The sequence below is a fragment of the Dermacentor andersoni genome, chromosome 9, assembly GCF_023375885.2.
Source record: "Dermacentor andersoni chromosome 9, qqDerAnde1_hic_scaffold, whole genome shotgun sequence".
In the NCBI taxonomy this organism is placed as follows: domain Eukaryota; kingdom Metazoa; phylum Arthropoda; class Arachnida; order Ixodida; family Ixodidae; genus Dermacentor; species Dermacentor andersoni.
In genome coordinates, this window is record NC_092822.1 from 140,214,276 (window position 1) to 140,358,454 (window position 144,179).

The 144,179-nt window shown below is 47.1% G+C and overlaps 1 protein-coding gene and 1 long non-coding RNA gene across 3 annotated transcripts; one reads left to right on the top strand and one right to left on the bottom strand.

The window, feature by feature from the left end:
• Positions 1-3,038: 3,038 nt before the first annotated feature.
• LOC129384455 (uncharacterized) lies at positions 3,039-61,499 on the bottom strand. The gene is made up of 11 exons (XM_055069902.2): positions 61,284-61,499; positions 60,049-60,189; positions 52,716-52,847; positions 51,823-51,890; positions 22,240-22,356; positions 20,203-20,331; positions 19,959-20,115; positions 15,432-15,689; positions 5,266-5,469; positions 3,398-3,544; positions 3,039-3,056 (listed from the first exon to the last, which is right to left on the bottom strand). Exons 1-11 carry the CDS (start codon positions 61,497-61,499, stop codon positions 3,039-3,041), a joined length of 1,587 nt encoding a protein of 528 aa, XP_054925877.2.
• Positions 61,500-90,163: 28,664 nt separating this feature from the next.
• On the top strand, positions 90,164-99,575 carry LOC129384502 (uncharacterized). Of its 2 annotated transcripts, XR_008612219.2 has the most exons (5): positions 90,164-90,505; positions 92,781-92,923; positions 93,887-93,955; positions 95,001-95,081; positions 97,418-99,575. It is a non-coding gene; the product is annotated as an uncharacterized lncRNA (long non-coding RNA). The 2 variants fall into 2 exon arrangements; XR_011890111.1 differs by having other exon boundaries at positions 92,781-93,955.
• Positions 99,576-144,179: the final 44,604 nt, after the last annotated feature.

Sequence of the window (144,179 nt, forward strand, 5' to 3'; positions counted from 1 at the left end):
TAGCTTGATCCGGAATTGATCTATTTTCCCTCTCACCGCTAACTCACTGATGGGCTTGTTATATACCAGTTTCTTCCGTTCTGTCCTCACGTCTGTGCTAATTCGAGTTCTTATCATCCTATGGTCACTGCAGCGCACTTTGCCGAGTACGTCCACATCTTGTATGATGTAAGGGTTAATGCAGAGCATAAAATCTATTTAATTTATAGTCTCGCCATTCGGACTCCTTCTCGTCCACTTTCGGCTATCCCGCTTGCGGAAGAAGGTATTCATTATCCGCATATTATTCTGTTCTGCAAACTCTAATAATAACTCTCCCCTGTTATTCCTAGAGCCTATGCCACATTCCCCACTGACTTGCCTCGAGCCTGCTTCTTGCCTACCCTGGAATTGAAGTCGCGCATCAGTATAGTGTATTTTGTTTTGACTGTACCCGTCGCCGATTCCACATCTTCATAGAAGCTTTCGACTTCCTGGTCATCATGACAGGATGTAGGGGCGTAGACCTGTGCGACCATCAATTTGCACCTTTCACCAGCTATATCTATCTATATATATATATATATATATATATATATATATCCGTGTATATATATATATATATTGTAAGGAAGATAATGAACGTGCGCCCTGGGTCAGCAGCATCGGCAGCATCAAGCGCGCAGCAGAAGCTCGACCTCGGGAACTGCTTGGTGCATCGTAGAACCGGCGGTCGCTACGAACCCTAATAAATCTCCTTTACAATACATATATATATATATATATATATATATTACCCACTATAACCTTATGAATCAGGAATCCGACTCCTAGTTCTCGCCTCTCCTATAAGCCTCGGTAGCACAGGACATGCCCGCTTTTTAACACTGTATGTGCTGCTTTCTTCCTCCTAACTTCACTGAGCCTTATTATATCCCATTTACTGCCCCTAATCCTTCTAATAACACTGCTAGACTCGCCTCATTAGATAACGTTATAGCGTTAAACGTTGCCAGGTTCAGATTCCAATGGCGGCCTGTCCGGAACCAGGGATTCTTAGCACCCTCTGCTGCGTCGCAGGTCTGACCGCCGCAGTGCTCAGTTGCTTCGCAGCTGCCGGGGACTGAGGGGCCGGGGTTTGATTGTTGTATTCATATAGGAGGTTGTGGCCAAGTACTGCACCAGGGTGGCCAACCCTGCTCTGGTGAGGAAGTGCGTTACCGGTTCTGGTCACCGGGATCAGGCTGCACTCCAGGCCTGTTTATGCAATTTTATCAACACGCGAATTTTTTTTAATCCGGTGGAAAATTGCGTGGCACCGGGATTCGAACCACGCTCCTTTTGCACGCGAGGCCGATACTCTAAGTCTACGCCACCGCTGCATGTGACATTACACTCACACTCGTACACTCCTAAACAAATGTACACCCTTTCGGTCGTATCTTGCCACACAACAATATTCGTTATATGTCTTGCTTCCGTTTCCTTCCTTCAAAACGCTGCGCTCGCTACTTTTCTGGCGAGAATGCTATGTCACGCTGTTAACGCGCAAGCCATTTGTGACTTGGAAGTACAAGGCTCGCAGCTTCAAAGAAAAAAAATGTGGACAAGACAGAAGACGAGTATCGTTGTGTGGCAAGATGTGACCAAAATGGTGTAATTTCGTTTAAGAGTGTAAGCTTTGCGTTGCAGGGCTGTGAAACGATGATGCTAAGGGATGGAGTGCACCGGTGTTTCTTTAGCATCTAAATACAACTAGTAGGCCCAAGTAGTGCACCCAGCATCTACAAAATGGAGGTCTGGCTGATGAGTTAGACCAGTGGTAGAGTTGTTATTAGAGCAATAACTAATGCATTCTTTTGCAAAGACAAAACGTTTGAGAATGGCGTAGTTGCAAGACAGTTGCGAGATAGCACAGATGCGGTTCTAAGGTAACCGGTATTAAAGAAAAAAAGATGTTACTGGCGCATGCAAATGATCGATAATTATTTCACAATATAGAAATATAGAAATGGCAAGAAGGTCACGTTTTCGAGAAGACATTTTTAAATATAGCTCTTCGTCAAGCTCTCGCCACATAGCTCTGAGCCAGGTTCTTTGAAGATATCCTCCGACGTGTTCTTCTTTTGCTCATATATTTGCCACCGAGAAAAAAAATAAAAGTTTATATTAAAAGCAGCGCCTTCGACGTTACTGAAACAAATGAAGCCGACAGTATTTAGCGAAATGATAACATATTCTACGTTACGCTAGACTGCAGAAAAAGCACATTTGACAGAGCAATGTGGCCAGAGTTCTGAACTGCAGACAAGATAAATTTCTTCTGGAATGACTTTACTTTCTCTTCACTCTTGTGGTAACACGCCATTTGTCGTAGTGTGCTAGAGTGTGTCATATGATAGCACTGGTAACGTAAAGCATCCGTAGCGTAATGGTTACAGTATGAGGCTTCTGTGCTATACATGTCTTATGTTCGAATCCAGCCGTCGGATAATTACATATATGTATCCTGCAAATCACGACAATGAATTGCCCCAGGGGCGCATACTTAGCATATCGACCCACATTTATAGACTGCACTATGCCGGGATCAGCCAACGAAAGGGTCTAGAAACATACCCGATACCGAAAAGGGGAGGTAACCCGCCAAGGCCGTCTTTGTATTTGAAAAGTTAGGCGGAGAAGAGATGTCAGAACGAAACGCATGCAAACGCCTTAAGGCATTCCAGAAAATATTGACTTTATACACTTTGAAGTTTTCCCTTCTGAGACATTCGCGTTGTTGCCCAACTGCTAAGTTGGTTCTTCAGGTGAGAAGAGCAGCATAGGGCCTACGAGGATTACGTGGCGAGATTTTACTAATATGAGACTAGGATGGGAGCGGCTGAAGCAAGATAGGATTAACTGTCAGCTTTGCCAACCTTCGCACGTTGTGTTCCTAGGAAATCAGCAAAATGCGGAAATCCCCAGCATACTGCCAACGTGATACACGCGGACACGGATTAGATTATCTGTGGGATCGGCCCACCTTATACCATGCCCAAATCTGCGGAATAAGCCTAGTTCAGTGTTGACTCCTGTGCAGCGGTAGGTATAAACAGTGACCAATAGAATGTATGTTTATGGTAGCTAAAATATACTTGTACATTCAAACGCAGTTATCGAATGGCACTTCATATTTATATCACATGACGTACCCTGCAGTAAAGTATAGGTTTTTGCGTATATTTCCAGGGAAGGTCTCACAATGTTAGCGCAGTGGTAAAAATGCATCACATTGCGAGGATTGCGAATTAAAACTTTTGTGGGGGTGAAGGTTGCAGTGCCTCAAATAATGGCGGATTGGGCAAAGTGATCCAATCAGCGGAGGCTTTCACTACTATTGCCCAATAATGACAACTGTAATGGCAACACTCACCGCATTTATTGTCCTCATGGCGATCGTCAATGTAGCACAGAAACCTTCGATCAGTGATAGGAGGTAGATACAAGAGAATGCCTCGGAAGCGGTCAACAGCCGAGTCGGGTCCAGAAGAGCCAGTGACCCGTACATTATGATGATCAACTGCGAAAAACAAGACTCTTTCTTACCGACCATTGTAAAATATACTGTTCACCGTACACGTTCACAATACTTCAGTTCCAGTTCAATTTTAGTTCATTAGGCTTCTTCACTACATTTTTGCCGAGTGAATATTTCCATTACCCGTCAACGCAAGATTCACGCTTCTCAGTACTAAGTCACCAACGAGTCCGTAGAATTCCTATGGTCTTTCAAATACTTACGCATCACATTATCTGATGACTTAACATGGAACCGACATGTCACTAACGTGATATCATCAGCGAACAAAACATTGGGATTTCTTAAATGTCATCTTCGACTCGCCCCACATCTAGTGAAATTGCTTGCTTACAAGGCAGTCGTTCGGCCTAAACTAGAGTATGCATCCGCCATATAGGATCCGCATCATGTTAACCTCATAAGCGTCAGTGTTTCAGCTCTGTCGCATAGCCACCGTATTGCTGTACCAAAAGTATCACTCCTCACTCAATCGTGCACCTTACATCATACCAGCATCGTGAATTTCTCACAGCACCAGGCCTGCCCTTCAAGATTTTCGCCCAGGTGTCGAAACTGTTACTTTTTCTGTTCCTTCTTTCCGCATGCTGCTAAAGATTGGAACGGCTTTCCCCAACATAACGTTGACATCATCTGTGCATCATCAATTGTTGAAAATTTAAATGCCCTTTGTATATAAACACAGGTGGCAGTGTTATTCATGATTCCTTTTGCTGATTCCACCCCTTATTAATGCCCCCTCGTGGGGTCTTGAAGGAAATAAAATGGAACGCATTAAATGAACAAGGCTTACGCTGTGTGGAAGCTGAACAGCCCACCTCTTTAACAAAACTATTTTGGTTGGCGTTCTGTTTATTTTGTTTCGAATATCAATCTACTTCTTGACCAGACGGGATGCCCATTAATTTCAATCATCATGACGCCGTAACAATATAAGTGACATCATCACTAACTGCACGCATGCTTTACAAAATATTGCTACTGGCATTAACGTCGCTAACCATCTTTATTTCTAAAATGCAGACGCGCTATGCTCTCGAAGGCACAGTGAAATGATCTGCTGCGCGCAGATATTTAAGCGATACCTACGCGCTGGGGGCAAATACCTGCGAATATTCCTTGAATCTCTACTCACTTCAGGCCGTCTCGAGCAAAATATGATCCAGTTATAGCGCCTTGTGTGCATAACCACATGCAAAATCTTTAATTAGCTTGATTGGCCCTTGTCTGCCAACATAGAGCACGGAAGCCGTGGACGACGGCAGTAGTTAGACTGAAAAAGCAGTGAGTCCTTGATGATTAGTAAAATCGCTGACAGAAAAGTAGTGACCGTTTTCAGAAGCAGCAGTATGTGCGATATTGCGTTTAAATCAGGCGCAGAGCATTCAGTGCCCACTGGAAACTGGATTGGCTATACATCCAAGCCGTGCGTTGGGTGTTCCAGTGATTTGGTGAACCAGTGAAGTCCCCAGGTTTTCTAAAGCGCTCGCTTCTGCGCCGAGCTTTTAATTTAGCCATGAGTGGCTTAAGAAAGGACGCATTTGCGGCTCACAAATAATATGAGTGTCTTTCTGTGCTGTTTAGCTGCGTTCAAGTATGTATATTTGCTGAAGGATACTATGGTCCCCGTTCCTCCGTGCCATGTGGTGCTCGAGCTGACGGAAACCGAAACTATAGGCTACACCGCTGCAGAATTGTCTCACCAAAGAACTCAGTGCACTGTAGACAGCGTCCACAGTTCCATTGATAACGTTGACTTTGAGAACGTGCCTCAACTCTCTTTCCCTCAGGCGTTTTAGGGAGTCAAGGTGACTTTGTTCCCACGCATACATCTTCACGGTTCGTATGGAACTGAGCAGGTCGAGCATGCACTTCAGCCGGTCGTCACGAAGTTTCATGCTGCGCCGCTGCAAAGGGGATAAGAGCGAAGAGCAATGTAAGAGGCATTTCATCGGCATTAGGAAAAGCAGTCCGCCCGAAGTATTGCTTGAAGAAGTAAAGGCAAGGCGCAGAAGACCAGGACTCAAGAAGAAGAACACAAACGACAGGACCGGTCCTGTCGTTTCCGTTCTTCTTCTTGAGTCCTGGTCTTCTGCGCCTTGCCTTTACTTCTTCAAGAATGAACCAACTAGCCCAAGCAAGAGTTTTACTTGAGTACCGAAGTATTGCACCTGTTTTATGCTCGTCAACTTCTCGCAGCCTAGAGTGCATTTTTTTTCAGACTTACTTAAATTGCAGGCCTTTGTGAAACGCGAGCCCGGTGTTACGTCATGCCCCGTGAAGCCCATGGCGGAAGAAAAAATATAGGAGGGAGCATTACGTCATGCAGCCAGCCTTGGAAAATGAACACGCCGTGAAGCCACAGTGGTGGCCCAACACGTGACATCTTGCTTTCAAATCACGGAGCAAGAATCGAGATTTGCTGCGACGTTTGGTTCCCAGTAGTTATGGGAGTAGTTTTTAATCAGTGTGCGCTTGTTCAGCTACCCTGCGGTTGCTCTGCCTGCAGAGCGGGAACACCAAAACCCGCGCACTTTGGCGAGCGATCGCGTGAGGGGCCACCCCTGGCCAAACAGATTCCGGCTTCAATCGCGTTGCGGTATGCTCCCTCCTCTTATTTCTTTCTTCCACGGTGAAAACCATCGCGGAAGAAAGCGTCAATTTATTGAGTGCGTTCTACTGCGTTTTTAAACGACGCAAAAGGCTGTGATAAGTTTATTAGGGTGCTACAACTATGGCAACGACGCTCAACTTTGACGCTCTTTCCGAACAAATGTTCACTGCCAACCTCATGTAAGCGACATTGCCTACTCTATTAGCATCAGTACACCGACTGTTTTACTGCATACCAATGATGTACAGGTGTGACACAACATTGTGGGAAATCTGAGCACATGCCAAACAGCACAGTTGCACCCTCTGACGAAGCAAGCGCCCGGGGTCGAGACATGGAATTGTGCATGCGCGTGCTGTCGTGCTTGTGTGGCAGCTTCTAGCCATTTCTTGCCAGCTTGCTCTCGGAATCGCGACGAGTGCAGGATATTACACTAGGAGAGCGCTGTCTGCTTCGGCCGTTGCGACGTGCGACAAATCACAGCAGGCCCTGCGAGAAAAGGGAGATGAAAGTAGAAATTTGGCATTGCCACAAATGTGAACTCAATCCGTATCGTCCGCGTTACGTGCTTTACGGATGAGGTTACCGTGGCCGACCTCTTTGCATCTAGTTTCCTGTGAGATTGTATAAAGACTAACAGTACAGAGTTGCTAGCTAAAGTGGTTCGTGGCCATGGCTGCGAATGTGGAACACCCTTTAAACCGCATACGTAAATTAAGCGTAGCAGGCAATGTCGAGCCCCTCTGGTCTTGATCATTAACTTTTGTGGAGGAGGAAGAGGGAGTAAAAACTTTATTGAGCTTCTGTAGAACGTGTTGCCATCTTCCTGACTAATCCCGTGTTGGGACCGGGAGGTCAAACCTCCTAGCCCTCTCACGCGCGCACTGGACAGCCAGGACTTGAGGGATGTGATCCTGGGATTTAATCGTTCCTAAAAGCCGATCCCGGGAAATGCTTGGGCCGAGCAACCCACACTCCCAGAGCATATGTTCAAGCGTGCATATCTCCTTTTTGCACTCATTGCATATATTCATGTATGGATGGTAAATTACACCATGATTTGTGCAGCTGAATAATATGACTGTGTTTGTGATTGCCTAAGTGTAACTGCTTATGCTCTGTTTAGTCTATAGTGAGGGGGTGCAAACTCCCTTCCTTCCATATAGTAATGTTTTGTAATTTCATTCTATGTCATGAGCGTAGCTCGCTTGTAGTTTCTCCAATCCAGCAGAATCAAAGCCATATGTAACTGCGGCCTGGTCTGTAAGATCGCGGGCGAAGCTGTTGGCCGATTCATTTGGATTGACGGGAATGTCATCAAGTGAACAAAGGTGCGCCGGGAACGAATAAATGTAATGTGTAACATTTGTTTGTCTTGTGGTAATTATCCTCACTGCCTGTAGGGCAATCTTGGCCCTGTTGAAAGCTCTAATAGCCGATTTTGTGTCATTATATGTTTCTGTTTTTCTATCGTCTGTTAGTGCCAATGTAATGGCAACTTGTTCAGCGACTTCAGGTTTGCTGGTGTAAACCGTGGTGTAGTTGGTGCGTTTGCCCTGGTGATCTATTACCGCCGCCGCGAACTTAGTTCGATCCTTGTAGGCAGCCGGATCAACAAAACATTTTTCTTGATTTTGAACAAATATTTTCTTGATTAAGGCCCTGACTCGTGCAACCCTCTTGGTGAAGTTATGTGTTGGTTGTATATTCCGGGGTAGCGGTGCGACAATTACGTCTAGGAATTTTTGATGAACTCTAGTGCTCTGTTCTGGATCCGTAATGAGGTTGATCATGATCTTGTCTAGGACTGATCTTCACGTGCTGGTTGTAGATAGTCTCGCTATTTGTGATATTTCTTGAGCCTTCGCAATCTTCGTGACGTCTATTGAGTATTCCTAACTTTAGCAAATTTTCAGTGCTGGTTCGAATATAAAGCCCCGACGCACTTTTAGCTAGCTTCTTGATCGCCGCATCAAGCTTCTTGAGCTTAACCAGCATCCAGTTGTACATGGCGGTGGTGTATAATATATGACAGAGTACAAAAGAGCTGATTAACCTGATGAGGTTATCTTCTTTCATGTCCTTGTGTCTTCCTGCCCGGCGTCTGATCATACTTTCTCGCGTTATCCATTGTAAGGGTGATTTTGTTGAGCTCCGTATGGTTCTCAACGTTTGCATCAATGAAAAAGCCTAGTACACTGATCGCGCTAACTCTGGGTATAATTGACACCATTTTCTATTAGTAGGTGCATATCACTTACCGATAGAGGCTTTCAGCCCTTAGACCTTCCCCCTTTTTCTCGTCTATGAAGTAGCAACTCCCATTTATGTTGAGAGCACCTTAGTCCAGTGGGTCTAAAGTATTCCTTAAGCATCCAGATCCCTTCAGTCAGCACGTCCTGTACGAGTCCTTCACGTTACTGTTTCATTCTATTCCGCATCAGGCGCTCCTGGTTGTTGTCGGAGAAGCCATTAGTAGTTTTGGTGACGCTGCCTTCCAGAGTGAATGTGTTTCAGACTTTATGAAATTGCTTCAACTGTACCTTTCCTCAACGTTTGCCGAATGGAATGGAAATGTTTTTCTTCAAAAAAGCGGGATATGTATGGGGTCATGTATCGCTCCATTGTTGAGCGATTTATTTTTGGCGTACCTAGACAGGAACGTCATGTCACGAATGGGCAACACAAAAATCGAAAAAGCATTTCGTTATGTCGATGATTTTTTGGTTCAGTTTAATATTGAGGACAGCTGTGTGGCGACCTCTGTTCGTCAAACGTTAGATCTGTTTGAAGAATGCTTATGTCCGTTCACACTCACACATGAGCTTCAGGTGAATGGGTCACTCAGGTTTTTAGATTTGAAGTTATCTTTTACCCGGCAACATGTATGCTCGTTGTACGAGCCGCGAGCCAACAAGCCTCTGTTATCCTATGCATCCGCTCATTCAAAACTCATTACGAGAGGTATCGTTCAGGCTTGTTTGCATATTGCACTAACGAAATCCTGTTATCATTTGATAGAACCTAGTTTCAGTTCGCAGATAGCTCGGTTGAGGGCGGCAGGGTACCCGAGAAACCTTCTTGTCTTGTCCCAGTCTCGGAGAACTTGCGTAGTAAGTTTAGCACCGATTCTCACAGCTTTGAGCCTCAGGTACATGATCGAAGAAACAGAACAGCTGTTATCCCGTACATTCATGGAATCTCCCACAAACTTAAGAAAATAGGACAATAAGCAGGTATCCACGTTGTATTCTCTGCTCCGAAAAAAACTTGCCCAGCTTTGTGTCAGAACCAATCCTGTTGCCAAGGAACGTAGGATTTGCAGTATTAATCACAGAAAAAAGTATACAGTTTGTTCGAAAGGTGTTGTGTATAAAATACCTTCGAAATGCGGTCGGTCTTACGTAGGGCAGGCAGGTAGATGTCTTAACGTTAGGCTACAAGAACACAGCAATAAAGTGCGCAAAGGTCGGGAGGGGTTTCCAGCCAGGTGTTCATTGCGCACAATGCGGCTGTATCCCGCTTTTTGAACAAACCACTATCTTAGCCAGACATTCTAATGAATGCTAAGTATGGACAGCTGGGCTAGCTGGTTGTGATTAGCATTATGAAACATCGTTCCAGCGCTCAATTGAACACGGACGAGAAGAAAAAGACAACACGAGCGCCTGCGTTCGTGTTGTCTTTCTCTTCTCGTTGGTGTTCAATTGTGCGCTGGAACGATGAGAGCAGCATTCCGCGCAAGTTGGTAATCCATTACTGAAATGATATTGCGCGACAAAAAACGACACGGACGTGTCGTTTTTTGTCGCGCAATATAATCCAAGTGCTGGAACGATGTTTCATAATGCTAATGAATGCACCCGACTTATCAACGAAGCAGCAGCGATCGCCGATGGTGATTCAGTTAGCAAGCCATCAATTGCATTAGCAGAAAAAGAACTGGTTTTTCTGAGGTCGCACATGCAGTCTCGTTCGTCCTAGGTCATGTATTTTGAATGCATTCTCAGGTCGGGTTGATGCTTTGTAAGGGGCGCTTTTGTCTTGGTCTCTCTCTCTCTCTCTCTCTCTCTCTATCTCTCTCTCTCTCTCTCTCTCTCTCTCTATATATATATATATATATATATATATATATATATATATATATATATATATATATATATATATATATATATATATATGTTTCATTCCAAAAATAAAAATCAGTTGGAAGTCAGCGCTTGTCTTCGTCGGCCTTTTCTTGTCCCTCGTCTATGTATGCGCTCTGAGTGACGATTGTTTCTGCGACCTTTATCCTTGCCGTGCGTGCTTGGAGAAAGGATTTAATGTAGTTATACATACAGCCTGGATATCTCTAAAATATCAGTCAAGTATGTGGCGTTTGATTTGCACCATTGCATCCTGCATGGAAAGTGCAGACCTAAAACCCAGTATGTTGTGAGTGTCACAATATTGTCCTCTAAATGATATTTTAGCCTATTAAGGATTGCATGTTCAGCGACCTTTCCCACGCATGATGTAAGTGATATTGGCCTTAAGTTCTCCAAGCTTGTAGTTGATCCAGTTTCGGTATTAGTATAGCTTGCGTGGTTTTCCGTTTTTCTGGGACTTCGCCTGAGCTCCATGCTTCATTGATAGAGGCTGTTACTGATTCAATTGACGGCTCATCGAGGTCGCTGAGTGATCTGTTTTTTACTCCATCAGAACCAGGGGCTGACTCTCGATTTATTTCACTCAGCACCTTGCGGATTTCAAGATGTGGTGGAGGGTTCGTCGAGTTCACGTTGAGGGGCTACCCTGTGTTCTGATGGAAGCGGTTGGTCCTGCTCATTTCTAACTGGTAGGTATTTGTCAGTTAGTTGCTTGGTGACTGCTTCGATGGGCTGATCCTTAACGACCATGTGTGTAGCTATGGCAAGGCTATGTCTTTGGTTGGCTTTAGTGCCTTGTTCATCCAGCAGATGCTTGTTGAGTTTCGACTCCTTGCCGTTCGTTACTTGCCCATCGATTGACTCACAAAATTGATCGAACTGTTTCTTGCAGAGTGTGTTACAGTGTTGTTTGATTTGTTTGTTAAGTTCTGTGCTTCTTTTTCTCAGCCCACGATTTTGCCTTTGGGCCCGCCACCTTCGGGTTACGGCTTCCTCGGCCTCTATGAAGCGGGCAAGTTCTGATTCCATTGCCTCCACATTAGTGTCTGTAACAATCATTTTGGACGCGGTTTTGATGTCCCTTCTGGTGTCCCCACACCAGCCTCTGAGTTTGAGTTTGGGTTTTTTTTCCACTTTGGGTCCTTGCCAAAAAGGTCCAAGTCTACTTCCTCAATTTCTCGAGCTCGGCCTTTCTTAACTTCCAGTTTGACTTCTATTACCTAATGATCGCTGCCAAAATTTATGTTTGGGTTAGTCTAGGACACATGCTCTGTGTTCTTAATGAACGTAAGGTCAGGTGTTGTGTCTGCGCAGACAGAATTGCCTACCTGGGTAGGATGTGCCCTTGGCATTCGTCGTAACGTATCCCCGTAGCTAGTGGGCTGTATTAAAGTCACCTAATATAATAAGAGCTCTACTTCCAGCTAGATTAGTAGCCTTTTCGGATATTCTCTTGGAGTGTTGTTTGTGGTGTTTCCGACTGCTGTACATGTTGAGTACGAATAAGCTCTTGTTCCTTTGATTTTTGTGTGAAGTTGGTACTACAACCTCAGCCATGAGGCACTCTAGGTTTTTGTACATGATGCCCAAGTCATGTTTGATGTGCGTACGCTGCGTTGTGCACTGACATATTCTCTCCACTGCCAATTCCACTGCCATATTCGAAATTCCCACTAAGTGTGAGCCACATCGCATATTCATCTCCCCCGCCTGGGAATTTATGTAGCTCTGAGGAATGATGAACCGCACTGTTCTCATACATTCATGGACATGGTCATCACTTCCAGTGTTTTAATTCTTTCACCAAAAGCATTTAACCCCTCCTTGGGATCATTCAGTGCCGTCCGTATTTGACCTACACTCGTTGTCAACTGTGAAACACTGTCCATAAGCACATGCATGGTGTCTCGGAAAGACGCCAGCGCTTGTTTGATTTCCTACATCTGTGTTTCAGTGTTCTTGAGCTTACTTTCAACAGCCACATGCTTGGCTAACATGGGTCCCTCACCAGCAGGCTCGGGGACCGGGGTTTCTTTGTTTGTATTAGTAGTATCTTTATTTTCTGCTTGTTTAGCGATGCTTAAGAGTCTCCTTATTGCCGCTATATCTCCAATCAGGTCCTGACTCATTTCTTTTAGTTACGCATTCTCTTTCTTAAGTCTTTCTATCTCACGGTCCCTACTTTGCTCTGGGGGTGGGTCACAAAGCATGGCACTTACCGGATCGGCACGCGCGTCATCGGCCCGGGCAAGTCTTGTTTTATTGGTGTCCAGGTGAGGCGTCGTCTTATCCGTTATGGCTGGTCCCTTGAATTTGTCGGCCCACGAGGAACAGTTGCTTCCTTCTTCGAGTTTCAATACGACCGGTTGACTCCAATCTCTTGATCCGGAACGCGCCCTGGATTGGGATCATGATCTCGTTTGAGATCTGAACATGCTTCTTCCCCTGGAACATTGACCTGCTTCTTCTTTCCCTGGAACTGACCTGCCGAACATGAGACGCTTCTTCCCGTGGAACAATGTGCACCTGCCGCGGGATCTTGATCTTGGCAGCGGGTCGTTCTTGTCCTCGTTGACGTTGGTTGGTATTGCTCTTTCGTTTCTAAGTTTTCGAACCACGCATGGAGTCGCATAGTGCTGTTTACTCATTTTGTCCACCGTTGAGTGTAAACCACCACACAGTTCACACCTGTGTTGGCACTCATGCTCCTCAGTCGGATTCTCTGCGCCACAGCCTCTGCATATTGTCCCTTCTGGAGACGGGCACACGTCAGCTCTGTGACCGCGCCGACCAACAGCGCAGCACACGTCGACCTATTGTATAATGATTACCTTACAAGAACCGGGCTGTATCTAACAAAATTCGGAACCTTGTGCACATCGACAGCAATCATCACCGTACCGGTATTGTGGATTCCTTTAGCGACGAGCGCCAAAGAGTTTCTTTGATTGACTATGTTCTTCTCCCACTCCACCGGACCATCTGCGTTCCTTATCACTCCTTTGCAGGTACTGTGTGGTGCAGCCTGATATGCATTGATTTCAAAGCTGCATCCTTCCAGGTTAATTGACTTTATTCTGGAATACTTCTTAGCATGCTCTCGTTCCGGCGTACTCGTGATAATTAGGTTTTGTGGACGCTCGGGCGCATACTGTCTGACAGAATGTGGTCTGAGCTCAGAGCGACTGCTTCAACGATGACTTTAGCTATCTTGGTGGAACGAATGGTGCTAATATTTAGTCTGCCACGTGGTCGGCGTATGTTCTTAAAGTAACCTTTGGGTATGTATGGCATGCGGGTCGCCCTGGACACCCTGCTCTTGACTCGACTACCGTTCTCGAATGTTCCAGGCGACGTAGACATATGAGGCCTAGCTCCGGCTGAATTCCCGCCAACGCCGGATCTGGTGAAAATTTGCGTAGAGACTGCTGCCTGCCATCCGTACTCTTCGGCACACTCGTCCAGAGGCAGGTACTCCCCTTCCATCATGACTTCCATGTCTAGCTCGCTTCCAGTCGCCATACTCAAACACCACACGGCCGAGGGCGGCGGTGGCGTGGTCGGCTCGAAAAAGTATCTTAAAATGGCGAAACGTCCACCTACCGTAGAAAACCTGGTGTCCCCGTAATCTTCTCGGTATTTTGCGCTGAATTGCGTAATCTAATCAAGGGTACACTCTGATTAACTGGTAGAAACCGATGTCGAGAGCGGGAGCCAATCTTTCTTGATCGTCCTTATGTTTCTCCCTATTCACAGGCTTTTAGCAAGTGATTCATCATGTAGGCAAGATAGCATGCAAATTCATCGACGCATGTCATCAGCGTCACCTGGTAGTTAATTGAAAATAGATTGAGAGAAACCAATGAGATTGGAAACGTCGGGACATAACCACAAGAAAGATTTCTGATTTCCTACCCAACACTAGGCAGACGGCAAGGGAGAAAAAAAAAGAAAGACTGAAAGAATAACGGAAAATGCAAGAAAAAGCACGGGAAAAAAGTTTGTGGTGGAAAATTTTCGTGAGTATCAACGTATAGGCTGCTCGACCAAAGAGAGTCTATCAAGGTCACGAGACTTATGCGAACTGTAGTGAGGACGATGGCGAAATATATGACGGATAGCTTCATCGCTGCTGGTTGCGACAAGCAGCACGTCGGCCACTCAAGTGTTAGCGTAAAAAATCTTGTAAAAGCTACGCCAGGTCACCGTCGGCAATGTAGCACTGTTGTGTCGGTTCTTCATAGTCTGGATGAAGGACGGAGTCGAAGAGCGGGTTCAAATCGACGCAAACGTGTGTGCTAGAACCTGTGTGTGCTTCATGTGGACTTTAACAAACACACAAAGTGTCACCGCTGCACCTGCTCTCGACAGCGGCATTACTCTCTGCTTGAGCAAATCGAGAAGCTTCGTAGGCATTGTCTCTGTCCATTATAGCACAGTGGCTTGGAAGCCACTCCAATGTGATGTGGTGTCCTTGCTCGGAGAAGTGCAGTTTACTTTCTAGAATTTATTGTTCGCACGATCCACAGCGTGAGGATAAAAGAAACAATGTGGCGCTGCCTTGGATTCACTGAACAAACACAAACGTTCCTCACGAATCACAGATAGTACGCAACGAACAGCAGCGAGCTCCGAACCTGCAGATGTTGTCCGGTGGCTTGCGTTGAAGTTTATGTTGGTGGCTTTCATAAGACAGATCATTGATACCGCAGAGCCATCCAAATAGTTTTTAGACGCGTAAGAGCTGTAGCTTCTCATAATGGTTCCGAATTAAAGTGAACCATGTACCGAAGGATTCGCTTGCATATTTAAGTTGATTAGAAAATTCCATCAGCTGCTCCCCGCTGCTTCGTAATGACAGAAGCGCAATATTTCAAGTGGCACCTTAATGGCTATCTAGGATATATGTTTTTAAAGGCCGTATTTGATGGTTTTGACCTTTCTTGTAGCAACGCAATGAAATGGATATCTATCACTGCGAGAACCTAGTACATTCATGTATTCAGTGCTTGAAGGTTACTTATGGGGATTATTGCTCGGTGAACGAATTGCAAATTTGTCCTGAGAAACCTGACCTTAATAAAAACGTTAAAAGAAAACTCACCTGGAGGCTGTAATACGACATCACTGCGATCCAAAATCCAATCAGCGCGGCCAGTAGCACAGACCCACAGCTCAATCCTGGACCCATACCCACTCGAGTGGTCAGCATGTAGATGACGATTGGCAAGGTGAGCAGGCCGGACAGAGGTAGCAGAATGAGCTGGGCGCTGAACGCGAGAATGGTGCAGTCAACACCCATGACGGACACAATGTATCCAGAGGAAGTCGTAGCACGTGCAACTGGAGAGTAGTTCAACACCTGCATTCATGCAGAAGGCATGAGGTTAAGATCTCGATGGTGGCATGATCTGCATGAACCGAGATGAATGCGTTCAGCGGTTACTGTTTTGTGTGTAATGAGATAATGAATGAACCCGCGAAAGTCATAGAAGACTGTTGCAGATGAGCATGGATTGATAGATGCTGAATGTCACGCTAGTGATAGAGTCGTTGGGTATTCGTTGGGTATTCGTTGAGTTGGGAGAGTCGTTGGGTATTCCTGAACCTCGCCGTGCTTTCTAAATTGAGCTCATCAGTTTTACATGTATTATCACTTCTATTTGTTATATATTTCAAATGATACCAGAGGTATTTTTCCTATGTATACCTTGGCTTAACAGTCTGTTGACCTCATTGCATTTAACAAATATTCAAGCCCTTCTGTTCTACTTCTTGTGATAAACTGAGCTTAGTAATAGAGATAAAATATTAAGAATAGGCGCCAATGATCAAGGACGGCAGATAACGTGGTGTGATGGCACTAGAAAACTTGCAAGCGTGGTGCGGAGCACGCCGGCGCAAGACAAGTGCAACTGTATTGCTTAGAGCGTCTTGCGATGAGCATAACTTTGATGATGATATTGTCAATTTACCACGTAACTCTGCAAATGTCACGATAAAAAATACTAATTTGGTAACTAAACAAGATTCAAACGGGTATTTTGTGTAATAGTTTCGTAGAAATAAAGTATAATGGGCCAATTCACTGTTGCTGAAGATAACAGTGGAAGTCATTCATACGTTACGCACACCTCAATGTGTATGCTTTAGATATGAAAAAGTTTCAATACATACCCTCACTCAGCAACTAGAATAAAAACGTTGGCCCGTACTTAGCACCACTAAGTATGCTACAACATACATAAATTCAGGTGAATGTGGCTTCTGGATAGCTGCACGCGCTGTGCCGCGGGTGACGTTACACTGTAATTTATAAGTGCGACGTTGGTTTGCTTCGTATTTCTTACAAATTTGCAGTTTCCTGCATACCGTGTTGAGCTCACATAGGCTAAACACACCTCCAGTTTTCTGTTAGATGCCCCCAATGCAAGTGAAGCTCACCTATAATGTTATAAATAAACAACTGAGCGATGCTGAGACCGATGTTGACGGCTGTTTCGGGCATTGGTGTGACGTCGTCTGCTACACTGGGTGGCACACAGACGCCAACAGGAAAGACGTTGTATGGGTACGAGAGGAAATGGAAAACCTCGAGAGGTGTCTCAAGCCTCATGCGCCGCCGGCGACGAAGTCTGCTGCGAAAAGGCTCTCGCGTTTACAACCGTACTGCTGCCTTCCAGCACAGTAGCCCGCTGCACGAACCATTATGCCACGATCGTGCACATTCACGTTTGTCTGGTGCCCAATTCGCTTTGTGAAACGTACGTCGCGTGTGTCACGTGACGATTTCTCGCATTCTTCTCTCGCAACAGCTAGCGCTTTGTGGCGCTGTGTTAGACTGGACTTCCTTTGGTAGTATTAATTACCTTTAGGACCAGCCCATAATTCTTTTTAGATACCTGCAAAATAGGTGAAGTGCCCCTATAACGCTTTTGCAACAAAATAAAAGTACAATAACCACAACCAGAAAAATTGGAATGAACCACAATACACGTTTACGTATATATAGCGCTCAGGTGCACCCTGAATGTCTCCTATCTAGCGGGTGCCTCTTCTCCTAGCAGATTATGATGCCACACATGAGCCTACCAAACCGGGCGGTCGTATGCATTTGGCTGTTTCCTGTCGCCTCTCGTCCTTGTCCCCGCTGAAAAACGGTGCCGCACCGGTTCTCCAAAGCCGGTGGAAGTAAACAACCAAAGCTGCAGCTTTAAGGTTATGCCTCTGACTGTAATGAATGCTGGAGCCTGCAGGAACTGCTTTACTAGAACTCAGAGGGCCAGAAAAAACAGACATAAAGATGGAAATAAAATCCGCAGTGCTTTGCTTTAAACAATTTCAGTTTATAATTAATGTTTCCTATAAATTTATTTAAAGCAGGGTGATGTGGTGTGCAGCTACAGCTGTGTGTCTGTTTTTCGCAGTCTTAGTTGTAGCAAAGCAGGGACCATTCTGCCAGGCTGGAGTATTGCAGCTGTGACTCTACGCTTACGTATATCGACACTGATGAATGTTTAAATTATCTGTTCTTTCCACAGTTTACAATCAATTCGAACAGAAGCTTCAAGCAGTAATTACGTTTTCTTTCTTCTTGTTCGATTTTTGTTATCGTCACAATGTTGCTGTGCAGCTCCATTCTCTTTTATTATGGCTGACAGGTAATAAGGACAGAAATAGTGGAGTTTACCAAAAGCAACACTAACACACACTTTAAAAGCACAGGGCCTATAAAATAATGATGATGATGAAGCAACATTTGCTGCGTCCGAAATAAATCGGTGGTGCACGCAGGCACCAGACGGGGTGGTTCCCTAGTTACGGGACCCATATGTTTTCAGCAGCTCCAGGCCCCTGTCCGTCAGTGCGAGCTGAATCGGTAGGGCGGGGCTGGATAACAAGGTCTCCCATCGCTCAAGGGGTTGGGGATTGGGGGTGTTGGTGGGAAGGGGAGGAGGGGGGGTCTTGAGTTCTGTGCACTCTGCCAAGACGTGCGGCAGGGTGCCCTTTTCTCTTCTGCAAAAAGGACAGAGGATATCGTATTCCGCAGGGTACATGCGGTTCATGAGTACGGGATGCGCAAGCGATCCCGCCTGCGCTCGACGCAGGATCGTCTGTTGTTGCCTGGTGAGTTTGGGGTGCGGTTCTGGCAGTCTGCACCTTTCCTCTCGGTACATCCGGGTAATGTCCCGAAAGCTGGTAACCGGGTGCCGTAGCTCTTCCGGCTCGTGCTCGGCCCGGATTGACATTTCTCGGGCATGGTAGTCGGCGATGGTGTTACCTGCTACCTGCGAGTGAGCCGGGACCCACACAAGCTCTATGGCTCTTCCCGGAGGCTTGTGCTTGGCTAAAATGGCTCGGGCCGCGGAGGAGATTACCCCCCTGCGGAAGCTTCTTTAGGCTGTCTTTGAGTCCGTGACTACGGTGTCCACGCTCGGCTGTGCGAGTGCGGGGGCCACGGCCGCTTCTTCGGCAACTGGGGCGTCTGTTGTCTTCAGGGACGCGCTGACGATCAGCCTGTCTTTTGATGTAACCACCACCGCTGCACGGTCACTGTGTTGTCGGAGCGAGGCGTCCGCGTAGAGGACCCTGGGGTTCTCTTCCAGCTTCCGGGCTAGGGCTTTAGCTCGCGCGGTGCGCCTCTCGTCGTCCTTGCCCGGCGTCATGTTGCGGGGACGAATCCCGGCCACGGCGGCCGCATTTCGATGGGGGCGAAATGCGAAAACACCCGTGTACTTAGATTTAGGTGCACGTTAAAGAACCCCAGGTGGTCGAAATTTCCGGAGTCCTCCACTACGGCGTGCCTCATAATCAGAAAGTGGTTTTGGCACGTAAAACCCCATAAAAAAAAAAAGAAATGTTGCGGGGAGGGGTTTTGTCTGAATGATCGTTTTCCAGTTTTTATGGGTACTGGCTCGATCTGCCATCCTATTTTGCGTAGGACGGCTCGTCAGTGTTCCGTGTGACTGAGCCGGATTCTCTGATTAGAGAGGTGGGCTTCGATGAGCTCCTCCACCGTGTTGTGGGCGCCCATGTCTAGCAGTTTTTGAGTGGACGAGTAAATGGGCATGCCCATTGCTTGTTTCGTTGCCTTACGAAGAATCGTGTTTAGGGTGTCCCTATTCGCCTTCGTCAACTGGAGATACGGTGCGGAATAGGTAACCCGCGACACGACGAACGCGCGTACCAAGCGCATGGCAACGTCCTCTTTAAGGCCTCGGTTTCTATTAGATACCCTCCGAATCATACCAAGTATCTGTTCCCTCTAAAATAAATTGAATCTATGCTAAGGTATACAACAATGCGTTTCACAGTGGAAGCGTGCTGAATGGCACAATACGATTAGAAAATCAGCGTGCGCATGATGGTACCGCAGACAGCGTGTAGTTTCCTGTCGATCGCTTGGAAAAAAATGCTTTCTTTTTCTGAGTATGTAAGTAAGGAGACCGCGATGTCATCCAGAGTTAGCAAGCTTGCACCACAGCCTTGCTCTCGCTCTCTGATTCTTTGAAATAAATGCGTTCAAATTGAATGTGGCACGTTTGTATTGCCAATGTCCGGCTGGTAGTGGGAAGCAACAGCACACTTTTTGAGGACAGACAAAGCATAAAATATTTTCGCTCTTCCTTACCCTTCGGAGAATAGCGCCCTGAGTCAGCACCTGTACTCTCTCTGTGAACCGGAGGGCATTGTGGTTCATGTAGCAGGTGAGAGCTCCGTCAGCGAGGCACGATATCGCAAACAGTAGCACCATGCACGCCATGTTCGACGTTCCCGCAATGAGAGACCTGAAATGAGTGAACGATATCGGAGGAGTTCAGGGACCTATCCGAGCCTCAAATACGAAGTCTGCGGATAACGAACTCTGTACTCACTCCAGCACCATGGCCCTTCCGATGACGACGAGATAGTACGCGATGCCGGAGCTGACAATCCACAGCAAGTCGCGCCATAAGACGCGAAAGAGGCCGAACAGAAAGCGACGCTTGCATCCGCAGGAGGCGCTGCATTTTGTCGAATAAGAGTCGAGATTAGCTTTGAGAGGAGGAAAGCGTAACGAAACACAAAAAGCTGCGCTGTCAATCAGCAGTCAGTGCAGCTATCTTATTATTATAACACTTCAATTAGTTTGGGGTCCCTCTGGGAAAAAAAAGTTGGAAACCACTTGAAGGTGCCTGAGGGCCCACGTGAATGACAGTGGTTTTTACAGACCAGATGTGTACAAATGTACGCTAGCGGAAGACGGTAACAAAGGAAGTAAAAAAATAAGCAAATATAAAGTACACTCTCATTATAAGTACAACGAAGGCAATTATTCATTACCTGCATACTTTCAAGAAATGTTTAGTAGATTAAGCGAACGTAAAATCTCCAACGTGAAGACAAATAAGAAAATAAGGCAAAGGCAGGAAACACAATGCATAAAGATGCTAAGCACCATTCTGGAGATGATAGGACAACATAAAATACAAACATTAACCAGCAGGTAAAAATGCTCCTTTGATTTCCTTATGCTTTATGTAGCAAAGCCAACGTCTTTATGTTCCCAGTTGAGCGAGGATGGAAATGTCAGGCATATGGATTACAGTAAATAGCCAGTGCACCAACGCGGAACAAGCCACTAGTTCGAACTGCAGGCGCATTAGTGAGATGCGTATAATATGCGTTTCACTACTAATGCGTAGTGAAATACGCATTATTAGTATGCGTATTTCAGATAATCGTGCAATTACACTCCAAATTCGGCAATATTAGTACGGTCCGGTTGTTTCCGCTCACGTGGCCATGCCGTGTTCCACTATGCCTGTGTACGCCGTGCTTAATTTTTTTTTCATTGCGGCTATCCTAATATATGACATATTTCCCGTCGTGGCTTCACTTCTCCCTGAATGTGGATATGTGGCCGCCCTCAGCGCTCTCATAAACGGCCGCACTCAACGCAGCTTATTTGTCAGCAGCGGCTCTACACGTGGCTTGCGCTGTCTTCTGAGCAGTTCTGGCGCAAATGCGGATTTATATCGCGACTTTCCTTGAATGGCTGATCTGAAACTGCGAGTACAAGTGGCTTGCACAGTGGTCCTCTACCTCTGATTCAGAACAAGCTCTGCTGTGTGTACTCGGTCCGCGGGAGTAAGGTTACCAGTTGAACATGCAAAAAGAAAGTTTGTAGGCTTAGCAAGGCGTCTAAAATATTACATTATTAAAATAATAATTTAAACAGAATGAAATGGATTATGAGACGTGCGTACAAAAGCAGGAAACAGCCCTACGGTTCTTTTCTTAGGATTTATAAAGCCACTACTACAACTGAAGTCCGGCCGGATGACCCTAGGGTGCGTTAGCCGAAAAAAAAATCATTTACATTTCCAGCTTTTATTCGGCCGTTTATGGCCGTAAAATGTGAGTGCCGTCAAGCAGATGCTGGCATCGATATTTTGATAGACTGAAGAAATGTGACGACAGTGCTCTTGTCGATTCTCTGCTCTTCTGTTACATTGACCGGCTTTGTATCGTTCAGAACCCAACACACGATGACATATCGAAGCATGACATTCGAGTGCTTCAGGAAAAATTGCGGATTTGCTGTATTTGACAGGGTTTCAGTGCACTGCACGTGTAATGTAGTGAATACCGCAATATTGTACAGCACCTAAGTGCAAGCATCACTGACAAGTGCCAGTCGTCGCTTGTAGAAATGAATAAGGTGTCGAAAGACGCGTTATAGCACACAGCGGTACCGCGACTCGTATCGTTTGTGGTACGAAGAACTTTGGAGAAACTACGCAATTAACTGAAGCTTAGCTAATCCAAAAGAAACTAGAGCTTTATTGCACCGAGCGACCCACGACATTCGCAGAAATTGATTCAAACGAACATGCGAATGACTGAGGGAAATAGTCAAATCCACGCACCCCTTTCGCACAGTGCCATAGAGCCTTCTTACGGTCCTTGCACACAAACTGTGAAGGCTTGGCTGGATGAGATCCCGAACTTTCGTAACGGATTTCCCTAGTATATTCTTGAGGTTTCTGCGAACAAAAAAAAAAATACATATATATATATGCACACACAAGTAATACAATGACATGGTGGTAAGGAAACATTGCGGGAAATTAGTATGGCGAAGCGCAACACATAACTCACACCCCGCCTACTCTTGCAGACATCTTAATGCAGCTTGCAAAAACAAAGTGGTGATTTGGGCGACTTGTCTCTGCACTTCGAAGACGGGTTTCGGCGTGCACAAATAAAAGGCGGTGCGGGGTGCAGTGCTTCGTGTGTCCTCTCCCTCTGTACACCTCTTCTAGCACCAAAATCCATTATCGTATTACAGAAAGTGTATACAGACGAAGCAGTCATTGTAAAGGACGCGTGATATTGAGTGCGCTTTGCAAACTGTGGATGTTCTCTGCTTAAGCCGTCGTCCTCATTCCAAATTCTAAATTAGTGCTTCAGCAGTTACTTCTAGGGTTCCCTTAGATCAATGAATACCGGTCGTCATTCGCAACACTTTCGTGCGTAGGTAACATGAAACTTGACTTCACACAGTGGGCGCCGTTCTACACCTTTTAGCGCACCACTGTCTGCAACGCCTGGTGACGAGAGCAACCTTGAAACGCCAATATTACGACACCCCCCGCACTTCTGCGGAACACCTTTTGGTTAAGCGCCAACAGCACTGCAGAACAAATGGCGAGGTCATTAGGAGAGACACGCTTCTTGTATAGTCACACTGCTTCGACTCTGTCTGCCGCGGTCCTTGTGATGTTTCTTGTGAACAACGCCGAAATATAAATAGATTATTTTATTAGCGTTCATGTGCCTCTTGCAGCTTAGTTTTCAACACACAGTGGCGTAAGGTGTGTTCGAACAACGTTGTCTGGGTACTACAAACCGCAACTTCGAACTTAAGTTACGCGGTGAGCGTTGTTTTTCCGCCTACGCGTTTATTTCTTTGTTTTTTTAGCTCTATTGGAGCTCATTTCAGAAGAGAGGGGCTGTAATCAAACATACGAGCAAAATGAGAAAATAAGACGAAATATACACTGCGATAGAAAACTAATCGAACAATTATATCATAGCTAGTGATAAGGTATTACGCATGAAAGTCATCACGCATATCCCGCACACTATGTATTCAACGTCATGCGAAGTGTTACGGGGGTAGCTAGCCATCAGACGTCGTTCGGGGCTATACAAGCTGTTACCAGTTACCGAAACATCCCCGTGGAGCATGAGCTGTGGTTGACGGACATGTGGTGGAACAGACATGTGGTTGACGACAACGACCAGGTGAAGGCACGGCGTAGATGGAATCACAATGACGGCAACGACAATTACCGCCGCAGCCCTGATGCTATCGGTATTTGAGATTTCCCCACAAGCATCAGCATGCGAGGCTTCTGATGTTCTGTGTGCACACCTTCCGCGGTTCCGTGGACTATCCAAGTTTTGCAGGAGGAACTCTGCCATCTGGTTTTTTCAGCTCGAGCATCATTTTACATCGTGATCGACCGACACTTGGGCTATCTCAACGAAAATCACCAGCTCCCAGACGGTCTTCTTTTGTAGCTTCGACTTCTGCAGGTCCGGACATCTATGAGAACCTGCATCATGTCGCGATTTCGCCCTACTGCATCACTGTGGCTGTGCCTCGCTCACAACCTACGCGGCCGGAGCTGCCTGCTACATCTCTCCCGGATTGCGTGAACCCGACACTACCAATGACGACACCGTCTGAACACTTTACCGGGACCTTACCATTGGACATTAGTCCAATCGTGCTTCGCAATAGGAGGGGGGCCATGCAGTGGCTCGACTATGGCCTCCAAAACAGGCGAAGAAGATGCGCTCACGTGCAGGTATTGAGAGAATAGAACACACGAGGCGCGTTCAACCGCAGCGGCCGCAGTATCGGCCGCTCCAGAGATCTCGATGCGCCATGGCTGGCCGGCCTGAATAAACCGAAGCTGCTGGCTCGTCGCACCACTTCTCGCAAACTTGGGCTTTGACCAAGCCCAGCCACGAGAGCCCACACCATCGTGACAACGGTGACGGCGATACCGTGACAGTAGTACTACGACGATGGCAGGGACTCATATTCTTAAACGTTACAACTTATGGCCCAAAAACGTAAAACAGTTCTAATCTGTTTTTATTCGAATCTCCTGACGTCAAATTTACGCAACCGCCGATGAAAGCATCGGGCGGTGACCCGCAGCGTTGTCTGAACCGCTGAATGAACGCTCTCCTCGTTTATAGGAGGTAACTTTGTCTGCATTAAGAACGAATAACGTTCCCGCAATTGAGCGGTTTTTTTTTATGTGAGTGGCTGACAAGAGGCGAGGAGCATGCTCGAGAGGAGACGGTTTCGACGGGGCCGAACCAGCGCAGTGAAAATAGATAATTGGGTGACAAGGTGGTACCGGCCTCTGCAATCGGTCCGCTACCCTTTACATAGCTTGCGGTGGCTGGTTGAAAATCGCGGCGGCGCGAAGGGTGGTTAAAAAATACTGCTAAAACGAATCCTTGGCAAAGAAAAGTTGGCAGAGCGATGTCGCATGGCTCAACGTTATAATTCCAAACAAAAAGTTTAATTATGCGCAGATAAATCCCCCCTATCGGTAGCCAATCCACCCTACCAGTAGCCAATCCCTTAGCGATCGGCGGGCAGCCATCTTCCATTCCTTTCCGAACAGGGCAGTCTCCGTCAATTCAGAAAAAAAATCTAGTTTCGTTCGGCATATCAATGCATCTTTAACGCGTACACGTCACTTTGGTGCGGTGAGTTTTTTTGTGGTTTGCTGACGTCGGGTGACAGACAGGCGAACTGGGTGCACCCCAATAACTTTTGCCCAATAGCAGAGGACTAATGTCAACAAATTGTCGAATCAGAATAATAATTTGTCCTTTGTTCGGCCTAATGATCCATAATCAGCGTGTCCACTTTCTATCCGATGGGAAGATACCGCAGTTTTCGTGACGTCGCGTGACAGGCGAAGTGCGGGTGGTTCGAAAATTTTTTCACAAATGGTTTCCATCAAAACGTTCCACTGAAAACCAGCCGTGCAATGTCCGACCAACCAGCTCAGGCAAACAATATTGAGAATTTTTTTTTTTGAGGAACCGTGAAGGTCTGATTGCAGAACTGGAATATAAAAGCTTGGAATAGCCTTATGTTAAGCGCTCCTGTGCCATTAAAACCTGTGCCAATCGCGAAAGTAAAGTACTGGCTAAACTGAGCCTATCACGAAGGGGCTGAAACGTGACATACTGCCTCAAAACGCTGAGTGCCCCGCTGTTAAGTTTGGCGAAGTGACGCGCTCTCGTTAGAAAAAGAAGTGGGCAAGGTTGATATATATGTCTTACGTTCCTGCGTCAATGACCTATATTGTGAAGCATTCAGTGAAAATATTCTTTTTTCAAATTTCACATTAAAGAACAACCAAGTCACAACGTGCCTAAATTAGAATCCTCGATCACATCCATAACTACACAATACGCAAAGGAAAGCGTGGACTAAATGACTCTTGTTCATCGATTGCTGGAACGCTGTGTTTCATTGGTATACATTGTGAGCAATTTTGAAGAAACATTTTCCTTTTACACCGTGTGTTATCAGGTATCTGCCCATAAAAACAAGAATGTACTCCGCATTTACATTGTTGAGCCTTTGCGTATTGGGCAGACAATGATGGCGGTTCGGCATGCTGACATAGCAGCACTCCGTGTAATAGCGGATCGCTTCGCCAGCGACAATGACTCGGTTGGATTGCTTTAGTTCTTCGCCCAATGTTAGATATGGGGCTGTTTCCTGAGCCTACTTCGAGTTCCCCAGACCACATCGAATCGCGCCACTGCTAAGTAAGGAATGCAGAAGCATGGATGACACATTCCTGAGGCACGACAGGTGCAAACAAGTTGGCGGCCCCCACTTCGTGTGCCCCGCGGTAGCTATTCACTGCTTGACTCTTCCAGAAAAGCGAAGGGATAGCCCCGCATTGTTGCAAGTAAATTGGGTCCCGAAGCAAGACGGCTGTAATGAACCGTGACAACAAGACGGCTGTAATGCACCGTGACAACAAGACGGCTGTGATGTACCGGGAAGGCCTGGCAGCGCCTCACCGGCCGCGTTTGAAGAGAGCATTGCACCACAGCAAGGCAAGACCGCGGGGAGCCGCCGGGTGTGACATCACCGCACGGGTGCCTACCATTGGCCGAAGGTGGCGTCATCGGAGCGGACTCTCCCATTGGCCGAACATGACGCGACTTCCAGTCCTCGAAGGGTTTAAAAGAAGCATTCCAGAGAGACCAGAGCATTCCCTGATTCACCTCTCTCGAACTTGTTGCCGCGGGCCGCAGCGTCCGAGTTGCTGCCGGCCCGTAATGACTGTACAACTGTTACTTGACTCTCACCTCTCTGTATATAATGTAAAATAAATCCCCCAAGTTTTGTTTTCATCCCGAAGTCCGTCCCTCAACCCCTACACCAATAAGCAGGCATTCACCGGGAAGGTAGAGCAACCACCCGTATACAAGTTTCCCTAAACAAGGACAAGTTGATTATTTCCTAAAATGTGTGTAGTTTCTTCCCGGTCAGCTCTCCCAATTAGAGAAAGAAAGGTAGGGAAAGATAGGGAGGCTAGTCAGTGTATGTACAGGCTAGCTACCGTGTGCTGGGGAAATGGATAAAAGGTGAAAGAAGATACAAATAAAAAGTAAAGTCCATAAAAGGGACACAATAGCGCGATGCGACGCGCTATAACTCTCAAATTCCGTCGCACATTTCACAAGCCCTTAAGAACATGAGCCTTAGGGCCTTGAGGGCCGAAACCTGTCTCGACCAGTATCCTCGAACTTTTAACTCTGTGAAAGCTAGACCGTCCAGTTTTTCGAGCGCGGTCGGGGTACTGTCGCAGACACGCGACGAGACAGCTTCGTTCGAATGCGAACGGAATCAAGATTTTTCTTTCCTCTCTTTATTGCTTTTTCTAGCGCGCGCGCCTTTGGAGCCCACCGCCTTCTTCTTTCGCATCTTGTCCACTCCGACGAGGAGGAGGTGACAAAGGAGAGGAAAGACAGGGTGGTTAGCCAGTGTGTGTACCGGCTGGCTACGCTGTGCTGGGGAAGGGGGTAAAGGGAATAAAAGAAGAAATAAGAACAAGAGGGAAAAAAATGTAAACCAAAAAATTCACACAGTAACGCGAAACTACGCGCTACAACACTCAAAGGCGGTCGCACAATTCGCACGTCCTTAAAAACTTCAGCAAAGCCCTTAAGGCCTTGAGTGCCGAAGCACGTCTGGACCAATGTCCTAGAGCTTTTTCCTCTGTAAAGGGGCGATTGTTCAGTTTTTCGAGAGTGGTCACGAGCACTTTTCTTGGCACTTTGTAACGGGGACAGTCAAAAAGGAGGTGCTCAATCGCCTCCTCGCAGGCGCAGGTGTCACAAGTAGGGCTGTCGGACATTCCAATGCGGAATGAATAGGAGTTCGTAAATGCCACGCCAAACCACAGGCGGCACAGAAGTGTTGCTTCCGCTCGTGGCAACCCTGGTGGTAGGCGGAGTTGAGGCGTGCGTTCGTGAATTCACTGGTGTTCAACAGATTCTGTGTAAGCTCGTGGGCGAGGGAGCGAAGACTTGTGGCTGCATCTGTTCTTGACAGCGGTATGGGTATAATCTGGGGACCATCATGAGCCGACCGGGCAGCGTCATCCGCACTGTCATTTCCTGAAATTCCGCAGTGACCCGTATCCACTGGTAGATGATGTGTCTCTTGTTGATTGCGTGATGGTGGAGTAGTCGGATGTCTGCGACTAGTTGCACATTTGGTCCATGGTTGAAAGGGGACATCAGACACTGAAGTGCTGCCTTTGAGTCACATAAGATGGACCATGAATGTGATGATTTGTGACCAATAAACTCCAGAGCAGCACGGATAGCTGCGAGTTCTGCAGCCGTCGATGATGCAATGTGAGATGTCTTGAATTTGAGGGTGACACACTCTGCGGGAATCACCACTGCTCCAGCTGAACTATTAGAGGAGACAGAACCGTCCGTGTAAACGTGGATGCGTCATCTGTGCTTGTCATGTAGCACTCAAAGCACGGTTTGTTTCAGGGCGAAAGTTGACATCTCCGTTTTCTTTTTGATACCGGGAATAACAAGAAGAGCCTGGAGTGGATGGAGGCACCACAGCGGTTGATATGGTCGTGCTGCAGGCGTGAAGTTTGACGGTAAAGTTCCATGGTTGGCGGCAATAATCTTGCTGAACGCTGAACGAGGTCGAGCGGCAGGAAGGGAGGCGAGATGATGCGATGGAAGTCGGGCGAAGTGCCTGATATGCATCCTTAAAGTGTCGACTTGAAGATACGTGTTGATGCGGTGGTCATGCGCGATGGCTATTGTTGCTGTTGTGGACGCACATCTGGGAAGACCAAGGCAAATTCGCAGAGCTTGAGCTTGTACAGACTGAAGGGCACTGAGGTTGGTCTTACCGGTCCCACCCAGTACAGGTAAGCTATAGCGCAGGAGACCGAGGAAGAAGTTTCAATAGCTTCCGGCCGCGAAAAGTTTTCTTCTCATCAGTGGACGCAACCTTCAAGTGTGCATAGATGTTGTACAGGTCTCCGAACGAATCTCAGATATCAGCAACAATAATGAAGCAGTCCATCGTATGCTACTTGACGTCAACGTGGATAACCCTTATATACAGACAGAACTCAGACATTTCTGGGGTATTGAAATTCGAGTCATCGAGGCCCAATGAAAGAAACCAAGAGAGAAGAGTAAGTGATTCAGGACTTCTAGAGTCACTGTATGCCTAGAGTTTTCATTATTCCACAAATGTCTTGGTTCAAATGAAATCTTTATTTTCTATCAGGTGCTACAGATGGAGGGGCTACGGAAAAAAAAGCTGCCACTTGGCGGCTTGACGAGTCCGCAGACCCATATATAAGGCAGCGTCTAGACAGTTCTGTCTGTATTTCAGGGTTATCCACGTTGGCGTCAAGTACCATTACGGTTGACTTTTTCATTATTGTTGCTGATATCTTAGCTTGACATTGTACTGTCCAGCCGAATATGGTTTCTGCTGCTGTCAACCTTTCTTCTAGTCTTTGGATCCCACCTGTCATTACTTGCCAATACTGGTCTGATCCAATAAGTAGTCCGATTTTCATGTATGATGTGCTGCTACATAAACTGTCAGCCAGCTTGAATCCGCCCTGTTCATACTTCTTTAGCAGTGATATACGCGGGAACGGTAATCTTTCTTTTCAAATTATGTCTACCTCCAGTGCTTCCAATAAAACTTCTCCACTACTGTAGGCACTTTTCAGTTTAAGTTCAACCCAATTTATGACTCTTTCATTTTGACCTCCTCCGAATGAGCCTATCGTGAGTCTTTCTTTTTCTTTAACTTAACAGCCAGGTTTCTCAAATAGGCTTTTCAGTATGAATGATCGTTGGCTGCCAGTATCCAAGAGGACACGACAATAACATGACTGCTTTCTACCTTCTGCTAATGCAACTGCAGCCTGCAGAAAAACACTTGATGAGAGGTTAATAAACTGGCAAGTGGATATTTTCTATTCCTGATTTTCAATTTCACCAGGAGTAGAAGCTGTACACTGTGCTGTCAGTTCTTTGCTTCGGCACAAAGACGTCGCATGCCATTTTTGACATATCTTGCACCTAATTTTTGCCTTAGATATTTTAGCAGTATGGCGAGGCGTGGTACAGCGGAAATATCTGTTTTCCTCCTTCAGCTTCATTTTCTTACCTTCATAAGGCATCATTTTCCTCCAATCATCAGTTTAATGAGTAGTATTCTCGCAAAATATGCAAAAGTTTGCAGCTGTACTTTGAAAATTAACAGTTCTTGTCTGCTGCTTACTCTCAGTTCTGTTGCCGCCACTTTCTCTCCTTTCTGTCTACAATTTCTCTCTGCATTCTACCTGATCTTTGTATTTCGTCAAGCGCCTAAGAATATCTTCTTGCCGTAAAGCGACATTCTGATCTTGTGCTGAAGATCTACTGATCACTTCTCTTTGTTTTAACTGGAATCCAATGCACATATCCACCGGCCAGGCTCTTTTCAGCATCGGAAGCAACATCGATGCATAGGACTCGCTTTTCAATCCTAAGATTTCCAATCCACGTATGTGCACTTGCACCTTTTGTGACAGCTTTCTTAAACCATCACGGTCGTTGCAGCTTGCCACTATTTTCAAGTTAGTTAGTTCTTTCACATGCATTTCTACCAGCACGTCATCTTTTCCGTGCTTCTGATTGAGTAGATCAATGGCATTCCCATAGTTACTGTCGGAAAACTAGTCCCTCCACGACAGCTGCTGCTTTTCCGGTTAGTGATGACAGAAGGTACGTAAATCTCGGATTTCCGTTCAAGTCGGTTCTTCCGTGTACAGCTGTTGCAAATTGCCGCCAAAATCTCTGCCATTTCATTTTATCGCCGTCAAACTTCATTTTTTCTAGCTTTGGTAGCTTCACTATTGTTGCTTTCTGCGATTGTCTCGCTTCGCAATTAAAGTTGGGTTGCTCCCTAGCTGTTTCCCGTATTTCTTGTCGAGAAAGGTACGCGTTGATGATGTGCAGATCACTTATTATCTCGTACTCGCACTCGCACTGAGTGGAGAGGATAAACCGGGACCGTCCCAGGCTACTGCGCCTGTGCCCCCGGCCATCGTCTGCTCTGGCGTCATCCGCCAGCGCAATCCGGCTATATTTAGCGGCACAGACGACCACGACGTGGAAGACTGGCTCGCTGAATATGATCGTGTAAGCGCCTATAATAGGTGGGACAACCGTGCCAAGCTCACAAATTTTATATTTTACTTGACTGACGTGGCCAACCTATGGTTCCGCAATCATGAAGCCAATTTTACCTCCGGGTCGGCTTTCACGACAACTTTGGCTGAGATCCTCGGCCGTCCAGCAGTTCGCCGGCTTCGCGCTGAGCAGCGCTTGCGTGGTCGAGCTCAACGCCAGGATAAGACCTTCACCAGTTATATTGAAGACGTGCTCTCGCTCTGCAAGCGCGTCAACTCATCTACGGACGAAGCTGACAAGATCAAAACGTCATGAAAGGCATCGATGACCATGCCTTTCATGCCGCCGCCGTTTCCATTATTAGTGAGAAGCTCTGCCGCAATTTGAACAAAGTGACCATTCCCCTTACCTCTCTTTTTCAGCGTACGGCAACCTTGCATCGCATTCAGTCTTCAGCGTCGTGCACAGCCCGGGTTGTCATTCAAACCGTTATGCATGCTATCGAATTTGTCTTCCTACCTCGTTCCTCGCACGACATTATTCTTGGATGGCATTTTCTATAGGTAGTGACTGCGGGGACAGATAGTGACTGCGGGGACAGGTAGTCACTGCGGATCCGGATCATGAGACTGAAATAATCAGAAGAATAAGAATGGGCTGGGGTGCGTTTGGCACGCAGTCTCAGATCATGAACAGCAGGTTGCCATTATCCCTCAAGAGAAAAGTTTATAACAGCTGTGTCTTACCAGTACTCACGTACGGGGCAGAAACCTGGAAGCTTACGAAAAGGGTTCGACTTAAACTGAGGACGACGCAACGAGCTATGGAAAGAAGAATGATTGGTATAACGTTAAGGGATAAGAAAAGAGCAGATTGGGTGAGGGAACAAACGCGAGTTAATGATATCTTAGTTGAAATCAAGAAAAATAAATGGGCATGGGCGGGACACGTAATGAGGAGGGAAGATAACCGATGGTCATTAAGAGTTACGGAATGGATTCCAAGGGAAGGAAAGCGTAGCAGAGGGCGGCAGAAAGTTAGGTGGGCGGATGAGATTAAGAAGTTTGCAGGGACAACATGGCCACAATTAGTACATGACCGGGGTAGTTGGAGAAGTATGGGAGAGGCCTTTGCCCTGCAGTGGGCATAACCAGGCTGATAATGATGATGATGATGATGATGATGATGATGATGATGATCTGTCAATCAAGCTCTTATCGACTGCGCTCGTTGCGAAACTTACGTCATCAGCGCCGTGTTTTGACCCTGACGACCATTATTCTCCCTATGTTGTTGCCGCCTCTGACATTGATATCACACCTTTCTCCGCCGCTCTGGTTCCTGTGTTATGTAGCTCTGCTGCGAACTCATCTGTTCTGTTTACGCCGTCGGCCACTTGTGCGCGCCGCCGGAACTTTCTGCTTCCGTTTGCTGTCGTCACTTTTTGCGACGGTTCTGCTACCCTTTACGTGTGCAATCCGTCCGCCTGCCCATCATCCCTACTCCGCGGCAAGTGCCTGGGTACCTCTGAAGCTTTCGATTGCGTTCTCCCGGCCACCATGTTTGGTGATACGGCATCACTTCCGATTTGTGCCGTCACTCCTCCCGCCGCGACCGATGCCCCTGTAGACGTCTTCGCTCGTGCCGTCGACGCAGAACACACACCTGCGCAGCACACCGCAATCATCAAGCTCCTCCAGCGTTTTCGTGCCTCCTTTGACATTGGCCGACCATCCTTGGGTCGGGCGTCCGCAGTCATTCACCGTATCGACACCGGCCAACAAACACCATTGCGCCTGCGTCCATATCGTGTGTCGGCCGCTGAACGCCGTGTCATCGACCAGCAGGTTGACGACATGCTGGAGCGTGGCATCATCCAGACCTCTAACTGTCCCGGGGCATCTCCAGTTCTCCTCATTAAAAAAAAAGATGGCTCCATTCCGTTCTGCGTCGACTATCGCCGCCTTAACCGAATAACGCGCAAAGATGTCTGTCCTCTGCCACGGATCGACGATGCCTTGGACAGTCTGCAGGGAGTGGAATTCTTTTGCTCGCTGGATCTACGCTCCGGGTACTGGCAAGTGCCAATGGCAGAGGCCGATCGCCAAAAGACAGCCTTTGTAACTCCTGATGGGCTGTATGAGTTCACCGTCATGCCGTTCGGCCTCTGCAACGCGCCTGCCACTATCGAGCGAATGATGGACACTATTCTTCGAGGGCTGAAGTGGAAAATGTGCCTCTGTTATTTATACGACATTGTGCTTTTTTCCGCCGACTTTGTGTCGCACCTCGGCCGCCTCGAGCAAGTCCTTGCGTGCCTCTATACTGCAGGACTGCAACTTAATTTGAAGAAATGCCACTTCGGCGCTCGCACGCTTACTATTCTCGGCCATGTTGTTTCAAAAGACGGTATCCTCCCGGAGCCCACGAAACTTAGCGCCGTATCCCAGTTCCCTAAACCAACCACCATGAAAGAGCTTCGCAGTTTCATTGTCTCGTGCTCATGTTTCCGACGCTTCATCCGTAACATTGCCTCTATCACTGAAACGCAGCTTCTCACCGGCAGTTCTGACCTATCAGCCTCGTCTCCAGCATGCAACGACGCATTCCAAGAACTGCGACGCGTTCTCACCTCTTCTCCAGTACTGCGACACTTCGATCCTTCTGCACCAACTGAGATCCATACGGACGCTAGCGCTGTCGGGCTCGGCACTGTTCTTGCACAACGCAAGGATGGCGTCGAAGAGTAAGTCGTCGCGTATGCCAGCCGCACCCTTACCAAAGCCGAGCCGAACTACTCGGTTACTGAGAAGGAATGTCTGGCCATCATTTGGGCAATCGGAAAATTTCGTCCTTATGTGTTCGGGCGTCCATTTGACATCGTGACCGACCATCATGCCCTATGCTGGTTATCTTCATTAAATGATCCAACTGGTCGGCTCGCCCGTTGGGCATTGCGCCTACAAGAGTACGACATCCGCGTTGTTTATCGCTCCGCCCGAAACATTCAGACGCAGACGCTCTATCCCGGTCACCCCTGCCGCTCCGGTCCTGTGCGCTCGTCTATTTGCACCTATGGAGCGTTCGCCCTCAACATTTCCGACATGCCATCAGAGCAGCGCAAGAACCCATGGATCTCCTCGCTTATTGACTTCCTGTCTAGCCAGTCGCCAGCGCCGATTTCTCGGACGCTGCGTCGCCAAGCCGCGCACTTCATCATTCGGGATAACCTGCTGTACCGCCGCAACTACAATTCGAGCGTTCGCAAGTGGTTGCTTTTTATACCCCGACAGCTGCGCCCGACATCTGCGCCACGTTCCACGATGACCCCCAATGCGGCCACGCTGGTGTATTAACGACATACTCTCGCCTCCAACTTCGGTACTACTGGTACGGTATGTACCGCTTCGTTCGCCAGTACGTCCGGTCCTGCCTCATATACCAATGACACAAGACGCCACCTGAACATGCCACCGGCCCCTTGCAACCTTTACCATGCCCCGCGCGCGCGTTCAACCGCGTCGGCATTGACCTATACGGTCCGCTTCCCAACATTCCAAGCGGAAACCGCTGGGTTATTGTTGCTATCGACCACCTCACGCGGTACGCCGAAAATTCAGCCCTAGCATCTGCCTCAGCAAAAGACGTCGCCAGTTTTATCCGTCAAAACCTGATTTAACGCCATGGAGCACCTCGAGAATTACTGAGCGACCGCGGTCGCGTTTTTCTCTCCGACGTCATTGCAGCATTGCTAAAGGAGTGTCGCATCATTCACCGCACTACCACGGCATATCATCCTCAAAATAATGGGATAACATAGCGTTTCAGCCGCCCCCTTGGCGACTTGTTGGCCATGTATGTTTCCTCTGACCACTTGAACTGGAATCGCTTTCTGCCTTTCGTCACCTACGCTTACAATACCGCTACGCAAAGTACCACTGGGTTCTCCCCTTTCTTTCTCCTTTACCGACACGAACCTTCATGCACTATGGACACGGTTCTGCCTCACCGACCAGATGCTTCAGAGTGTACGACTGTTTCTAGAGCGGCTGCTTACGCCGAAGAATGTGGCCAGCTTGCTCGTTCGTTCACATCCCAGGACCAGTGGCGCCAAAAGCATCGCCACGATTCATCTACTGCGGCTACGTGCTTTGCTCCTTGCTCGCTGGTCTAGTTGTGGGTGCCCTCTGCTCCTCCAGACCTTTCCTCTAAGCTGCTCTCCAAGTACCATGGTCCTTATCGGGTACTCAAACAAACATTCCCGGTCAACTACCTCATCGAGCCAACAAAAGCGCCTTCCGACCAGCGTCGTCGCGGCCAGGAATTTGTCCACGTCTCCCGGCTCAAGCAGTGCCATGACACCCCTGTGTTTTCCTGTCCTTAGGTCGCCAGGATGGCTACTCTTTCGGTGCGGAGTGATTATACTGATGGCACTGGGCAGTGTACAGTGCTAGTGAATGACAAGACGACGAGGACTGCTTGCTTCCCCATTTCGATATAGCGCCTAATTGAAACCAATCGATTTCCACGTTAGATTGATCGTTCTCCCTCCCAACCATAGCTTTCTTTTATTTCTTATCTATTATTATTATTGTTATTATTGTTATTATGATTATTATTATTTTACACCGGGTTTTCATCTGATTATTTTCTTTTTTCTCCAAACACCAAACGTTTACTTTTAAACTCCAACGCTCAAATCGCTAACTCCCTTGTTATTATTATTATTTTAGGCACCTGATTGAACCACCCGATTCTTGGCCAATCCCCCACTGTGGGCATGCGCCACAGCCACTCAGGACAACAACAACAACAGCGCCGACCTGTTTAAGCCTACCGCTGCAACCTAGAACTAGTGCTGCTAGGCGAACACCCCCGTTGCACTGCATTCATTCTCGACAGTGGTATTGCTATAATATGGGCACCATCGCCGGCCGATCAGGCAGCGCCATCCGCTGCTGCTTCCGCTCGTGGTAACCCTGGGAGAAGACAGTTTCACGCGTGAATCCAATATGTTGATACGTGCGTGGGTGAATTCACTGGTGTTCCACAGAGTCTGCGTAAGCTGGCGTGCAAGGGAGTAAAGACTTGTGGTTGCGTCTATTCTGGACAGTGGTATTGCTATAATATGGGCACCATCGTGCATCAGTCGGGCAACGTCATCCGCACTGTGATTTTCTGCACTCTGGCGGAGTGTTCGGATGTCTGCGACTAATTGCACGTTAGATCCCTCGTTGAAATTGGACAGCAGACACTGTAGAGCTATCTTTGAATCACAAAATATGGACCATCACTGTGATGATTTGTGGCCAATAAACTCCGGAGCACCACGGATAGCTACAAGTTCTACAGCTGCCGATGATGTCAATGTGAGACATCTTGAAATGGGTGGTGACCGATTTCGCGGGCATTATCACTGCTCCAGCTGGACTTTTCGCGGAGAGGACTGTTCGTGTTAACGTGGATGTGTTCTCTATACTTCTCATGCAGAAATGAAAGCACGGTTTGTTTAAGGGCAATAGATGACATCTCCGTTTTCTTTCATTGCGATAACAATTATATGGACACTCCAGGCATATTTTTGCCGTCGCCGTGACGTTCCTTATAAAGTCCAAGGGCGATAGCACCATCGCCACGCGTCGTGTGCTTTATGTGCGAGCGAAAGCACGCGAGGGAAGCCGAAAATTGTGACTGCATCTGGTGCGCGCGAAGGAAGCGGAGAGCGTAATGCGGAAGGCCCTGGTTCGTACACCGGCAGCAACTACGCATTTCACCAGCTGGTGCAAGAGGCACTGACGATCGCGGTTCAATCTCGCGCGCCATTTATTGAGGAAAACGAGAGGGGTGCGCAGGAGGAAGTGGGAGCGTCTTTGACTCCACCAACAAGTGCGTACTTTGAGCCGCCGCACGAGGTTTCGCGCGCCTTAGAAGAGGCCGCCAGACAGCTCATACCTTTGCGCGAGCTGTGTTCTGCCGTTCTTACCTTGAAGCGATAGACCGAACGAAGGTCACTTCGTTCGCTGCGGCTACTGTGCTTGCTCACACCAGCGTATTGGCAGCGAGTGCCCGCGCTCTTCGAATGGGTTGTGTTCATGTTTCCTTTTGCGCTCTGTCGTCATACCATGCTTGTTAATTCAATTAGTGCGCGAATGCTTCCAATTATATACGGCCAATAAAGCTGTCCTCACTTCGTATAGCTGTCTACCAATTTGCTATCGCAATCGATGCTTCACCTTTCGGGCAGAAGTGCGAGCTTTTTTATGCCGGGAGTGAGAAGAAGGGCTTGCAGCGGATACAGGCACCACAGGGCTAGAGATGTTGCGGGTGTCAAGTTCCAAAGTAAAGTTCTGTGTTTGGCGGCAATAAGCCCGCTAAATGCTGGACGAGGTCGAGCAGCAGCACGGAAGGCGATATGATGCGAGGGAAACCAGGCGAAGTGCCTTATTACATTCCTGAAGCGTCAGCTTGGATTTGCGTATTGATGGGGTGGTCATGCGCGATGGCTATTGTTGCTGGCGGGGATGCACACCTCGAAAAGCCAACAACTATTCGCAGCGCTTGAGCTTGCCCAGACTGGAAGGCACGGATGCTGGCCTTACCAGTCCCACGCAGTACAGGTACACCAAATGATACCCAGGAACATTGAGTTACAGAATTGGAGCATCGCCCTCACAGTTGCACCCTATAATTTCCCACAAGAATTATGAGTGTTATCATGGCTACCTTCGTTTTTAGGTAGCGGACATGGGCATTCCAGGAGGGGTTCCGCTCTGTTATCACTCCTAGAAGGGGGTCCGTCTTCGCGTAGGTGATAGCCTGTTTATTAATTCTGACAACGTACGGTCTCATTGCTTCGCGCGTGAAAGCGATCATAGAGCACTTCTCAAAGGGCGCCCCCAGACCTCGCGCTCGAAGATAGCCTTACGTTATTGTGGCCGGTTTTTTGGAGTCTGGCGCGCACCTGGGGAGGCGTCAGTCCTGATGACCAAATGTATGTATTGTCTACATAGATGAACGAATGGACAGATTGCGGAAAGGAATGAACCACGTGGATGAGCATGAGGTTAAATAGAGTGGGGCTTAAGACTCCATCTTGTGGTACACCACGGTATGTGTTGTGTTGTAATGACCCACCAACCTCTGTTTGCACAAAGGATGACCTGTCATTAAAATCGTTGAATATCCATCGAAAAACAAGGCTAATAGGCTGACTTCATCCAAGGAATTCGGGATAGCTCCGATGAGTTATATTCTCATAAGCTCTTTAACGTCCAGGAACATCGCCGCTGACAGTCTCCTTAGGCTTTTTTTTGTTTTTTTTTTTTTTTTTGCGCTGACCAGACAAGACAACGTCATCATACATCCATGACGTTGTTTATAGAAGAATATCCGCGTCGGAAACCTGCCACAACGCCAGGGTATATCTCGTAATGTTCTACATACCACACCAGACGTGTCGGCGCCACCCTCTCCATCATATTTCCTAGATCTGCCTGGTTTGAACAGAGGAACAAGGCGACTAGACCTCAACGCAGCAGGAACCGCTCCTTTACGCCATGAAATATTGTACACGTCCAGAAGAGCATGCCGCGCTGTTTGCCCGCGGTTGCCAAGAGCTGCGCATGTCATCCCGCCAGACCCAGGCGATGAGATACGTGTGCACGTTGCCAAAGCCGCTTGCAACTCCTCGATGGAAAACAGATTGGAACGTCATGGAGATCATGTGCGGGAAACGATGACAGTTGACCAGCAACCTGCAAACAGAAGTCCTCCGCTACGTCGATCTCTCGGTGACCTTGGCAGACAGCGAGCCATTCGAACCAGGTGGCGTTCTTCGAAGACCGCCCACCATTTTGCATATATGTGACAGTTGTTTATGTGGATCAAAGGAATCACAGAAACTCTTCCATCCTAGCGATTGCAGCTAGTTTATTCGACGCTGGATGTTCTTCTGTATGCGCCTTCCTTCCTTAGGGGGTATATGGACAAGGTGCGCCTGTACCATCATTCCCCGTGACGGCGAATTTCTCAGAGCCGCTCGAATTCTGCTTCGAATGAAGAGAATTGAGGAATAAGCCCCAAACACTTCTGGCTTTTTGAGCACCGTCGTCAATTACCTCCTCGATGTTTCCAGGTAGGCAGTGCTGAGCCTTTTGATAATTCTCCATGAGCATCGTGTATTTTCACCAGTCGATGCGTTGAATAATTGCGGTAGATTGTGATTTATCTATGCCTTCGATTCTAACATAAGCTGGAACGCGGTCACTGCCATGAGTTTCATTGGCTGGGAACCATTCCACGCTGGAAGGGAAGCATATTGAAGCAAACGTTAAATCCAGCAAGCTGGTTTATGTTAATCCCCGCAGGAGAGTAGGACTGCCATCGTTTAAGCAACAGAGTTCATTTTCCAACGCGGAAGTCATTTGTTTTCTTCAGCAATCCATCTGTAATTGCCAAAGCGGATGATGCGCATTGAAATCACCTGTAATAATCCAGAGTCCCGGTGTAGCTGTTAAAATTGCACTTAGCCTTACTCTGCTAAATTGCCTCGAAGGTGAAATGTAGGCACCTATGAGCGTGAGTGCGACGTTCTTGCGTTTTACAGTTAAGCATACGGACTAATGCCGTCATCAGGTGCCACTGGGTACATAAGTGAAATCGCTTCTGACGTGAACGATGACTTAGCAGCAGTCACTACAGGTGGCAGACATGAAAACTTCATGTCCTGATAGGCAGATGGCGCTCTCATTGCTTTGTTCACAAATGACAATCATTGGAAATTTGGTCTTACACACATATGGACGAAAGCCCGAATGGCGAGATTCAAGGCATCGGGCATTGCAATGGAAAATAACCACTTCCGTGACTTCTTAAGGAATGAGCGCAGAGGAGCAGCCATGGTGCTTCTCAAGACTGAACAGCACCGGATTTAGGGCACCCATTACTCCTCGAGCCGCCGCAGTGCGTACGGCAGTCGTTAGTTGTCGGAGCGTGTGCGTAAGGGCGCTGACCACGCTTTGTCGTCCTCTTGACTGCTGTCTGAAGGAGAAACTTGGTTCAATGAACGTGCTACATGTTGCTGCTCCACTGGTTGATCTAGACTTGGCAGCGGTGGCCACTCCTCGCATGAGGCCATGATATTGGAGACTTTCTGGCTAGGATCCTCACTGCTAGTATAGCTAGTTGCCTTTCGAAGTGTGTGGACTGTCAGTGGACGCGGTGCATGATTAGCAATAGCAGTGGGTTTCCTAGATCTCCGGCGATGTGAACAACAACGTCGCACTTTAGCGGCAGCCTGTGGTAAGCTATCCCCGACCATTTGCCTCAAGACGTTAATCTCGTTTTTCACACGTTGGCAATTCTTTGAAGATGCATCTTGAGAACTTTGACAATTGGCACCCTTGGTTTTCTGCGCGACAGGCGTCGGAAGTGTGCGATCCAGACAATCAAGAGTACACGGCAGCATTCGTGCAAACCGCACTAGCGTGCCCTATCCTTTGACACTTCCGGCACTGAAGCAGCTTTGGCACAAAACGCCGTACTACTTGTCGAAACTGACCGACTTCGACGTGTGATGGTAGGTTGTCTCCTTTAAAAGTTAACTTCCCATCAACCTGAAACATCCATGGAAGGGCAAATCTACCATGCTTTTCGATAGCACTCCGAAAAATCATTGTTTTCTGCTGTAGCCTAACGTTAAGTTGCATATTGTGTTATGAGTTACTACTACATAATGTTCTGGGTAACTGAGAACATCGGGAATCGGGAAAATAAACGCTTGTTGCCTAATCAGAAGTTCTACTTCGATAATTGTAGCCTTTATTCAGCATGATTCGGCAAATCGCAATATCGAACTTACTGTAATCAGAGTGGTTAATATTATTTCGTATTAAGGTTTGCGGGAATATGTAAAGGTGTGAGAGAAAAGGATATTTTCACTAATATGCTCTTTGGCGGGGATCTACCAAAACTACCACTGTCGCGTACGCTCACGATTGTCGCAGAGGGGTGGTTCGTATAATGGAATGCTTTAGGAGTGAAGGCCTGAGAATAAGTGACAATGTTCTGAAGCATGTGTCAGACGGCGTGAGTAAAGACATGCGTGGTAGTTTGTTGTTTGCTCCAGACCGGCCTCATGCAAACAATATGCATTCTTTCTCCCTGCAATAATGCCTTGTGGCGCTTCAGTTATTTCACCTAAATATATAAACATATAACTAGATCAATAAATAACACGGGCCGGTCTGGTTTGCTGAAGATATGATTTTTAGAAAACGTTTTACAACATTAACATAGGCGCAACAGTGTACGACGAGTTTCGAGTGGACAGTGCTTTAGGCTGTACTGCATGCTCAGTAGACTGGTAGTGCGATGCTAGTTAAGCATAGTGAAATACGCTCATGGATCCTGCGCGCCATCAAGATCATTAAGTATTGTGGCGTTTTGCAGCTCCCACATTATTGAAATGGATATCAGGGTAGAGTTAACGGAAGTATTGCATACAATCGTATTTTTGCACTTGAGCAGCACATTCGTAGCAACCTTGTGAAAAAATGGTGCTCTTAATGGCTTCAGATTTGAGTGAGGCAATGTGCAACTTTAATGAAAGATTGTTAGGGTTGTGTTCAACGATGTACCTAGGTACTGTTGCTGAACTTGGATAACTATCACTAAAGGGCCCCTCACCAACTCTGTCCATTTTGAGCTGAAAAGCACAGAGAATAGGATGCGCGATAATGATCGTGCCTGCAAAGTATTAAATCATTACGCGCCGCTGAAAGATCTGAAATTTGAAGCCGAACGCCGTTCTCCCTTCCACTCGCGGCCGCCGCGCTCCAAGCTGGAGGATGACGTACACGTGCTAGTGCGCGTACGTACACGTGTTCACACTGTGACGTCGCTCGTGGAGAACGTGACTTCGATAATTATACATACCAACATATGTTATTTGTGTAATATACTGCTAGAATAGACGAATTATAGCTTACAGAAATAATAAAACACACAAACCGAATGTCTGCATGTTTTTGTTTTACTTCGCACCGCAGCAAGAGAAATGTACGTCCGTTCCGTCCGCTTGTTCCCAAGCCGTACAGTCACGCGCGCAGACACCGAAACTATCATTTACTACCGCGTTCCAGCGCGGGATCATGGTATGTGATCAACTTCTGTCTGCGTCAGTATTCGTCTAGCCCCGACTTATACCGCTGGTCAAGTGTCCTGGAGCAGAGCGCACAAAATCGTGTGCTGCGCCAAACGAGACAATCGCAACAGCTCGCACGCGACGCCGTCAGCAGAAGTACGCCGGGCCGAAAAAAAAAAATGGAGGACGCTTAAGCTTTGCCTTCAAGAGTGGAACGCGATAGCGTTATCGGACCCCGTTCGCACCACCCACTCAAAACGATCTACGCGAGCCAAACGTCGTGATCGGCACGGACAGCCGGGCCACGACGCGCCATGAAGGCGTACGCGATCATGGGGCGAGTGGCGCGCCACGTGTCGGGGCAGCGCCGTACATTGCAAGTAGGGGGTGTTCTGCGTTTGCCGAGAGATGGCCCTGCGTGTGCGCAGAGCGCAGAAGAAATGTAGTGGAAACGTACTTCGCTACTCGTGTAACTGTGACTTCTGTAATTCATATGCTCATAATTACCGATATACACCGCAGTATAACTTTCTACGGCACGTTTCTAAGGCAACATCGCATTCACTAGAGGGGCTTTTGTCCCGCTTTGAACTATCGAACTCGTGGCTGAGTAGAAATAAAGAAAAAAAACTCGTGACTGAGTGGTAGCGTCTCCGTCTCGCATTCCGGAGACCCTCGTTCGATTCCCACGCACCCCATCTTGCAAGTTGTTTTTCATTTATGAACTGCCTTCCGGGATCTTTCGCTCATGGCAAACGCCGCCAACGCCGACACCGACGACACGATTTTCTGCGACACGAGCTCCTTAACCGTGTCGCGTTCAAAACTAGAAAGAAAATGAAGGCGAGGCCCATGACGTATGCGTTGCGCGATCCTCGAGGTCCGCTATGGGAGAACGCAGGAAATGAATTTCACTTGCGGTGGCTAGACGGGGCAAGTGGAAAGAGCGGCTCTGTTTGCGGTGAAGCTCGCCTCCTGAAATCATGCCTTCACATCACTGAAATATTTCTTTCTCGGCTATTATTGAGCCGATTTGAAAACCTTTTGCGGCAAAACGTTCCCTAAAGGAAACGTAACAAGTTCCAGCGTATATCGAAAATTTGCTACGGCGCTCGGTGAGAGGCGTTTTAAGGCAATAAGCAGAACATGGCAATTCAAAACAAGAGACACTCTCTGATTTGATTTTGGTTACCTTCAGTTTCATGTTTCGCACCGCGCGCCAGACATCACTAGTATTAACGAGAGTTTGATGATTAGCAGCATCGCAGTCGCATTAAGACTCTCAGAATTGAAAGCTTGACATACCTTACTGACTTTGTTTATGCATAATGGTTTCTTTTGGGACTTCATTTGGCTTAAAATATTAATGTCAGAATATTCTGCTTCCCACATTGTCGACATAACGCTCAGTTTTCGGACAAAAATGAGGAACACAAAAATCTGATGACACTTAAGCACTTATGGGTTAAGAATTAGAAAGCATTATTGTCCGCTTGAACGCCGCTGAACGGTCCTTCGAGTAATGAACGCATGCAGAGCAAGCCAGTGCATTAAAACGATTGCCCAACGCGTCCTGAATAGCACAAGCCCGGTGGACTTGGATTCGTGACGTCATGCTACCTTCACTTTGCTACCTTACGTTCATCTTCTTGCGCTGTAAGTTTAAACCGGAAATTATGTACCAACAAGGCCAAATGAAGTTTTACTGAAATCCTTCACTGACTGCCATGGAATCTAATGACGACTGCTCCATGCAATTCGTGGTGACTCTGACGTCACCGCTTTTGTCACGCGGGACTTGGAAATGGGAATTTCGGTCCGAGTAGTATAAAGCAGAGTGCACAGACCTGCTATCTGGAAAGCACTGGTTTAGCCCAGTGAGTACAATAATCGGCCGCTGAGCGTTCACTAGTAGGTTGGAAACTCACTACCACCAACGTTTTAAAGAGCAGCTCTTAGGCGCCCATTCCTGCTGCGAGCGTCGGCGTCGCTCGGCGTAACCAAGCGAACGAGCTAAGCGAAGGGTGAAAGAACGAACGCAGAGTACAGCGGGGAATGAAAGACAGCGATAGCAAAGACAGCGAGAGGAGGAAAGCGGAAAAGGAGGGTGCAGCGGAACCATGAGGCTGAAACCTGCGAAGGAGGGTACTGGGAGCGAGGATCTATGCAGTCGCCATCTGTCGGAAGCGCCTCCCTTGCGTAATATGAGGGATCACGCGGAGCGCTCCTCATAGGTTTCGATTACGGTGCTCAACAAAAGCACCACGCGGCAGCCCTCTTGGACATTTATGTAAGTACTCTCGACACGAGGGAAGTTTTTGACAGTCGATATAATAATCTTGGGCAAACTGAAAGCAGAGAATCATTTACAGACGCTATCTCTTTACCGAATACCTACAGTGAACGTCAATGCGCGTGGTCGCCGCGATGGAGTCTCCCGAACCGGCTTCTTGCGTGAAAGGTTGGCAAACGGTGAGAGTAAACTTATAGTAAAGCAATAAAAGGGGCTAGTTGGTGAACGTTCATGGTTATATTGCGCTCAGCTTTACAAACACGATATTAAGAAAGGACAGGACGTGGACGGACGTAGCGCAATTTGCCCTACGCCCGTCCACGTCCTGTCCTTCCTTAATATCGTGTTTGTAAAACTGAGCGCAACATAACCATGAGAGTAAACTATCTGAAATATGTTGGTATAGGGGGCTGTCTGTATAACCAAATGGAGCATAACAGAGTGACGCCTCAATGCAGCGATCGCACGGGTTCGCAGCGACTGAATTCGCATCTGCATGAGTGTCCGCGCACAACGTTTTGTTTTCTCTGTGAGTGCGTTTTCATACCGTGCCGTGAGCTTTAGGCAGCAGCAAATGAGCATTTCACAGTACATTAGCAAATATTGTTGCTTAAAATACTGCTTAAAAATAATTTCATTGCAGAGTCTTTGTCTGGACGATTCAATCTTTTTTTTTTCTTCTAAATTCATGGACATTTCAACATTATTTCTCAAGTTGCGTCGCAGTGTATGTTTACCGGTCTTCTCAGCGTGCGATTTCCCCCTACTTCTTTTTGGTAATCGAGTGCATTAATTCTAAACACAACCATGACCATATGCGATGCCTTTTTTAATGTGCGTCTTACCGCTCGCTTTCCGTTCCATTGAACTTGCCAGTATCTAGCATCAACAAGTTCGTACACCAAACCGTCATGACATTAGCCGGGCAGTGGGCGCGGGCGAGCGTCTCACTGCGCGTTTTCTGCTACTCACGGAACATTGCAGTGCCGGCGCCGTAGCGGAAATCTTTCTCGCGTCTATGCTTGCTGCATACCCGAGTTGCAGCCGATGGCTGTATGGCGCTTCTAAGTTTCGCGAGCCATGCTTCACGCAGCTCTTTGTCCTGAGGCTACGTGTGAATAAGGCTAACACCGGGCCCCGTTGCGTACGTCCGGCAGTGCGGCACCGAGCAGTAGCCTACCATGCTGCACGCCTTCAAAGGCAGCCACTACCTATTTTTGTACTTTCAAATGTTGTCAAGCAGACACCAAAGGCGGTAAGGCCTCACCATTTAATAAAAACCGGAGCGCAGGTGGGACTTTAAACTTCCGTTTTCCGCTCCCTTCGGCGCTTCCGAAGCAGCCGACGCGGCCGCTGTGTCCATGTGATCCCGCATGCCACGTCACGCCGACGGTGGCGCCAGCTTTTCTAGTGCTGGAGCTCGCCCCCATAGCATGAAAAGAAAGGTGTAGTGCCGCGCAGGACGTGCTTTACGACGACAACGGCTACCAGATGGCGTCAGAGTCGCGCTTTGTCTCTGTGGAAACAAAGCGCTGCATGAGCGTGCGGCGGCTGTTGTGAATCACACCCACACGTAATTCCTGCGCTGCGTTTCGCGATATCCCGATTAGCGAGGCCGTCGTGCCCTACTTCGCTCCGTATGTAACGTGCCGCACGGGACACGTTGTTCAGGCCAGTCGAAAAAACCGCGGAATGAAAACGCGTATACGGCTGCGCTCAAATTTTTTCTTTCAGATTTCTTCCGTTTTTGTTTTACGTTAATTTACTTATCGCGGCTACCGAGGCGAAATAAAACGCAGGCGAGAGCTTGCGCGGGCAAAGAACGGGAGGATAACACAGGCTTCCGGGAGCGAGATTGAAGTGGCGCCGCAGTGATACCCTTTGTAAATACACAATAACTGGGGCCCCAGCGCGGCAGCAGGAATTCCCTTTCGCCTGCTTTGCTCTGTCGAGGTGCGCACGCGACGTGGTCTCGCAGCCAATGGAAATTTAGACGCGGTTTCACTGCTTCATACGCCGTTTTTATTTCTGTCTAAGTCGGCCATTTGATGTGTTCGCATCAAAAGAAAACAGTGCCATTGTTTAGTTGAAACGGTTACCGCTACTGTTGTTTAACATAAACTAAAATCTACTGGACTACAAAGTGACTTCTGAAGCTTGTTGAAACGTCGGTGGCGAAAGGGAATAATTGATTGCAGCACGATGTGTCCTGTCTGCAAAAGGGCTGTTGAATATTATGCTCCGAAAAAGAATAGAAGAAGACGAAGTGAAAAACGAGCGTGGAGCCGAGCGCGCGCCTGCATTTTTTAGTTGTTTTTGCAAGCGTCGAATAAAGAAGACGTTCTCTACTTCGGCTCCGCTTCCTGGTTTTCAACATATGGTGCCGTGACCAGGATATCAGATCTACAGTTGAAGACCCCTGACGATGAAGCGAGCTACCTGAAGAGGACGACCGACCGACGCGATCAATGCGACGACGCTGCGACAGAATCGAAGAACGATCCACGTCATCACGAGGCCTACCATTCCCGACGTGACGACATGGAAAGACTACAACGGAAGCGTGCTACCGTGCGAGCGGCGGTCACCAGGATCATCAACGACATGACAACTCTTATGCAGACGGAACCAACGCCATATGGTGAGCTGACCGACGATCTTAACCTATTGAAGATAAAGGAAACTATGCTTACGAACCTTGATAACCAAGTAGAAGAGCAGGTTACCGATGATAACCTAGAGGATGAGCTTTAAAGCGTCGGGCAGTATCAAGAATCTATCGTCCTCGCGAAAACCCGCGCTGAACGCATTTTATCCGATCAGCAAACAGCGACTACGCACGAATCTCACGATGACTTTCGTCAAGCACGCGCACACGTTAAGCTACCGAAGCTCGATGTGCCCAAGTTTCATGGTGACCCCATTAAATGGCCAGAATTTTGGGATCAATTTGAGTCTACTATTCACCAGAACCGATATATTACCGACGTAGACAAATTGAAATATCTTCGGAGCTACTTGATGGGTAAAGCGGAAGGTGTTATCAGCGGCCTGTCGACAACTAACGAGAGCTACAGCACAGCTATAGAACTTCTCAAAGAAAGATTCGGTCAGAAGTCACTGATTGTTAACGACCACATGCGTCGTCTTCTAAACCTACGTAAAGTTCGTTCTTGCGAAGATTTCGAAGGGCTTCAAAGGTTGCACGAAGAAGTGCAGACGCGCGTGAGATCTCTCCATAACCTTGGCGTCGAAGAAAAAGAATATGGAGTTCTTCTGAAAACTGCTATAATACAAAATCTTCCGCAAGAAATGGTACTCCGTTATAATCAGCGCATCTTGTCTTCGACAAATACAGGCGTTACTAGTGACAGGTTAAATGAAATGTCTGTACTTCTAGACTTCTTAAGTCTTGAAGTAAGAAGCCGGGAACAGACTATAATGATGACTTCTGACATGAGAGAACAAGCCCCAATAGCAAAATGACAATCTAATGAGCATTTCCAAGGTTCTGCATCTATGCTAACTGTGAAACTGACTCCAGAGAGTTCTATATTATGCGGAGACAAAAATCACTCGGTGGATGTTTGCACGACGGAACTAACATTAGACGAAAAGAAAGACAAACTACGCAAACTAGGGTGTTGTTTCCGCTGCGCTCGACAATTTGCCTAAATTATATCAGAGACACATTCTCTGGCCGAACGCTAAAACCCCCTACAAGCTGGAATAAAAGGTATTGTATAAAATAATTTAATTAGGGGAGACGCCTTATAATTGCCTAAAAGCAGGCCGATCAGCGACAGAAATTTCATATTACCGGGTCGTAGCAATCCTCCTAGCAGCCTTCTTGTGCGAAAGCTCACAAGTTGCCGATATTCCACCGCGCTTTTTACGGATAGTCAGTCTTTCTATGGACAGTCGCGGATAAGTCCCCTTTCTCTTTAAAAAAACAATACGGCCGATCGTAAAGTGGCATCCGCGATTGACCGTTCCATAGAATTCGCCAGTCGTCGTGGAAACGCTAGCCACTGATTTACTCTATGAAGCTTCGTCAGTTAACTGTACCATTGCTGATGGGTCCCGGTTCCGAGCTTCGGCGCCTCGAGCGAATGGACACGTATCGGAAATTTTCCAGCTCGCATCGCATGACTTTAGCTGTGCTCTGAGTTAGCCGTAGCACTAAATTGCGTCTAATGTTCCTAGCTCCCATGAATGGATGTTTGGATGATTTGGAGCAGTAGCTGGGCCTAGCGCGTGAGTGAGTGAGTGAGTGAGTGAGTGAGTGAGTGAGTGAGTGAGTGAGTGAGTGAGTGAGTGAGTGAGTGAGTGAGTGAGGCAATGCTCATCCACGTAATTTTCCGAACTGCTCACTACACAGCAAATCTCAAACAAACAAAAAATGCACCTCGGCTTCATGCCCTAATTCCAGGGACGGGGGCTTCGCACTGCGCAAATTGGATTAACGTGGCATAGGAGAGAAGGAAAACCAGCTTTTCTGCCACGCCACCGAGGCAGACGTAATAGTTCTGTGGAAACCCGCAAGGTGGAGAGAATTGATTAAGGGAAAATGAGACATCCGCCCAATCGTATCAATCTATGCAAGGAAAACCCATATGGGTTCCCCAAAAGAAAAGCTTCGCAGTTGAAGAAAACTTCGTCTTGGTCCGGGACTCGTGCCCGGGACCACCGCCTTTCCGCGGCAGCCGCTCTATCATCTAAGCTAACCATGTGAAGTCGAATTTGTCAACAACTGGAAGCAAAGGCAAGAGTTTGACAAACTATTCTATTCGCCTTGAGTTGTTGGCAAGTTCGACTTTGTCCTGCCGTCTGCAAGCCGGCTGGTTAGCTCAGATGGTAGAGCGGCTGCTCGGAAAGGCGGTGGTCGCGGGTTTGAGTACAGTACCAGGACGAATTTTTCTTCACTTGTGGAGCTTTTCTTACGAGGAACCCGTATGCCTTTCCATTGTAGCAATTGGTACGATTGGGTGGATGTCTCATTTTTCCTTAATTAGCCACATGGGCTGAGCATGGACCTGCCTTTTCCTGGCTGATTAGACTGACTACTGTAAGCTGTCGTTTCTCAGCCTGAATGCGAGTTGAGTCCGTCAGCGTGAGTTCCTAATTCTCTAGGTCTCGTTGAGTCCCAGCGAATGTTTCTGTGAGTCTATGATACTGTATGATTCGGTGACTCGATGTGGGCAAATTAAAGGGACGCTAAAGGCAAATAAGAAATCGACGTGGACTATTTAAATAACATTCCAGAAACATCGCAGCGCTTGTTTCGTGCCAAGAAAGTATTTAGTTTTCGCCAAATTGCATCTCCAGGCTTTGAATACCTTGTGCGAAATTCAAATCTCCCGCCACCCAACCGGGGGAGTGGTGACATTGCATACGTCATCAGCGCCCTTTGCTGCCATCGGTGAGCAAACGGCGCCCAACAGGCGGCGGCACCGAGACAATTCGCCGCTACAGCTGCTTTTTGGTCAAGTGGCGTAGACCGTTCGGGCATCCCGCGGCATGACATGAAAGTTGAATTCTCTGCTACTTGCAGTTTGTGCGAGTTACGTGAGCCAGCAAACCCAACGCAACACTACGCGACAACGAAACTGCTGAAACGGAAAAGCATGGTTGGCGCAGAGTCGAGCGAAAATGAAACCTTTCGCCCACCTGCGTCGTTTTCAAGAGTAATTTCAGTTAGTTCTTTTTTCTAAAAATGAAACAGAACTCGATAAGTAGCATTTTATTTCGTCGTCTAATGCAATGCAATGATGTTTTTTGAACGATTGGCTGAGTACTAGTGACAGAATTTACCTGAGCAGTGCTTTCGTTATCAGGCAAGTTCTTCAATGTCCCGGGGGAGTCTCTAATCATGTCCAGCATTTACCTAAGCTTCCCGATTACTAAGGCCCTTTTCGCGATAATACTGACACCTTGTACATTCCCAAGCACTAATGTATCACTCAAGCTTGACCCACTATTTGGCTTTAGTGTACCTTTAATACTTCAATTCAGAAGAACCCATCAGTCCGAGTCGGTGACTGAGCCCTGTGCATTGGTAGGCCAACGAGAGCCCGCAATTAAGCTAATCTGAGAGTGCCTGTGGGAGCATGAGGCTGTGGCCAATTTGTTTGAATCAGTTTGCCGAGCCTGGTTTTTGGCAAGCGCGATTTTGATGGAGCACGGCTTGGTGACATTTTGTTCGGTGGTGCCAGCGTGGTCTCACAGCAAACAAAAAAAAAACTGAGCGAGGATCAGGATGTTAGGAGTGAGCTCCATACGTGTTTTCATTTGGCGATATATTGAGGCATTGTACCAATCACCTGCTGACAAAGCCACGACGCGTGACGCTATAGGGAGGAAGAACTTCACATTGGCCCAGTTTGTGTTTACTGCATATCATATTGACCCCAAATAAAGACGGGGACAGAGGGAGAGAACACATAAACAGCACGGGCGGTACAACCGGTGCTGTTTATGTGTTCTCTCCCTCTGTCCCCGTCTTTATTTGCGGTCAATATGATATGCTATGTGGAGACCAGCCATATATTTGCCGCTTCCATGAAACTGGACCTTATGCAACCGTACTGTTAACCGATAACGCTTGCGGCGATCGCTTTGCGCGAAAGTAAGCTTTCAGGTTTTTTTTTTTTGTTGTTGTTTATGCCATACGGACGGCGCCGCCGCCACCGCGGATGCACAGATGCGAAAACCGTCTGGTGGCGCTTCAAGGTGGCTTCCTTCGCTTTCCTTCTCGCACTCTGTTCGCTATCGCAGTCTTTCATCGCCCGCTGCGCTCTCCCTCTTTCATCCTTCGCTGTGCTCGTTCGCTCGGTTACGCCGAGGGACGTCTAGACACGCCGCGTTTATTGCAGGAACAGGCACCAAAGAGCTGCGCTCTAAAGCAATTCTTAGTGAGTTGAGCGAACTTTCGTTATTTTTTCCAACGTGCGGTTTTAATAGCTGTATATGAGTGCAAAGCAATGAGCTTTGCTGGCCTAAATACGGACAAGAATCTTGTCAAGCTGCAAAAATGCAGCTTTTAGTTCTTGACCCAGCCTTCATTTTTTGTAAATGAATGAATGCGAAATAAAGACTGATTGATTCATTCATTCATTGATCAATCGATTGATTGATAGAAATACGGTAGCTAATGCCAACAACGACTTTATCGCGGAACTAGGACAGCGCGCATGACAACCGAACTGACACACTTACATCGTACTACAACCTGGGCCCATGCAAACGCGAAGGCATTGTAGCACTCACCTGTGTATAGGAATGCAGATGAAGAGGCCTAATGGTGAATAGGATTCCTCTTCCCCAGTCACCTGGAACTGAAAAAATAAGAACGGTAATGCCTGAAGACCTTTGTTTCCGACAACCTAGGTGCCTATTTTATTTACCGACGAATAACTCACTCCCACTTCCGCGGTGTGAGTGGACGGTCGCAAAACGCGTATGAAGAAACATTTACACTACTATGAAACGCTTAATTCCTTATCTCTTAGGAGTTGTTCCATACTGCCCTTTAAAAAGTTCCTGCTTTAGAGAAACTGACGTTTTAAGTTATGAAAGCCAGAGATGCGCTGAGCTGGCTACATAGAAATATTACGTCAGCTTGTCCAAAGGACAACCGCTCAGTTGCATCAGCAATATCCGCGCACTCTGTTATTAATAAAATATTGCTACTGCCTTTACTCCTCTGTGCTTCTTGTGCTACAATATGTTTCTCATGTTAAATCAACAGTCGAGGCGTTTAAGCTCTAATGTACCTTAAGTATTATGTATCCAAAATCACACTCATTACAGCGCACGTGATCTATTGTTGATCACGTAGACCGATATTAGTAATAATTAGAAAGCCTCTATAAAAATTTCGAAGTACTTACAAGATGAAGCGAAGCACAAAAGAGATAATAAAGCTTGTGGGCTTGTGTTTTGGCAGAACGTACATGATCAAATGTTCACGCGCACGCTGCGTATCACCTCAGCGGCAGTTATTTTTGCGACGGAATGAAGGCTTTCGTGTTCCGCTCTAAGCTACAGCGACAATAGTTCTCTGGTCATTAGTTAGGCAGACACTCTTGTCGCTTTGTCGCCGCCCATTTTATTTTGTTCGGATGGCGGTAAATGTGAGCTGCTAGAAAGTCGAGTCGCACCTTGCCGGAACGTCGACTGTAAACGAGGGTGTCCCGCAAGCCAGCCACCACCAGGTTCCCGGCAGTGACGCAAAGAATCACGGCGTTCAGGATGAGAAGGCTTGTCCTAAAATTGACTTCTGCTGGAACTGACTGAAAGAGACGACACATGGTCGCAATGAAGGTTTCCCTCCTGTCTTGTTTTTTTTTTTTTTTCAATCGGCCTACGCCATGCTATTCCTTAAGAGTGGTGTGAGTCGAAACTAAAGTCACACTCTAATGCCTTTCACAGACTAAGGGCTTTCCCTCCCAGTATGATTACCGTAGGATATAAAAAAACATAATGAGGAACGAGTGTCAAGTAGACGTGGCGCGCCGCCAGTGATGCAGACATAATTCGCCAGTGATGCAGAAACCATTCGTTGAGATAAATGGCGAAAAATCGGGCTGCCTTCCGGTCACATAGGGTGTTCCCCAGGGCAGCGTGCTCGGTCCTCTTCTTTTTGTTCTATATATTATTGATATTGTTAACACGCTTGAAGGTGGTGCACAGATTCGATTATTTGCCGATGACTGTGTACTCTTTAAAGATATAGTCTCTCTCCATGATCAAACTAGTTTACGTTGTAGTTTAAATAACACTCTTGCATGGTGCAGGTGCTGGGGAATGACACTAAACACAGATAAAAGCGTACTACTGCGAATGACACATAAGAAATCACCCCTGCTTTATACATATAAGCTAGGTCCATCACCTCTTCTATAAGTCACTAGCTATAAATACCTAGGAGTGACCCTTAACAATTCACTATCATGGAATGATCACATAACACTTGCGCTTCAGCCTTCAGAAAACTATGCCTGCTGAGACACAAACTTAAGAAAGCCCCACCTAACGTTAAAATGCTATGCTACATCTCCCTAATTAGACCTAAGCTCGAATATGCTTGCATAGTTTGGGATCCATACACAAAAACTAATATCAATAGCCTTGAGAGAATTCAGAGAAAAGCGGTCAGATATATATTTAACAAATTTTCCAGATGTGATTCCCCCACCGAGCTTATGAAAATTAACAACCTTGAACCACTCGAACTTAGAAGAAAAAAACAGAGACTTCAATTCCTTAAACTACTTCACACTAACAATTTATCCCTTGACCCATCTGAACATTTATCGCAGTTATCGACCAGAACTTCACGCCACCGCAGACATGATGCATTAACCCCTTACTTTGCAAGAACAAACACATATAAGTTTTCTTTTTTTCCTCGAACTGTAACCGAATGGAATTGTATAAATTGAATCTACTTCCTAATCTTGTTTTTTATTGTTCTGTTTGTTTTGTCAATCTGATTTTCTTAGTATGTACCATATGTCGCCCTCCCTGCTTGGACCACGTGTCCGCAGTATTCAATAAATAAATAAACATAAATAAATAATTTTGAATGCTGAAAGGAAAAATGACAGGTAAAGTAACAGAGCTATGGCGACAGCGTTTTATTTATTTATTTATTTATTTATTTATTTATTTATTTATTTGTTTATTTGGCTGGTTGTTTGTTCGTTCGTTTGTTTGTTTGCTTATTTATTTATTTGTTAATTATATTGTTTAGTCAGGAAGTAGTACATAATTTCACAACCAAGCTGGTGGGGAAAATACGTTGTTTTGCGAATGAGCACGCAAAGACATTGAAAGATTGTAATTGGTGATCAAAATTGAACGAAAGGAAATAAAATACGGGAAACACGTGCCGCCGCGAAACATCAGCAACGGCAGGGAGCAAGACGCCACGGTCACCAAAGGCAATGACCCAAATTGCCATGACAGCAGTTTTAAGAGGAAGCTTTAGCTCGGACCCGCTCTGACGCGGCCTATTCAAATACATGTAAAACGCAAAAACGCTTTTCTGAGATAGCCCCTGGACCGAGCTTAATGAAATGTGTTGCATTTGTAGAGAGAAAGCTAAGTTCTAGTGACTGTTGGAAGGGGAATATCCGTTTAGGGCCTGAATTTTGTTGAAAACGTTTTCAAAAATTCGAAAGATCGAAAAAAGTATGTTATGTGATAACATTATTAGGAATCCGGCGATTGGAAGGCAGAGCCGCCAGATTGGCCACTGGGAGCTGCTGCTCCAGTGCGGCTTCCTTGGCTCGCTGGACTGCCCAAAGTTGGTCTTGGAGTTCTGAGCTGAGTAGCACGGCCGACCAACGCGCAAGTCGATCTTCCGGGGAGACTGCCATATTATTTTGACATATTTCACATCCCCACAACATGTGTTGAAGGGTGGCTCTAACAGACTTGAATCGCTTGCACATATCGCTCCCGTATAAATCGGGGTCGAAAGTTTTTAGTTGCACAGGACTCGTATAAGTTTCTGTTTGTAATCGCCCTCAAGTAACGGACTCAGCTCCGTTTAGTTTAGTGTGAGGCGGTGGTAACACTTGCCTCCAATTTTGACAGAATTTGGTAATGTCGCTAAATCTTGTTAATATATTTTGTTCTCTCCAGATTTCCTCCTCTGCGTTCTCCTGACCGATGGAGGTCACTCTTTGCTCAGCTCGGCGAGTAAAACCTCGAACTTCGAGGTGTGCTACCTCGTTGAGGCTGATTACGGGAATGCCTGGAGTCGTATGCGGTGGGAACCAGAGCAATTGCCTGCCGTTCTTCTCTGCGTTGGAGAATTTTGTTTCATTGACTCTGATCATGTGTCATGTCTCAGGAGAGATCCTACCTTTTGCATAATTTCTAATGGCCGCTTGAGAAACAAAAATATAGAAGCACGAATTTTCCACATTAGTAGCTCTGTATCAAGAATAGTAATCGCGGCTCTGTAAACGGCATCCATTACATATTCGAAAGCGAGGAAATTCCATATGTCAATTTATATCTTACATATGAATTTGTTACGTTGTATACAAGGGTTCTGCAAAAGCTGTATTATAATACTGAATATTTTTGAGAATCATATGTGATATATCAATTTAGTGCGCTTCAGATGTACTATTAGATGCATTTCATAGAATTGTGATGTCATTTTTTGTTGCTGAGTTACGGAGTTGTAAACTTTATAGTTTCGTTTCCAGGAAATGCGATATTTTTGCCAATTTTAGTAAAAAATTGACAACTTAACTCAGTAATTTGAAACCAGCAGTCGCTTGATTTTAAGCATTCATTTTCAATGCAAGAAACCTCGTCAAATTTGTTGCAGTGTTGCCAAGAAAATTGAATTCTACTTTTACATGTATTTAGATTGTAGCACCCGAGTTAAAGCTTCCTCACAAGCACGTGTGTCTGCTCAGCCTCTAACCAACGAAAGGGCGTTGAGGCAAACAAAGAAAAGCCACACAATGAAGTGCAGCAAAAACTGGCCATCGGCCACAGCTCATGTTTACTGAGCTTGTAGCGCCCACCAAGGCCGCTACGTGGCGACGCTAAAGATCGAGGTCTTTACGACGTCCTGCCATCACCAGCGCGACTCTCCTCACGCCCCAGTAGCCGTAGCTTTTCCCCGAGCAGTCTGCGCTCGCTCAATCCTAGAAGCTAGCCTATTTCCTAGTACTGACACACTTTTCAGCACCGCGCCTGTCAGTGCAAGTTCCCATGCTAGTGATCACGAAACGCATTGAGAGATCACTGACGTCGGCATGTGACGTCGCCTTAGTACCCAGCCGCCCTTTTCATTGTCATGGATCGCATTTCCGGCCTACGCTTCCTTGTAGGTACTGTTGCCGAGGTCAGCGTACGGTGGTTCTCCGAGCGGTTCTAAGTCGAATGGCCCTGCACTTCACGCGGCCAATTCTACCTCCATCACCCCGCATGGTCTACGGTCCTTCACTCACGACCTTTGCCTGCGGCGCACATTCCAGTGGGTCTTCATCGTAGCCGACGTCAATCAGCCTCTTGTCGGCTCTGACTTCCGACCCATTTTGACCTCGACGTCAGCATGCGCCGCTGTCACCTGATGGACACCAAGAAACGGTTCTCCATCCCTGGAGTTTTGTAGGTTGTCGCTCCCACTGGAATCGCCATGCTGATTCCACCATGCCCCTACGCCCGCATCCTCGAAAGCTTTCCTGAGGTGACGAGGCCCTGTAAATCAGCCACCCAAGCACAGCGTAACCCACCACACTGTGACGCGTGGTACACCCGACGAAGCTCGTCCGCGCCACCTCTTCGGTGAGCGCCTGACCATTTTTAAACGCAAGTTCGAGCACATGCTCCAGCTGGGTATTATTCGCCCTTCGCCCACCAATAGGGCCTCCCTACTCCATATGGTGCTCAAGAAAGCACCGGCTGAGTGGGGTGGATGTACCGACTACCGGGCGCTCAACGCTCACACGGTCCACGATAGCTATACCCTTCCACACATTCAAGATTTCACAGACCAATTGACACGAACCATTGACACCAATGCTCGCCAGTTCGTGCCTCGCGTGCCAGGACGCCAAAGTGACCCGCCACGCGAAGACTCCTACGCATTCGTTCTTGCCAACTGGCTGTCGCTTTGATCTGATTCACTTGATTTGGTGGGACCGCTTCCTCCTCCTCGTGAGTGCCGGTACATTCTAACAATGACTGACCTCTTCACTGTTGCCCGAAGCCATGCCCATTCTTGACATCACTGCGGAAACGGTCATCAAAGCTATCGCTTCAGCATGGCTTTCCCGTTTGGCTGCTCCAGCGTCGGGACCACAATTCGTGGCCGGCAATTTAAGTTCACTTTCCTCAGCCGCCTGCTTGGCGCTAAACACTGCCGTACCCCTGCATATCATCCGTGTGCCAACGGCATCGTTGAACGGCTCCACCGCCAGCTCGAGGCTGCCCCCACTGCGGGCATGGATCGGGACCACTGGGTCGACCACCTTCCTATAGTGCCTCTCGGCCTACGCGCTGTCTTTCGTCGATACCTTGACTGTTATCTGGCCGAACTCGTCTATGGTGCATCGCCGCGGCTTTACTGGAGATATTTTCGTTCCTTCGGGCCCCCTTGCCCCAGCCGCTGCAGTACTTTTTATGCCTACACGACTGCATTCCGCTACTACTCCCAACGCACCACGATCTTTGAAGCACAGCATCTTTCTGCATCAGGACCTTGCGTCTTCCACCCGTGTTTTTGTCAGAGGAGAAGCTGCAAAGATACCCCTTACTCGTTCCTACTATGGTCCGCACTGTATCCGCCACCATCCTATTAATTGGACGCGAAGAGGCAGTCTCATTCGATCACCTCAAACCGGCCTACCTCAAGTCTCCTCTCACGGAGCTCCGCCCGGACGTTGCCGGTGTATCCGCGGGTATTCATGTAACCAAGACAGCACCGTCTCCACTTCGTCGACGACTACATTTTGGCGTTCACTCTGGGCGGAGGAGGGAGGAGGCTGTAGTGCCCACCGACGCCGCTACGCGCTGATGCTAAAGGTCGGTGCCCTCGGTCGTCATATGGCAAAAGATGACGAAAATAAAGTTGGGCGGCGCGTGCTTGCCGCCTCTTTAGGGCGCTCGCTAGTCCATTCCAAGAGCCTGCTACGCTGGTCCTCTGGTCCTGGCGCTCCGCTGCAACCTCTCCGTCCGCGACCAGCTACATTAATGGGATATATATATATATATATATATATATATATATATATCTATATATCCATTGTATCAATGTACTGTTTCATACTACACCAATGTGTGCCGTTTTATTTTTCGTTATTTCCTTCATTATGTAGCGCTTTTTACTTGCAGATTTTTCATGTTTGTACGTTTCCTTTAACATTGGTCTATCACGCAGTTAACAAACTTTTTATTTCTATAGTTACTTATTCTCACTGTTATCGACAAGTTATTGATGCATTACGATTACTATTTGTTTGTGGTTTTTATGTTGCCATGCGAAAACTGTTTCTGTTTCTCCTATATTGCACTCCGGGGAGCTGGGAACTAGTCAAGCTGACTTGTGAGCTTTTTTTCCTGCACTCCCATATTTCATCAGTGAGATGAATATATATATATATTTATATATATATATATATATATATATATATATATATATATATATATATATACTCCCCCGACTTGGAAACCTTTATGATTATTTTCACTGCGTAGGAAATTACTCAGTACAACCTAGGCCAAATTTTATACCCGCGGGCAATTTATTGCGACAGCACTTAGAAGCTGCGGTTACTATCCGTCTCTCCTTTGCGGTCGTCATCATCGCAGTCTCGAGGGGCCAGTTACTCAACTTCAGCTTCACTGCCGTCGCAGGCAGAACAAGACACAGAATTTCACTCACCACAACTAGGATTCCAACTTGTGTACCTGCGAAAGCATTTACTTGGGAACTGGATTCACTAAGTTTAATATGGAAATACATGGCAATAAAAAAATTATGGGGTTTAACGTGCCAAAACCACTTGCTGATTATGAGGCATGCCGTAGTGGAGGACTCGGGAAATTTTGACCACGTGGGGTTCTTTAACGTGCACATAAATATAAGCACACGGGTGTTTTCGCATTTCGCCCCCACCGAAATGCGGCCGTTGTGGCCGGGATTCGATCCTGCGACCTCGTGCTCAGCAGCCCAACACCGTAGCCACTGAGCAAGCACGGCGGGTACATGGCAATACATAGGTACACGGGAAAGGGGACACCGAGAATATCCTACTACAGCGTAAAATATCACAGCGTAAAATATTGCGTCGAGATTGCGCAATTCGACAGCGTAGGAGAACACGCTGTGATGTATGCAGGAACAAGTTTAGCCACGAGCGGCTGTCATACTATAACGTATTTTAACGCAATAGTTAGCTCGCGGGGAGTGCGCTGCGTTGACAAGCATGCTGTAATGAAGCAGAGAATGCGCCAAAAGAGAATGTAGCCCCTCAACCCCTTATGAAATGATAAATATTATAATTATATAAACAGCACTATCATAAACAAGAGCCATAACGGGGCCTGGAATATGTCTTTGCGCCCAGCCGGCACATTCATACAGAACAGGTGCAACCATTTATCTAATCAGGAAGAAAAGCCCACTCCACTTCACATTTAATGTCATTCTAATGCCTAACGTCGTAGCTTTCTGACTCTCAATTGTAACTGCCGGCTCATGATATGCCAATGCAGTGCACAGGTGTGCATAAAGGTGCAAGCAATACAGAGCGCCATCTGCTGCAAAGCTACACGATTCTAACAGAGCGAATAAATTCATTCGTTCTCTGCATTCATGTGCTCGCTGTAATATATAGAGGGAACGGTAAAACCTGATCATAATATACTTTTCAGTTCAAATCACAGAAACGTCAGTGCCTTCAAACATGCTTCACGGGCATGAAGAAGTTCACAGAGACCACGACAATGCGTGCTTACGGTGCATGCTACGAGACTCGCTTGAAATCCACACAGATCCGTAGCCGATGCCGTGAACACAATGGCCACCACAAGGAAGAAGCATGACGACGAATACTGGGCACCGAAGAATCTTTGCAGTGATGCCAGGCACAAGATGGCCTGCGAACGCAAAGAAACGAAGGCATGTTGCACATGTATTCCGGTGCTGTACGACCATGACTTAACTAATTGGTGGGTGGGTAAACTAACTAGCCAGCTGTCGAGTTAGGGGATAGCTGATCATGGCGATGCCCCGTCGCCCTCCCTTTCGAGAGCCTGTGTTGTGCACGCGTTGCTGGCCCGCACAATCTCATGCCTGTGTTCTAACTGCGCATTGGTAATCACTATAAAAATTGATGCATAAAGATGCTAAACAAATTCGAAAAGGAGAACGTTGACGGCAGTGAGTTTCGACCCTTCTACATCACGCTCAGGAACCGAGTACGTAACACACTGGCCTAAATCAGAGCGCTCCGATAGCAGCGCTGAGCATTATGCTACTCGACCAAAATTTCAATTTCCAAGCTCGGCGTTATGGTAGCGGTGAGTGAAAATCAGGGCAGCTTACTCGGGAACGTCCCCTTTCAATTCTGTGGCAATCTGTGAAGGTAGCATGACGTCACGGACTAACGCTATCTAGGAGGCGTTAGCCAAGCGTCTGAACGCGCTCGTTTGCCCTCGAGCAGTCCATAATTCTAAGGACAGCTCAGTGGTGTTTCATTGACATTAGAGGTTTCGCAGTCACAATTTATAAGAAATGCTTAGGTGTCCTCAGATTTTTTTAAGATGATGACGCTGTAATTTATGTTGAGATGTTCTTGACAGACAGACGAAACGTTCAAGACTGGTGCTGATTGAGCTAGATCAAGAGTATGTCCTACCTGAAGCGGCCATTGTTCTTCAATTAGATTAGCATTATTTGCCTACTGCAGGAATTTCCGAGCCTGCCTGCCTGCCTGCCTATCTATCTATCTATCTATCTATCTATCTATCTATCTATCTATCTATCTGTCTGTCTGTCTGTCTGTCTGTCTGTCTGTCTGTCTGTCTGTCTGTCTGTCTGTCTGTCTGTCTGTCTGTCCGTCTGTCCGTCTGTCCGTCTGTCCGTCTGTCCGTCCGTCCGTCCGTCCGTCCGTCCGTCCGTCCGTCCGTCCGTCCGTCCGTCTGTCTGTCTGTCTGTCTGTCTGTCTGTCTGTCTAGCCTCTTACACTGACCAAGTGACCCAAGTTGTCTACCAGCTTGCGTATGCGATCGCCGTAGCGATGTCGTTGTGGTCTTCCATGCTCGTCATTCCAACTTTGTGGCCTGAGCGTCTTCATGCCATCGTTTTCACGCCTTCTACGCGGATCCAGGGGCCCATCTTGTCTAGTAGCTTGGGCCACTACGTGTGTGCTCGGGACCGTGATGCCACCAGGTCTTTGCATCGTCATCATTCCAGCATTCTCATCCGACTCTCGTCATGCCATAGCCCTTACGTCATTGTCGTCATACAGTCGCCATGTATTCGTTGTCGCACCACCGTCGTGACGCCGTTGCGGTCGCTCCACTGTCGTCTGTCCTGCTTCGTCATCCGTTTGTCATCATGCCGTCGTCGTCATGCCGTCGCTGTCACGTCATCGTCATAATACAGCCCCGTGATACAGTCCTCGTCACACCATCGTCGTCATACACTCGTCTTCATCCCATTGTGCCCATACCGTTGCCATGCCATCGTCATCCTCGCGTCGTCGTCATACAGTCATCGTCTATCATTCGTTGCGATGCCGTCGTCTTTATTCCGTCGCCGTCGCTGTATCGTCTTTCTAACTTCGTTATCGAACACTCCTCATGCCACCGTCATCACGCCATCGCCGTCGTATAGTCATCGTCATCCCGTAGTTGTCATACCGGCTTCGTCACTCTATCGATGACAATCCTTCTTTGTCATCCCGTTGTAATGATGTAGCTTTCAGATGCAACTAGGCCGCTGTTGACACGCTGTCTTCGTCATTGCGTCATCGTCAGACAGTCGCTATCATACATCTGTAGTCATAATGCAGTCGTCATACCGTGGTACTGGCGTCATCATTGTCACTCTAGCTTCGTCATATGACTATCAGCATTAATTAATTATCGTCATACCATTGTCGTGATACCGTCGTCGTCACTCTGTCGTTTTGCCATCGTCATCACTTCAGCAACGTTATCGCATTGTCGTCGTCGTTATACAACCTTTGTTGAGAGGTCGAAATCGATTCCTTTACGTCATTCTTCGGCGTTCGTGGTCAGCTTGTCGCTATTATGCATCCGTTGTCATACCATCGTCCTTATATCGTTCTGATTTTGCCCCGTTCTAATTCCAGCTTCGTCATCTTTTTTTTCGCCATATCGCGGTCGTCACTTCATTGTCATCATACACCCGTCGTCATCACATTGTCCTCATGTCTTGGTTTGGCACCTTTGTCGTTCCATCGATGTCTTCCTTATTCAATCGCCGTCACCACGTCGGTGTCATAATCGCGCTCATGCTGCCATTCTTATGAGAGACCTTGGCAAGCAAATTCCATAGCAAAGTGGGACGCTACCGAACCATAGGAAGCATCAGAGTGCCCACTACATATGTTAAGTAAACGTGAATTCAGAAATACCATGTGTTGATACATTGCTTGAATACTGACTGCATTACCATCGACAGTCATCTAGAGGTGAGGTCTGCCGCAATTCGTTTTCGTGGAGGAGCTCCCTGTGGTTCAGAGCATTTACTCTTGTAATGGTGCCATCAAAACTCCGACGTAAGTATTCCAGCTATATTAAAGCGTGACCAAGTTGATCGCAGCGTTCGTTAAAGTCTGATTACATACATACATACATACATACATACATACATACATACATACATACATACATACATACATACATACATACATACATACATACATACATACATACATACATACATACATACATACATACGCACGCACGTACATACATACATACATACATACATGCCGACTTCATCAAGCCATCGTCGTGACACAGTTGTCGTCAGTCCATTGTCGCCGTGCCGTTGTCGTCATACCGGCTTCATCACTCTATGAACGTAAAGTAAATTCTTCGTCATTCTATCGTAATCATGCTGTCATCATTGAATTGTAGTTATGCCGCAGTTTTCATGCTATTTTCGTCATTGTGTCGTAGTCAGCAGCTATCATACATCAGTAGCCACACTGCAGTGGTCATACCGTCGCTATCCCGTAAAACTATTCCACTTTTCTATTCCAATTCTGCAATCAGCCCTCCGCAATTGGTCAAAAACATTTTGGACCACCCCCACTTCAGCTGTCTTTCACGGAACGTCATGAAATCCGCGATAACTCCCCATTTGGCATGACGTGTGCACACTGGTTATGCATGATTTGACCGAACAAATGAAAAATAGTTATTTCTTATTCAGCGCCTTTTCGCCATCAGCCCTCGGCTATTCAAAAGTTTTCGGGCTGCACCCACTTCACCTGCCACGACGTCACGAAACCGCAAAAACTCACCGCGTCAATGTGACGCGGTGAGCATTAATATGCATTAATATGCCAAACAAAACTGATTTTTTTTTTCTGAATAGCCGTAGGTTGTCCCGTTCCGAAAGGAATAAATGATGACTGCCGCCGATCGCTCAGGCACTGGCTCTCGCACCTGCGGGAGATCATGGGTTTATTTGCGCGTAATAAAGCTTTTAGCGCGGTCGTGTAACATTTTCGAGCATTTTCGCTATTACGACCTCGTTCTGCCAACTCTTCCTTGCTCAGGATCCGTCTCAGCGTCATTCTTATGCTTCCGTTGCATACCGCCGCGATTGTCGACGGGCTACCACAAGCTAAGTAAAGGAAAGCGGACCAATCACAGACCCCGGCACCACCCTTTTCATCGGGTTATCTTTTTTCAGTGCAGTGGCTCGGCCCCATCCAATACCTCTCCGCATGAGCGTCCTCCTCGCCAGTTGTGAGCCATTTAGACAAGACAAGCCACTCAGTGTTGGTAATGTTATTTGTTTTTCAAACAAGCAAAACTGACCTCCTATAAAATAGGAGAGCGTTTCATTGGTGTGCTCAAAGAACCCTGCTGTTGAGCGCGCGATGATTGCATCGGCGGTTACGCAAATTTCATGTCAGGACATTGGAATAAAAACATATTGGAATAGTTTTACGCTATAGGGCCCATACTCGCGTCAATATTGTCACTCTAGCTTCATCATACGACTCCCGGCATGCCGCCGTCGTCACACCGTTGCCATCGTGCAGTGATCATCATACAGTTTTTCTGTTGCCGTCGTCATTACACTGTCGTTTGCCAACGTTATCACTTCAGTAACGTTATCGCATTGTCGTCCTGTCGTTGTTAGACATCATTTGTTGACAGATCGACGTTGATCTTTCTACGTCATTTTTCGGCGTTCGACGTCAGATAGTCGTTATTATGCGTCAGTTGTCGTACCGTCGTCGTCACGTCGTTCTGATCGTGCGACGTCATTATTCCAGCATCCTCACTCTCTTTTCGTCATAACATCGTTTTTTTATGTCGCCATCGCAATCATTACACTGTCCTACATACATACATACATACATACATACATACATACATACATACATACATGATACATGAAAACTCGCAACGTAATTCTGCTCCCACTTACTCAAGAACTAAGAGCCGCTAGGAGGAGGAGGAATAAACGTCATTTTAGGACAGCAAGACCTAGGCTTGTCTACCTAGATGATGGGCTCGAGCCCTTGGGCCCTGCCGGCATCTTCAGCCTGCAGGATTGCCTCAAATTGGTCTTCCGATGCAGAGTGGGAGACTGCGTTGCTCAGCTGTGTAGCGAAGAGCCGTTAGGAACAAATTCTTTTAATGCGAAGCGTTCCTCCTCTTTCTTGGCACTTTCTGGCAGATAAGTAGCTTCCTTCGTCGCGTCGCTTTAAGAAAAATAAAATATTGTGGGCTGATGTGGCAGTCGAACCTCTGCTTTCAAGCACAGCAGGGCCCTCTAACCATTAGGCCACAATCGATTTTTTTAATTGCCGTCTTCACAGCTGCACAGTGCATAACACAGAAATCGGAACACTGTGCCCCTTTTTGCGGCGTTTGCAGAGTAATAAAACATTATAGAGCATACATTTTGCCGAAAATTTCCAGCCAGGTGGACAGTTCAGGTTGGATGCGCAATACGTTTTTTTGTATAGGGCACACTTTCTACAAATTGCTCCCTGACAAGGCGTAAATTTATGTCTGCGTGCTGGACTGCCATCCTCGTCTTCCAAGTAGCGCGAAGACTGAAGACCGTAAATAAGTGTTACAGGAAAGCATCTTGATTGCCTAAGGGCAGGTACTGGATTTCATGCGGTGTAATCAATGGGTAGGTCTTTTTTTCCAAATATGTTACAGTACATTCCTATTAAAGACGGTGTCCCAGCAGTCAATAAACAAGTGTCCTATTGTTTCCGTTTTTTTAAAAGCTCCAGCTCTTCGGCCCCCACTCCTGCGTTGAGCGTCAGCGTTGTTTTATCTCGTAACCGAGCGGAACAACGCAACGAAACATGAATGCGAACGCGGAGCGCAACGGTAGAGGTAAGAAGGGTACGCGAAGAGGAAAGTGGAGGAGGCTACCTTGCAAGCATCAGGCGCCAAGCGGAGCCGGCGCGGGGGGGAGGCGGCCGGCGCGTGCTCTTAGTTGCCGGCGGCCACGCCATCTAAACCCATGCGGGCGACCTCATCTGCATAGAACGACCGAAAGCTGAGCTAGTTGGTAAGGATTCATCATCATCATCATCATAATCAGCCTGGTTACGCCCACTGCAGGACAAAGGCCTCCCCCATATTTCTCCAACTACCCCGGTCATATACTAATTGTGGCCATGTTGTCGCTGCAAACTTCTTAATCTCATCTGTCCACCTTTCTGCCGTCACCTGCTACGCTTCCTTTCTCTTGGAATACAGTCCGTAACCCTTAATGACTATCGGTTATCTTCCCTCCTCATTACATGTCTTGCCCATACCCATATCTTTTTCTTGATTTCAGCTAAGATGTCATTAACTCCCGTTTGTTCCCTCACCCAATCTGCTCTTATCCCTTAACGTTACACCTATCATTCTTCTTTCCATAGCTCGTTGCGTTGTTCTCAATTTAAGTAGAGCCCTTTTCGCAAGCCTCCAGGTTTCTGCCCCGTACGTGAGTACTGGTGAGACACAGCTGTTATACGCTTTTCTCTTGAGGGATAATGGCAAACTGCTGGTCATGATCTGAGAAAACCTGTCAAACGCACCCCAGCCTCATGATCCGGATCCGTGGTCACTACCTGTGCTAAGTCGATGTATTCCCTTACCACTTCCAGTGCCTCGCTACCTTTTTCATATAGGAGGTTGTGGTCAAGTACTGCACCAGGATGGCTAATCCTGCTCTGGTGAGGGAGTGCGTTACCGGTTCTGGTCAACGTTATCAGGCCACACTCCAGGCCTGTTTATAAAGTTTTATCAACACGCGGATTTTTTTAATCTGGTGGAAAATTGCGTGGCACCGGGATTCGAACCACGGTCCTCTTGCACGCGAGGCTGATGTCCTACCTCTACGCCACCGCTGTGTCCCTTCTCTAAGGATTCATTATGCAAAAAAGAGGTGAGGCGTGCCGACAGCACACAAGAGTAGAATAGTGGACAACACGAACGCCGGCGTTCGTGTTCTCCACTTTTCTACTTTTGTTCCTCTCTTGTGTCCTGTCTGCACGCCTCACCTCTTTTTTGCATAATGACCTCATCTGAGCTTCCGAGGGGCGCGAAGGAGGCGTGAAGTGCTGAGGGCTATTCTTGGATGCGACGTCAGCTGCTGACGTCTGTCCACGGCACCAGCGTGTGTGGCAGGAATCATTGTCCATGCAGCAGGAGAGAATGGGATAGGAATAAACTTTATTTGTCCAGCGGTTATTACTGTTGGTGCTCGGGGCTAGGCTGCCAGGGGTCCATCCTCCGAGGAAATTGTTCGATTAATGTAAATATACCTGATAGCGAAGCTTCCATATAAGCCCATACGTTCAAAGCATGGTGGTTCATCGGCAGTTCATGGGGCTTAGTGTCATCTGTGAGAAGGGAGCACTTCCGATAGAAGAAAAACTATTGTGATGCCATTTCCGTTAAAAAACGAAGTGAGGTCATTTTGTTCTCGAAGGCACGAAATTTGTTTTGGTGGCCTGCTATTAGAGCTGTATATTCAAATTCCCCGCCATTCGACTTGTCCGTTGCAAGCTTTCAGCGCGGAAAGCATTCCAGGAAAAGGCCATCGGTACGGCTGTCGAAATCGTACCCATGCACGGAGCATACTTCCTTTGGAGGCCGGCGAAAGTGTTTGGTGTGGAGTGCTGGTTCTATCGTCGGACGCCAAGCGCGTCGGAGAGCACGCAAGCAACTAAACAACTTTCTGGCGGTCATAGCTCATTACTTATGGCTGAACGGGATAATAAAGGATGAAGCTAGCCGCGTCACCAAGCACAGACAGACGACGGCAAGCAAAACAGCGCGACGCGATCGGGGGGGGGTCGTATTGTAACAGGTGAACTTTACGAGCGCGCCTTTCTGCAACCTTGAAGAGATTCATTGCACTGCAAGTGACAGCGGCGCTAACGACAGCTCTTACGATGGGCGCTGAAAAAATGTGTATATTGATAACCAATTAACATAAACTTGTCTTTTCTTTACTCGTCATGCATATACAAGATTGACTAGAAATTTTATTTTCGCTGAATGAATCTAAATGTGTCTCGCTGTAACTTAAAAAAAAACGCTTTTTTATTCACAATGTTAGTTCCCCCCAAACATAGTCGCGCCTCAATCACTGCTCCTCCCATAACCACCCTTGCTGATGTAGGTGACAACTTGTTCTGAACCTCTTTCGCAGGAAGCTTCGCGACCTACTTGGATCGCCCTTGAGGCGATGGCGAGCGGCTTCGAGCAAGAATCGATGTGACGCTCCCTTGTGTGTTGTCACCGCTGACAATGGTGACACGATTTCGCTTCGGCGAAGGGCTGCTAGCTCGTCGTTGGGGCAACCAAAGCTGTGCGAGGAGAAGCATAGTGCCGCGCACTGTGGGACGATGGCCACGATACGTATATTGTGGTAACGTATTTTCTGGTAAATACAAAAAATTTAATTGAACTGATATGTTGCCAGGGTAGCGCGCGTCGTCTGCGTGGAAACAAAGTGCGGCATAGCTGCGCGGCATGGCTGCTGTGAAGCGCGCCCACCGGTCACCGAAGCGCTACATCTCGCGATCTCCCGACTAGCGAGGCAGTCGCGCCACACTTCGCGCCGTTTGCAGTGTGCCGCACGAGACAGACTGTCAGCGCCAGCGGATATAACGTGAAATGAAAGCATGTATACAGCTGCACTCAAATTTTGCATTAAGAAGTATCGTAATCATCGGTGGTTTTATTTCGCACAATGAGCATGTATTGGTGAAGGTAACGTATATACTTTCCTCATCTAGCCGTGTTTTGACAGACAGGGTGCCAGTGTGAATTTTGGAAAGGAATCATAGAGTGGCCTCTCGCGGCATCTGGTGCACTGTCACGTTCCAAAGTCAGCCGAGTCTTTAAAATACTTCGCGCGTGCGGTCTGTGCCACTTTGTTGTCTCCTTTCCTCGTGACAGCTTGCGCTTTATTGCGCCATGCGACTACACTGCCTCCGGTACTGGACCACATTGCCCTCTACTTTCCCCGCAGCAGCTTAGGCTACGTAGAACCTGCGCGATTTGTGTACAGACTTCACGATCACTCAAGTTAATCAAGTTTTAGTATTTTTACGCCGAAGAATAAAAGTTGTCGTCATTTTAACATACACCCCATGAATTAGCCATACGTACTGCATACTACGTAGTCGCCGATAACATCACAATCTGTGTTTCTCTAGCTTGCGCTCGTCCACTACGTATGTAGAAACAAATAACTGCCATGTTCCTAACTCGCGCTGAACGGCCGGCCCAGAAATTATGCCTCTGCCGTGATACAAGGTGGTTGTCGTCGTGCCGCTGTGGTCACAGGCACGTACTCTTGCGACCTGCACGCAGAACTACTCAATTTACAGGAACGCGTCGGTCAACCTGGCATCGTTTCGCCAAACACCAAACAATGCTGGATATCTCGGATTCACAAAATGCTTCACATAACACAGATTCCCACAGTGCGGGATTTACTCAGTTTTATATCTTTAGTTTTAAATTTAAACGCACTTCAGAAGGTGCAGCAAAAGCATGGACCTATTAGCTCCTTTGACACTCTGGAAAAGGGGTTTTGGCAAGGACCATCTCACAATTACAGTCGACGTTAATGCGATTAGCACTGCAGCCATGTAGCTGCACACTGTATTGCGCCACCGAAACACGTCGCGTACGAGGCGTCTACTGCAGCAGGGCTTCTCTCCTGCCCTTCCGCCCGCGGTATGCTGCGTCATCTCATCTAGAGGTGCCGCAAAGTCCGCGGATAGCCCACGTGTGAATATAAATGACGCATGCCCGGTTTCGTGCAGACATTTTTTCGTCATTCAAGCGTGACACATGCTCAGTTGGTCCGACGGTTGGTCTTGTACCCGGTTCCCTCAGCGACGCATACCTCAGCATATAGGTGTCAAAATATGGAACTCGCTTCCTGCAAACATTAAGCAGTCAGCAAATTTTAATACTACTGTAAAAGAATTCTTTCTTTCCGATCTAAACTGATTAGTCTTTAACTAAATGTATAATGATGTCAACAACTGGATACAGCGCTGCTGTTACGCTTCTTTGTTGTTTATACGTACGTATGTGTTTATGGATGTATTGTAACGTAAGTGTCAATGCCGATGTACCCTTGTTTTTACTCGACACACCATGCATCAAATGTATATATGGCATATCGGTGTGCATTCTTGCTGCATTGTGTGGATGATAGTTGCATGCTGCCGTTCCGCTGACGGCTGGAGTCGCGGCTGTTCGGCCGGTTCTTTTTGTATGGCAGTTTCATGTGTTCTCATCGCGGGCATGTATGTGTGCGAGCTGCCGTGGGGAGGAGGCCATGGGTCTTGTCTTCGATGCGTGCTGCCTCACTGGTAGTGTGGGGCTCCTGTCGTGGGTGACAGCGCCTTGCTTTATTGGTATTTAGTTGGTTGCATTTCCTTCTTTCTTTTTTCTGTTTTTGTTTTGTTTGTTTTATCCAAAACAAATGACTGTGTCTGAATCGTTTACTTTTTCTTTGTATAACTGCATGGATCTATAACTAGCCTATGGCTAAGGATCCAGACGTTTTCGCATACCAGTTTTGATTATCTGAATAAAATTTATGTTGTTGTTGTTGTTGAAAAAGCAGCCCGACTACTTAACTATTAGACCATAAAGAACCCAGTGACCCGCTTTTGGTGTGAAAGGAGTTAAATACGGTCATGGATGCAGACAGACCTCAAACTGGGTAAAGTTCCCAAAGAATGGCAATCGCGTTCAAATTATTGAGATTGCATTTACTGTGAGAATCGAAGTTATGCGAAGCATCTTGCAGGTTAGAGCTTCGACCCTGCGGCGGCGCGCCTCGACCGACTCTCTGACTGTCTCGACGAGTGCGAGCTCATTGGACATGTTGAGGGTCAGATATAATGGGGGCTTGCATGGCTGCCTGATCATTTCAAATACGTTTCGCTTCCTCTGCGCCAAGTAATAGGCCATCCTCGAGCTGCTCAAGTAAACCTCGGAGGAACGCAGTGTCCGAGTTAACGCATACGAGGCTGTGGTCTTCGAGCCACTTGTTTCTGAGCGTCAGGAGCAGCTTTGGGTTCACGGTGTGTGGACTTGTCTTTGATCCGCTGCTCGTGCGGAAGCAACGACCATCTGGTTTTCCCCAGCCGACATTCCCAGGTCTTGTTACGCGCTCCCACTGCCTCGGCGCAGGTAGTGCGCGAGAATCAGAGGCGGAAGTCGGATGATGAAGCTCGAATGACGACGATGCCGCAACCACGTTGCCGCAACGTGAACATCAGCATAGCATACCCAGCAGCCCGAATTCGTGGGGACAGCTCCCCCGCCCCCCCCCGCCGCCGCCGTAGGAGGCTGTCCGTATGGACGGACGGACGGACGGACGGACGGACAAACGGGCGGGCGGGCGGGCGGGCGGGCGGGCGGGCGGGCGGGCGGGCGGGCGGGCGGGCGGGCAGGCAGGCAGGCCGGCAGGCAGGCAGGCAGGCAGGCAGGCAGGCAGGCAGGCAGGCAGGCAGGCAGGCAGGCAGGCAGAATTCCGCAAGAAGTTCAATACACCGATAGCAGTGATCACTGAAAACATAACGAGTGTCTTACCACAGTGATGGCCGCGATGCAGTCGCAAGCAGCAACGTTGAGTAGAGCTGCTTGATCCAAGAGAACAAGCCCGTTCTGTGGCCAGAGAATGTAAGACTTTGCCGAGTAAAGAAATATTGTCACCAAGGATAAAACCTGCGGGAGAAACGGGCACCGACAATCGATCATTTTTATAACAGGCAATAATGCTGCCTTAAGTCGAAAAGGCTTTAGCTAGGCTGAGACGGTCATATTCGCGATGTCTACTCTCGAAAAAATGCGCGTCTAATTAGCTTGCCGTGCCTTAGATGCAAGAGAAGAGGGAAGTCCCTGGTAAAATCTCGGAGAAAAAGCTGCAACCGTCAAATTATTGAAGTACCAGGAGAGTTCAGCAACTTTTTTGCGTTGCGGAGAACTCCTACGTTGTTTTACTGATGGCAGTACAAATTTAAACTTTTACTGCCATTGTGCTGTACGTTCAGGCGGACCACCAGTCCGCGAAAACTGGCGTAAATCGCCAGTTAAAAAAAATGTGCAACTCATCGCCTTTATTGACTAAATATAAAATCATACTCAATTTGGATAGAATAACTTTGGCGCATCTGTTTTGCAATATTCGTGGAATAAGTAGCAGTCGGCTGCACATTTGTTACTGTTTTGCCCTGTATAATTCGTCCTTCGAGGTCGCCTACAAAAGAACGAGGCGTATCATTTTTACGGTGCTGCTCGCTTTGCCTTTCAGTGTTTTGAATCCTGCTAGTATCCGTCGTTTTTAGACGATTCATTTCACCCACCCCAGTGTTAATGACTCATCTATACCCTAAATTATACGTGAGTGATGTGTGCCGCGTGTGCCAGCGGGAGAGGGCCACCCTGACGCACATCCTATGGGATTGCACCAAGTTCCCCGACGAAGCTTCGACAAGTACAACGATTCCGCCGCGACTCGCGGCTGCGGCGGAATGCTACGACCACGAAAGCCGAACCTGGGCCGTCCAGCAGGTCTCGGCGGCTCTTGAAAGACAAAGGCCGAGCGAAACGGACGGAACGTTGCCCCTCAGGGCGACCGACCGCGGGAGTAACACGCGCTGGAGTTGAGTAGAGACCACCCGCTGAGAAGACGTCAGGGCCCGCGTCACGGCGCCATTTAGTCATGGTGTCGTTCTGCAGGCGACTACATGAAGTTGTCTTTCTCTCTCTCTCTAGACGATTCATTGTACCTAAAGCACGATGTTCTGCTATAACTAAGTAAGAGTTCAATTTTGTGCAGTTCTCAGCATAAATTCAGCAGTTTGTGCTCGACGTTGTACTGTGTTTCCTTGTTGAATGTTGTTAGTATTTCGCAATTGCAAAACACCATATTATTGTGCGGAGAAACCCGTTCGCTTCCCCAGTTATAGCAGGCCGAGCAACAACTTACCTCGGTGATTCCCGCTTTGTATTCCCGCTTTGATTCCCGCTATATTGAATAGGTACTGAAATGAGTCACCGAACACCACACGCATCAGTGCTGGATTTATATTTGCATCCACTTGCATTTCCTTTAATTTATCATTTCTGTATTTTAATTAAGAAATGCAGATAATTTCGCCAATGTTCTTAGTGTCATTGCTGGCTGGCTTCGTATGATATAATTAATACCCGTGTCACGCGGGCGTTTGGAAGGCCTTCCAACTGATAGTCAGTTGACTCAAAGGTCAAGTTCGAGCTTCTTCACGGGCGGTTTCGAAGGCCGCCGAGTCCATAGTCTATCGAGTCAACGGAGCACCTTACAACTCTGTCGAAATCTCGATGGCCTTTGAGCAACGGAAACGGAAACAGTGCGAACATGCCCTCTCGTTCACAGTGTGCTCGCATACTGTCGGTTAGAAAGAACAAATCAAACCAAAATGCTCCAAAATACTATATATGAAGGTTATTAATTATTCAATAACGTATTTTTGCCACTTGATATGTGCGAACTGCACATACTCTCTACAACAGCGACATGCAGCGACGCAAACGTTGCCGCAGTTTCGCCGCTCAACAACTTAAAAACTAAACATATATGTATGGCAATGTATAAACATTTCTTTAAAGGTATAAACAAACATAAAAGAAAATATAGTGCTTTTAAGCGGTTTTATTGTTGCTTAACTTTCCCTGACATGAAAAGGAAAGTAAAGATCCGCAGCGCCACACAATTTCACGGGAAACGCCTGAACCACTCAACGCCTTTCGAAAGTGCCGTCTAGCAGCGCGACAACTCCTTTGAGTCGATAGAGTGGCATTTCGAAGGCCGTCGACTGGAAGGCCTTCCAAATGTGCCCGTGTGACACGGGTATAATAAAATTCGGGCCCCTCGACTACCCCACTTTCTTCTCGTTTTTTGCGCAACGAGGGTCTCGAATCCGGAAACACTGGTACCTTCATGTAGCATGTGTGGGTTTATTAATTTATTTATAGGGTTTTACGTGCCAAAGCCGCTTTCTGATTATGAGGCACGCCGTAGTGGAGGACTCCGGAAATTTCGACCACCTGGGGTTCTTTAACGTGCACCTAAATCTAAGTACACGGGTGTTTTCGCATTTCGCCCCCATCGAAATGCGGCCGCCGTGGCCGGGATTCGATCCCGCGACCTCGTGCTCAGCAGCCCAACACCATAGCCACTGAGCAACCACGGCGGGTGTGGGTTTATTGACCAGTTGCCTTCACCCATAGCAAGATCACGAACTCGTGACGCCCGCGGCATAAAGGATGTTCCACATCCGATGCAAAGACTTCTGAGTGGTGGCGCTGGCTAAGACTCCCAGGATTAGTTCTAGTAGTGAAACATTAATACGCAAGAAAGTAGATGGGAAAACGGCGCCGTGGGAGCTCAATTGGTATAGCATGTGGATCGTTAAGATGTGGGATCGTTCGCAAGCTGCTATATGTTGCTTTTTCATGCATTGTCATTTCCATTAATTCACAATTTACATTGTTCACTTACTAAGTACAAGTAATGTTGTCCTTTGTGTTATTGTTTGTTGGCTTCTTATGACGTGATTAATAAAAATCAGGCCCCTCGGTTAACCCCTTACACTGGCTAATGCTCTTAGGGTCACATCTAGTACACACACACACACACACACACACACACATATATATATACATATATGGCGTTTGTATAGCTACAACGAATGTTTTAAATTGCGTGTTCCAGATACCACATTAGCAGCTCTTCATCTAAACAATTCTATGGTACGGTAATTACTTCTACAACAAATGCATACGCTTAACTGACTAATAAATATAGGTAAGCTAATTGTTTTAGTTAATTACTATGAGGCACATTTTCAATTTACAATTTATACCAGGTGGGTTCGGAAGGCGTATGCACTTCGAACGATGTTTCAGGAGTGCACGAGTTTGGAGATAATTTGCAAAGTGTCGAACAAAATTCATTGTCCTTCTAGCGCATCTTTTAACGAAAATGTTGTTCTATGTATTGAAGCAAAAAAGTAACTGGAACACCAATGCATTTCCCAATACACTTCCCAAGTGATTATCTGGATACCGGTTGGGTTCCGAGAAATTGTTCTAAGCGGATACACCTTAGAAACGCAATAGCTGCAATTCGTAGATTTAAGATATGTGCAGTAAAAGTACTAAGTGAAGTGTTCATTAGCGTAATTATGTTAAGTATTCAATTAAATGTATGAGTTCTCGTAGATGTAGTGGCCGCCTCACCAAGTAAATTATATCAAGGGTTACAATTCTGCTGCTGTCTGCCGCAGGAACTTTTAAAAAATTTAGTGCACTTAAAGATGCTTTGTGTATATATATATATATATACATATATATATATATATATATATATATATATATATATATATATATATATATATATATATATATATATATATATATATATATATATATATGCAGATTATAAGAAGCTAATATACAGCGAAACTAGGACGGCGCACGGGGCATCATCCGTACTTTCTAAAATAATTATTCACAGGATAAATAAATGGAAATGACAGTGGATGAAGTAGAACGGGCTATAGGCGTCCAGCTAGGTATATATATATATATATATATATATATATATATATATATATATATAGTGGGCATTTATTAAGCTATTCTATGTCATCTATACATGATCAGCATCACGTGGGGTTCACATGGCGTTCTTCATCATCGCTTGTGGGGCTTTCTCTTGAGTGTTATCTGTGCTTTGGACGTGTTGGTTCGCCGCATCTCCGACGCGTAATAAACCTGGGGATAACTGCTGCGTCACAAATGGTGGAGTGTGCTCTCCGGTCGTCCATCATGTGACTCCCCGCGCAACCTCGTGGAACTTCAATCATATCGCCGATTCTGCCAGCTGTCGGCCTGGATGTCGCAGGACGAGCCAACAGGTACTTCTACATTAGCCATCTCGGCCATGACTCCTCCAGCCTCTCCGTATTGGAGTGTAAGTGGGCACCAGCGTGATCCCTATCTGTTTGCTGGACTACGCGGTGAAGACGCCGAGGATTGGCTAGACGGCTACGACTGGGTGAATTCGGCTAACTGTTGGGACGGTGCGTCCTAGGTACGTCACGTCACCTTTTCTCTCACAGGAGTAGCGAAGACTTGGCTTCTCAACCATGAGGTTTATTTCACAAACCCGGCGCTTTCAAACTGCGGCTCCCACAAATCTTCGGCACACCATCGGTTCGTTCCGACCTCGCTAAACAAGACGCTCGACACTCGCAACTGACAACTCGGGAAATCTTATACTCCGTATATCGAGGATGTGCTGGCTCTTTGTCGACGCGTGAACACGGCCATGACCGAAGCAGATAGGGTTCGCCACATCCTCAATGGCATCGGAGTTATTGCTTTCAATGCGTTAGCCGTCAAGTACCCCGCTACCACCGCTAATATTGGTACTTCTTGCCAGCACCTTGAGGAACTCGAATTAGTACGGTTGCAGCCAGACACCGCTGCAAGCACTACTGCCAACGACTCAACGTTAGGAGCAATGATCCGCGCAATAATTCGAGAAATGCGGTATCTTGGCTTTCCCGCAGGGCCTATGACTCCTCATGCCTCTGATACCAATCTGCAAAACGTTATCAAGGAGGAATTGGCGTCCATGGCTGGTATTGTCGCCTCAATAGCGTCACCTCCGACTTCGCCTCAATAGCGTTTCTTCTGTCCAAATTGCTGGATTCTAATGTTCCCTTTGTGTGGTCTCCAGAATGTCAATCAGCGTTCACCCGTCTGAAGCGTACTGTTACATATGAACCAGTACTTCGCCATTTTGACGAAGCTGCTCCTACCATCCTCGATATGGATGCGAGTGGCCACGGCATTGGTGGCATTCTTCTACAACGAGGCGAATTTTTAGGTGAGAGGGTCGTCACGTACGCAAGTCGCGCTCAGAGAAACGCCGAGAAGACTTACACCATCAGGGAGCAGGAATGCCAAGCTATAGTTTGGTCTGTGCAGAAGCTTCGACCTTATCTTCACGGCCGCCATTTTATCATTGTTACAAATCATCATGCATTAGCTGGCTTTCGACCTTAAGGAACTTGTCTGAACGACTGGGTCGGTGGATTCTTCGTCTGAAAGATTGCGACTTTACTATTACCTACAAGCGCGGTCAAAAACACCAGGATGCAGACGCGCTTTCCGCTGTCCGCTTCCCTACGACACTACGCAATGGGCCGCCAACTACGTTCCGTGACAAGCTTTCGCACGATCCCTCTTCACATGCTTTCTCGTTGGCTACTGTAGACGAGATGACTCCACACGACAAGACATTATCTCGATCTCACCAACTTGCTGAATCTTACTGTCGGCGCATCGTACACCACCTTGAAGAAGCTTCGCGCTCGCCTAACGCCCGCCTTCATCGACAGCTGACGCAATTTAATGTGGACAACCCCGTTCTTTACCGTCATGTCTATCACCTTGACGGCCAACGCTGGCTTCCTGTCCTGCCAGGCTGTCTACGTTCTCATGTCCTGCAGGTTTCTTACGAAGACATGACTGCTGGTCACTTCGATTTCCGGAAAAGCTATGACCGCTATAAAGGCCACTTCTACTGGCTTGGCTTGTTCGCCAGTGTAGCGACGTGTGTCGCTTCCGGCTCCCTATTCCAGCGTCAAAATCCCCTTACATCAGCTCCAAGCAGACAACTGCAACTGGTTCTGTATCCGTCGCAACCATTTGAAGTCGTTGCCATTGACCTGTACGGTCCTTTTCCTGCGACTCTCACGGTAAACGATGGATCGTGACAGTCGTTGACCACTTGACACATTACGCCGAAACAGCTTGTGGGAGTTTTGCCTCAGCCTCTGAAGTGGCTGCATTCATGCATCAAGCCTCAATACTGCGTCACGGTGATCCTCACGTCATCCGGAGCAACCGGGGAAAAACATTCCTCTCGCAACTCGTAGGCGAAGTACTCAGAGCCTCCGGAACCACCCACAAGACCACCTCCTGTTACCATCCGCAAACCAACGGCCTAACAGAGCAATTTCATCGCACGCTGTCACACATGATAGCCATGTACATCGAACCAGATCATAGAAACTGGGACCCAATTTGCCCATTCGTGACTTTTGCATATGATACCGCCGTTCAACGCACGAACGGTTACTCACCATTCTACCTCGTCCGTGGTCGTTCGCCCTCTTCCTGTCTTGACGTCCCATTCCTCGCGTCAACTGTGTATACATGTCCATCCTCCTGTGAAGAATATGTCTCCCAGGGTGGGCATTTATTAAGCTATTTTTTGGCATCTGTACATGATGATCATGACGTGGGGTTCACATGGGGTTCTTCTGCATCATCGCTCGTGGGACTTTGTCTTGAGTGTGACCTGTGCTTCGGGCAATAAACGACGCGCAATACACGTCGAGATAGCTGCGGTGTCGCAAGCTCTCTCTCTCTCTCTCTCTCTCTCTCTCTCTCTATATATATATATATATATATATATATATATATATATATCATCATCAGGCTGGTTACGCCCACTGCACGGCGAAAGCCTCTCCCGTACTTCTCCAACTACCCCGGTCATGTACTAATTGAGGCCATGCCGTCCCTGCAAACTTCTTAATCTCGTCCGCCCACCTAACTTCTGTCGCCCCTTGCTACGCTTCCCTTCCCTTGGAATCCAGTCCGTAACCCTTAATCACTATCGGTTATCTTCCCTCCTCATTACATGTACTGCCCATGCCCATTTCTTTTTCTTGATTTCAACTAAGATGTAATTAACTCGCGTTTGTTCCCTCACCCAATCTGCTCTTTTCTTATCCCTTAACGTTACACCCACTATTCTTCTTTCCACAGCTCGTTGCGTCGTCCTCAATTTAAGTAGAACCCTTTTCGTAAGCCTCCAGGTTTCCGCCCCGTACGTGAGTACTGGTAAGACACAGCTGTTATACACTTTTCTCTTGAGGGATAATGACAACCTGCTGTTCGTGATCTGAGAATGCCAGCCAAACGCACCCCAGCCCATTCTTATTCTGATTATTTACGTCTCATGATCCACATCCGCCGTCACTACTTGCCCTAAGTAGATGTATTCCCTTACCACTTCTAGTGCCTCGCTACCTATCGTAAACTGCTCTTCTCTACTAAGACTGTTAAACATTAATTTAGTTTTCTACAGATTAATTTTTAGACCCATCATTCTGTTTTGCCTCTCCAGATCAGTGAGCATGCATTGCAATTGGTCCCCTGAGTTACTAAGAAAAGCAATATCATTAGCGAATCTCTAGTTACTAAGGTATTCTCCATTATCTCTTATCCCCGATTCTTTCCAATCCAGGTCTCTGAATACCTCGTGTAAACACGCTGTGAATACCATTAGAGACATCGTCTCTCCCTGCCTGATTCCTTTCTTTATTGGGATATTGTTGCTTTCTTTATGGAGGACTACGGTGGCTGTGGAGCCGCTATAGATATCTTTCAGTATTTTTACATACGGCTCGTCTACACCCTGATTCCGTAATGCCTCCATGACTGCTGAGGTTTCGACTGAATCAAACGCTTTCTCCTTATCAATGAAAGCTATATATACTGGTTGGTTATATTCCGCAAATTTCTCTATCACCTGATTGATAGTGTGAATATGATCTATTGTTGAGTAGCCTTTACGGAATCCTGCCTGGTCCTTTGGGTGACGGAAGTGTAAGGTGTTCCTGATTCTATTTGCAATTACCTTAGTAAATACTTTGTAGGCAACGGACAGTAAGCTGGTCGGTCTATAATTTTTCAAGTCTCTGGCTTCCCCTTTCTTTTGGATTAGGATTATGTTAGCGTTCTTCCAAGATTTCGGTACGCTCGAGGTTATGAGGCATTGTGTATACAGGGTGGCCAGTTTTTCTAGAACGATCTGCCCACCATCCTTCAACAAATCTGCTGTTACCTGATCCTCCCCAGCTGCCTTCCCCCTTTGCATAGCTCCCAAGGCTTTCCTTACTTCTTCCGGCGTTACCTGTGGGATTTTGAATTCCTCTAGACTATTCTCTCTTCCATAATCGTCGTGGGTGCCACTTGTACTGTATAAATCTCTATAGAACTCCTCAGGCACTTAAACGATCGCACCCATATTAGTAACGATATTGCCGGCTTTGTCTCTTAGTGCATACAACTGATTCTTGCCAATTGCTAGTTTCTTCTTCACTGCTTTTAGGCATCCTCCTTTTCTGAGAGCATATTAAGTTCTATCCATATTATACTTCCTTATGTCAGCTGTCTTACGCTTGTTGTGTAACTTCGAAACTTCTGCCACTTCTATTCTAGTTGTAGGGTTAGAGGCTTGATTAACTTTGAAACTTCTGCCAGTTCTATTCTAGTTGTAGGATTACAGGCTTTTCTCCATTGGCGTTTCGTGATGAGATCTTTCGTCTCCTGCCATAGCTTACTGGTATCCTGTCTAACGCAGCTACCACCGACTTATATTGCACACTCCTTAATGATGAAAAAAAATTAAATTATGGGGTTTTACGTGCCAAAACCACTCTCATTATGAGGTACGCCGTACTGGAGGACTCCGGAAATTTGGACCTCCTGGGGTTCTTTAACGTGCACCTAAATCTAAGTACACGGGAGTTTTCGCGGGGGGAAGAAGAAGTGCTAGCGCAGCGGACGCACTTCGCGACGGCTCTGCCTTAATGAATGTTTTCCGCTGAATTATCGAGTCAAATACCTGAAAACCGACCTCCATCGGATAGAGCAAATCGACCCGAACCCAGGGACACCGAGACCCGGGGTGAGCGACCATTTTCGAAGATTTTTAGAAGTGAGAAGCCCAGCTAAGCTTAACGCCGACTAGGCCTATAGCGGAAGCCTACCGGCCCCCGGTAGGGCGGAAAACGGTGTTGCAGTGTAAGCCAGAGGTTCGGAAGCACTTCCGAAATGGAAGTAGACGAGGCAGAAGTGGGAGAAACCCTGAATATCAAGTCGAGAGAAGAAAGAAATGATCCCGCGAGCCGAGCCGAGGACGGCGACGCGGTTGGATGGATCGAAGTTACGCACAAAAGAAAGGGCCGCGCGAACGCTACGCAAGAGGCAGCAAGCAAGGCACCCGCTGGAGAAGCCCGACGCGCAAAGGCGGGAAGAGCATAGTGAAGAAGATTCTACGAGCAAACAAGATGCCCAGGCTACCTAGAGACGATATCAAGATAATCGTAAGACAGAGAGACGGGCTGAACATCAGAAACACGTGCAGCGCCAGCCTAGACGAGGCGATACGCAATGAAGCAGGAGTGAGCAGCGACGAAATCATCACGATCTGCCCCAACCACACGCAAAACATCTTGGTGGTAAGCACACCTGACGAGACGACGGCGACTAAAGTCGCCAAAATAAAGGAATTAACAATCAACGGGAGGAAACACACGACCAACGCGTACGTCTCGGCACCAGAAGAGATGGCCAAGGGGATAATCCGCAACATTCCCCTCAATTACACACAAGACCAGTTCGTGCACGCACTGGTGAATGTGAGGGGCCCTTCCCTGGCGTACGCCGAGAGACTGGGCAGCACGACCACCGTGATACTACTGTACGAGGGCAACAGGGTCTCCGCGTGGGCGCACTTCAACAGCATCATGATGAGAGTATCCCTCTATCGGAAACAAATAGACTTTTGCAAAGAGTGCGGTAGGCTCGGGCACAGACCCGATGTGTGCCCCAGACCGGACGACAAGCTGTGCCCGGCGTGCGGTAGCAAAAACCCGGCCTAAGACCACGAATGCACACCTAAATGCAAGCTCTGCGGAGAAGCTCCCCCCACGGCGGACCGGACTTGCAGGGCTAAATACAAGACGCCGTACATGGTACAACTAAGAAGATGGACAGCGAGAAGAAACGAGGAAGAACTCTTGCGAGTAGCCGGCTCACAAGACCCTGACGGCGGGGAAAGCAACCACACACAACCATCTCCCGCACCCAGATCCAAGTCCAGCTCCAGGTCCAGATCCAGATCCATGTCCAGGCCGGGAGGGCGGGGATGACCGATCTCGAGGTCCAGGGACAGTTCCAGATCCAGGTCTAGGCCGGGAGCGCGGGGACGACCGACCTCGAGGCCCAGGTCCAGGAACAGGGACAGGACCGGGAGTGGGCCCATATCCACCTCGAGGGGGACGAAGCCCGACACGAAGGGGAAGAAGCAAGAACAGACGACACCAGCAAAGGTGAGCTGGTCAGATGTAGTGGCTAATCGCGAATTGGGAAGGTCCGGAAATACCAGTAACGATAGGGGCAGGTACGATCACATAGAGGAACGCGTGAAGGAATATCGAACGGAAAACCAGCTACTCAGACAGGAGCTAGAAAAGGCAAAAAAAACAAAACAGCGAATCACCCAAAAAAATTGACAAACTACAGAAAACACTTAATGAAATACTTACCAAAATGCAGACACAATCGTCGCCCCCGTCAGCCGCCTTCGCCTCCGTCTCCACCCCATCCACCGAAGCCATGGAGGAGGAAGTGGATATGTTAGCAGATGTAGCACACACACTGGGCGCCAAGCGTAAAATCCCGGACACCAAGACCAACGAACAGGTCGCTTCGGTACAGGAGGTCAAGAGACCCCGACCTAGCACAAAAAAAAAACTGACGTCCTTGAGGACATGCTCAACAAACTCTCTGACAAAATGGAGAAAATGTTCGAGATGCTGGCGGCGCACATTAGTGACAGCGAGGCAGAGAGGAAGGCGCAGGCCCTAAAGTACGACAGGCGGCTCGCAGAGCTGGAGAAGAAGCTCTCGTAAAGATGGCGGGCACTAAAAAGGGAAGACTCGTCATCTGGCAGTGGAACTGCCGCAGCTTCTCAAACAAAAAAGCAACAATGACACAACACATTAAATTGACCGCAAAAAGACAAAAGCCCGGCGTAATCGTTCTCCAGGAAACATTCGACCACGCCAAAAATGCCGGGTACGCCACCCACAAACAACGCACAAAAGGGATGGGGAGGGACATAGTCGTGACCACATTAGTCAAAAAAGGAGTGGTCGCGATCCCGAGAATTATGAGAAACATTACGGGCATTAGCCACATCCTCATAGAAGTCGTGCCACGCAGCAAGAAGGAGAGCAGCACTTTCGTCCTGAACGTCTACAGCAGCCCGTCCAAAAAGGACCTAACACACAATTTCGAAGATTTAATAAACGAAGCGTTGACCATCGCCGGCGACAACAGGCTCGTCATCGGAGGGGACTTCAACGCTCCGCACACGCAGTGGGGATATGGACACTGGTCCAAGAAGGGAAAAAATCTGGCCGACCTCATAGAAAAGGCCGGCCTAACCCTTCTCAACGAGCCGCCTCACACACCAGAGTGGGTGCGGTCCCCCATAGAGACACCACACCAGACCTAACGCTATGCAGGAGAGCCGGGAGAATCACCTGGGAGAACACCTTCGAGTACCTGCGGAGCGTTCACAGGATACTCAGCATAGCCCTAGGAGAGGCCCGCGTCACGAGGGGAATAAAACATAAGTTCCGGCTAGTAGACTGGGACAAATTCCGCAAAATCAGAGACGAAAAAGAACAGGGACCCATAAGAAATATAGAGGAATGGAACGGAGAGCTGCTACGAGACGTAGAAAAGGCCACGACCAAGATGGAGTGGGACGACTGGGAGGCTCGACGCGAACATGAAGACAACGACAACGGTGGTGGTCCCTCTCCGCGGATGGACAGCAGGCTAGCGCACCTCGTACAAGCCAAAAAATCCATCCAGAAACGGCTGCAAGGGCAAAAAAACAATAGAAATCTAAGGCGCAAAATCGCGGAACTAAACAAGACCATCGAAGCACACTGCGCCCAGTTATGCAATCAGGATTGGGACGAGGTATGCGACGCCATGGACGGCAACATCAACACGGGCAAGACGTGGAAGATCCTCAAGCAGCTGCTCGACCCGTCGGGAACGAAGACAGCGGCGAAAGCGAAATGACCAAGCTCAGACACAAGTACAAAGGAAACATCCGTGAAATGGGTGATGAAATCGTCAAGCTCTACCTTGAAAGACCTCCAGCCGTTGAACACCGGAACTACTCGGGCTCTCCCAACGAAGACCTCGACAGAGATTTCTCCCAACAAGAAATCAAGGCGGTCCTGCAGACCATCAAGACCAAGTCGGCTCCGGGCCCCGACAAAGTGACTAACAAGATGCTCCGGAATCTGGACGACCAGGCAGCGAGCCGCTTGACAGACTACAACAACGAGTGCTGGCGGAACGGCAGGATACCCGACGAATGGAAGAGGTCCGACGTGATCATCATCCCGAAGCCGGGCAAACACTTAGAAATACAGAACATGCGGCCGATCTCTCTCACTTCCTGCGTTGGTAAAGTGATGGAGCACGCTTGCCTGAGTAGAGTTAACGGCTACCTGAAGTCAAACGGCCTGTACCACAGCAACACGATTGGCTTCAGAAGAGGGCTCTCTCCACAAGACGCCATGATACAACTAAAGCAGCAAGTCATAGATACCACGGGGCGGGGCTTGAGGGCAATACTTGGACTTGATCTAAAGAAGGCCTTCGACAGGGTCAAGCACACGGCCATACTCGACAGAATCGTGCAACTCGGCCTGGGTGAACGAACGTATAATTTTATCCGAAATTTCCTTACGGGAAGAACAGCCAGAATCAGACTGGACGAGGAGGAGAGTATCCAGGTGGCCATGGGCAGCGCTGGCACGCCGCAAGGGTCCGTCGTGTCACCGATGCTCTTCAACCTCGTCATGATCGGACTATCGGAAAAACTGGACCGAATAGAAGGCATTAAACACACCGTTACGATTACGATTTGGACCACGAAAGACGCAAGCGAGGGCGATATGGAGAACAGACTTCAAGGGGCGGTGGAGGCAATCGAAAATCATCTAGAGGGCACCGCACTTGAATGCTCGCCGGAAAAATTGGAATTGCTGCTCTACCGCCCCAGGAGGTTCGGCAAACCGTCCAGAGACGTAGCGGAACTACACAAAAGGGGAACGAGGAAAGCCACGGAGATACCCATGGTCCAAAAGATTAGAGTCCTGGGTCTCTGGATCGAAGCCAGGGGAACAAACACGGAAACTCTAACACGCCTGGAAAAGAAAGTCACGGCGGCCATTCGGCTAATACAGAGTCTCCAACAACAGGAGGGGCATTAAAGAAAGAAACGTCGTACGGCTCGTTCAGGCCTTCGCGATCAGCCACGTCGCGTACGTGGCGGCATTCGTCCACTGGAACAACGCCGAGAAAGACAGGATCGACGCGCTCATTAGAAAAGCGTACAGAACAGCACTGGGTCTCCCCCAATACACAAGAAACGAAAGGTTACTACAACTCGGGGTGCATAATACGCTGGAGGAGATCGCAGAAGCACAGAGAATAGCGCAACTCGAAAGACTCTCCGGAACCAAGGCGGGCAGAGAAATCATGGAAAAGATCGGCATAAACTACCACGGAATGAACGGCCCCAAGATGCAGATTCACCCAGACGTCTGAGCCGAAATTAACACGGAAAATATCCCGAAGAACATGCACCCCGTGCACAATGTCGAGAGAAGAAAATGCCGCACGAAAACGATTCTCAAAAACCACGGCGCGCGGGAGGGGGTGCTCTTCGTAGACGCCGCGCGGTACCCCCGAAACAGGGACGACAATGGTGGTGTCGGCGCTGACAAAGGTAACTCCCTCTTCGCAATGGCGGTCGTATGCACGAAAGGAAAGACCGTGACTGCGGGCTCCGTAAGGACTAGATCGTCGGAGGCAGCGGAAGAAACGGCAATCGCATTGGCTATAATCAGCGGTCGGCAACAATACAGAACAATAATCAGCGACTCCAAGACGGCTATTAGGAATTTCACAAAGGGCTGGGTCTCCACCGAGGCGGCCAAAATCCTGAACCACAGAGCAGAAGACTTTAAGAACGGCACAATTACACCCAAATACCTCAAATGGATCCCGGCACATATGGGAGAAGTTACCATGAATGCCACTCCCAACCTCAACGAGAAGGCCCACCGAGTCGCGCGAAAACTAACCCACCGCGGCACGGACAGTGACGGCCCAACACCCCGCAACCCCCGGGGAAGGGGGAAGGACTGCGGCGGAGGCGATGGAGAAGACGGAGGAGGCGACGACGACGAAGAAGCAATAAAAGACGACAGGGACAGACTGGTCACGTACCACGACATACTGACACACGACACGAAACAAAGAGAAGCATACCCACAACCCCACAAACAACTCGACAGGTCTCAAGAAACAGATTGGAGAAGATTGCAAACCAGAACGTTCCGAAACCCAGTACACTTAAACAGAATAAATTCAACACAATATCCAGACGCAAGCTGCAAGCTTTGCAAACACGAACACGCAGACATGGCACACATCTTGGAAGTGCACACAGATCAGTTCAGTATACTTAGAGGACAAGATAGAACCGGACCTTCTCGAGGAGCGATGGCTAAGCGCTCTGACTAGCTCAGAACTACACGACCAATTATGGGCTATCCAGCGGGCCCGGGCAGCGGTGGAAAGGCTATGCCTCACCGCACACAATGCCCGGGTGGCCTGAGCCCGGGCTGGCAACCTCGCAGGTCCTTTTTCCATTAAAATGTCTTCCGTCCATCCGTCCGAGTTTTCGCATTTCGCCCCCATCAAAATGCGGCTGCCGGGATACGATCCCGCGACCTCGTGCTCAGCAGCCCAACATCATAGCCACTGAGCAACCACGGCGGGTCTCCTTAATGATGCCCGTAGGATTGTCGTTCATTTTTTCAACACTAAGGTCCTCTTCCTGAGTTAAAGCCGAATACCTGTTCTGTAGCTTGATCCGGAATTCCTCTATTTTCCCTCTTACCGCTAACTCATTGATCGGCTTCTTATGTACCAGTTTCTTCCGTTGCCTCCTCAAGTCTAATCTAATTCTAATTCTTACCATCCTATGGTGACTCCAGTGCACCTTGCCAAGCACGTCCACGTCTTCTATGATGCCCGGGTTAGCGCAGAGTATAAGGTCTATGTCATTTCCAGTCTCGTCATTCGGGCTCCTCCACGTCCACTTTCGGCTATATCTATATATATATATATATATATATAGAACCTTTTTTTTAAGCCTCTAGGTTTCTCCCCAATGATACCAAAGGAAAAGGGTTCTACTTAAATTAAGGACGACGCAACGAACCACGGAAAGAAGAATGATTGGTGTAAAGTTAAGGGATAAGAAAAGAGCAGATTGGGTGAGGGAAGAAACGCGAGTTAATGACATCTTAGTTGAAATCAACAAAAGGAAATGGGCATGGGCAGGACATGTAATCAGGTGCGAAGATAACCGATGGTCATTAAGAGTTACGGACTGGATGCCAAGCGAAGGGAAGCGTAGCAGGGGGCGGCAGAAAGTTAGGTGGGCAGCTGAGAGTAAGAAGTTTGCAGGGACAACAAGGCCACAATTAGTACATGACCGGGGCAGTTGGAGAAGTACGGGAGAGACCTTTGCCCTGCAGTGGGCGTAGCCAGGCTGATGATATATATATATATATATATATATATATATATATATATATATATATATATATATATATATATATATATATATATATATATATATATTCAGAAGCCAACAATGACATCAAGGACAACACAGGCGAAATTAGTTCTCGCTAATTGAAATAAATAAATTCTTCAACGATAAATAAATGTGAATGAATGTGGACGAAAAATTTTCCGACGCTTACGACACTGCCTAGTGGGAAATTTAGGCGAAGCTCTAAGCGTGTTTTCATTGCGCAGTCTATTGGCTGGCGTGAACAATCTGTCCTGTGCGGCACGTTGCAAAACGGAGCGAAGTGTGGCGCAACTGGCTCGCTAATAGTTAGATCGTGAGAGGCAGCGCGTGGGTGACGCGTGGGTGCGATTCGAAGTCACCGGCGCAGACGTACCTCGGCTCATGTAGCGTTTTGTTTCCTTATGTCGGACCACGTTATACCGGCGCCATTTCATAGCAATCGTCGCCGCAGAACCCGTCTTGCGCTGCACTACGCCTTTCTTTTCACGCTTTCGCCATGCCTTCTTCCTACGCTTTTTTATTACCCAGTCATATCATGAGAAGCCAACAAACAATCACACCAAGGACAGCAAAAGGAAATTATCTGCATTTCTTAATTCAAATGTAGAAAGGATAAATAATGTAAGAATGTAAATAATGTAAATCATTTGGCGAAAGCATCGCACTCGTAATACGAGTAAGTTTGTTGTTACCCCATCTGCAGCCAGATGTCTTTTGTTTTTTCATCGACTTTCATTTCCATATATTAGGCGCCATAAAGACGGGCATTGCCTCGTATTCCCTGGAAGAGAACTGCCTTCTTTTGCATTGTAAGTTGTCAAGTTATCATCGAGTGCTATGTTCTGGAAGCTTCGGAAATGTATACCCTGCCAAATAAGTAACACAAGATAGACAAGGTCACGCCTACAAGGTGTGCGATGTCGAGAAGTGTTGCTCCCCGCGTGCGGCCCATGATGCGCGTCGTTCTGCGGCTCAGCTCCGCCCAGCCGACGGAAATCAGCGTCGCCAATGCCGCGGTCTTGAGCGCAGCCGAGGCGTTCCCTGGCGTCAGCGTTACCGGCATCTTGTTTCCTGCGGAAATAACGAGCAAGACTCTATGAAAAATGCAACCGGTTGTTTCGCTTCATGTCCGCTTGGTCGTTTCAGAGCGCTGTGATAGCGCTGAAAAGTTCACGGAGAAGCGCAGCTAAGCGTTACTTTCTTTAAAACTGATGGTAGCGCTAAAAAGGACGGACACACGATGAAAAGACGACACGACGATGAGGAGAAGCACTTTTCAGAAGCGCTTTTCATCGTGTGTCCGTCCTTTTTAGCGCTACCATCAGTTTTAAAGAATGCATCACCAACTAGCCCAGCACCAAGTTTTATTGAAGCGTTACTTCTAGCATAAGCAGGTTCCATTGATGATAAGGAAGCAGCGGCAGCACACACTCTCACACATGGTTTTTTTCTCAATGCAGCTTGTGTAACAATATATAACTGATCGTATTGTAGACTTTAGGACAGGAAGTTCAGCACTCTGAATGCCACCACCTCCTTTGGAAGAATAGGTCTCTTTCATTGCAATTTAAAAAGCTTAAATAAACACCACGGTGCTGTAACTGCTCTGCTCACTAAACCGAATTTGAGGTACAACATTGTAGTTCTCTCGAAGACATGGTTAAAAGAGGATGTTTATGAACTTGCCGCAATTTAATTTAATTTCCCTACCCCATACATCAAACTCAAGAGGTGGCAGTGTGCCAGTCAATGCGTCACAGAAATAAAACACAAGTCGAGCCCTTAACAGAGATGACACTAGGAGAGCAAGAAGTGATGATCTAGACACTAATATGGCCATAGTCTTGGCATACAGACCATCTACGCCAAGCCCTAAGTCTTTCCAAGCAAATTTAGAAAAAAAATATTTTGAACGTGTTACAAATAGAAAACCTAATGCGGGAATATGTGGTTATTTCAATACTGACGTGAGGGACCAGTCAAGTACACAACAGCGGCATTTGTTTCCATCGTACTGTTTTGAACATCATATCACACATCCTACGCGTGTAACGGCAACTATATCCTCCATAATCGGCCATATACTCACAAACATTAGAGCACAAACAATCACGCCAGAGTTCTCGCAGATCATGTCAGCGACCATTTTCGCACATTCATTATCCTCACAAAGGATTACTGTGCAAAGGAGTCAACCAAATCCACTATCTCTTGGTTGGATTATCCAGCTGTCAACCGTTATGCGGTCCTGGAAGTGGATTTTTCCGTGTTACATAATATTATTATTGTAAAGGAGATTTATTAGGGTTCGTAGCAACCGCCGGTTCTACGATGCACCGAGCAGTTCCCGAGCTCGAGCTTCTGCTGCGCGCTTGATGCTGCCGATGCTGCTGACCCAGTGCGCACGTTCGTTATCTTCCTTACAATGGCCCCGCGGAAATAAAGGAGCCATCCTGGCCACTTGGGTTTCTGGAAGGACGGTAGAATCGTGATACGGCTTGAGACGCTGAACGTGAACGACTTCGCGGTTACGACGTCGCATGCACTCTAAAAACTAGGAAGGGTATCGCAGGAGTGAAACTGCCGGTTCACTCTTCAAAGCGTCGTTTTACTCTCGAAAAATGTCGAGGAGAGTGAAATGCATTGTTCACTCTGTCACCAAGGAGAGAGTGAAATACGCTTTTCACTCTCCCCTTCAGAGACAGGGAGTGAAAAGACTCTTGCGGCAATAGAAAACAAAACGTAGCGTAATCTTCTGCTTCAACCTTAGGTGGCTGGCCCCGAACATGGCAATGTATCATTCATGCACGCTGAGCAAAGAACACATCGTTTTGCTTCTAAGAGAACAGGCCGCCGCAGTTCAAAGGAACGCGTAGCGAGCGCTCTACTTTTTCACTCGGAGTGGCTCCACCGCGCGCGCGCGCGCTCAAGATCGCGGAACAACACAGCCCTGGAGAAAGGTGACCCGTCCAGCGAGCAAAGGCCAGCCGAGGGAGATCGTGTGTCGGCCATCTCGCGTCGCCACGAAAACACGACAGTCGTTCGTCATGCCTTGGATATAACAACAAATCCTCCACGGTAAGTGAATTCTAACTTAGGTGCACATTCTCCGTATATGTCATGCTATCGCCAGGAAGTCGTCGCTGCGCTTAGCCGACGCGATTGACAAAGGACTAGGCGTACGCGCTGTCTCTCGATGTTAATCTAAAAAGCCAGTCGTCGCGATAACTGCATGTGATTTTATCACTTTGCCGTTGTCTGTAAGAGCTTTAAAAATCGCAAACGCTGCCAGAACTATGGTATGTTCAATAAGACGCCAGGCGAGAGGACGCTTAAAATGGTTAGTTCACCAGCCCGTGATTCCGAGCCTATGCGGAGCGTGATTAGCGTGCGTTTTGTGTGTTTGAATTTATTCAGTTTGGCAGTCTACTGTGTACGGAACGCTGTTGAACTAAGGAATCACATAACAGAAGGCGTCATTTTGCTGGCAGCATGCTTTTTTTTTATAAATAAACCGCGCGCTTGACGGTGTCTCGCGCAGAGGGAATCTGCGACCACTGAAGTTACGTGCAGCGCCAGTGCTAGTTAGAAACTTTGCCGCAGGCATTCAGCTGCATGCTGCAAGAGGTCAGTTGGGCGCGTTATCTTGAACTTACTGAAAACGCATGAGGAATCCATGTTTTATGCTGAAAAAAGTATAAACCCCATATAAGCGATCTTGCGCGCGGCAGCTACAAGCGACGCGACGGAGATGGCTGTCGCGTTCGCTCGTCGCCTACAAGTCGTACTCCGTGCGAGCGACGATTTTGAGCGACGCCTCCCCGGTGTTGCCGGCATGAGGGTTGCAGTCACGCGTGACGCGTGCTTTAGTAATTTACGTTGATGTATTTTACTATAAAAAGTAGCATAAAATATTTCCGGAGGTCTTGCAGTACGTTCTTATCCTTGCACGTATAAAAATTGAATCATTTGCTCGTTCCGCGCGACAATCGGTAGTATTTGAGCGATGTATGTACGTACATCCAGTTCCGGCTTCGCGCTATTGGCTAGTCGCTCATAGCACTTCTGGGCGACGAGCGACGATTTCTAGATTTCCAGAACCGAGTCATCTGTTCAAGCGACGGCCCGTTTTGTCGCTCGAAGCCGTCGCTCGTCGCCGTCGCGCACTAAATCGCTCTCACACTGTTTGTCCCTAAGACTGAACTGTTTTTGCTCATGTTGAAATGGTGTGATTATTGGTCTGGTTTTGTCTCCTGTTGCGGTTTTCGTGCACGGTGCGAAACTGAAAGGATGCTTATGGTCTACGAACTCGGTGAATTGTCGAGCAGCTAGTTACGCATCGGCATCGAATATAACGGCTGCTGTGTGGAATTACAATTGCAGGGGCGCTTTGCATGCGCTTATTGTTTTGGACATGCCTGTGCATTTGCTAATATGAGTTGGCGTGTCGGAGTTATGTCATATGAACAGCTAAATCAGCCTTCCTCTGGGGGTTACAAGCGTAATGTGTGCATTTTGCTATAGCATGGCAGATCAAGATGTGTTTATCGCTTGAATATTTTTAGTAGAGAAATAAAATATCAAAATAAAATGTTGCTTTAATTCCGTGTTACCAGTCTGTCGTACACAGAACAATAGGTTGGTGTAATAAACTAATAACTGCGGTTTAACTGCAACTTTTACATGCCTACAAGAATCTAAAATGCTAGATTTCAAACTGCAGCAGTAGTCGGGTCTGTCAAAAATGAACTCCACTGCGCACTTCATGCATGAAAATAAGTTCATGCCTTTTAGTAAGCTTAGATGCAGGCCGCAGTGAACTTGTTAGTATTGAAATGTGGGTAAGCTTGCCATAACAAGCCTTGTTGCCCTTTTTTATAGGCACATCCATATATCCATTGAGCTGAAGGACAATATTTTCATCCCTACTGAGCATCATGTTTGCAGCTATAATCCTCAAATTATGGCTTCAGCAGTGGCACAACCGGGGATGGTGCGGGGGGGGGGGGGGGCACACTGGGCACGTGCTTAGGATGTGTCACAAGTGGTGTTTGCGACACACCAGACTCGTGACAGACCTATGACGTCTGAAAATGACCAATATTCTATTCATTAGCAGGAGTATTCTAACATTCATGAAAAACAAGGATGAACTGTGGTTTATTTGTTTTTTTGCTTAAATCTAAAAATTGAAGTTAGTTTAGCAGTTGACTGTTGCAGTCATTTGGATGTTTTGCATGCATTTCACTAGGAAGACTGAGAGCTAAGACTTTTTTATTGCCATGGCCTTGACTGTCTTGATGTTGTTTTGCACCATGCCCTTGTGTTGACTTTTGCATACGATATTTTTCAGGCACCCGCTTTATATAACGCAAGAAGGCAGCTGCAAGGACACGAGGATGTGAAAGAGCCAGTGCAGCGCGACTTCACGTAGTGCAGAGGAGCCAATGCCAAAAAATCAAAATACATTGGCATGTTATTTGGACAAGAAAACTAGTATTTGGGTATATTGGGTGTACCATTTGACCAAATGTCAACAAAATCAAGATACAGTATGTTACACGAAGATGAAAATTCTCACGTGCTCCAGGCAGTCATCTTAACATGGTATATTTATGTAATGTCTCTGATTGGAAAGTCAAATCAAGTATGCTCTCTGGAGACAAACACATTGCAGCAAGTGTCATTGAAAAGTTAAAAATGTGTTTTAAGAAAGCTGATTAGTTCTGAGAAGTGACTGCTTTTTGTCTTGCCTCTCAACAGATATATCCATGTGATAAAAAAATGGTACAATGAAATTGCATATTTGCTTAGCGACATGATACATACTTGCAATGAGCACGGTGCCTGTGTTTACTATAAAAAGCAACAGCCCATGCTTGGTTAGGTTAGGCCAACTACAACATGTAGGCATGGGTGATTGGCGCTTTTTTTATTTCTGTGTCGTGAGGTTTATTGACGTGCGTATAGGTGCAGTGGCACGCAGTATGGCTAGTACAAAAAAGGGGGGGGGGCAGATATATGTAGCTCACTGTACACGACACAGGGCAAAGGAAATCCGTGTTCAGTAACTATGTTAAATGCCATGTACGTAAATTTTACAACGCTACTCGTTCGAAGCGCGCACAGGTGCATATTGAGGAAAAGTTTCCAGGGTAGATAATTTAGTTCGTCATTTACACTAATTTTGCTCTAACCACGAGACATAATAATTTGAATATACTGCACGGAAAAACCTAGAGCGAATTAAATTGTGTGTCAGCTTCGTGTGTATACATATAGTCTTTCTTATGCATTAGGTTTTTTGCGTAATGCATTAGCAGTTGACAGCCTATCTTATGATGTGTACTCTGTATACATTACAGTTGTTTATTAGTTTACTCGTTTGTTTTGTGACTGATGAAATGCCGGCATATATATATATTTTCCACATTTCACATAACCCTGTATGTTTTGCAGGGACAACCCAGGACGTGCATTTCTCAGCACCCAGTCAACTGCCAAAAGTGACTCAAACACAGGCCACCAGTAAGTGGACAACAGTTGCAATTTCACATTATGCAGTTGGCGGCTGCCTTGTACGGAGGCTTTTTTTTAAATGAGATGGTGATGTCATTCTAATGTACATTTTGACCACAAAGGTGCGATCATGTCTCACAGAGGCATATATGGTTGCTATTCTCTGCGAGGGACGTGTTCTCGTGTTCGTGAAGCATTTGTGTTTGGCAGTATTGTCACCCAATGAGTTGGATATAAACACTAACTCGCCACTGCCGGCAAGTAGTTGCGAGAAACGCATTATGACGCTGTAAAGTTATTTCATTAATTCGAAGGAAAGTTTCGCAGCAGGAAAAAAGGTTGCTATTCCAGGTAAACATGTCTTTTTCTCACAGGTTATTTAGCCAAACTGTGGATGCATGAAATTCGTGACTTATGAATAGATTTTAATTTATTCTTTAGTAATGCTTCTAAAAGAGACTAGAAATAGCATGTGACTACCTCTGCAATCAGCAGACCATACATTTACAGTCATAAGTGGCAGTTCCATGCAGTCTGGCACTTTATATAACCTTTCCTTTCAGCAACATTGGAACTGGTGGCTGCGTTTTCAGAAGAAGTGCACTTGACACTGTATATGAATGTGTGAATTCGGTTTTCTTTGTATGTGTCGGCTCACTGACAAACAGTGCAAAAATCTGTTGTACCATGAACCTGACGACGCCTTCTGGTGCTAGAAATGCGGCACTTCTTATTTTATAGTACTGCATGACATTTAAATCAAGGCTACCACATAAAATGATCAAGAAAACTAACCGCTGTTATAGCTGTTTTCCTCAAAGAACGCTTGTCCTTTATGGGCTGTGTTAATCTGAGCTCTCCACCGATGTTTCAGTAGTATTATCCCTTAGTGAGTGAGAGAATGGGGGCAATTAATCGTGTTAAAGTGGTGTCCTAATTATGTGCATTTGTTCCAACAAAGTTGTCTAGATTACTTTATTGTGTAGTGTAAAGCTTATGAAACCATCAGCAACTACTGAGTTGCTAACGCGCATATGGATTTGTCACTATACAGGTGGAACTCGGCTGTACCACTGCAGTGCTGCGGAAATTGCCTTCACCAGCGGCTTTGCAACAGCTGTTTCGCAGCATGTCGGTATGTGTTAATTTATAATTATGTTGGGATGGGCTAGTATTATGGACCACTGCTACTCTGTATTGTGACAGATCCATATGATAAGGGATGTAATGGGCACAGCGAAAACCTTTGAATTTTTTACTATGGTACATAAACAGGCTCTCCTTTTCGTCACTGGAGCAGGAGAGAAGGGCATGCAGGCACTCCTGAATGTACATATATTTCAAAACATGAGAGAGACATACCTACACACACACACACACACACATACACACACACACAATTAAACTAAAGGCAGGGACGTTCCATCTTTCATCTTGAATTGAATTGTGCAGCGCAAAAATACAACACAGACCACAGAGAAGCACACATGTTAACAGGTTTGATACACACGTTAGTTCAACAGATTTGATACTTCAAGTGTGCTATTTTACACAAGGGGGAAGGGAAAGGGGAGAAAATCTGAAAAAAAAAAGTGGAGTGGAAAAAAAGGAATCGTGCCAAAAAGCATGAGAAGCATCGCGCAGCCAGGATCACCAGCAGGACATCTAAAAAGCACTCTGATAAAATTACATACAGGACAACCTTACGTATAGTTTGTTTCAATCAACTCAGATCACATGCAGCCATTACTGCAATCAAGTTGTTTCCTTATGTCATATGAGGGAATGATGTGGGCCCAAAGAACTGTTTAGAGCTGAAGGATTATGTTCCATTCTAGCCTCATTGCCTGCTTTTTTATCATATTGTTATCAGCTGCTTATGTTAGGGACAAAAAGTAAGAGTACGAACTGTTTCCCGATTCGCCATTCCACACAACATGTATTTGTGACTATATGTACATGCAGATGATCCATAGTTGAAAAATATTCAGTACAGTAGAATCTCATTACAAGATGCACTTGGTTGTAAGAGACATCTGAAAATGGTTTGGTTGGTTTTCCGATGTTTGCCACGTTAACAACACTGTATACAAGAGACACCTTTGTTACTAAGGGTGACTTTTTAAGTATTCACTACTTCGAAGGGACGCAACCCAGACACATTCACTTTGTGCACCTTGTGTGCTCCGAAGGGCGTAAAGATCACGCAATCCTTACACAAGTCAATCGCGCATGTCTCTTTTAGCATGAACCAGAAAAGGAGGGTAACGAGGACAGTGCAGGGCAGAAAGTGTCGGCAGTTGAAGCTGACGAGCGTCTAAGAGCACCTCAAAGGTACTGCGAGCAACAAGGCTTGCAAAGTGAAGTGTTTAAATTCCAGAAGTTGGGAAGGAAGCTAACACAATCTACAGTCACTAAAAAGCTGTGAATGTCTTCTTTAAAGGGCCCCTAAACCACCGAGGTTGAAATTTAGTTGCGGTGTTGCAGTTCTACACAATAAGGCAATGAACAGGTAGCCACAAGAATTTTTCGAAACGGTGCAGTAATAGTGGAGCTACGTGTGTTTGATTATCGAAAAGTAGTCCCCACTCATTTTACTCTTTCATCTGGTACACGCCATATGGACAGTATCGTCTTTTCCTTGCCTAGTACACCTCCAAATGTTACGGGACAGGCCAACACCAACGAGCTCTGTTGCTGCCGCGCTGGCCCGTCGTCCTGCGAGGGGTGGCGCTAATACAACGGAACTGTATGGTGACTCGTGTTGAAGAGCCTCATAGGGAGACCCTTCTGTTGGCATTTCTGTTCTTTGCCCCCATTGGCTGCCCACAATGGCATCGCGCGCAACGCGACGAGGAAGAAGGAGTGTGTGTATTTGCTTGCAGGCCTTGCCGGCAGTCATACACTTTCGTTCGACCAATCGACAGCACCGGAAACTGGTGACATCATCAGAGACAGCCTGGTGACGTCAGGACAAAATGGGGGGTGCAGGATAGGTCCAGAGAGGCGCACTGGGTCATTTTCTTCATATTGTGGTGCTCCGGCAGTGCTACGCACTCTGGCATTTGGCTTCGTCGATCGTGACGGCATTCTGATTTTGATACGCGTGTTTACTTGAAATGTTCAAAAAATGTCGAGAAGTGGTTTAGGGGCCCTTTAAGCCACCCTGAGCATTTATTCCTTCAGATATATCAAAACATACTTTAGTGATGATGCATAATAAAGTGATCTAGTCGGGCTCCTCAGTGTCTCAAAATTTTTGGTTTCGAGAGACATGTTTCCCGTGCCTCTTGAATATCTTCTGATGAGGCTTTACTGTAATATACACAAACAATTGTGTAACTCCTCCTGCAAGTATTATTCATTAAGCCCGGTCACTTATGTGCAAAGCTTGTGGTTAAGTCTTGATGTCCGTACTTTTTAGAGCTATATCTATTAATTCATGCTGTTCTTATTGGTTCTTCGATGCAGGAGACAATGCCTACGAAATTATTGGCCCTGATCATGAGAGCCCTCAAGGGGCAAACAACATCTCTGTTGCAGAAGTGAGCCCGATACCACTTGGAAGTTACCATGACAGATGACACGGCAGCAATAGATACAGAGACTGCCATGTCTACTGCAGCTGCAACAGTGTACGAGGCCAGCAGCAGCGCGTCAGCATCAGCAGCAGTGTCAGAAGGAACCACACCAGGCCTGGTAGAGCAACATGTGTGCTATCACTGACTTTTTTGTAGTGGATAGAACTCATTTGCTCAACATACAAAAGCTTTTCACCACGACAGTGAGCCAGTGTTATTGTGCAGCAAGTGCAAGACTAAGTTAGGTGTTATAACACAGTACAAGCATCACTTTAATATATGCAAATGCAAACATATTACAGTTGTTGCCTCCCCAGCCAGCCCACATAGTGACAACAATGTTGAACACATGGTGGGACACACCTCTCCCCCATTACAAGATAGTAGAGACTGTCAGTGTTGTTGCTAGATTGACTGGTCTTTGTAGGCAACTAGAAGGACAACACAGGTGTCATAAGATCGTTGTTGATGTTGTTGTTGAAGAGGTAAAAAAGAAGTTTGATGCAGCTGAAGTGCCAACTGATATTGAGCAAATCAGAAGCAACCACCTGAGAAAGCAACACTATCGAAATTTGGGTATCTATGTGCCGCCAACTCTGGTAAGAATGGCATAGGACAGAAGTGTGATGAAAATCACACAGACACTGCTGTTGCATCACTGGCCACAGTGAGCAGCGACTTGTAGGGCAAGAGAGTCAACTGAAACTAACATTATGATATAGTGTCATGCTCCCATGTGACCACTTTTCAAGTTATTTTGCAAGATACAGCTCAACCTCCAGAAACGAGACTGCAACTTGTCTGTAAAAAAGCTTTCACAAAAAATTATTCATAACACTATTAACATAGCAGTATCTTTTTTTTTTTTGTGTCGGTTCGAGGTTCCCGGCTGTCCATTAATGCTAAAATTGAGGAAAAAAAGAACATGTGTCGTACTTACACCTTTTTAACAAGTACGAGGGGGACAGAACTTTTCTAGTCATGCATCTTCATCATACTATCAAGTTTTTAAATGCCTTTTATAATTATTATTACCACTTATATCTGAGTGCATTTTTTGCATGTAGCAGGTGTAAAATCAGGTCAGTTGGATCAGATGCCTTATCTGCAAGCGAGCCCTATATTCAAGAAATTTGAATTAAAATAGTTACGTTAGAGACGCAGTCTTTCAGCACTTTATTGCCTGTGGTTTAAGCATTGCTCAATACTTTTGTGGGTGGCGATTTCAACCGGCACAGCACTGCGCTTTGCCACAGTCACATTTGTCTTCAAAGCGGTGTTTACCATTTGTGTTGATCTGTTTGTGTATGCATAGAGCAAGTTTTTAATTTATATTTTTCTGCATTCTTGTGCTTGCACCAAGCTTGTATAAGGCAGTTACAAAATGTGGGTCACTATAACGAACTGTTCTGTTGAGCTTACACTTGCAAATAATCGTGTTCAGATGGCCGCACTTCTATGCGGGTGCACCGCTAGCTTTGTGTATGTTCTCATGTTTGTATAAAGCTTATATAAGCTAGTTAGAAAATGTATGTCACTAAGCATTGTGATATTCTTTAAAGAACTGCTTGGTTGGTTTTACACTTGTGAATAAGTATTGAGGCGGTGGTATTCCCATGTATGCCCACTGCTAGCTTTCTGTGTCCTCAGGTGTTTGTATTAAGTTTCTACAAGGGAGTTACAGCATGTACGTCACTAAGCGCTGTGATATTTTTTAAAGAACTGCTTTGTTGGTTTTACGCCTGTGAGTAATAGTACTCGGGTGGCACTAGTCATGTGTAGGTACACAGGGACCATTTGTATACATTATGCTCATGTAAAGCAGTTACAAAGTGTATGTCACTAATTACTGTGATATTTGTTGAATTGCTGTGATGGTTTTACACATGTGAATAATAGTGGTCAGGACACAGTACTTGCGGTGTATAGTTGAATTTATACACTGCCAAGACATGGGCTGTATACGTACCAAAGAAATGTATGTCATTATATTGTTGTGATTATTACTGTTTGGATTTTATTAAACTGTAATAAAATTGTTTCTTGTATCCATTGAGGTATGGCAATTTGTCATGCAACCAAACTGAGGACCTGAACTTGTGCATACAAATAAACAGCTAATTTAAGAGTATACTGCTCATATTCTGCTAAACCAGTTTAACAAATCTTGTACTACAATGCTGGAAAAATGACAGAGCTGACTCGGATGTACAGAAAAAGTTCTGCACTGGCTGAAGGACTGCCCCACACTGGAGTTCGTAATGTTGCGTTTATTGGAGTAGAACAGAAAGTGCACTTCTATTAAAAATGCGACAGTCGGTGCAGAAACATAAGGCAGACGAGCGGATGTGGCACATTTTTTTCAGGGCCCTCCATGCCTACTACTGCATTTCTAGTCTTCCTGTGCTCTGCGTTCCCTGTTCAGCCAAGATTTTTACTCCATGACAATTGTTCTACTGGGTTCGTAGCAATATTGAAGAAAAAAATTCGATGGTTTTCAAGGACTTTCGAGGCCCCGACACAGTAACTTCAAGGACCTCGTGCAATGTGTGTAGTAGTTTGGACAGGCAATAACTTGTTCAAGAACACCGTTAACTTTAATGCAAACAAAAGAAAACAAAACAAATCGCATTTCAGTGATTTCAAACATTTGAAATACTGCTAATTTGCCTTTCACCGCCCACCACTAAACGCACACAAGGAAGCATTTCAAGAAAGCGCTCAAAGTTTTTCTGCAATAGCACAATTAACTACTTGGACCTGCAACATTTGCAGTTTTTGAATACTGTTTGGTTTGACAGTGTATGTGATGTCATCTGTTGCCTCAGCTTTTTTCACCATCAAATAAGCAATAGTCATTTCTAATATCTTTTTATTGTGTCTGTCGCTCTCAATTTACTCTTCACGGCTTCTCTTCGAATGCCTCAACTGTTGAGCTTCCTGCTTCTGCTCCTCCAAGCACATTTGTCGCCGGTTCCATGTGCATAAAACTGGTATCTGCAGCTCCTTTGTAATTTCAACTTTAAGGATGTCGCTTTCCTTTTATTACCTCTAGAGACAATTTTCTGTGACATGCGAAAGAGTGTCACAGAAGGGCAAAAAAGCGCTTGGCAATGTCTGCTAAGTCTAGCCAAGTGTAAAAGTTTAAGGACTTTCCAGTACTTCTAAAAATTCAAGGGTTTTCAATGCCTTGAAAATGGCATTTTAGAAATAAAGGATTTTCAAGGATCGCTACAAACCCTGGATTCTAGCACCTAAATAATTTTACAAGCTTATTTTGGCATGGAGTTAGGAAATTCATGCTTTCTAGCTAACGCTGCACTATCTCTGTACAGTGAATCCACGAGAGCGCAACTATTTTGGAGTAAAGAAAAATACTGAAAGCTTTTAATACCACTCTTCTTTTTTTCTATGGAGCGTCGTATTGCCTAGTTAAGTTTACGAATGTGCCTGGTTTTGGCGGGCGTTTCTTCGACATTTTCTGGAAGAAGCAGATGTCTAGCCCCCGTATTCAGAAATGTATCTTAATACAAAGCTCATGCTTGACTTGATATAAACGACGCCTGGTGCGAACGTCCCCCAAGACGCTCACTGCCTTTCTTTTGGTGCGTTCACGACTTGCGTCGTTTAGATCAAGTCAAGCATGGGCTTCAAGTTATGATGCATTTCTGCATATGGGGGTAAGCGTGCACAATTCCGGGCAACGCGCTGTGCCATTGACACTGAGAGAAAACGGGGAAAACAGAGTTAACCACTTATGCTCCTAAACTTTCGCGTACCTGTGGTGTGCGTGTATCGTGGAAGAAGAAACAACGCAAACACAAGGACGAAAAAAAGCATCAACCACACCAGCGCTTCGTGGTGTGGCATGTTTTTGCGTCGTCCTTGTGTTGCGCTGTTTCTTCCAAAATGCTCAACCAACTAGCCGGCAAGTCCATCCTGTGCATATATAAATTGAACACACGCATGAGTGTAGATGGTCTTCGAAGCTTTTAGAACGAGCACTGCCACAGGATACGAGCAGTGCACGCGTAACAAGTGGACACATTAGTCATTTAAACATGCGTGCCAATGCATTTGACGCGGCTATCGGCATAAGCAGTCTCCAAATGCTGGAATGCACGCGCTTCAACACGCTAACGATCCGCTGCTAATGCTGGACAACAGCTCACAGCGGACTGAACCAAACTCTAAACTAATGCACTTGAAAAGAACGCCTACACGGCAGCGTGAGGCACGTCGAAATGCCTGGTACTGGCGTCGCAGTTGCCCGCCAGTATACGCGCGAGTTAAATTCACATACGTGGATGGTTGGCGCAATACTTTGTATCCGCGTATTTTGGAGAACATGGACTGGAGAAGCACTGGATCATGAGCTGAACGGCACATTTGTTATTTTCCTGCGGTGACGACAAGCCGTGAATAGTTCTCACGTTGTCATCTACGTTGTCTCCCTTCGTTAGTCGTAGCAAGGAATGGAAATGATGCAAACGCACACGTATTCCAGTACACAACAGCACAGCACACTGCAGAGAAACCCCACCCACCACAGCCGATTCATCAAATACGTTTGGTATATATATAAGCTCTAAAAGAACACGACTGGGCGTGGCGGCGCTGTGGTGTAATGGTTATGATGTGTGTTTTGAATTGTACAAATGCGAGTGTACGCGGGTTCGAATTCACGTGATGTATAGAGCATTGTGATTCTTGATAAGTATGTGATTTCCTTGACAATTGTATTCTAATTAGATTGTGTGACTCCTGATTGTGAAATTTGCGGAGATATTTGCAGATTAAGTGTTCATTCGCTTTTTTTTTCTCCTCAGTGGCGTTCGTGACGCATACGCATAGGCCACTTCAGAGCAGTCACGCCTCACGGTAGGCAGCAAATAGCCAGGAAAAAATGACTTTAAAATCCTGCATAACTTTGCTCACGCCTATTCTGAAGGCCGCTTGGAATCGGGCCAGTGTCTCTGAGGTGCCGCCTAGGGAACAGTATATCAGCGGCCCTAATTTGATCTGATTTCCTGCCTGCATGCGTGACCAGGACTTGGCTAAGAGGGTATTGGGAAGAGTACTAGCGCTCTGTTCTGAAGGAGTACAAGTACTCTGTTTGGGGGAGTAGAAGTACTCGGTCTGGCGGTGTACTATTAACCCTGCGGGGAGAGTATCAGCACTCTGCGGAAGAGTACTAGCACTCCCTGTGGGAAGAGTACTAGCAATCCCTTGCGGTGGAGTAACAAAACTCTGTCAGGAGGAGTTGACCTACTCTCTCTCAAAGAGGGTCGATCTACTCTCGAAAAGAGAGTGAAATATGGGACAAGCAGCTACTCCCTCAAAGAGAGTGCCCGGCACTCCCTTAGTTTTTAGAGTGTGTCGGACGGCGGCGTTAGCGGCTCAATCAGGTAATTCACGGGTGATGTTCTCTCGAGAACGCGGTATGGCCCGTCGTACTTCGGTAGGAGTTTTGAAGCGAGCCCAGGCATGCGGTGTGGCACTAACAACCAGACGAGAGCACCCGGTAGAAAAGTAAGAGTCGAGTTCTGGGCATCGTGAACGGCTTTTTGATGGTTCTGGTCGTCCGAGGTGAATCGGCGGGCCAGCTGGCGACATTCCTCGGCGTGTCTGGCGGCTTCCGAGATCGGCAGGCATTCGGATGGGTCTGGCCGGTAGGGCAGAATGGTGTCGATGGTGTGCGAAGGATGACGGCCGTAAAGAAGGTAAAAGGGTGAGAATCCATGGTAGTGGCCTGAGTCGCGGTGTTGTAGGCGTAGGTGACAAACGGAAGAACTAGGTCGCAATTAGAGTGATCAGGTGAGACATACATGGCGAGCATGTCACCAAGAGCTCGATTAAAGCGTTCCGTGGTACCGTTAGTCTGTGGATGATAAGCAGTGCATTTACGATGAACAATAGCGCATTCAGCAAGCAGTTGTTCGATGACTTCAGATAAGAAGGCGCGGCCTCGATCGCTTAAAAGTTCACGTGGACCTCCATGACGAAGGAGAAAACGACGAAGTAGGAAATTGGCGACCTCCTGCGCTGTAGCATTTGGTAGAGCAGCGGTCTCCGAATAACGGGTTAAGTGGTCTACCGCAACGATTGTCCACCTGTTGCCGGCAGGAGTCAACGGAAGCTGCCGGTAGAGATCTATGCCCACGCGATCAAAGGGTCGGGATGGGCATTGTAAAGGCTGGAGTTCACCGGCGGTATTGTGCGGTGGCGCTTTCCGGCGTTGGCATTCATGACAAGAGCGGATGAACTTTCGAACAAAATTATACAATACCCGCCAGTAATAGCGGTGGCGAAGTCTTTCGTAGGTCTTGAAGACTCCCGCATGGCCACACTGAGGGTCGACGTGGAACGAGGAGCAGAGCTCTGCTCGCAAGATTCTCGGAATGACGAGTAACCAGGTGCGTCCCTCTGGGGCATAGTTGCGTCGATACAGTAGCTGGTCGCGAATCGCAAAATGAGGCACTTGGCGCCGAAGCGTTCGTGACGCTGGAACTTTCGACGTATCCGAGAGAAGTTCGAGCAGAGATGCAGTCCAGGGATCATTACGCTGTGCAGCAGCGATAGTGTCAACGTCCAGAGAGGATAATGTGCACTCGCAGGGGGGTCGTCACTGGCCTTCGGGGGAAGCGGTGATCGGGATAGCGCGTCAGCGTCGGAGTGCTTTCGCCCGAAACGGTACACCACGCGGATGTCGTATTCTTGGATTCGCAATGCCCAGCGGGCAAGGCGGCCCGATGGATCTGTGAGCATCGACAGCCAACATAGTGCGTGGTGGTCGGTCACTACGTCAAAAGATCGGCCGTATAAATATGGGCGAAACCTGCCAAGCGCCCACACAATGGTCAAACACTCCTTTTCTGTAGCTGTAATTGGTCTCCGCCTTGGTTAACGTGCGACTCGCGTATGCGACGACGTATTCTGGGTGGCCAGGTTGACGCTGTGCCAACACAGCGCCAAGGCCTACACCGCTTGCATCTGTATGGATTTCGGTTGGCGCTTGTGGGTCAAAATGTGCGAAGGATGGGTGGCGTCGTGAGAAGACAGCGCAAGGCTGTGAAGGCGTCGTCACACTCTGGAGACCGTGATGAGAGATCTCTAGCGCCGCCAAGGAGCTGCGTGAGAGGCGATATAATTGACGCAAAGTTTCGAACGAATCGCCGGAAGTAAGAGCAGAGGCCGATAAAACTGCGTAGCTCTTTCATAGTAGTAGGTTTTGGGAACGCAGTAACAGCACGTAGCTTCTCGGGATCCGGGCGAATGCCCTCCTTTGACACGACATGGCCTAAAATTGTTAGCTGACGAACAGCAAATCTACACTTCTTCAAGTTAAGTTGCAACCCGGCGTTGGTCAAGCAAGTGAGTACGTGCTGGAGGCGGAGCAGGTGTGTTGGGAAATCAGGGACGAACACCACAATGCCGTCAAGATAGCAAAGACATATTTTCCATTTGAGGCCACGCAGAACATTATCCATCATTCTTTCGAACGTAGCAGGTGCGTTGCAAAGTCCGAAAGGCATGACGGTGAATTCATACAAGCCGTCTGGTGTAACAAAGGCAGGTTTCGGGCGATCGGCCTCTGCCATCGGAACCTGCCAGTAGCCTGACCGCAAATCCAGGGAAGAAAAGAACTCGGCTCCCTGCAAACAGTCCAGAGCATCATCGATGCGTGGTAATGGGTAGACGTCCTTCAGCGTGATCTTGTTCAACCGCCGAAAGTCAACACAGAAGCGGATGGAACCGTCTTTCTTTGTGACGAGGACAACGGGAGAGGCCCATGGGCTTTGGGAAGGTTGAATGACGCCTCGACGGAGCATGTCATCGACCTGGTCTGCAATGACGCGACATTCCGTAGAGAACACGCGATATGGTCTTTGTCGCAGGGGTGAGTGAGTGCCAGTGTCGATGTAATGCTTGACTGTCGATGCACGGCCAAGAGAAGTTTGCGCAACGTCGAAAGAAAGGCGGAATTGCTGAAGGACTGCGACAAGTTGAGATCGCTGCGAAGGCGTAAGATCTTCAGCGATGAATGGGCTGAACACACCAGTCGATGTTGAGTCTGGTACGGAGAGGGCACTCAGTTCATGGGCGGCAGTAGAAGACACTTCGTCGAGGACGGAGAGAATTCGTGTTGAATCAACTGACTCGACATAACCAACGCATTCGCGGCGGAGCAGTGATAGTGGCGATGAAAGATTATTGTAAATGGGCATCGTGCTCACACCGGCGGCATGGTCAAGAGCTGCAAAGGGCAAATGAAGCGCGTTTCGGGTAACAAAGTGATGAGAGGGCATGAAGAAGACCGTCCCGTCGGATATGATACTACAGAAGACTGGTACGAATGCTGAAGAGCGCGGAGGAATACAGGTGTCTTCTTTCACGACAATTTTAGCGGCAGGATGAGCATCGACGGAGGCCAGGTCACCAAGGTGGAAAAGTTCAATCTCAGCCCGAGCGCAATTGACGATGGCGTTGTGGCGTGAGAGAAAATCCCATCCTAGAATAACGGCGTGGGAGCACGATGAAAGAACTATGAATTCAATCGTGTACAAAACGTCCTGTATGGTCACACGGGCAGTACAAGCGGCGGTAGGGTGAATGGGTTGAGCACTCGCCGTTCGGAGCGACAGTCCAGACAGACGTCGTCACTTTACGAAGCGAACGGCAAAATCTTGCATCCATAACTGAAATAGCGGCACCGGTATCGACGAGGGCGATTGTAGCGACATCTTCGATAAATACATCAATGACATTAGCAGGTAAAGGAGGAGGACTTCGGCATGTCGACACTTGCGCAGTTCTTGCCTCAGCAACTGCGTCGTCTAGTTTCCCTCTTCGTTAGAGACGGGCCGTCGACGCATAGGGGAAAGCGATCGGCGACGTGGGGAGGGTGACCGGACGCGTTCGAAGTGAGGACGGCGATCAGTCTAGGAGCGAGCTGGTGATGGGTCGAAGGATCCGTAAGGCGCAGGTGGATCAGGCGGCACATAGGGTGCGCGGCGATCGCCATCGAACGCCTGCGATCGGCGGCGGCAGAACCTTGCGACATGACCGGGACACCTACATGCGAAGCATATAGGGCGATTGTCCGGCGTACGTCACGGGTTAGTGACAACAGTGGTGGTCCAAGGGACGGGAGGGGGAGGGCGGTGCACAGGCTGCTGGAAGCGACGCACGGGCACAGTGCTAGGGGCCATTGCAGCAACCGTAGCATAAGTGCGTGGTGTAGTCACGACATCTTGCTGGTGAACAGCCGGCAGCGCTTCCGCGACCTCTTCATGGATCACGTTACGGAGATGAGACGGCAAAGTGCTGGCAGACTCCTGAGTAACGGACACCAGAGATAGCTGTCGTGCAACTTCTTCGCGGACGAAATCCTTGATTTGGGTTATCAGGGAGGCTTGTTCTGGGCCGGTGGTCAGGCTGCAGAGTGACGTCGCATTTGGTGTGGGATGTCGCCTTGTCAGAGCTCGCTGCTTACGCAACTCATCATAGCTCTGGCACAAGCTGATGACGCCGCCAACAGTGCGTGGGTCCTTGGCCAGAAGCATCTGGAACGCGTCATCATCGATTCCCTTCATGACGTGCTTGATCTTTTCCGCTTCCGTCATGGCAGCGTTCACGCGCCTGCACAAATCTAGAACGTCTTCTATATAGCTGCTGAATGTCTCACCCGTGCCCTGTGCGCGTGTACGCAAACGCTGCTCGGTTCGGAGTTTCCTGACGGCGGGTCGGTCAAATACTTCGGTAATCGAAGTCTTGAACACCGATCACGTTCGGATATCCCTCTCATGATTTCTGAACCAGAGACTGGCCACGCCCGCGAGATAGAATGATACGTAAGCCAGTTTATCTGAGTCATTCCATTTGTTATGAACGCTCACCCGCTCGTAGGACGACAGCCACTCTTCAACGTCGTTATCGTCGGTTCCGCTGAAGATGGGGGGCTCCCGTTGGCGAATGGTGCTAGGGCAAGGGACGGATGGCGGTGGAACAGTCTGCTGGTCGGCGTCTGGCATGGCAGAGGGTAGCGTCCGAGAACGGAGTTCCAGGATGGTAGAGTGAAACGTTACCGTGCACGGCTCCACCACTTGTAAAGGAGATTTATTAGGGTTCGTAGCGAACGCCGGTTCTGCGATGCACGAGCAGTTCCCGAGCTCGAGCTTCTGATGCGCGCTTGATGCTGCCAATGCTGCTGACCCAGTGCGCACATTCGTTATCTTCCTTACAATATAATTGTGGCATATCAAATTTTTATGGTGATATTGCAGTCCGCCGGCTTCAATAAAAAATTTACCTTGCGCCGAAACGCTCACCTATCAACTCCGATATGCCCATGAATGATGAATGCCATCTTATAGTAATTAGACTCAAAGAGCACTGACTGTTCAAAATAAAACAACAGCGCGCAAACGCCTACTAGAAGGAACAGTCCAAGATAACAAGTAATAGAAAGCGCTCGCGTATGCGCGAACGAATGAAAGTCTGATGTATAATTAATTCCGTTATTAAAATAAAACCGTTCAGTTCCGACTCATCTGTCTATGTTTAATTATTAATTATCCAATTGCTAAGAGATTTATTAGCAACGGGCGTGAACGGGTAGCCGTCACAAGCGTTCGGCGAAAGACAGTAACCACGAGCTCATGCCGGTAGCGATGGTGCTGTGGCGCAGGCAGGCTACTCTTCTTCGTTACAATCGCCCTCCGCAGAAAAAGGCGCCATCGTGGCGGCTTAAGGCGAAGAGACTACTATTGGGTCGCAGTACGGTTTAAGGCGAGAGACGTGGACAAGTTCGCGGCCGCGATGGCGTAGGTCCGTCGATGGCGTGGGGGGCTCTACGATGTAAGTGACGGCGGACGTTTGCTCCAAAACGCGGTAGGGTCCTAGGTATATTGCGACAAGTTTTGAGGAGAGGCCGGGTGTGGTAGCGGGTACCCGAAGCCATACGAGAGAGCCAGGCGAAAAAGTTGGTGCAGAACGGCCGGCAGGTTGACGCGATTGCTGCTGCCACTGGTCCTCGCTGGAAAAAGAGCGGGCAAGCTGGCGGCATTATTCGGCATGACGAGCAGCTTCAGATAGCGGAGAACTTTCGGACGCGTCAGGTGTATATGAAAGGATGGTATCGAGCGTAGTAGAAGGTTCTCGTCCGTATAGGAGAAAGTAAGGGGAAAAACCGGTAGTTGCTTGGGCCGCAGTATTGTACGCATACATCACGAAAAGGAGAACTTGATCCCAGTTTGAATGATCTGAGGCGACGTACATGGAGCGCATATCGCCAAGAGTACGGTTGAAGCGCTCGGTCATGCCGTTAGTTTGTGGATGGTACGCTGTACTGGTGCGGTGAACGATTCGGCATTCGTCGAGTAGTGCCTTGAAAGCATCGGAAAGAAAGGCGCGGCCTCTATCGCTCAGAAGTTCCCGAGGGGCCCCGTGGCGAAAAACGAAATGTCGTAACAGAAACGATGCAACGTCGCGGGCGGTGGCAGTCGGCAGAGCAGCTGTTTCAGCATAGCGGGTCAAGTAATCCAGTGCAACAATATTCCAGCGGTTCCCTGCTGGAGTGGAGGGTAGCGGTCCGTAGATGTCTATACCAACACGATCAAAGGGCCGACTAGGGCAGGGAAGGGGTTGTGACGGGTAGACTTGTCCGGGAGGTAATTTTCGGCGTTGGCACTGAGCGCAGGAGCGAATGAACTTTCTGACGTAGTTATACATGCCGCGCCAATAAAATCGGACGCGTTGTCGAGCACAGGTCTTGAAGAGGCCGGCATGTGTGCACTGAGGGTCTGCGTGGAAAGCGTCGCAGATAAGGTCACGGAGATGGCGGGGTATCACGAGAAGCCACTCGCGACCGTCAGAGAGGCAATTACGACGATAAAGAAGGCCATCGCGAATGCAGAAGTGGGTAGCCTGGCGGCGAAGAGTGCGAGATGGTGAAGAGGTGGATGGATCAGAAAGGATCCTGATGAGAGCACTGATCCACGGATGCTTGCGCTGCTCCGACGGCATGTTGCGCAGTGCATGAGATGGAAGTGTGGGCTCAAGGGCGGACAGGCAAGCGCAGTCAGCGGAGACCGGTGAGCGAGAAAGGGCGTCAGCGTCCGTGTGTTGGCGGCCGGAACGGTAGAGAACGCGCATGTCGTACTCCTGTAGCTTAAGGGCCCAACGAGCAAGTCGGCCAGATGGGTCCTTAAGGGTAGACAGCCAACAAAGGGCGTGATGGTCAGTGACGACATCGAAAGGGTGACCATACAAATAAGGACGGAATTTTCCAAGGGCCCAAATACTGGCTAAACACTCTTTCTCTGTAACAGACTAATTAGTCTCGGCCTTTGTCAGAGTTCGGCTCGCGTAGGCAACGACATATTCATCAAACCCCGCTTTTCGTTGCGCGAGTACGGCGCCAAGTCCGACGCCGCCGGCATCGGTGTGGACTTCTGTGGGGGCTGCAGGATCGAAGTGCCGGAGTATAGGTGGCGAGGTTAGCAGGCGGCGTAATTTCGTGAAGGCTTCATCACAGGCGGGGGACCAAGCGGAAAGTTCTTTGTCGCCACTTAGAAGGGCTGTCAGGGGTGCACTTATGGAAGCGAAATTTCGAATGAAACGTCGGAAGTATGAGCATAGACCAAGAAAACTTTGAAGTTCCTTTAACTTCTTTGGTTGCGGAAAGTCGGTGACAGCGCAGAGCTTGGCTGGATCCAGAAGGACGCCGTCTCGCGATACAACATGGCCAAGAATAGTGAGCTTTCGGGCGCCGAAACGACATTTCTTTAAGTTAAGTGGAAGTCCCGCGTCAGTAAGGCATTTCAGAACTTGCTCGAGACGGCGGAGATAGGATCGGAATTCAGCGGAAAAGACAACTACGTCATCCAGGCAGCATAAACATGTGTTCCATTTGAGGCCGCGTAAAATATTGCTACGGAACAGCCGCCACAGTGTCGCTGCACTGAGGAGAAAGAAGACGACGTGGCCACCGCTTGATATAGCGTCGCCATCATTGCCACCGTTTGTCTACGTGTAAATATATTGTAAATAGACTCGTACGTCAGCTACACGTAACATTAATTTGGTGGAGGTGGACGTTCCCCGCACGCGTCATGGAGCTTCGCAGCGGTCGCAACGGCGACAGTGCAACTTCGGCTACTGCTGGCGGCACTTCATCTACGCAACCGTCTCCGCCTGCAGCCGCGACCTACGTCGCCATTTCCCCACCTCGGGGTCCTGGTGTTTTCAACGGAGTCGGCAGTCCTGATGTTGACGACTGGCTCCGCTTATACGAACGTGTCAGCACCAGTCACAGGTGGGATTCGACTATTATGCTCGCGAACGTTCTTTTCTAACTCGACGGAGCTCCACTTGCATGGTTCCAGACTCACGAAGAGGAGATCTCGAGCTGGTATCTCTTCAAAGAGAAGCTCCGCGACCTTTTTCGCAATCCATTCGGTCGTCAAGTCAATGCCAAGTAAGCCCTAGCCACACGTGTACAGACGTCGACCGAGTCCTACGTGTCCTACATTCTCGACGTCTTGGCCGTTTGTGCCTAGGCTGACCCGACCATGTCTGAGGACGATAAGGTAAATCACGTCCTCAAAGGGATTGCTGACGACGCCTTCAATTTACTGGTGTTTAACAACGCCACCAGCATCGATACGATCCTCAAGGAGTGCCGCCGTCTTGAGCATGCTAAAAGCCGCCGGGTATCCCAGCACATCACGCGACTTCCCAACACAGCTGCTACGTCATCCTGTGATGACCTCTTCCGCCAGCCGTCGCGATGTGACAACTTGACCCGCATCATTCGTCGTGAGGTCGAAGCGGCACAACCGGCGGCCCCTTCATTTACGTCCCCTGATCATTCTCCGGTGACAATCTCCTTCATCCAGGCCATCGTTCGTCAAGAGTTATCCAACGTGGGCCTGCACTCCATTCGTTCCGCATGCTCGGAACCTCTCTCTCCACGCACGGCCCCACCGCGCCCTTCTTACTCTTATGGACAGCGCAACCCCTCCGAATGGCGAACCGTGGACGACAAGCCGATCTGTTTTAACTGCCGACGCATTGGACATGTCGCTCGCCACTGCCGCAGCCGCTGGACTTCCCCGACACGCTATTCTCCTAATTACAACCCTCGCCCCTCTAGTGCGTCCTTTTCCTTCGCCCCTGCTATGCCCACCCCATCATCTGACCCTGCGACGCCTTTGACACGACCCCGCTACTCCCCGCTCGCCTTCTCCCTCCCGTCGTCAATCTCGCTCGCCCCCGTCTCGCCGTGCTCCTTCTCCGACCTACTCGCCGCACCCCCGACCGGAAAACTAGACAGCGCAGCTTCTGGAGGTGAAGCTGCAAAGACGACATTGGCTCAAAATCCTCGCTTCACCTTACCGACGAACAAGAATCTTTTGGACGTTCTCGTCGACAATGTTCCTGTGTGCGCGTTGATTGACACCGGGGCGCATGTGTCCATTATGAGTGCTGCTCTTCGCCGTCGGCTCAAGAAAGTTCTGACGCCTGCCCCGAACCAATTTGTACAAGTCGCCGACGGAGGGACTGTCGCTATTGTTGGCATGTGCTCTGCCCGACTCACCATTGCTGAGAGACACACCGTCGTTCTCTTCACCGTCATCGAGCATTGCCCTCACGAACTCATTCTCGGTCCGGATTTTCTTGCCCATCATTCTGCCCTCATTGACTGTTCGGCCGGCTCACTTCGCCTTGACTTGCCTCTTCTTCCCGACCCTGTGGACCCGCCTCCCAGCCATCTGAGCTGCATAGATTTTATTCGCCTACCACCTCACTCTATGACACACGTAGACTTGTCCTCACTAGCTGTACCTGACGGCAATTACGTGGCCGCAACAATTCCGTCCGTTATGCTTACACATGGTGTTATCGTGCCGCACACTGTGCTGAAAATTACTGGCAACCGCACCTGCCTTCCACTCGTCAATTTCGCGCTAACCGCGCAAGTTCTGCCTCAGGGGATCTCCTTGGCTATAATTCGCGCTTTGCAGGATGATGAGGTCGAGCCATTCACAGTGGAAGATCGTTACAGCTCAGCCCATACCGTGACGTCATCGCACAGTACTGACGCCGACATTAAAAAGATGGTCTCCTCTGACCTTACACCTGCTCAAGCTGCAGCCCTTTGCCGCATTCTTGAACGCTATCACGACATTTTTTACTTTGACAATCGACCCTTAGGTCAAACGTCCGTACTGACCCATCGCATAAACACTGGCGATGCGAACCCTATTCACCGACGTCCATATCGTGTTTCTCCGTCAGAACGAGCTGTTATCCAACAGGAAGTCAAAAAGATGCTTGCAAAGGACATTATCGAGCCCTCCTGTAGTCCCTGGTCTTCTCCCGTCGTACTTGTCAAAAAGAAGGATGGAACGTGGCGTTTTTGTGTAGATTATCGCCACCTGAACAAAAAAAAAAAAAAAAAAGAATGTGCAGGATACTACGTTCCGAGATATGGCGACAGGTCCGCCTGCTCTACGATTGGCTTCACCTGGTATGCTTTTCGCTGGACCCAGTGCACATTGCAAGTACTAAGCTGCAGTCCCTTCGAAAGCTTGCAGCTCAGAATACGGAATTTCTATGGCGTAAGACCCTACCCATTCTTCCAAAAGGAGGCGAAACCAAGGAAGCCAGCAGCACGGCGCTGCAAGTTCTCGGGGGAGCCTTCATCCCGGAAGACATCGTTGACGTCCTCAAGAAAGGCCCCAAGTTCAGCTCCGAACCCAGGATCCCGGGACATGAGCTTCTTTCCCTGAATAGAAGGATTTCCAACAAAGCTGCACCAGAGCACAAGGAAAGGTGTCTGCTGGACGGAGTTGACAGCCTGACCAGAACGGTGTCTAAGAGAGGAACTCGTCCAAGAACCCCCACAAGACGTATCGTGAATTTTTTCAACGACAATGACCTTCGACTTCTGCAGGCCGACAAAGAAGGAGGGTTCGTGGCCATGCCGTCGGGCATGTTTAACGAAAAGGCTCTACAAGCCATCCAGAAGAATTTCAAGGTGACGAAACTCAAGCCAAGTAAGGAAAAGAGCCGTGCCATATCTTTATGTGAAGACCTTGGACTACAGAAGCTGGCTAGTAGCGTCCACAAATGTAGGAAAAACTGTTTAAATGTATTCTTTACTGCAAAAACGCACAAAGATGATATACCGTTCAGATGTATTGTTAGTGAAAGAGCTTCCTGGCAAAACAACGTTAGCCGCTACCTTCTAAAGCAGCTTAACACGTTGGTTATAGATGACCCATTCATGGTAAAGAATAGTTTTGACGTCATAGCCTTTTTACGTGAGTCCCAGTCGATAGGATGCTTGTTCTCAATAGATGTTGTTGACCTTTTTTATTCTATTCCGCAAAAAGAATTGTTAGCTGCCGTCCTGAGCTGCATTGAGATGAACGGGCAGGTATCCTTTCAGAATACAGCAGGAATTTCCGTGGATAACTTCATGGCACTCTTGGAGTTTTATTTGTGCTCAACGGCTGTGTGTTTTCAAGGCCACTTTTATGTGCAAAGGAAAGGAATTTGTATTGGCTCGTGCGTGGCTCCCGTACTTTGCAACATTTTCCTTACGGGCATCGACAGAGCGCTATCGAAGGTGTTTGACGGAGGCAATGTGCTCAAGGTTTTTAGGTATGTTGACGATTTTTTAATTTTACTGACGGAACGATCTCCCTTGACTTACTCTCATACTGTGCAGGGCATTTTAACTGATTTTAAGCAGCAAGGAAAAGGCTTAGATTTTACTTTCGAACTAGCCAAGGATAACAGCTTGCAGTTTTTCGATCTTAACATAACCCTTACTGACGAAGGCTCCTGCTGGATGTACCGACCCCGTGCCCGCAAAGAGGTGTTGCCGTATGAGTCTACACACTCCAAGACTGTTAAACGAGCAATTGCCACTATGTGCCTAGAATCCGCACTGAAAAAATCATGCTGTCATAAGGCACAAGCAAGCTTTGACGACCAGATTTTGAAGTTGAGGAAGGCTGGCTTTCCTTGCTTGGCTTTAAGCGCAGTTTCAGAGGCGTTATTGAAAAAACTCAAAAAAGAAAGAAAAAGGAGTGAAGAAGGTCTAACAGTCGAAAACAAAGGTAAAGCGGTGGTGATACCATATTCTCATAAAGTGGCGCATAATCTGAAACATGTCGCTGTGAAATACAAAATTCCTGTGGTTTTTTCCGCGCCGCGAAAACTTGCTACTTTGTGCCGCCTGATTGGTCCGGATGACTCAAAAAAAGTAGGGTGTTCTATTAAACATACGAACCCCTTCGTTAAGTGTGAAGAAGGGGTAGTATACCACATACCAATGAAGTGTGGAAAAGAGTATATCGGCCAAACTGGGCGATGTATTAATGAACGCCTGCGGGAGCATAAGCTATCATTGAAAAATGGATATGGTTCAAACTTGCCGCTTCATTGCAAGGCCTGCGGAAATGAGGATGAACGGGTATGTGAAGCGAGGCTTCATGATACGACAATCATGTATAAAAGTAAAGATTCTGTTGCGCGGGAATTGTTGGAGGCCAACGAGATTAAGAAAAGAGGGGACAACTGTATCAGTACCCCGTCTTTGAATATATACTCGAATGAAAGTATGTTTTTAGATATGTTTTAGATTTAGATTAAGCATGATTACCTCTATCTTCAGTGTTCTCGCACGTGCGCATTCACATTTTAGTGTCCCTCCTTTTTTTTTTTTTTTCGTTTCCCCTCTCCTCATGGCTATATAATCAGCCTCCTGTCATTTCAATAAACAGTTGCAAGTAGCGCCTTGTCCTGTCTGTATTTCTTCTTGTGTGCCGTCACTTTTGGCGCTTAATCTATTGAAAGGTATACAGTAGACCTTGAATGAAGACGCGAGCGGTACAGGCAGCGAGAGGCGTTATATTTTGAGCGTTCGCGGTTCGAAGGGAGAAGTCAGAGAGAGGCGTCAAAACCTTTCGTAGTGTGCGGCAGAGTTCGGCGGAAATTACGGATACGGCGGCTCATGTATCTACAAGTGCCAGGACGGCGATTACTTCGACAGAGACTTCAATTACGTTGGCTGGAGAGGGACGAGGACTTGGGCATTGCGACGTGGACGCAGTTCGTGCCTCGGGAACTGCGGCCATCAGTTTTCCTGCTCGGTGGACACGGGACGGCGCCGCATTGGAGAAAGCGAGCGACGACGGGGAGATGGTGAGCAGCGAGTAGAGGCGGTTGGGCGGTGAGGGGAAAAGGAAGAGGTAGGAAGGCTGGAAGGCGAAGAGCAAAACGGAGCGTGGAAAGGTGGCGCTCGCCCGATGTTCTGAAGAGGAAGCATGCAACGACGACAAGGGCGCCCCGTGACCAGCACCACCGCAAGCAAAACATATTGGGCGGTCATCGATGGTGCGCCCCTGGTGGAGGTAAGGTCCGGGTCGCGGTGGAGGATTCGGAAAATCCTGTCGATCGGGTTGTGGCATAGGAGGAAAATGCCGTCGGTCGTGAAGCGGCATAGATGGCGGCAAAAATGTCGGTGGTCGATGCATAGAGGGTGGCAGGGGCGTTTGTGGACGAGATCGGGAAACTGCTTCAGCGTAAATGAGAGGAGCCGTGACTGGTGTCTGCTCAGCGGCTGGAGGAACTGCTTGAGACACTTGCTCTTGAATGAAGTCGCGGGTCGTAGTATGCAAAGCAGGTGGTGGTTCGTGGACAGAAGATATCAAAGATAGCTGGCGGGTGACCTCTGCGCGAATGAATTCCTGAATTTTTACGAAGAGAGCAGCATGGTTGTCGTCGACTCCAAGGCTTGACAGAGAGTCGGCGGGCGGGGTGGGACGTAGGGTGTGAAGCCGTTGCCTGCGCAACTCGTCGTAACTCTGGCACAATTCTATCACTTCAGCGACAGTGTGAGGACTCTTCGATAATAACATTTGAAACGCGTCGTTCTGAATACCCTTCATTATATGTTTGATCTTCTCCTCTTCTGACATTGACGCATTCACCCTTTTGTAAAGGTCGACAATGTCCTCAATGTAGCTCGTGAAGTTCTCTCCGGCCTCTTGGGATCGTGTGCGCAAACGCTGTTCTGCACGAAGCTTTCTTACTGCAGGCCGACCGAAAACTTGGGTAAAGCTGGTCTTGAAGACCAACCACGAAGTTAGGTCGGCTTCATGGTTTAGAAACCGTAGTTTCGCAACGTCCGTAAGATAGAACGCGACGTTTCTTAGCTTGGTAACGTCGTCCCACTGGTTATGGGCACTCACTCGCTCATAAGACGAGATCCAATCTTCAACGTCTTTGTCATCTGTGCCGGAGAAGATAGGGGGATCTCGCTGACGCAAGACACCGGCACAAACCAAGGCGGCCGGCGCCGTTGGAGGGGCTGGAGGAGTGCGTGCGTCGTCGGGCATGATGGGGGGTAGAGTGCGACTCCGAAGTTCCAGGGTGGTGGAAACCTAGCACGTCCACCACTTGCTAAGAGATTTATTAGCAACGGGCGCGAACGGGTAGCCGTCACAAGCGTTCGGCGAAAGACAGCAACCACGAGCTCATGCCGGTAGCGATGGTGCTGTGGCGCAGGCAGGCTACTCTTCTTCGTTACACAATATTTAGTTTAAATAACATTATTTATTATTTAGTTCAATATTAGTTTATTTCTTTATCAGTATAAGCTAATACCTTCTGACGACTACTATTATTGATTGTTCTTCTACCTTGCTACCAATCGGTGATAACACATTCGGGTCCAGAGAAATTACTCCAACTGAAGTAATAGTGACTGCCAAGGAGATGAACGAACAAGGCTGTTGGGCACGTTGAAATAACAGTAAAACTAAGAGAAGAGCAAAATTCTTTGTCACCCAGAAGCGAACATGTTTAATCAGTCCTTCTCTAGAGGAATTTATCCAGCCTTATTAAATCTTCTCACACTTTTAAATTGGATGCCATCGAGAGAATAATCAAACGAGAGGGGGTCCTGTTTATTGGCAAATGACATCACAGTTGTTTTACAGCAGTTGATTTTCATTTGGCCTGTTTTACACCACGTGCAGAAAGAGAATAGGGATTGGACAAGACGGTGGTGGTCATCTGCATAAAGTCTGATTTTAATTAAGGTGCTGCGAGGTGAATTATTGATGTATAATAAATGTAATAAAGGGTCTAACACGGATCCCTGAGGAACGCCCCACATAACGTCGACAGTAGTTGAATACATTGACTTAAACGAAAGAAACTGTGAGCGACAACAAAGAAAACCGGCTATCCAGGAAACAAGACAGGGATTATTCAATATGGTGTTTTATTTTACCAGTAGTTTAGAATGAATCACAGAGTCAAACGCTTTAGAGAAGTCGATAAAGATGGCATTCACTTGATTTTTGAATGCATCATGAAACCGCGGAAACGACAACGGACCAGGAAGGAAACACAAAGGACAGGCGCGGAACTTCAACTGAGATTTACTCCGGGAAAGCCCACATTTATACATGTATCATAATCACACTTGATAATCATCAAATCACAAATTTGTGTGTAAATAATTGATCTCTTTATCACTCAGTGACACTGAAGAGCTGCTCACGCAGCTGGCAGATCGCATTTTTATACAGTCAGCTTCCTAGATTTAATACTACCACCAAATCTCTCACCGCCTCAAAAAGGTGGCTGAAAATGTGAAGTCCCGGAGGTTTTTACGGCGTCCAAGGAACTGGCGGGCATTTGCGACATGGTGCAGGGAAGGAAGAAAAGAAATGAATGCAGTATCGAGAACGTTCACAGGTTCGTCCTATGCAGAATAGGGGTAGTGTACCAGATACCCTTCTCTTGCAGCAACAGCTGCAAAGTGCAAACGGGATGTTGTCTAAACGTGAGCCTGCAGGAGCACTGCACAGGAGTAGAAGGATTGGCGGGGGGTGGCAAACTGGCTGACCATTGTCGCCGCTGTCGTAATTGCACGGCTAGGTTCCGCGACACTAAAGTCTTGAAGATGTTCCCGTCACAATTGAGCCGAGAAATATATTAAGCTGACTGTATAAAAATGAAATCTGGCAGCTGCGTGAGCAACTCTTCAGTGTCACTGAGTGATAAAGAGTTCAATTATTTACATGCAAATTTGTGCCACTCATGCCCGCATGTGAATATCGAGTGATGGTTGTCCGATGATTATCAAATGTGATTGTGATACATGTGGGCTTTGACGGAGTAAATCTCAGTTGAAGTTCCGCGCCTGTCCTGTGTGTTTCCTTCCTCGCCCGTTGTCGTTTGCGCGGTTACATGATGCATTCCAATAGCGACCACCAACTAGCCCGCCTTTCCCTGTGAAATTCACTTGATTACATATGTCTAGGTTAGAAGCGATACCACGAACAAAATCGACTAATTGTGTTAAAGTGCTTTAACCACGACAGAAACCATGCTGGGCAGATGTTAGAACGTCATTAGAGTTAAGGAATTGGAGTATATGTTTGTGAATAATGTGCTCTAACATCTCGCATGACTGGGGTGTGAGAGATATTTGCCTGTAGTTAGAAAGAAGTTGTTTATCACCTGATCTATACAAAGGCAGGACTTTGGCTGTTTTCCATTTAGTTGGTACTTCACCAGAGTCTAACGATTCCTGGAAGATTACTGTAAGGTACTGAGATGTCCATAAGGTGTACCTTACAAGGAAAGAATTCGGAATACCATCATAACCGGTACACATTTTAGTATTGAGATTGAAGATTAGGTTTAAAACACCGTGAGACGCAATATCGCCTAGTTTATTTGTTTGTGCATCATAACTAAACTTTGGCACTACGTGGTTGTCAAATTTGAAAACATATTAGAAGTACGAGGTAAAAGCAATGCAAGCTACAGTGCGGTCATTGGTAATAGCGTCGTTAATCTTGAAAGAGGTACTGCACGTTGCACTAGGTAAAGTTGATGTCTAGGAGCTGCAAGGATTTGATTTAACTAGCATAAGGAGTTGCTCTGAAAAAGAAATCTTTGGTATTTTTAGAACGAGTACGAAGTTCGTACATGGCTATTTCAAAATGAAAATTACTTGCCTAAACTGCAGCGGTATAGATTCCGTGGGATGGAAATTAGGCTTTTTTTCCAGTTATCTGAGTAATCCTAGAGAATACACACGAACAGCAGAAACAAAATCTAAGATTAAACATGCAGCAGCCGGAGTCCCACAAGGTGCCCTACTCGGACCTCTTCTTCTTTTTGCTACTGATTATGCTTCGTATGTGGCGCACTCAAAGGTAGCAAGTACTCTACGCCGATAACACTGCTCTTCTGAAGCAGCATACACTGCCGATAACACTGCCGTTCAATAGAAGCAGCATACGTTCTCGCGAACGAAGACCTGAATAACGCAATGAATTGGTTTTCCAGCAGAAAATCGTCAATAAGTGCAAACAAAACAAAATTTACCGTTATCGGCTCAAATCGCTAACTTCTCAAAAATAACTGCTGTCTCCGCCTTAGTGGAGTAGTGACACTTGACTCGGATTTTTGTTGGGTATCCCACATCAACCACCTATGTAAAAGGTTGACCGTAGGTTGCTTGGCAACAATTAAGCGTCGAGCAAATTTTAGAGGTATTGCGACTAATATATTTTAGCATTTTTGACTGACATGTGACCCATTGCATAGAATCATGGGGCCACACTTACCCTGTCGCATTACGCAGCTGTAAGCACTTTACAGAATAGAGCGGTAAGAATTATAACCTTTTCACCTACAAAGGCTACTTTTTACTCCACTCTTTAAAGATACCAGCATTGTGCCACTCATTCAGGTTGTAAATATAAAGCTGCAATTTTCATTCACAATATAGCATATTCCCTTTCCGTCATGGTACCGTAGTGGCTCCAACATAACACAATGTAGGTGAAGTGTAACCTGTTCAAATTTACCAAAAGCCAATAATGCGTATGGCCGTCGTGTCATGACATTTAGTGGCCTTGAAATCTGGAATGAGGAGCCCTCGTGGATTAAGCATACTACGAATTTTACACGAGCTTTATAAAAACACATAGTACCACGAAATTTCTTCCGTTATTAACATTAGACGACCACATGTAAGCTATCCGTTACCTTGTTTAACCAATACCCATAATGGGAATATTTAATATATCCTTGGTATTCATTATACATGTGTAAACTTTGTTATGAAATATTTTTGTGGTGTGTGCGCTTTATCGTTTCCCTTTAGCTTTCGTCTGTTTTAGAATATATTTATTAAATGGATACATTGCTACCCTAATGGTCTAAGGATCCAGATGCGTGATCACAATGCTGTTATACCATTTATCTTTGCCAATAAAAGTGCCTCATTTCATTTGAAAGCTCTTTTACTGCGTTACCATTCTTACAGCATTTCACGCACTTACGGGGGGGGGGGGGGGGGCGAGCAACGGTGTATCAATGTTTTTAGGTATGCTTGATCGCTCTCTGCATATGCGTGGGGCAGTCACGTGGTAGTGACTCTGACGAACACAGTAGCAAAACTATAAATGGCGACACTAAATCTTTATTGGTCGAACTTGTGCCCTCAAAAGCAAGTTACACTTGAAGCACAGTCGTCGAACACCGTCGCAGATCGGCGCTCGTAATGGCTTGGTTCTCAATCTTAACCACAAAACATTCCTTTCAGACGATTGATAATATGGTATTCGGGAAGTATGTGCTATACTTCACGCACGCTGATGTTAACAGCCATGAACACTGCTTGTTTTTGCTTGCCTGTTTCAGAGAATGGCGAAAGTAGTAGCACACGTTTTAATACAAAATGCATGCTTAACTCTTCCCTTCATGCATTATTACAGTGCGCACGCTTGAAAAGAACATTTCACCTGAGTAATAAGAATCTTGGTGAGAGCTTCGCTGGAGGTATCCTTTGAACATACGGATTTATGTAGTTGACACCAAATACCGAGACTGCTGTTCCGTATAAAATGAAATTTCTGTAATAAATAAGTACTAATGAGAATGTTATGGGGGGATTTTGTATGCATCACACAAAATTTTGCACGCTCGATTCGCAGACAGCGTGCAAAATTTTCACGATGTCAAATTTTCACGGTTCATGCGTCTTAAAAAAGAAAAAAAAACTGCAGTTTACGCGAGAGCAGCAGAAAGCAGTCGAAACACCTTTCAAGAAGTATGGCTTGCGCGCCTCATACCCCGAGCTTCCGCAAAGCGAATGAGCACGCACGGCTCCCGAGGCAGCGGTGTCCGCGCCATGACGTCACTCGCGAGAACGTGCCACTCCAACTCCTAGAGACATTAAGCGTATTGGTTGAAAAAAAAGCAAGGAAGAGATTGATGGGGCCGAATCTGTTGCAGGCATAAGTTGCAGTACAAAGTACATAGAAAAGCTTTGAGGAAGAGAAAAAGGATTAAGATGTATATAAAAGTGATAGAATGAAAAGTATCTACAGCATGCCTGAATAACTCAAGCAGGCTAAGTGACTATTTGTCACCGGCTCGTTCAAAGCAGATGCGAATAAGTGATGGTCATCATTATCAGTCACTAATACCCTACCATGCAGTTTCCTGTGCTTCAAAAACCAGTCTTGTATTGACACATCTGTGCCTCAATAGCAAAGATATAACTCTCGCACAAAACTTTACAATCGATCCTCATGTTTGTCAATCAGATTATTCGGTGCCACGTATTGCTCCTAAATGTTTTTGAATATGAGTCGGATATGCAAGATAATTAGCGACTCATGCACATGTTACTACTTCTGAGCGTTGCGGAGTTACCGAGGTTTCAAGGATTCCTGCCCTTAGCCTGATGTACGGCACATGGCAAGCGTGCTGTTTTTTTCGAAGATTTGTACATGCCTGAATCACGCACTGTCTTGTTTGACACGCACACATAAAACGTACACCGCTTTGAAGCGCTCGCGCACAGTACATTTTCCTAAGTATGTTGCACAGGCAAGTCCAGCAGTGCGTAGCCGTTGTGCTGGCGCTCCTTGCGTGAGTGTTTACTGCGCCATAAAATGAGGCATATTCCTGCCTAGGCAGGGCAAATATACTTTTGAATACTATCTTGGTATAAATACAAGGTACTAAGCGGATACGTACCTATGATACTCATACAAAATACTGCAGCGCGTTATTCCGTAGGATACTGGCAATTCATATCTTAAGATAAATCAATACATTCATAGATTGCTCATTAGATCTCGATTACTGGCACTGCTCCGAACGAACCGTACATATTTCTAGTAAAACACTCGTTCAAATTTAGTTTTGCGATGCTAAGACGTAGAGTACCATATCGTTTTTCTGCTACACTGTACGCCTTTCGCACATTGTCGCCAACCCTGTGTGCACATTAAGTTTCCGCCACCGTAGTCAATAATGCCAGAGAGGGCAGGGTGCGCGTGGAAGGTTACTGGACTGCGCGGGCTCATCTACGGGTCTTTTTCAGTTTTGTGTAGTTGAAAGCAGCTGAAACGCCAAATGCGCATAGTAAAATGCGGCACGAATATAATGGGAATGAGAAATGCGCTGCCAAGCCAATTCGGCCAAGCCCACATCGAAGCATTCTAATGCAAAGATTTCAGGCCCGCGAAGGACATTGCAGACAATCGTCAATGCGGTGTAAAAATAAAACGTGGTAAAATAGCCAAATTGTGATAAAGTATTGCAATCGAGAGCAGTAAAATAGGGCAAGAGCAAGAGCGCTTGAGTGGTTACATAAGTGCTTGTAGCTCTAAGGAATAAGTCGCCTTTTAGTTATCAGAACATAGACGCATAAAGTCCTGATATACTCCGCATACAGCTCAGTCCATTGATCGATGACGGGGTATCGATTGAACTGTTGAATAGTCAACATCCTCATCATCGTCAATAACATCATTAGCCCTTTATATGTGCACTGCAGAACGAAGGGCTCTCCAAGCGACCTCCAATTACACCTGTCTTGCTCTAGCTTTTTCCCACTTGCGCTTGCAAATTTCCTGCTTTCATCACCCCATCTAATTCTCTGCCGTCCTCTACAGCACTTCCATTCCCTTGGAACCCATTCTGTAACTCTAACTGTCCACCGGTTACCTACTCTGCGCATTACAGGGCCTGTCCAACTCCCTTCCTTTCTCTTAATGTACACTGGAATATCAGCTATCCCTCTTTTCTTTGTGATCCACACCACTCTCTTCCTGCCTCTTAAGGTTTAGATTAGCATTTTTCGTTTCTTCGCTCATTGTGAGGTCTCTAACTTGTTCTGGGACTTCATTGTTAACCTTCAAGTTCTGCCCCATATGTTAGCAGCGATAGAATTCAATGATTGTACAAATTCCTTTTCAACGACAATGAGGATTTGCTAATACCTGCCGTATGCACTCCAACTCATTTACATTCTTCTGTGAATTTCTTTCTGATGAGTAGGGTCCCTTGTAAGTAATTGATCTTGATAAACGTACTCCTGCACAGGTTCTAGAGGCTGACTGGCGATCATGCATCCTTGTTCCCCTGCCAGGCTATTCAACATTCAACATTCATCGTTCACCGTTTGTTCTGGTTATGGGTTATTGCTGTTGCATTATTGTGTGATTCTGTTACTCAATTTCAGATGCCTAATCGCGATGTTACTTCTGTTCATGATTTTTTTTTGTGATGCTTTAATCTACAAAGCAATTGTTTTTCTTTTTTTTTTATTCCCACTGCTTCTGAGCAAATGTATGGGTGGAGGGACCTTAGTCAGGCAGAGTTCATCTGCCTTTAGTCCTTTCAGCCTAGCCAATGTATGTCTGAATAAACAAACTGAAACAGAAACTGAAGCTGAAACCTTTGCTTTCTGCATATTGAGCTCGAACTTTATTCTTACATTTTCTAGGTTGAGATCCTCAATCATTTTGCTTCACGCGTGTGGTATTCGTTTGTTTGCGTGGGCGCCATAACTCCAGAATAGAGGAGGAAGAACGAACTGGGCTCACGCTGTGAATCTGACTGGTCAGCGCTGCAACTGTTGCTGTAAATATAACCTGTAAATAGTTGCTCGTCTTACTGACTCGTCCTTCGCGTAACATTGTGGTGGAGGTGGAACGTTCCGCGTCCTCCCCACGGAGCTCCGAAGTGGCCGCATCATCGTGTTCTCAGCCATGGCTTCTGACGGGCCCACCCCGTAGCCACCTACACCTGCGGCGTCATCCGCAACGTGCCTTACGGTTCCTAGTCTCCGTGATCTTGGGACATTCTCCGCCCAAAATGGCGTTGTCGTCGATGACTGGCTCAGCACGTGTTAGCCAAAGTGACCACTGGGACCCTACCATCATGCTGACCAATATTATCTTTTATCTGGACAGGACACCACGTGTCTGGTTTCACACCCAGGAGGTTGAGCTCTCCAGCTGGGATATATCAAAGAGAGGCTTCGCGACCTATTCGGCAACCCGTCATGTCGCCAAGAGGCTGCGCGAAAATAGCTGGCCACCTGTCTCCTGTCATCGACCGAATCATATGTCTCCTACATACAGGAAGTGCTCGCACTTTGCTGGAAAGTAGACGAGCACATGACCGAGGTTGACAAGGTGGAACATATTCTAAAATGCATCGCCGGCGACGCCTTCAATTTGCTCGTCTATAACGACGTCTCTACCGCCGACGCCATCGTCAAATAATGCCACAGCGCCGTCGCACAGTTCTCCTGGCTCCAAAACACCCCTGCTACGTCCTCTTGCTCCGTTCTTACCGCCAAGCGACCATTTCAAGAGAACGTTACACGTATCGTTTGCCGTGGGATTGAAGCGGCGAATACGGCCCCCCTTCATCCACGACCACTTGACCGCATCTTTGAGCAAGTGGCCCCCACTATTTCCGTTATTCAAGCAGTTGTGCGGCAAGAAATTGCAAACATTAGCATCCCTACCGCTTGCTCTGTCTCCCCACCTGACTCGGCACCCATTCCCATGTCCACAACCTGTAATGACCAGTATTTCAGTAATGACCGCAATCCTGCTGAATGGCGAACCCCAGACAACAAACCGATCTGCTTCCGCTGCCACCGCGTTGTTCATGTAGCCCGCCACTGCAGCACCACCTGGATGCCGCCGTACTGGAGCTCATTCCCTGCTCCTCGCCCATACGTCGACGCTCGCCGTTATTCACCTCGCCGTATGTACCCTACTTCTGATGCCCCCGACAGCTGCTCCTCCATGCGATCGCCGTCGCCTCAACGCCATCGCTCCCCCTCACCCCAACCTCGCCGCTTTTCCTCGCCAAACCTACGGACGGAAACTAGGCCATGCAGCTCTTCGAGGTAGTCCTACATCACGTTCGTCCTGTCCAAATCCTCCGTTGACACTCCTCGCCAACACGAACCTAATTGAAGTAGACATCGTTGGTGTTCCGTTGACGGCATTAAATGATACCGCAGCCCAAGTGTCCATATTGAGCGCTAACCTATGTCGTCGTCTCAAAAAAGTTCTTACGCCTGCCATCACTAGAGCCGTACACGTAGCCGATGGCGCCACTGTTGCCGCCAGAGGTATGTGCACTGCTCGCATAGAAATTCCTGGCCGCCAAGTTCCAGTCATTCCAGTTCCAGCTCCTAGTTCCAGTTCCAAGTTCCAGTTGCCCTCATGACCTAATCTTCGGGCTCGACTTTCTGACGACGCATGCTGCCCTCATCGGCTGCTGCACCGGTAGTCTGTGCCTCGAGCTTCCTCTTCTTTCAGACGTTCTCCCCGAACAACCGAACACCCTCTGCACTATATCGTTTGTTCGCTTACCTCCAAAAGCCCTAACCTTCGTCGAATTGGTCTCAATGGCAACCGTGCCTGTTAGCGACTATGTCGTCGCACCTATTCGTGATGTCCTCCTGGCGCGTGACATCTCTATGCCACACTCCGTCGTAACCCATGCCACTAATCGGTTGTGTCTCCCCGTTATCAATTTAGGCTTGGCGAAGCAAGTGTTACCTGAAGGCATAGCGGTGGTCACGCTCCGGTCAGTGAAAGACCATCACGTCACTGCTTTTGCAGCCGACGCGTTTCCATATCCTCCTGATTATCAGCAGCATGCCTTGAACCTCGATGGCCCATTACGTTCCACGGTCGCTCAGGACCTCGCATCGGACCAAGCAGCCGTCCTATATCGCCTTCTGCTTTCCTACCGCGATATCATTGACACTGCCAATCTACCACTTGTTCAGACGTCCCTTGTTAATATCAGATCAACACTGGTGATGATGTTCCCATTCATCGCCGACCGTGTCGCGTGTCTACGGCAGAGCGGCAAATTATTCAGCAGGAAGTAAATAACATGCTCGCCAGAGGAATTGTTGAGCCCTCGTCGAGTCCTTGGGCGTCGCCGGTCGTGCTCGTCAAAAGAAAGATGGCACGTGGCGTTTCTGCGTTGATTAGCACCACCTAAACCGAACAACTAAAAAGGACGTTTACCCTTTACCACAAATTGACGACGCTCTTGATTGTCTTCACGGTGCCAAATACTTTTCGTCCATCGACCTTCGATCTGCTTATTGGCAGATTTCCGTCGATGAGCAATACTAAGAAAATACCGCTTTCGTCACTCCAGATGGCTTCTACCAATCCAAGGTTATGCCATTCAGTTTATGCAATGCCCCCGCCACGTTCGCATGGCTGATGGACTCTCTGCTTCAAGGTTTCAAATGGTCAACTTGCCTTTGTTACCTCGACGACGTCCTTGTATTTTCTCTTACATTTGAGACGCACCTTGAGCGTGTCGCCGCTATCCTTGACGTCTTCCGCAAGAGTGGGCTCCAATTAAACTCACGAACGTGCCACTTCGGGCGCCGACAGATTACAGTGCTAGGCCATCTCGTCGATGTTTCCGCAGTACAACCCGACCCGAAGAAGGTTCGAGCAGTAACGGCCTTTCCTGTACCACAGTGTGTCAAATACGTCCGGAGTTTTGTGGGGTTCTGTTCTTATTTCCGACGGTTCGTGAAAGATTTCGCAGCAATCACTCGACCACTCATTGAACTCCTGAATAAAGACGTTCCTTTTACGTGGGGTTCCCCTCAGGCAGCCCCATTTTCACGCCTTATCACGATTCTCACCAATTCACCCGTCTTGGTCCACTTTGACCCATCCACACCTACAGAGGTCCGAACCGATGCCATTGGTTATGGGATCGGCCCCGTCTTATCACAACGCCAACAGGGACATGACCGCGTTATAGCCTACGCTAGCCGGCTCCTGACAACTGCAGAGCGCAATTATTAGATTACCGAGCGGGAATGTCTCGCTCTCGTCTGGTCTGTTTCAAAGTTCCGCCGATACTTATATGGCCAGACCTTTTTAGTACTCACAGACCATCATGCGCTCTGTTGGCTTTCGTCGCTCAAAGAGCCTACTGGCCGGCTCGGTCGTTGGGCCCTCCAACTACTAGAATATTCCTACACAGTTGCTTACAAGTCGGGACGCCAACACCAGGACGCAGATTGCCTCCCTTGCTACCCAGTACATGGTGCGACCTCTACGTCTGATACTGACACCGGCGCCTGTGTTTTCTCCGTTTTTCCGCTGCTTCATGTCGCCGACGAGCAGCGCCGTAGACCGTCCTTGTGTAACATCATTGACCGCCTGGCATCGCCACTTCAAGATGGCGTACTCCACTGCCACAAAGTTCACCCTGACGTCCCGGCATTACTACTTGTGATCCCTAAACACCTTCGCTCGGCTGTTCTCCATGAACTTCACAACCACCCCACTGCAGGTCACCTGGGTGTGTCACATACCTACGACCGGATCCGCCGACGCTTCTTCTGGCCAGGGCTTGCTAGCTCCGTTCGAAGATACGTAGCTGCGTGTGAGAAATACCAGCTACGCAAGACACCATCGGCGCTCCCTGCTGGGTACCTTCAACCACTCGACATTGCCACGGAACCATTCTTTCTGGTTGGTTTGGACTGACTTGTCCCTTTTCCACTTTCTACCTCTGGGAACAGGTGGATTGCTGTGGCCACGGATTACGCCACGCGCTACGCCATCACCCGAGCGCTTCCTACAAGCTGCGCCACAGATGTCGCCGATTTTCTTCTACGCGATGTGATGTTATTACATGGAGGTCCGCGACTTCTCACAGGCTGTGGCCGTACATTCCTATCAAAAGTTACCGCCGACATTCTGCAGTCCTGTGCAACGAAGCACAACCTATCCATGTCATACCATCCACAAACAAATGGCCTCAGGGAGCGTCTCAATCGCACTCTCATAGACATGCTCTCTTCAGACCGCGCTGATGTTGCTATTGATCCCAAGTGCTGCCGAAGAGGACCACGTCGTCTGCAAACCGAAGGTTCTTGAGGTATTCACCCTTGATCCTCACTGCTAAGCTTTCCCCTTTCAATAGCTTGAATACTTCTTCGAAGCATGCAGTGAATGGCAGTGGAAAGAGTCTGTATCCTTGCCCTTACCCCTTTCTTTATTGGTATTTTTTTACTTTTATTCCTAAATACCAAGGTAGCTTGGAAGCTTTGTGAGTGAGTGATTGAGTGAAAAACTTTATCAGCTCTAGATTCGCTGGTCTTCTGCGGTCTTCAGATGGAATCGTCCATCTTTTAGCACAACGGTCGGTTGCCCTTAGTCCAGGGCTCCGCTGGATGCTGCTGCCAGTTGTGCTCGCCGAATCAGACCTTCTTGGTCGACCTGGCGATCGCTGGAGAGCACTCCCTCCCATTGCTCCGCACTCGGGTTTGGTATAACGGGTACCACGTCTATCTTCTGGTATGCCCACGTTATGTGGTACAGCGTGGGTGTTTCGTGGCACCAGGGGCATTTGTCATTGTATAGTGCGGGATAAATTTTGCTGAGTACGTGTAGGTTCGGGTACGAGCCCGTTTGTAGCTGCCTCCACGCGACAGAGTCCTCTCTGCTAAGGGAGTTGTGCGGTGGTGGATACCGCTTTCTGCAGCCCTTGTAGTAATTTATTATTGCCGAATAGTCTTGGGGTACAGGTTCGGTCTCCTCTAGGTCGCCTACGTTGGATGCTCAGTAATAAGTGTACCCTCGAGCTATCCTGTCCGCCTCTTGGTTTCCTGCCACTCCCGTGTGTCCCGGCGTCCATACTATCGTATGCCTAATTGGTTCTTTTGTTTGTCGTTATGTTATGTGGTCTCCGGAGCGGAGCATGCGGAGTGCTCCGTGCCCTATTCTGCCGCGTAGGTACTTGCGGCACGCTGTTTGCGAGTCTGTAAGGATTGTTAGAGACCGTTTAGACCGATAGCCCCCCGCTGCCGCTGGAGCGACGGCCGCTTCCTCAGCCTCGACTATCGTACAGCCTTGTAGTGATGCGCTGGTGATCTCGAGTAGGTTCGAATCGATCACCGTTGCTACCGCGTTGCTGTTGCTCTGACCCGCTGCTCTGGCGTATGTGGCTGCGTCCACATATACCGTCGTTTCTTGGGGTGGAAGCTTTGTAGATTTTTCCGATGTCATCAACGTATGTCTTCTGTACTCCTTGATTACGTAATGTCTTTATGACTGTTGGGATCTCTATTGAATCAAGTGCCTTTTCATAATCAATGAAAGCCATCTAAAGAGGTTGATTGGGCTCCGAATATTTGGTAATTACCTTATTGATGACATGGACGTGATTCATTGTAGAACATACCTTCCTGAAGCCAGCCTGTCCTCTTCGTTGATTGCAGCGATGTGTATGCCCTGATTCTGTTGTAAATTATCTTGGTGAATATATTATTTTATACTGAAAGCAAGCTATAGTGCCTAAAGCAAGCTATAGTGCCTATATAGAGTGGGCCCGGCAGCAAGCTAGCGATGGCCCGTGCTAACGTTCCACGCTTCTTCCTGGTGCAGTTCCTCGGTCTTTGGAGCTTGCAGCTTCTGGAGCCTTCCAGCTTTCGTGCCCCGTGCCCAGAATCTGTCGCCGGGTTAGGTCCAGGCGCAAGACTTCCGGTCTACGGGCGTATTGCGGCGGAGCCAGTGGAGCCGTGCTGGGCTTCAAATCACCGGCTCACCAAGAGCACATCGCGGTCCGCGCAGTTTGTACACGGCCGCCGACTATATCTGCAAGCATCGTGGCTTTCACTCAGTCATCTAAACACCGGAACCACCCCTGTGCATTCTGCGCATGCGTGGACTTTTGTTAAAAAGCTGCGCCCGAGCAACGCGCCCTTCAGTGGGCCCGGCAGCAAGCTAGCGATGGCCCGTGCTAACGTTCCACGCTTCTTCCTGGGGCACGTAACGAACTCTTATTGCCTTTACGCAAAACCTAGTAGCCACCGTGCACTTTTTGTGCTGCCGGGCCCACGGCGCTTTTGTTCCATTGTGTGTGATTGTGCGCATATGCTGTTAAAACTTCTCATGCTAGCTGGCGATATAGAATCTAACCCCGGCCCCGACAAAGAGATTCTTAATGTATTGAAAGAACTGCAATCTGGACAGACGGTAATGCTTGAACAGCTAAAGCCTATTGAAAAAAAACTAGTTGATCATGATAAAACGTTCAGTGAAATTAAAACACGGCTAGACAAAATTGAGACCGCCTGCGCGGGTATCGATGACATGCAAAGTGAATTAGGCAGACTACAAGAGATAAGCACTGAAAATAGGGTACAGATAGGTGTACTGTCTGCCCGGATAAACGATGCTGAAAATAGATCTAGAAGAAATAACCTTGTTTTTTACAGCATCGCCGATAAACCTAAAGAATCATGGTCTGATTCTGAGAAAATTATTATTGCACATTGTACACGAGATTTAGATGTACAAATAGAACCGCGTGATATTGAACGTGCACATCGCATTGGGTCTTTCCAAACTGGAAAGTCCAGGCCTATAATTGTGAGGTTCGCTCACTTTAAAAGCAAAGATCTTGTCCTTTCTTCGGCTCGTAAGTTCAAAGGTACGTGCTATGCCGTTGCACAAGATCTCGCCCCAAGCACGCGCCTTGCCCAGAAACGCCTCATCGAGTTTGGAAGGGCCCTTAAACTGCGGTTCAAGTTGCGACATGAAAAGCTTATAGTAGGTGAAAAAAACCTACTACTTCGACCACACTACTAACAAGGTCATTGAGGAACACCTTTAGCCATCATTGAGACCAAAATGTACACCCCAACTGCAGAACTGTCAGCCTTTATCATTCCTGCTCGCTAACATTCGAAGTGTTGTTCCCAAGCGTGATGCACTGTGCAGTCTAATAGGCTCATCTTCTTGCGATGTCTTACTACTAACAGAAGCATGGCTTAACACATCAATCGATGATACCGAAATTCTCCCCTACCTCTCTCATTTTGACATTTTTCGGAAAGATAGACCCGATAACTCACGCGGTGGGGGTGTATTAATCGCCACTAAGCGTAACCTACATTGTTCACTTGTAAACCTCTCTTCACAATCGGAAATGATTTGGATTCGATGCACTGCTACACACACGCACATTCTGATTGGCATTTGCTATCGGTCTCCTAGTACCGACAGTTCTTTCACACCTTCACTTCATGAAGCCTTAAATACGTTAACAAAAACATATCCTAACAGTCCCATCCTTCTGTTTGGCGATTTTAATTTTCCAGCTATTGATTGGTCCGATCCTGCCTCTACATTATCTAAAAGCAGCCCCGCTAGTGACTTCTTAAACACGTGTATAACATTCGGCTTAACGCAGCTCGTCACTGACTTAACACGCGTCACTGCTCACTCGTCCAATGTTTTAGATTTTGTATTAACAACTCACCCTGATAACTTTACCCCTGTCACCTTATTGCGCCGTTTGAGCGACCACCTGACAGTACATATTTCGTTTCGTTGCAACGTACTAAAGAAACAAAAAAATCGGAAAACACTTACACTCGATGATAAAGGGGACTATGTCAGCATGAACCGAGAATTATCTGAGTACTTCGATACGTTCGTCGCTAACTTTGAACTGAATTCTCTCGAGTCGAACTGGCTGCTTTTCAAAGCAGAGATGCATCGCCTTATACGTCTTTACATCCCCACCATTACAATAACAGAAAGAACAACATCACCATGGTTTAATGTATCCCTCAAACGACTAAATAAGAAAAAACGGTTGTTTCGATCAGCCAAACGATCGAATTCTTCTTGCACATGGCAGAAGTATTACGCAGTCGAGAAAGAATATGACAAGTTAACCTCTCAAACTAAACAAAACTTTCTTTCTACCACTTTACCAGCTATGCTACAAACTAACCCGAAGCGATTTTGGAAAACTATTAATCCTAATCAGCGGAATGATATATCACTTATCAATAACTCCGGACTTCCGATCCCTGAGACTGAGGCTGCGGATCTTCTTAACAGAACATTTAGTTCAGTTTTTACTAATGAACTACTTGATGGCTTGCCGGATCCACCATACTTCGCATATCCGCTCATGCAAAATATCACATTCGATCCCATCGGCATTATCAAAGTAATTGAATCATTGAAGAACTCGTCATCTACAGCAGTAGACGGTATTAATGCCAAAGTTCTAAAAAACACTAAACATGTGTGTAGCCTGTTTTTATCACTCATATTCCAGGAATCACTTAACAGCGCTTCAATTCCACATGACTGGCAGGTAGGCAAGGTCATCCCAGTCTTCAAGAAAGGAAGCCGATCATCACCGAGTAACTACCGCCCTATTTCCATAACAAGCGTGTCTTGTAAAATAATGGAACATATTTTATACTCGCACATTGCTAACTTCCTAACATCCGTCAATTTTTTTCACCCAAGTCAACACGGTTTCCGCAAAAATTATTCCTGTGACACTCAACTTGCTCTTTTCTTGCACGACTTACATTTAAACCTAGATCGTAACATCCCGACTGACACAGTATTTTTAGATTTCGAAAAAGCATTCGATAAAGTCCCTCATGGTCGTCTCTTAATAAAGGTATCGCGTCTTGACATTCATCCTTGTGTTCTAAGCTGGATTCGAGGTTTTTAACTAACCGTCAGCAATTCGTATACGCTAACTCGCAGTCTTCATCCTTAACACCCGTGCTTTCAGGCGTACCTCAAGGTACCGTACTTGGTCCCCTCCTTTTCTTAATATACATCAATGACCTACCCTGTAATATATCTTCTCATATCCGACTCTTCGCTGATGATTGTGTGGTTTACCGAGCAGTTACTAACCCCAGCGACCATTTGGCGTTACAAAATGACCTATGGCGCATACAAAACTGGTGTACCACTTGGCTCATGTCATTAAATGTAGCTAAAACCGTGTTAATGTCTATTCATCGTCGTCGTACTTACGATATACGTTATTATAACATCAATAACACGCAGATTGCAACAACGGATTCATTCAAATATCTTGGTGTGTACATCTCGCGTGACTTAACTTGGACCTGTCATGTTAACCACATAATAAACTCTGCTAATCGTACTCTAGGTTATCTACGCCGTAACCTTTTCCTCGCTCCTCCCTCTATTAAACAACTTGCTTTTCTAACCTTTGTGCGGCCTAAGCTTGAGTATGCCGAAGCTATTTTTGACCCCCACCACAATAACCTTATTAAAGCCCTCGAGTCGGTTCAGAACCACGCGACACGATTTATCCTGTCAACTTATTCATACAATTCAAGTATCTCGGCACTAAAAGCCCAAATAAACCTACCCTCTCTAGCCTCACGCCATAGACTAGCCCGTCTTAAGCTTTTTCATAAATTCTTTCATTCCTTGCCTTTTGACAACCCGTACATAAAAAGAGCACATCGCATTGCCCGCACCAGTCACTCTAATACAGTATATCCCCCACAAGCCCATACCATTACTTTTCAGCAATAATTTTTTGCGCACAACATGAGACTGGAATGGGCTGCCCGCCGCAGTTGCCATTATCATCGACCCACTTGCATTCAAGCGACTCATCGAAAATATCCCTTTGTAATTTGTAGTATCTATCTTTGTCACTAACTCCCCACTTCCTCATGTAATGTCTCCACAGAGACCTTTGAGGAAATGAATAAATAAATGAATAAATAAAAAATAATTCGGGAATTCTTTATTGTTTCCCTTCTTATGAATTAGTGTAATTTGGCATTATTTCAGCTCTCTCGTACACTTGAAGCCGTGAAGCATTGCTTATAAAGGGCCGCAAGCTTTTCAGGCATCATGTCTACTCCATCTTTGGTTCAATTTTGTGTTTCCACGTTCTCCAGCCTCCTTTCCCCAGGACATGCCGTCTAACTAACTTCATCGCTAATTATAGAAGGATCATTTCAAGCCTGTTTGTGCCCACTTTCAATGAATTGCTAATATACCTTTCTAAAACCTGCCTATTTTCTCGCTTCTATGAAAATTAGTGTAGTACAGATTTCATTTCCTCTCACATGCCTGGGTGCAATGTACAATATTACAATCATTTGCTAATTGCTAATTTGCAATCATATGCTAATTTCGGCCTTATTTCTATGGTGTGGCATTCTTGCTACTAATGAGCATTGCCTATTAAGAGCGGCAAGATTTATGAGTACAATAACCCGTCATCATCGCATCCATTGTTATTTTGTCCTGTTCCTTCACATTATTCCTGAACACACCTTGCAGTTTTATTCCTACTCACATAATGTGACATGCATAGCGCCTTTCTTTACGTGGGACACTATTATAGCTGGCTGGTTCGTCGTCATCGCCACTTCTGCGGAACGTGAGGACGACTTAGTGAACCAAGTGGCCGTGACCAGGAAGACGCGCTTCAAGCAAAGGTGTCGCCTTGAAGCTCTGAGCATCCTTCAGATTAAATTTAGTAGCTCTTCATCATCATCATCAGCCTGGTTACGGCCACTGCAGGGCAAAGGCCTCTCCCATACGTCTCCAACAACCCCGGTCATGTACTAATTGCGGCCATGCCGTCCCTGCAAACTTCTTAATCTCATCCGCCCACCTAACTTTCTGCCGCCCCATGCTACGCTTCCCATCCCTTGGGATCCAGTCCGTAACCCTTAATGACCATCGGTTATCTTCCCTCCTCATTACATGTCCTGCCCATGCCCATTTCTTTTTCTTGATTTCAACTAAGATGTCATGAACTCGCGTTTGTTCCCTCACCCAATCTGCTCTTTTCTTATCCCTTAACGTTACACCTATCATTCTTCTTTCCATAGCTCGTTGCGTCGTCCTCAATTTCAGTAGAACCCTTTTCGTAAGCCTCCAGGTTTCTGCCCCGTAGGTGAGGACTGGTAAGACACAGCTATTATACACTTTTCTCTTGAGGGATAATGGCAACCTGCTGTTCATGATCTGAGAATGCCTGCCAAACGCACCCCAGCCCATTCTTATTTTTCTGATTATTTCCGTCTCATGATCAGGATCCGCCGTCACTACCTGCCCTAAGTAGATGTATTCCCTTACGACTTCCAGTGCCTCGCTGCCTATTGTAAATTGCTGTTCTCTTCCGAGACTGTTAAACATTACTTTAGTTTTCTGCAGATTAATTTTTACACCCACTCTTCTGCTTTGCCTCTCCAGGTCAGTGAGCATGCATTGCAATTGGTCCCCTGAGTTACTAAGCAAGGCAATATCATCAGCGAATCGCAAGTTACTAAGGTATTCTCCATTAATTTTTATCCCCAATTCTTCCCAATCCAGGTCTCTGAATACCTCCTGTAAACACGCTGTGAATAGCATTGGAGAGATCGTATCTCCCTGCCTGACGCCTTTCTTTATTGGGATTTTGTTGCTTTCTTTATGGAGGACTACGGTGACTGTGGAGCCGCTATAGATATCTTTCAGTATTTTTACATACGGCTCGTCTACACCCTGATTCCGCAATGCATCCATGACTGCTGAGGTTTCGACTGAATCAAACGCTTTCTTGTAATCAATGAAAGCTATATATAAAGGCTGGTTATATTCCGCACATTTTTCTATCACCTGATTGATAGTGTGAATATGGTCTATGTTGAGTAGCCTTTACGGAATCCTGCCTGGTCCTTTGGTTGACGGAAGTCTAAGGTGTTCCTGATTCTATTTGCAATTACCTTAGTAAATACTTTGTAGGCAACGGACAGTAAGCTGATCGGTCTATAATTTTTCAAGTCTTTGGCGTCCCCTTTCTTATGGATTAGGATTATGTTAGCGTTCTTCCAAGATTCCGGTACGCTCGACGTCATGAGGCATTGCGTATACAGGGTGGCCAGTTTCTCTAGAACAATCTGCCCACCATCCTTCAACAAATCTGCTGTTACCTGATCCTCCCCAGCTGCCTTCCCCCTTTGCATATCTCCCAAGGCTCTCTTTACTTCTTCCGGCGTTACCTTTGGGACTTCGAATTCCTCTAGACTATTTTCTCTTCCATTATCGTCGTGGGTGCCACTGGTACTGTATAAGTCTCTATAGAACTCCTCAGCCACTTGAACTATCTCATCCATATTAGTAATGATATTGCCGGCTTTGTCTCTTAACGCATACATCTGATTCTTGCCAGTTCCTAGTTTCTTCTTCACTGTTTTTAGGCTTCCTCCGTTCCTGAGAGCATGTTCAATTCTATCCATATTATACTTCCTTATGTCAGCTGTCTTACGCTTGTTGATTAACTTCAAAAGTTCTGCCAGTTCTATTCTAGCTGTAGGGTTAGAGGCTTTCATACATTGGCGTTTCTTGATCAGATCTTTCGTCTGCTGCGATAGTTTACTGGTATCCTGCCTAACCGAGTTACCACCGACTTCCATTGCACACTTCTTAATGATGCCCACAATATTGTCGTTCATTGCTTCAACACTAAGGTCCTCTTCCTGAGTTAACGCCGAATACCTGTTCTGTAGCTTGATCTGGAATTCCTCTATTTTCCCTCTTACCGCTAACTCATTGATCGGTTTCTTATGTACCAGTTTCTTCCGTTCCCTCCTCAGGTCTAGGCTAATTCGAGTTCTTACCATCCTGTGGTCACTGCAGCGCACCTTGCCGAGCACGTCCACATCTTGTATGATGCCAGGGTTAGCGCAGAGTATGAGGTCTATTTCATTTCTAGTCTCGCCGTTCGGGCTCCTCCACGTCCACTTTCGGCTATCCCGCTTGCGGAAGAAAGTATTCATTATCCTCATATTATTCTGTTCCGCATACTCTACTAATAACTCCCCCCTGCTATTCCTAGTGCCTATGCCATATTCCCCCACCGCCTTGTCTCCAGCCTGCTTCTTGCCTACATCCAGTCATGATGACCAGGAAGTCGAAAGCTTCTATCAAGACGTGGAATCGGCGATGGGTAGAGTGAAAACTAAATACACTATACTAATAGTAGCTCTTACCGCAGTATAACGTGAAACTCCTGGGGAAAGCGCGGGGTAGCATAAGCGTAGTAGGCTCAACGCCATCTTGTCACTGCACGAGGACTGCACTAAGGCTATTGTTGCTTGCATTGCTCCACAGTTCAGTGTCGGCATCTTCATCAAAGCTTCCTAGGAAAGGTGGAGTGCGCAGGCGCCGCTGAAGTTCGGAGAAGTCAGTTAGCTCGGAAGCAACAAATATGGAACAGAATCATGGTGTTTTGAATAATCTCGAAGTTACGCGTGAACACTTACCTCTATATTAAGCAAACTGTTGCGGCCTATACGCATGTCATTTCGTGCATGTATACGACCATAAATGTTATTTGTGGTTGAAAATTCACATTTTCGTTTACTGGCGAAAGTGCTACTTTGGCGCACGCCTACTGAAGGCTCTGCCTTCCTTTACAGCTTTCCCGAAAATAAGTAATACATAATCCAACCGTGGTTTGTTGTGCTCACCGCTACACTGTGTTCCTCATAGATATAAAAACACGTCAATGCAGCCAAGCACACATGATGTACACAACAGAAAATGTTACGTACTGGTTGCTCAAATTCCAGTGGCGATGCTATCGCAGACCAGGAGAGCTGCCCACCAGTTCGTTTACTTCCACGAGGATGTCTTAGGTTTGAATACTTCCGCAGCAGGCACAATTGCATCCACTCCGAAAAAACTGCGCACCGGCTATTGCGCTCACTTTCACTATCACATGTCTGAAATTGTGGATTTTGCTGCGTTACACGGAATGTTGAAAGCGCGCTGAGTGAGCGTGGCTATCCTGCTGGGCTTTGAACGCTACGTACGCAGCCTGTTTGTTCGAATATGTTCCACAGCTGTGCGGCAAGGACGTGATTTTATTCTTTTTTTTTTTTTTTATAAGCACGGCTCGTGGAAGACTATACGCGCCGGATGTGTCACATGTGCACCGGCGCGCGAGCATGGAAATGTGCACGTAGCGCAAGTGAAACGCAGCATCGTATCTGACAATTGTCGCTTTCGTGGAAGGTTTTCTCGTGTTTCTTCAGCGCCTCCGGTGGGGTGCCGTACATTTTTCAGTCATAAAAAAGCCTGCTCCCAAGCTAATTGCAGCGTTTTATCAGCCCTCGAGGTCCCAATAGTGAAACACATTCAGACGTCAAAGTATGGCTAAATATTTTCATTTTAATACTCTACATGGAGCAATGCTTGCGGTTAGAACGTGGGTTAATCACTCCTTTGCCTATTACGAATTAAGCAGTTATTTGTACATACTGCAAATTTGATGTGGATTCAAAGCATCAACGTGAAAGGAAGGTGGCAGTATGTCCTAAATACACACCGAAAACGAATGTCTGCGTAAATTAGCGATAGTGCGTTATTGGACTTCTTGAGAGATCTCGTAGCAGCTGTAATCAATGCATAGCAGAGATTTTACGAATCGCTTCAATGTTTGACGTGAAACATCTTTCTTTCGGTCAGCACGGCGGTTACTTGCTAAAACCACATGTAATGTTGCATGTATGTGTCGAAATATAACGAAAACGCATAATAATACTACCGTCCATTTCTTTGCAACCGTACAGCCGATGCGCGTAACTTTAGTACCGCTGTGTCGAGTAAAGTAGCCATTACTCGATCACGCATGTGTCGCTTGCACAGATGGTGTCGTCATTGCTCCACGCATGCCGCAATCATGGGTAAATTTAAGTTTCGCTCGTGGTACTGAGAGAGGCATATACGTCGGCAGTACGTTTGCAGATCCGAGCAGGAGTGGTCACGTTTGAGAAAGCTCGCGGTACCAACCATAGCAGGTATGATCCGAAAAACAGCGCAAAAGACGGGACATGTAGAAGGAAACGGACAAAGCAGTGTTGACTGCTGCCGCAGTGTTACGTATGAAATTCCCAACTCATGCGGTCGTTGCGGCATCTGCGAAACTGGCCGGTGTGTTAACAACCACCACGGAGGACATATCAGTTTCATAAAGAGCAGTGTTGGGAGCTGCCTGACAAATCATTGCTCCCGGTGTGGCTGTCTAGCCTTCTTTATTCAGTGCAAAATACTGAGGTGGCGTCATCTGGATGGGTATCCACGGAAAACAGATCCTACCATAATTCAGAATAAACATCCCGTTCGAGAAGTGGTAATCGTCATAAAAGTGTTGAAGACGATGAACAAAACGAGAACAAGGTGAAAGCAGGAGCCAACCTTTCGACAAGTGGACTTGTCTTCTTCAAGGCGACGTATGCTTTCATCACCACAGTATATATACTGTGGCGAAGAAAGCATATGTCGCCTTCAAGAAGCCAAGTCCACTTGTCGAAACTTTGGCTCCTGCTTTCACCTTGTTCTCGTTTTGCTCGTCGTCTTGAACTTCCATCTCCCGCCTTCCCCGTGCTTTCCATAAAAGTGTTGAAAGAATATTTATTTATTTGTGATACCCTCAAGGTACATAATTGTACATTGCAGAGCAGAGGGGCGAGAATACATTGCAAGAGTAAAGAAAATATAGGATTACATCTAGGATTTGACAGAGCAGGGAACAAAAGCGATATGAAAAAACTGGTAATGCATTCATAACAACCAAAACAGAGAGTTACTTATTCTGAAAATACAGAACGAGTAAACTTTAGCAAGCAGACAATGTTCACGAAAAGGTACGTTGTTCTGCCATTTCGCACAATAAATCATTTTCTGTTGATTAGTGCATTCTTCAAAAAAGTGGAGTCGCGGATGCTTACTAATCATGTAGGTAGATTATTCCACTCGACTGAAGTCCTTCGAAGGAATGATTGTGAGCAGGCGACGGTGTTATGACGGGGTACGTTACCTTTATGTATGTGATCACAACAAGCCAAATAATAAGGCGCAGGCTGCATTCAAAGAGGGCGAAGAGATGCGTTGTGGTAGTAAATTTTATGAAAAAGGGAAATGCGTGATTCCTTCTTGCGAAGATATAATATTGGGATTTATATTATATTGTATTTATTAATATAACACTAGCAGTGCGATGGTAGTTAGCTAAGATGAAACAAACAGGGCGATTTTGCACTGATTGAATTTCGGTAATTAACGTGATCTGATGAGGATCTCAAACGGATGAGGCATATTCTAATTGGGGGCGGACGTTTGTTGTGTACCGCACCGGTCTTTTATAAAACAGGGGCGAGCGAAAAATTCCTTTCAAGTATCCTAAGGGGCGGTTAGCTTTAGATATTACATATTGTATATACTGCTTCCAAAAAAGATCGCTAGTCATATGAATGCGAAGATAACGGTAGCATGTAACGGATTGAAGGGGGCAGTCTTTGAAGGCGTAGGTAGGGTAAATTGTGTTAGAGTGAGAAATCCGCATAGATTTGCATTTAATAATGTTAAGTTCCATGCACCAAGTGAGGAATCAATTAGATATGATATTTAAATCAGAATGACGGGTAGGTATATCACAGACATTAGTTATCTTTCGATATATAACACAGTCGTTAGCGAATAAACAGATTTGTGAGGAAATGTTATCAGGTAAATCGTTCATATGTGTTAAAAATAAAAGAGGACCAAGAAGAGACCCTTGTGGAACACCGGATTCAACTGGAGCCGCATTAGATGGGGAGTCATTAGTTACAACAAATTGGGAACGAGACGAAAGGAAGGATTGGATCCAGCTAAGGACTCCCGGGTTACTGCTGAGTGCGCTTAGTTTCTGTAGTAGCAATACATCTTTGACCTTGTCAAAAGCTTTCGAAAAATCCAAAAATATGCAAGGAGTCAGAAAGCCGCTATCAAGATATGCACGTAAGTCATTAGTGAAAGATAACAGCCGAGTCTCACAAGAAAAGAATTATTTTCTTCAACAAAGTTGACAGGGTAAGAAAATCTAATGTGCTCCATTATTTTTCACGGTACTGAGGTAATCGATATGGACCTATAGTTAGAAGGATCTTGAGTTGCGCCAGATTTGTGGATCAGAATAATCTTTGCGGTTTTCCAATCATGAGGCAAGGATGAAGACAGGTACGACTGTGAAAAAATGCTCTCTAAGACGATAGAGAAATACTCACCAGTATTTTTTAGAAATTTCGTCGTGATTTCCTTTATTCCACAAGAAGATGTAAGTTTAAGAGTGTCTACTATTTTTCATCCCAGTAGAGTTAAAATTACGGGATCCATAGGTAAAAAATTGCAGCATGATAGCTTTGAAAAGTCGTTGTCATGTGCTGAAGGAGCGAAATCTTTTATGAACACGTTATTTAAAACCGTCGCACAATGCTGCCGAAGTATACGCGCGCCGGAAGACGTGCTAAGTGATATAATTTTCGATTCACTAGGCCTTACTACATTCTAGAAGCTTCTTAGATTTTTTATAAGTATTTTCGGAAGCGTACTATTGACAAAAAAATTCAGTATTTTTTATCGCAGATGGGTACGCCGAGGCAGCTTCTTCGTGAGCAGACCATTTAGCCTCACTTTGCATCCTTTTAACTGTGCGAAAAAGACGTTTCTTGCTGTTAGATAGGCGTTTCAAAGAATTATTGCACGAAATATTGTTATTCGAAAAAACGCGCCTCATTGGGATAAACTTGTTAACAACATCGTGAATTTTTTCTTTGAATATATTCTAGTTAGTATCCAGTAAGCGCTCAGCAACATTAGGCACAAGATTATCAAGAAAAAGAACAAGTTTATAGTTGATAGCGGTGAAGTTGCCGTTCTATAATTACGAATGGTTTTAATACTGTTTTGGGACGGTAGAATTGCCAGGCTAATTAAAAATTGCAAGACGTCGTGATCGCTCAAACAGGGTGAATGTGTAACCTCAGATATTATATCTGTTGATGACGTTAAAACATGTTGATGACGTTAAACAGATATGGGGCGCTATAACGTAAAACTATTCCAAACTTTTCTATTCCAATTCTGCTATCAGCCCTCCACGATTGGTCAAAAACTTTTTTCGACCACCCCCACTTCACCTGTCTGTCAAGCGACGGCACGAAAACCGCGATATCTCCCCATCTGATATGATGTGTACACACTGATTATGCATGATTTGACAGAAAAAAGAAAAACAGTTATTTCTTATTCGACCCCTTTTCGCCATTAGCCCTCGGCTATTGGTAAAAAGGTTTCGGGCTGCACCCACTTCACCTGCCTGTCACGCGACGTCACAAAACCGCAAGAACTCATCGCGTCAAAGTGACGTGTACGCGATAAAGATGCATTAATATGCCGAACAAAACTGAATTTTCTTTGGAATAGCCGTAGGCTGCCCCGTTCCGAAAGGAGTAGAAGATGGCTGCCGCCGATCGCTCAGACGCTGGCTACTCGCACCTGCCGGAGAGCATGAGTGTATTTGCGTAGAATAAAACTTCTTGCGTGGCCGTGTAACGTTTTCGAGCACTTTCGGCACGTTTACCCCCCATTCTGCCAACTCTTCTTTGCTGAGGGTCCGCTTTAGCGTCATTCTTGAGCTTCCGTTGCATGCCGCCGCTATTTTCGACCAGCCACCGCAAGCTAAGTAAGGGAAAGCCGACCAATCGTAGATGCCGGCACCACCCTCTTCATCTGGTTATCGACTTTCAGTGCAGTGGCTCGGCCCCATCGAATCTCTCTCCACTTGAGCCTTCTCCTCGCCTCTTGTCAGCCAATTAGATACGACAAACCGCTCAGTGTAGGCAATGCTATTCGTTTTTCAAGCAAGCAAAAGTGACCTCCTATGAACGAGGAGAGCGTTTGATTGGTCTGTTCAGACAACCCTGCGGGTGGCCGCCCGGTGCTTGCGTTGGCGGTTACGCAAATTTGACGTCAGGAGATTGGAATAGAAACATATTGGAATAGTTTTCCGTTATAGGGCCCATGATGTGGTGTTCGTTACACGTGTAGGGGAAGTAACAACCTGAACCAACTTGAAATCTGCACATATTTCTACAAAATGCTTCGATTCTGCGGAAGTTGTATTTAATGAAGGACATGTGCCTGACCAGGAAATGTTGAGGAAGTTAAAATCGCCCGTAAATAATATTGGCACTCGGGGGAAGCGAACAATTATCTGACATAAACAATCGTACATGCTATCGCAAAACGTCGGGGCTGATGATGGTGGTCGATAACATAAACCAATGACAACTTTTTTTGAAGTTTACGGAAACGCAGCACCATACACATTCATTGATACATGATATGGATACATGGAAATAGTGAAAGCATTCATTAAACACAATTAAAACACCACCGCCAAGTGTGTTAGCGCGATCAGTACGGAAAACATTATATTTTCATTACAGTGGAATAACTCAGTTTGCTACTTTACTCGTCAACCACGTTTCGGTTAATGCAATTATGTCTGTATCACAATCATTTATTGGGCTAGATGGATAATCTTTTTTTTTTAGGTAAGAAGCACCGAATATTAGTAGAAAGAACCGG

Excerpts from the sequence above, each read along its gene's own strand:
- LOC129384455 (XM_055069902.2), bottom strand. The coding sequence starts at position 61,499 with ATGACGATGCAAAGACCTGGTGGCATCACGGTCCCGAGCACACACGTA. Across the intron at positions 52,848-60,048 it reads CGAGTCTCGTAGCATGCACC|TCAGTTCCAGCAGAAGTCAA; the intron begins GTAAGCACGCAT and ends CGTCTCTTTCAG. Across the intron at positions 15,690-19,958 it reads AGGGCGCTATTCTCCGAAGG|GTGTTGAACTACTCTCCAGT; the intron begins GTAAGGAAGAGC and ends GCATGAATGCAG.